We start from the raw sequence: 134,802 nt of genomic DNA on the forward strand, positions 1-134,802 counted from the left end.
GAATTTAATACACAGGTATGTATTCCAGCCAGACCATGAGTTAGTGCCTCGCTGAACAACAAGTTTATGGTATGCTACAGATGTAGGATCTTAATTTGAGCCCGTTTGCTACAGCAGGAAAATAATCCTGCAGCAACAGGAAATGTGAATTATTATGTGTATTATAATTAATGCAATTTTTTAGTAGGGGTTGATACATTTTTCGTTAGGGCAAATCAAGTTTGACATTTTAAAGTGTAAATTACAAACTTTAGAAGCCTTTTTAAACCTTCAATACACTGCTGTGCAGGAAAATTCTAAGCAACAAAAGAGTGATCAAATTAAGATCTGTACATCTGTAAAGTGCAAACATTTCGGTGGGGGGGGGGAGCCATGTGAGAGAGAGTTATCCAAGTTGTTAGGAGTTCTGCTTGGCAGATTTGTTCCCCCAATGCACCCCTGCCCTCCACCCCCCTTACTCTGAGTGTGAGGAGGGTCAGGGTTCGTTCTTCACCCTCTTAATTTTTCTTCAATGAGGAATCAGTCACCTCGAGCAGATTTGGAGAGCCGCCAAATTCAGCACAGATGCTGCCTGCCTCAGAGCAACACTTCTGTGAAAGCCTGGCCCTGGCACTCCACATATGACTGGGGGAGGTGGCATTTCATGTTCAGGAATGAAGCTACTCATTACATTTGTTTTCTCAGCATTGAACGAAACCATGTGGATCTTAATAAAAAGGTAGAGTTGTAGATGGTTCATATTCGTGTTATTAATCGAGCGAGTCGAGGCAGGGATTATGGACATAGGATCCTCTCTGTGCCTTACTGTTCTCATAAAGCCAGAGTCTCTCGCTCTCTGGAGGACTGTAGCCTCTGGAAGCTGCTGAAGATAGCTTTACAATCAGGGCTCCAAGATGACCTCACTCCATCCTACTTCTAGCTCTAGTTCCCCACTGTATAAACAGGAAATGGAGAGAGGAAAAAAAACTCAATGACATGGAGAAGTAACAAACCGATAAAATGAGACCAATCTTTTCGAAACCAACATCATGAACATGATCACTGAGGATTTCAAGACGTATCTCAGAATAATAAAGATAATGGTAATAATGTCAAGGATAAATGTTTAGTTGGAGTCCAGTTGTGACTTTTATGCAGTAAATTCCTGCCGTTATTTCATGCCGTGCTTTTGAAAATGAAAGACGTTCTTCTCACATCTGAGAACCATTAGTCCAAGGAACTGTTAGGAAGCGGAGGATTCTTTCCACTTTCTTGGAATCTTGCTACATTTCTTTCTATCCCTTTCTTTCTTTTCATTAATTTTTTTCACTTCTGTCTTTTCACAGTTACAAGGATCATGGAATTTCTGAGTCCTTTTCCAGGAAGTCTTATGGCATGGCCCACTGATTCCAAAGCTCTCCAAACATCACCTATATAACAGACCCTGCTCTCTCTCCCCTACTTTCTCTCTCTCCATTCCCCTTTCTCCATCTCCCCTCCACTGTATGTTTTTAAAAGTAAGTAAAGCATGGCCAAGGGGCTGCTTCTACACCCTATCAGTGAGGGAGCCTCACTCACGTGTACGCTTCCTCCTCGGGTTCTCACAGACCCTACTGAAGACATGTGAGGCCAGTCAGCCCCAACATAAGTGGATCAGTGTGTTTTGTGTGCTTTTTATGAGATGACACATTCTCATCCCCTGAACACTACTCCCCTTTGTCTCTCGTCGCCTTCTTTGAAGTGCTGCATTCTTCTGACACTGCATCACCGGGGCTGTGCAGCTGGCTGCTGGGGGCAGAGGAAAGGAGATCTAGATGAGGTGAGGCTAGGTTAGCCTCTTTCTGAAGGAGGATTGGTGGGAGGTGAGGAGGGAGTTGGAACAGCATCACACATGAGGAGCTGGTGAATACTTTTAATTTGAATCAGACAGAGTAAGGTAAGAGCTGTGATTAGGATGATGTAAGGTGGCAGGGGTACCAAAAATAACTCCAGCCTGAAGCTCACTTATATGCCCGCCACTCAGATGTTTTCAAGAACACGCTGAAACAAATCAACAATAAAAAGACGGCGTGTTGTTGGTCAAAGGGATTTATGGGAAAGTCTGGTTTAGCTGACTTCCGCCCCTCGCCACAAAATGGCCCCCTTTTCCTCACCACATGGATACCCAACAATCCTCAGTAATGATCTCCCTGAATGATTGGCTAAATCTCCTGGTCTGACCCCAATGGCGACAAGTCCCTTCTCTCTGACCTTAATTAAAGATAACCACTGTTTTTCCAGGGTTGTTTTCCCTCTTTTTTTTCTGTGTGGAGGGAAGACCCTGTTTTAATCTTCCCGGGCCCTAACCACCAGACCACAGAATTCCCAGCTGGGAGCGTCTCCACACTCAGCCACGCTCCACACAGACCCCATAGGCGCGACCACAAACCCCAGGATGATGACACTTCCAAACCTCCATTCAGCCCCACCTCACCACCTGCCTGACCTTAACGCCACCCTTCTCCAAAACATGAGTTTTAGATTATACACAGGCATAATGATGGAGTGTGGAGTGGAAACTTGTGGAACTGTGTCATTGAATGGAGGATGGGGAAACTGTGCTCTTTAGTTTAGTTTTTGTTTTGAGATGCACAAATCTTGTGGCTTTGAGGATCTTCAATGAGGCATATCTTGGTCTACTTTGTCCTACTTTGGGAGAAAATAATAAGTTGACCTCAAAGATTTCCATGTCACTTGCTCTCACACGCACAGTGTGTGAATTACGGGGGAGCCAGGATGAGACATGATCTCCCGTAAATGCAAAAAAAGTCAAACTTTGTTAATTTAACAATTCTCCTTTTTGTTTAAAATGCAATTTTGTACTGCAGTGGTATGAAAATAAAATCTTATCATAAATTAAATGAACACCCCCACCTCTCATGATTTAAACAATTTATTGGTGGGTGTGCACTGTGCGCTGTTTGGATGTTGGAATTATTTTGGAGTGGACGAACGTGCGCATGTAGCTTACTTTTTGAAGTGATTTGTTTGACAATCATATGAAAACATCATGACTGGTTGTGTTCATGCCACATTAAACGGTCATACATGTTTACCGTTAAATGGCACGTCTTTACTATTAGGCACATACATTTTTTTCACTCACACACATAGGAGGTCTCGTGAATAAAAATAGAGACCCCCCCCCCCCATTATGTCACGGCATAATTGCCACTCTGCACAATCACACAAACACACAAGGGGAGAAATATCCAGAGCTCTGCACGGGTTGTTCCAGCAATTAGGTGTCTTTTGAGTAGTGTAACTTTGTGGGGGGAACTTTTTATTTCACCTAATTTTTACATTCTGTCATAAAGAGCACATGTTCAACTTAATTTTAAAAAACATGTTTTCCCATTTCAAGAGGCTAAATTAAAAGAAACACTATAGTAAGTGTCTATTAAGTGTCAAATAAAGTAACAGGGTTGACTGTAACAGGGTTGACTGTAACGAATTCATCTTAAAAATCAAAAAATTCCCTTTGTGAGAGGGGGAATGGAAGCTTGTTGGGTGCAACAGGGAGGGGCAATTGAATGCAAGCTTCACAAAAAAATGTACATTGTTAAAACATTTCTAGCCTGTCTATCTACAGATATTGGATCTTAATTTGAGCCAGTTTGCTACAGTAGGAAAATAATCCTGCAGCAACAGGAAATGTGAATTATTATGTGGATTATAATTCATTTTGTAGGGGTTGATACATTTTTTGTAAGAGAAAATCAAGTCTGAAATGTCCTGCATTGCAGGGATGTTCTCCTGCAACAGAAGATCCTACATCTGTATGGTAAGAGGGTTGACATGTTATGCTCAGTTCACATAACAGGCTTAACCTTAAAATGAGGGACAGGTTGTTGTTTTTTACCTTAAAATGAATCACTAATCACATTAAAGAATAACAATATTCAGAATTGACTTTGTCAAAGCAACAAAATAACTAGGGCTTTGCAATGATGGTGAAAACATGGATACATGGTGGGATTAAGTGGATCCCTCTGTGCAAGAGGATGCACAGAGGGACATGTCAAATGCTGAATTGAGCAAGTATTTTTTCATATAAAAAATCGGATTTATAAAATGGTCCATGTGGTCTATATTAAAGGGCACTTCATTTAATATAACAGGCATTTAAAATGCACAATTTCTACTTAAAATATAAAAGGGACGCAAAAGGCACAGAATGTGTAGAATAATAAATGAGAGAGTAGTAGCCTTAGGGTCTGTTATACTGAAAGACCCACTGATGACTGAGCTCCCCCATTAAAGTTTATCTAACATGCATCCAACACTTGCTCTGTTGAAACATCAGGGCTTATGCAGCTATCACATTTCAAAGGAAAACTTCACCGAACCTTTCTGACGTTTATGTAGTGACCATTAGAACTTTGAGAGCATTATATCAAAGCCCTATGCTACGGCATATTTTCCATTGTTTCTGCGGTGACCAGCACCTTGACAAAGACACAACGCTGTGCACAGGGCTTTTACTGTTCCTCTTTTTTGCAAACAAAACTATGGATTTTTCCAGACATTTCCATCCAAAAGCGTATTTCCTCGTTCCAGGGCCTGTCCTCTAAGCTCCAGGCCTCTGGGGGTCTCACAAGGTTCAGGCAGCACCGGGAGGGAACAAACTGGGCATGGTACCAAGAATCTGCCCCGTCTCCATTCTTCCAACCCCTTTACCCGCTCTGACACACAACACAGGGAATTAAAAGTGCTTGGGTCTCCAGAACAATTCTCATGAGGGGCTGGATGGGAGTGATGAGAGTACCATTCTACTTCTTTCCAGGGGTCTGGCTCGGCCCATATATTATCCCTCATATACAGAGATCTCTGGGAAGGACCCCAGCCTCAACGCTCACTCTGCTACACCACCGGCTGGATTCCTGCTCCTGCTCTTTGCAAGACGATGCATGTGTAATCTTTTAGTCTGGACGATGTTACACGAATAGCTTTTTCAACATGGGGCAAGGCATCTCACGAGAGCCCTTTTAACAGTGATGTGCAGGGCTTCTAAAAGCATACCTTAACATGCAATAACAATCTTGAATGCTGACCATGCACACCCTGTAAAAATTTCCTCTCTGGATGGATCATAATGCATCTATCACAACTCAGTACACACACCATACAGTGAGGGAAAAAAGTATTTGATCCCCTGCTGATTTTGTACGTTTGCCCACTGACAAAGAAATGATCAGTCTATAATTTGAATGGTAGGTTTATTTGAACAGTGAGAGACAGAATAACAACAAAAAAATCCAGAAAAACGCATGTCAAAAATTTTATAAATTGATTAGCATTTTAATGAGGGAAATAAGTATTTGACCCCCTCTCAATCAGAAAGATTTCTGGCTCCCAGGTGTCTTTTATACAGGTAACGAGCTGAGATTAGGAGCACACTCTTAAAGGGAGTGCTCCTAATCTCAGCTTGTTACCTGTATAAAAGACACCTGTCCACAGAAGCAATCAATCAATCAGATTCCAAACTCTCCACCATGGCCAAGACCAAAGAGCTCTCCAAGGATGTCAGGGACAAGATTGTAGACCTATACATGGCTGGAATGAGCTACAAGACCATCGCCAAGCAGCTTGGTGAGAAGGTGACAACAGTTGGTGCGATTATTCGCAAATGGAAGAAACACAAAAGAACTGTCAATCTTCCTCGGCCTGGGGCTCCATGCAATATCTCACCTTGTGGAGTTGCAATGATCATGAGAACGGTGAAGAATCAGCCCAGAACTACACGGGAGGATCTTGTCAATGAGCTCAAGGCAGCTGGGACCATAGTCACCAAGAAAACAATTGGTAACACACTACGCCGTGAAGGACTGAAATCCTGCACCGCCCGCAAGGTACCCTGCTCAAGAAAGCACATATACAGGCCCGTCTGAAGTTTGCCAATGAACATCTGAATGATTCAGAGGAAAACTGGGTGAAAGTGTTGTGATCAGATGAGACCAAAATCGAGCTCTTTGGCCTCAACTCGCCGTGTTTGGAGGAGGAGGAATGCTGCCTATGACCCCAAGAACACCATCATCACCGTCAAACAAGGAGGTGGAAACATTATGCTTTGGGGGTGTTTTTCTGCTAAGGGGACAGGACAACTTCACCGCATCAAAGGGACGATGGACGGGGTCATGTACCGTCAAATCTTGGGTGAGAACCTCCTTCCCTCGGCCAGGGCATTGAAAATGGGTTGTGAATGGGTATTCCAGCATGACAATGACCCAAAACACACGGCCAAGGCAACAAAGGAGTGGCTCAAGAAGAAGCACATTAAGGTCCTGGAGTGGCCTAGCCAGTCTCCAGACCTTCATCCCATAGAACATCTGTGGAGGGAGCTGAAGGTTCAAGTTGCCAAATGTCAGGCTCGAAACCTTAATGACTTGGAGAAGATCTGCAAAGAGGAGTGGGACAAAATCCCTCCTGAGATGTGTGCAAACCTGGTGGCCAACTACAAGAAACGTCTGACCTCTGTGACTGCCAACAAGGGTTTTGCCACCAAGTACTAAGTCATGTTTTGCAGAGGGGTCAAATACTTATTTACCTCAATAAAATGCAAATCAATTTATAACATTTTTGACATGCGTTTTTCTGGATCTTTTTGTTGTTATACTGTCTCTCACCGGTCAAATAAACCTACCATTAAAATTATAGACTGATCATGTCTTTGTCAGTGGGCAAACGTACAAAATCAGCAGGGGATCAAATAAATTTTTCCCTCACTGTATGACCATACTGTATCTAAAGCACTACCATGTAGAACACCAAATCAACAAAATATCCACTGTTTCATTAGTTTAATAACCTGGTCTATCTGGATCATAGCAGTGACGTCATCACCATACTGTGCTGGGTAGTTTGTGGTAGGGCGGTTGGGCGGTAGCATGTTCTGTGAGCGTTATGTATTCTCCATGGGGACCGATTCAGACTTAGAAAATGTACGCCTTTCCAACGCACGCCTTTCTTACACACTTTAGAGGCGTGGTTCCCTTGCGTGCCATGAATGAATGTAATTCAACCGATGAAAACCGTCCCACTTACTGGCCAACAGATTTTTCATGGAGTTTTCATTCAATAGGGTTTTCAGTACATTTATTTAAAGCCATCCATTTAAATTTGGTGTATCTTTAATTAAAATTTTCTTGACAGACTCACTAGAAAATATGGAGAGAACGTTTCAGAATATTAGGGATCAATGAAAGAAAGCCAAAGCCGACCAATTGGTCGATAAAAAAATACTCTGATCTTGTATATTATTTAGGGTTAGGTAAGTATTTATGAATGTGGTCTCCCGAGTGGCGCAGTGGTCTAAGGCACTGCATCGCAGTGCTAGCTGTGCCACTAGAGATCCTGGTTCGAATCCAGGCTCTGTCGTAGCCGGCCGCGACCAGGAGACCCATGGGGCGGCGCACAATTGGCCCAGGGTATGGGAGGGAATGGCCGGCAGGGATGTAGCTCAGTTTGCAACGCCAGGGTTGTGGGTTTGATTCCCACGGGGGGCCAGTATGAAAAAATAAAAAAATTATAATGTATGCACTCACTAACTGTAAGTCGCTCTGGATAAGAGTGTCTGCTAAATGACTAAAATGTAAATGTAATGGGGGGAAAAAAACAGGTTTGGAGAGCCTTTAAGCACAATCAAAAATACAGCGGTTTGATTCATCCTGAAAGTTTCCTATCCATGACATATTGGAAGGTGAGAAAAGTGTTGAACAGTAGTCCTATAAATCTACCCTAATAATCCTCACTAATCATGGAACTGTGATGACAATGGCCATGTTCCAGGTTTAAACTGCTACATTTGGTATGTGTTCCATAATGATTCAAATAGGTTACATGTCCCAAATTATTGCACAACTTGTAATATGTTAGCTTAATATGATCCACTATGGCTAGCGATCCTCAGGAACAACCACACGAACGTGACAGAGGAAAGAAAGGTAAACTAATGATGCAAAATGTAAGGAGACTAACACTACAGTCAGTGACAGTTATAAATGTTTGTGGGTATAACTGACGGTGGCCACCGATAGTGGCTAATATTTAACACAATACAATTTTTTTTAAATACAGTGAAAAGTCTGAGCATATAATTAAAACATTCTATAAATCATAAATCAACTCGGTCGGTTTGGCGCTACACTGTCATTTGTGCATGGCTACAGAAGCCTATAGCTTGGGTCTCCAAATTTCATCCCAAGTTATAAGGCCAGCGTTTCATAAAATTCACTGTGGAAAAGGTGATATGTTGATATGCTTCAGTTTGCTGCCATATGACTGGTTTCACATTTGTCTCCAGCGATCATAAGGTAAAATAGATCTAAAACTATTGTAAAGTATATTTACAATCCCCTTATCCAAACAGCTTACTAATTTACCTAGCTCTTATCAATAGCTCTTATCTATTTGTAAATTACAGTGCATGGAGAATGTTATTTCTATCTGGGGTAGTTAAACTATTTCCCTGGGTTCCTGCTGTACAATCCATACAGACAGTGGTGCTTTCACCCTGCCCCAGATCACATGGGGAAATGTGGTTCTGTTTAGCAGATTGAGGTGGTGGAGGGGGCTGGAAGACAGTCAGTGGGGTTCCCATCCCACACTTGTAAGAGAGTCATTGGAAGACCCAAGAGGACTCCAAAACACATCACAAATCATCCCAGTCACTCCACTGCTACATGTTCAAGGCTAAGCCTGGTCTGGTGTGTTATTCCATGTGAGAATGGAGTGCCATGACAAGTGGTATAGGCGTGCGTCTGCAAAAGTGTGTGTGTGTGTGTGAGAGAGAGAGTGTGAGAGTGTGTGAGAGAGAGAGAGCGAGAGAGAGAGAGAGAGAGAGAGAGAGAGAGAGAGAGAGAGAGAGAGAGAGAGAGAGAGAGAGAGAGAGAGAGAGAGAGAGAGAGAGAGAGAGAGAGAGAGAGAGAGAGAGAGAGAGAGAGAGAGAGAGAGAGAGAGAGAGAGAGAGAGAGAGAGAGAGAGAGAGAGAGAGAGAGAGAGAGAGAGAGAGAGAGAGAGAGAGAGAAGGGGTGCTAAAACCTGATTTCATACAAATTTCCCCAATTAGTTGTATTATCTTTAGAGCGTGGCCATGCCAGCTGGCCTAAACACATTTCTCTATGAAGGCTTGGGAGTGTCCATTAATCTAGTGTAGGGAAACACCCACAATCTAAATGTAAACGATCCCAACAGAACAAAAGGAAATCTACATGATTTGTATATCAGGAGTACTGGCATTTGACCTTTTCACACGTTTTATTGCCAAGTCCTTTATTCTCAAAAGTCATAACTCCATTGAAGTTGTACTCCCTAATTACAGTATGATGTGAATTTCAGCATTTTCGTGCATTGTGTAAAGACAGTATTTACGACCACCTTAGGAAACATGAGTGGTGAGGACACTATTTTAGGGCAGTCCTGACAAACACTGCTTGCTGTGTTTTCCCAACCTGTTTCCTTAGACAAACAGGGGGTATCAGTCAACTCTGTAGGCCCCAATATTTGGGATGTGCTCAGCTGCTCCTCCAATATACCACCCAGATGGCAAGGCCCCCAGTTAATTTGGTCCACTTCCTATCAACAGTCACAGCAATGCATAAGGATATGTCAATCGCTGCCCTGTGGGCTACTGCAATAAATAGCAGAGCTATCTAAATAGCATGCATATACTTGTCACACAATATACATACAATATAGCAATAACATGTCATTTCAAATTGGTTTCGGTGTAAATGTACTAAACTGCCTGTGATAAATGACAGGGTGTGTCCACCGATTTTAAAGACAAAAGATCTTATTCCATTTGATTGGAAAGGTTCACAAATCACTTCCATTTGACAATATAATGAAAAACCATAGAACTATACCAACCTTTTGGGGATGGAATTCTATACATACCTAACCTATTGGCAAGTTTAGTTTATCTTTAACATTTTTCATTAGTAATTGCTTTCATCTAATTGATAATTTGCTTTATTAGATGTGACTTCATTATACAGGTATGAAGGAAAGTAGTTGGAAAAGAGGTAATGTCAGAGGTTTGTCTGAATACTTGCCCCACTTTATAACAGTGGAGTCTTACGGAATGTGGGTTTTTCCTGTGGTCCGTTAGTAACCCCCCTCTCTGTGTCTTAAAAAAGCACCTCCCCTCTTCCAATCAGGGCAATTCCCTAACTTTTCTATTTTTCTCACAAGGCTATAGTTCAATATTCCATTCTGGAGCACATATCCCATTTCAAATTTCGACTCGGGGCTCCTCGACTTCAAGGCACTGCAACAATTGTAAGGTATTGTGCTACTATTGATTTATGACACTGGTTATCAATGATTCACAATTACGTTGCATAGGCATAGGGGTGTTTTACCCGAGTTGAGAATGTTTTGCATGTGTTATAAAGCAAAAGTAATGTGCATTTACTTGCTTATTCAAAAGACGAATGGTTGAAAGGAATTGTCAAAACTGTTTCAGTGAGGATTGTTTTAGGCAAGGCTGCTACATCTGTTTTACCGGCATTTTTTTTGTTGCTGCTAAGTTTTCATTAGCCGACCATGAGCCGAGGTTTGTTGTACATTCTTTAGGAATATTAATGTTGTTTTATGATATTTCACACAAGATAGGTGTGGTTATAGCCTACTATCAAGCATTGTTACTTTGTTACTTTGCAACTTTGTTTCAAGAGATTATACCTTTTGTCGTCCACTTCGAGGTCATGTTGCAGTTTCTGTCCCATTCAAAAAGTTGCGGAGAAAATGCCTTCATTATAGTCCAAAGTGTTTAGCCTGTCGGATATTGTTAATTTCATTAATTTCACTGTTCTATGTAGTTTTTTCTGTCGTTTTCTTAAACGTTTTTTTCAGAGTTAAGACAAAGGTGAATAAAGTTTTATATGCGTTTTAGCTGAATTACGTTTTATATGTGTATTTTTTGCGACGGAAACAATTTACGGGTCATTTGACATTTGAGTCGAGAAAAGGCTGCACTGGATCGTCACTAGTTACTACAGGCAGAAAGTCCAAATTGGCCGTAAAATTTCATGAAAACTAAAGTTTGCTTTTTGGTCTTAATTTAAGGCTAGGGTTAATCATACGGTTCGCAGTGTGGTTAAGGTTATGTTCAAGGTTAGGGTTAGTTTTGAAACCAGATTTTAAGAAGATAAATTGTAGAAATAGGCGGGATGTATGACTTTATGGCTGTGTTGACCTATCCATTGGTAATTGATCAGGCATTTTTCTTTGTTCGGTCTGGTGGATTGATCCCGCCCACATTGATTCCCTCTCATAGCCTACTGTAAATGAAGCCACTAACTTTTTTTCTACTAAGGGTTTTGTTGTAGCCTATCAAATGTGTGAAAGATTTTTTTAAAAATCCGAATAATTACTATGTAGACTTTCTAGTAGATAACTTTCTGTAAATTGCAAATTGGATGACAAATTATGATAATAATTGCTCATTGAAATGGCTATTGAAATTTTCATAATGACTTCTTGCTTCAACATTTCAACATTATATTTTATGTAAAGCAAATTCAAGTTTGTTTGTGTGTGTGTGTGTGAGTCAGCGAGAGAGAGAGTGAAATAAAGAAAGGGGGTGGAGTGAGGGAAGGGAGAGTATTGTTACCAGTAATCTATCACTCATCTTCCATAAAATTTGATTGGAATCAGGGATGGAGGCAATTTTTCTTCCCCTTTTCTTCCAATAACCGTCTCCCATTATTGAAGGGAAAATCTCCTTCCTGCTCTGTAACCCCCTGATGTGGGTTAAACTGTGGTTATATATCATTGGGGGTCCACCATTCAGTCTTAAAGCTGACTTTTAATGAGAGGAAGAAAGAAAAAAAACAATGGCTGTCCAGTTAGACTTGAACGTTTTTCAACTTAATATGTTCTAATGCAGTCAGAACAGACTTGTAAAAGTAAACTTCCAGGTAAGTTATTAGAAATTAATTTGATATTGATGAGGAACAACTGAAGGCTTTCCAAATTAAGAGCGAGAGAAGGAGAGAGAAAGAGGGTTGGGGGAGTTTGGGGTGAGGGGGGCACTCTAAATAAAACTGTTGACTTTTCAGCAATGACATTAGCAATTAAAAATACATTTCACTGTCATTTGGCACAGCAACCTGTTACTTTTTCTGCACACTTGAAACGGCACACATTCCACTCTAAGTACCTTTCTTGTAGCCATACTCTTCTGTTGAGATGGTTGGCATGTCTGCTGGAGGCCAAAAGCCCTGATGTACATTCCTGTGTCTGCCCCCTCCAGCCCCCCACCCTGGAGTGCACACTAGGACTGGGACAGGTCCACACAAACGTGTGCGTGTAACTCGTCAACGAAGAGGAAGTGACATCATCCAGAAGTCTTCAGCAGCAGGGCTACGCAGAGCCACACAGAGCAGCTAATGGGAGCAGGAAAGCTGGCCCGGTTGCTGCTGGGATGGGCGGCCGTTTGCTGGGCCGCAGTCCACACGGCGTATGGCCAGGCAGGAGCGGGAGATGGAGGGTACCAAGCCAGCCGCTTCACGGGGAAGGTGGATGAGAGGGAGGTGCAAAGGGTTCGCCGGAGAGGACAGGAGACACTAAGAGGGTAAGGAGTTTGTTTTCTGGAGTTCTGTTTGCTGAGTTTTGTTTAGGCCAGAACTGCAAATGATTTATGTTGATTGATAAGGAAGAAACAAACAACATTTGTGTGGTTGTCTATCTTTGAGTTCAACCATACTGCTCCACTGAAACATGGTAATATGATTAGGTTTAGAATATGGACAGTTGGACAATTGGTTTATGGCTAGCTTTCCCCATTGAGCTGTCTTGGCAACTCTTTTTTCCACTGCTGTGCTTCCTGGGCTAAGGCCAACATATCCTTACTACAGCCAAATAATGCTGAATACATAATTGTTCTCCCAAAGACAGCACATGTTCGAAGCTAAAAGGTTGCTTGCAACATTGAGAGATCCTTGAGTATTTACAGCAAAATTGCATTTTCATCAGAGAGTCTATTAAAGTTTGTCGAGTGAACGCAATGACCCAAATCTAGGCAAGTAGGCATTCTGTTAGGCGTATTAGCTGGAGAACACATAGCTGAAGACTGCAGGGGAAAGTTTATTAGCAAGAATGTTTTGAGCTGAGGTAATCACTCAAAGTGGGGGTAAAAGGGCAGTCAATTGGAAATTCACAAACTGGGGTGGATTATAGAAAACACAGAACACCCCCCTCCTCCCCCTTCTCCATCATCATCGCCATCCCTACCGTTTCCCCTCAAACCCCCCCCAATCTCCCAAGGGACTGGGTGGGATGTGTGTCAATGGAGCATGGCAAGCTTTTACTGTATGTTTCCTCCTTTTGGAAAAACAAAGGATGTTTTGTTGGGACGATTCTCAAATGTTTGTATCAGTTATTCCAATCAGTCTCTCATCTGTCCCTGCTTATGGCTCCCCCGCGCCCCAACGCAGGGAAGGGGGTATTCCGATCGCTCTGGGGGCACGACAAGGGACATTTGTTTCACTGCCACAGGTGACAAAACAACAGAACTCATGGCAGAGAGAAAAGGAGGGAGAGAGAGAGTGAGAGAGAGAAAGAGAGAGAGAGAGAGAGAGAGAGAGAGAGAGCGAGAGAGAGAGCGAGAGAGAGCGAGAGAGCTAAGCCTGCATGGAATTAAATAGTATTAAATTACAGTGCAGGACCTGGGTAGGGTAAAGCACACATAGGACTGACTTGCTGTTTTCCTAAATGTTCAGTAATGATTCACGCTGCACAGAACAAACAGACGTGTCTGCGTTGTCAGTCAGTGTGATTAATTTGGCAGCCATTGGACCTCTCTGCCGGACATAAATGGATCCCCTGTATATCGGAGAGCCAAACAAGTCTCAATGGAACCATTTTGTCTGTGAGCCAGCCAGGCACAAGGCCACTTCAGGCCTGACCTGTGTCACAGTCACTCTGTGGTTGACTTAGACACACGTAGTGGGCTGCTCTTGCCTGGCCATCTTATCCTCTGATCTACTCAGTGATATAGAATAATAATTTAGCAAATGCAACAATTGTACAAACTCGTGCTGTTCCTATTAAACAATTGCCTTAGTTTTCATGGCGAGTAACATACCCGGTGGACTTTTTCCATAATGTTGTTAAACTCGACTATTTTTATAGAAAAGTATTTGCACCCAACATATAAAGATTATCCAAGTTGATAGCTCCCCTCACAACATAATGACATTGACATGACATTGGAAAGTCTTCCATTGCACATTCTGTACAGCATCAGATTTCCTCTGTGGAAGAGGGATTATGTTAATGGTGGTCATAACGCTTTGTTGTGTGAACAGTGTTTATCTGCTGCCTGAATGCTCCACATGCCAGGGTTTCAGACTCTACTGTTGCCGGTCTGTTGCTGGACTGGCTGATGTTGAGTCTGATTTATTGACTTCCTAGACAGAGTGCAATTTGGCTTCTACACATGGGTGGAATCTGATTAGACCATTGGCCTGTGTTCTGGGACCTCCTCAATTACCTTGATACTATAATGTACAACCTGGGAGGCTCTGTAAAAGTGGTGGGCTCTGGGTTGAGAGGGATGGGAGAGAGGGAGAGAGAGAGGGAGAGAGAGTTTGTGCCTCATAACCAGCCATGCCAGACAGAACGAAACAGCCTTTCAGGCAGGCTAATAAGGTCTCCTGCATGTGAAGAGGGAGGGAAGCAGTCCATACTGGGGCTTCTAGGCAGCCAACACTCAGCTCAGGGGAAATGCTTTAGAAGTGCATTCAGGTTCCTTCCAAGGTAATGTCAATTCCACTCCATTCGCCTGGATGGGGTCCTTGCTCTCCCCAGAGGCTGCCTGGCACATGCCTGACCCTTAAGAAAATAATTCCCATATTCTCGAATGTCCCGGTCGTTCTCTCCAATAAAGCTATAGATACATCAGCTGGTATTTGGAAGAGGGGAAGAGGAGGGAAGGTCAAGCTCGCAAAGTCTGAGAGGAACATTTGGGATGTATGAAGGACGACCTGTTTTCTTGTGTTTTATATGCATTAGAGTTCCTTTCATTTTTTTATGTGTCTGCATTTTATGCATACATTCAGGCTAGACCTAAAAGACAGAACCTCTCTTTCCGGGGGTTCATGTGGCATGTGGTTGAGCTAATGTGGTTTAGATTTTCTGTCACCCTCACAAAAAGAGGCACAACAAGAAATCTATCTGCTCCATCTGCCCTAGGAGACAATGTATGTATGGACACTTTGTTAATGGAGTTGATGGGATGGATTCATGTTTCACAAAAACTCTGCCTATCGTTATAGTTTATCACAAACATTGTAAGTTTGGCCATAATTCACATGGGCCTCATAATAAAACTAAGAAAAAACTTGGACAAGACACTTGATGGTTATTCTTAAGGAGAACAATTATGCCCATTTGGACTTTGTTTGGCCCATGTAGACCCCCCTCCCTCGTCCTGCTCCCTCTAAACCCACTAACCCAGAGAGTGAGAGGTATGTATCTCAGCCCCCATCTAGACCAGTACAGTATGAGCTCAGGGTTCAAATTAGTCTAGGGAGAGAATCAGGCCAACTTTAGCTAAGAAAAAAACTTTCTCAGGAGTTTTTAGAATGAACACTAAAGCAGGACAACAAAAAAACTTCCCAGAGTTATGAAGATAAAGATGAACTCAGCGTATCCTATTAGCTCCAGATCTGACAAAGCAGCAGGTCCCAATATCTTAGGGCAGAAAAGGGTAACAATCTACCGACTGGGGGTCAAATGCCAGTGAGCTGACCTCTGACCTTTAGAAGGGTTTGTAGCCCCCATCCCCCTTTTTCCAGTTGGATTACCTCCTCCAACTGACCTACAGTTGTCCTGGCTGGGAGCTGTTTGTCTGAAAGCCAGTCTGTGGTCTTTACAGCCTCCCATCCGCCCAGCTAATTTCCCACTAGTCCCAGCGTGGCCCCTTCTGTGCCTCTGAACTGTCTGGCTCTGACCTTCTGTCCCCCTGGAATCCTCCATATGAAGAGCCCCTGGCACTCTGTCTCATAACTGTTGAGTTTGCACTTTCCAGCCAGGAGCCTGTGGCCCCCAGAAGGCATCCAGAAGGCCTCTAGCCTATATGTTGGTCTGTAAGATCAAAGGACGGAGAAAAAGTAAGAAGATCTGGTCCGTTTGAGGTCCTGTCGTGTCTTTCACCATCTTACACTATTAAACAAGAGGGAAAATCCTAGAGAATATAGACGCAATTAAGTGTTTTTTCTGAAAGCCTTTGAGCTCTAAACCTTTGAAAAACACCAGGTTAAAAGTATTTTCCTTACAGTGGGACTCTGAAAGTATGTCACTAGGCTTATACAAAGTCCCATTTGACCTCATTGACAGCAACACTTCCAGTTCCATACCATAGCTGCTGTATCTAAAATCTAGAACAATCTCTCAAACTACACCAAGGGGGGTTTAGGTCCCAATAGAATGGCCTTTTTTGTTTTGGGGTTTTAATATTTCTCCTGGCTACTGTGCTGTGTGCATTCATCTTTGTTTTATTACTATTAATGAGTGACAATGAGAGTGCCATGGGCCAGAAGGCTACATCAAAGACTTCAGCCAGTGATAGAAGAGCTAATCTTCTTTAAATTGAGTGCTGAAAACAGCATGACATTTCAATATTGAGGCAAATCCCCGGGGCTGAACTTGTATGTGCTCCCCTCCTGTAAGGAGGCTGGGGTTAGCCTGAAGGAGAGAGCAGGAACAACAAACCCAGCCAAACCGATATGTGTGGGATTACTGGGTTGACCCTGGTTTGGCTGGGGTTTGTTGTCAATTGGCATATCCAGGTTTCAATGAGTGGAAGAACTGCTAACCTGTGTAGAGAGATGATTGGCTGTAGCATGCAAGCAGTTTTGCGTCATTAATTGTTGGAATGTTGTGCTCTCGCGCTGTTCGTGTATGTTAAAACAGCATTTTTCAAGCCCCCTCAAGATTTGTGTAGGCCTATGACCCAAAAATTGCAGCCACTCAGGGGTTCGCCTCTGGTTGCTTGTTTTGCCCCTTTCTCTGTTTCCATATCTGCTGCTCTGTTTTCCGCTCCCTCCCCTCCTCCTCCTCCTCCTCCTCCTCCTCCTCCTTCATCTCCTTAACATAAACCTGTTTTCATTTACCTCCTACTGATCCCTCGTCTCCTTCCCAAAATTCTGTATTTTCTCTCCTCGTAACCTTCATTTCATTACATCTCTCCTTTCCCTCTTCAATCCCTCTGTCTCTTTCTATCTCTCGCTATCTCTTTTGTCTCTGCCTCACACTCTCTTTCTTCCTTACCCTTTCCCTCTCTTTCTCTCTCTCTCTCCCTCCCTCTCTCTCTCTCTTTCTCCCACCCTCCCTCATTTTCTGTGTTTGTGCCATCTGGTAATGCTGTTGGAGGTGTGCTCTTCTCTGCTCTCCTTTCAGTTGCTCTAAAGATCCAAACTACAGCTGCTCTAGTCTGTTCCCAGGTGACTGACAGACACCAGTGAATGTCTTTAAAGGAAGAGGAGGCGGACAATAATCTTGTGTTGCATGAAGGAAAAGTAGATGTTCCCTTAGTTATGGATCCATCTAATCCATCTAGAACAGCCCTAATCCACTGTTTGCTGAGATTCCATTTAATATAGCTCTTCTGTGAATTCCACCCCCTGGTTATTATATTGTCCTACAGAGTTGATGAATTCCGAAGTAAAATGCATTACAAAGAGCTTGCTTCACCACCAATACAGTAGATCGTATATACTACAGTGTTGCCCTTTCATTAGACTCTCTGACTGAGTCTGAGTCACTACCTCTGTAAGGTAGTTAGAGTACTTGAGACCAGGTCTGTTATGTGTGGATGTGATTGGAATGTTCCCTCAGGGGGATGTTGTAGCTAATCTGGAAGACCAGTCAACCGTTCTCTGAGCTGTTTGATGACTCTTACATGTGTCAGTGATCAGGGCAGCCTCCTGTCCAATCTTTTTTATTTTTTTATTTTGCCTCCCGATCAATCAGCAGGCACAACCTGGACTCCAGGAGGCGTGTTACCGGGCAGGACGTTAGCCAGAAGAGCAGAGACCAGGGAGGCTTAGAGAAAGGGGTTGATAGATATCTCCTGTTTCTTGGGAACTGTACATAGAGTATGACTAAAAACAAACTGGTATTTCCGTGTAAGCCATACAAGAAATGCCTACCGTCAACATTGGAGCTGTTTAGAGTGAAAGCAAAGGTCGCCAGGGTCTGTGATTTGCTTAAATATATTGGGGCTCTGTTGAGTACTGAGTTTGTTTTCCCTGTCTTGCAGGCCCAATGTGTGTGGCTCTCGCTTCCACTCCTACTGTTGCCCTGGCTGGAAGACTCTGCCTGGAGGGAACCAGTGTATTGTCCGTAAGTACCGAGACACTACGGTCACAATACAAATAAACTGAAAGTCAGGTTGCCTCTGCATTGGTAGTCTATAAAACCCCTGTATGAATCACATTTGATTTATATAGAGCTTTCCACAAATGAACTTATCAGAAAGTGCTTAACAGAAATCTACGTACAAAGAGTAGGCCAAGAGGAGTTCTCAGGCCATCCTCTTTTGGCTGGCTGGGCCGAAGTTCATCTAGACATACTGTATATTTGACTTCTCTTCTATCTCTCTCCTCCCAGCGATCTGCCGTAACTCGTGCGGTGATGGCTTCTGCTCCAGACCCAACATGTGCACCTGCGGCAGCGGCCAGCTCTCCCCCAGCTGTGGGGCCGGAGCCGGAGCCGGGGCCGGAGGTGAGTCCTAATATCCAACACCCTACATCCCCCAACCCCACTCCCAGCAACCACCCAATACAACCCAACACCACCCAATACAACCTAACACACACAATAGACCACCACAGCTATAGATAGTGTAAAGTTCCGCAATCCATGTTGGCATCACTAAATGTTCCATGACAATATCCCACTGGGCACAGACGTCAATTCAACGTAATTTCATTGAAATTATGTGGAAACCACGTTGAGTCAACCAGCGTGTGCCCAGTGGGATCGTTCCAATTTGCCATTTGCTAAATTTCAAACTGAGTTTGCCTAGCTAGCTCTGTGTATCCATGGTTTTGACTGTCTGCCCAGCAGCACCCACATGGCCAGGCCTCCCTGCCCCCACAGAGGGCTATAACATGTCAGGGTAATGCTGCTTCAGAGACAGCCTGGCCTGGTTGACAGCCTCCAGCCGCTCCAGACTCAGCCTCCAGGTCAAAGGGTTTGGGAGGATTAACGCACACGGCTGGGGCTCCTAGCCTAGCCCACTGAGGAACAGTTTTACAGCACTTACTGAGTGTGTGTAGCATGCTCACCTGCTTGGCTGGGCGGGAGCAGTCTCATCAGTCACGCCTAGCCCCTTCAGGCCCCCGTACACACACAGTGAGCTCTGAGCCCCGAGTGTGGGCCGGCCCATCTGGCCCTGAGGTGTGAAACAGGATCTACTCCACAGTCCACACACATTGGTCGGACACCCCAGAGAGGCCAGACGCCAGCTTTATGTGCTGGGAAAACAGTTCCCGAAACCGGGGTATGAGCGGCTAACGTCCCCCCATAGGCTGAATGTTGGAGACAGGCCTCCAGCAGAGCCAAAGCCAAGTGATGGGAAACGGTTGAAAACAGTATGAAGTAATTTCCCTCAGCGAGAGAGAGAGGAGCTGGACGCAGGAGCTTCCCATAGAGCTGTAGCGAACTAATTGTCACACTCACCACTTCTGCTCTCATACAGGGGATTTTTACAGACCTGCCTTACAGTATTGGGATTTTCCAGGTCTGGAGTTTGTTTTGTCCTGTTTTTTCTCTTCCAAACGAATCATTTTATTGGTCCGTTTCATATTTTTGGCAAACGGGCCAGAAATGTTGTAGTTCAACACTGTGACTTGTGTGTATCATTAAAAAGCATTCTCTCTTTCTGGCCTTCTGGAAGATTTAATGGGATCAAGGGTTACACAGGTTAACGACTGCTGAGATTAAACATGGCATAAATACACTCACCTGCCAGCTCTGGGAAGTACCTTACTGTCATAGTTTTTTTTATTAAAATGGTCAAAAATAAACAAAAATGGTCTGAGTGGGGGGCCTAATGGGAGGGATTTGTAACCAGAAAACTAGCTGTTATTGACATAGAGGAGGGCAAACTCTTTGTTAGTGGTCTATGAACTTATACCGCCAGGCGGTCCAAAACCGCACCAATGCAAAACAAGCAGAAATTTCAGGCAAACTTTTCAAACAGCTCTTACACTGAAAGGGCATTATCATCATTTTCACAATTTCATAGTATTATTCCAACCTCATAGTGTGGAAATATATATAAAATACAGGAAAATCACATTTTTGAATGCATTGCCCCTTTAAGTGAGATGCAATACTGCTTTGGGTGACTCTACAGACTAATGCACTGCAGTTGACAAGCTTAAAGCTAAATGGAGACCTATTTTTAAATACTGTAAATTTCCCTTCCCTTAATTACACCCGGTCTCTGGCAATGTAGTCATTGGTCAGGTTATTGATAGCACTTTTATGTCTCAGAGGCCACATCGGGAATGTAGAGGTCGGAACAACTTGGAAGAAATCAGCAACATGTTTTCGGTCAAGCTATTTATATGTATCTTAATCGACGTACCATAGTTATAAGGCTGTGTGTACATTTCCAGGCATTTTTTAAAATCCTTTATTTATAAAGGTAATCCCATTACATTTACATTTACGTCATTTAGCAGACGCTCTTATCCAGAGCGACTTACAAATTGGTGCATTCACCTTATAGCCAGTGGGATAACCACTTTACAATTTTTTGTGGGGTGGGGTAAGGGGGGGGTAGAAGGATTACTTTATCCTATCCCAGGTATTCCTTAAAGAGGCGGGGTTTCAAGTGTCTCCGGAAGGTGGTGAGTGACTCCGCTGTCCTGGCGTCGTGAGGGAGCTTGTTCCACCATTGGGGTGCCAGAGCAGCGAACAGTTTTGACTGGGCTGAGCGGGAACTGTGCTTCCGCAGAGGTAGGGGGGCCAGCAGGCCAGAGGTGGATGAACGCAATGCCCTCGTTTGGGTGTAGGGACTGATCAGAGCCTGAAGGTACGGAGGTCAAGCACCATGGTCTTGTAGCAGATGCGAGCTTCAACTGGAAGCTGACCATTGAGATGACCCATCTCGTATTCAAGGGAGACCTGTCATAAGGGCGACCTGTTGCTTATCGTTAACTTTGTTACAACATGGTTCCTGACAAATAAATATAAAGGACTATTGACCAATAGATCCTGCACAGCTGTGCCCAGGATCAGTCCAGTCATCTCAGACCTCTTCCCATAACTATAATTACCCTCTAATGACCATGAACGCTACATCAGAGTCCCTCAGAAACAGCTGTCAACTAACGGGTGTGACGAGTACTGAGTATACGAAGAGGCAGGACGCAGACGCAAGAATTAACAAGGTCAAGGTTTACTTAACAATGATCAAGCGAAATCACAACGATAGCGTAACCGACACGACGCTTAACAATCACACACAACATCATCCAGAACAGTCCAGGGCTAAATAGGGGTGGTGATGAGATTATGAGGTGCAGGTGCGCTGGAGCTGATTAGGGTGCGTTGGGTTTCCATTCCGGTGTTGCCGAGGTGGTGCGCTCAGACCGGTGGCTCAGTAGACCGGCGAATCAGAGCGCCGGAGGGGAGCAACGGGTGGAGACGTGACAACGGGGTCCATACAGGCTCAGCACAACTCTGGGAAAGTGGTATCATATACCTGTAGATCTATGACACAGACAGAAGAGCCCCAGAAAAAAAGCTTTGACTTCCCTTCTTAAATCTTTGACTTCCATTCTTAGAAATCGTAATCACTGCCATAGTTAATTTATTCTGGATTCCTAGACACAGATTAAGTTCTGGCATAAATGTTATTTCAATGGAGATTCTCTATTGAGCATGCTTTTTATTCCAGGACTAGGCTTAATCTGTATCTGGAAAACCAGCCCTATTTGATTAACTTTACTAATCAGATGAAATTGTATTTACTGAAGTCCTAAACTGAAAGATGGAAATGCGATTCAGCCAAACTCACCAGACTACACTATTACATCAACCAGATTGATTTGCACGGCGCTGAAAAACGTGATGCTGTGAATCGTTTCAGACACGGTTCGTCAAAGTCTCTCCACGAGCCCGTGTATTTCACAACATGACATTTCCATAGTGAACTTGACGTTGACATGTCACTGGTCCCAGGAGCTGTGTATAAGCCAGTACAGAACAGAACACAGCCATAAAGTGCCTCAGTGTTCCAGCCCCACCACCACTAGTTTCCTATGCTCTCCCAACCTCCCGTAAAGAAAACACACAGATGTGGAGGATGCAGGCTGACCCACAGGGCAGCCACACAGAGGTGCATTGTGGTTCATGGTCTGTGGGACCCCAACCTCCTGCACGTGTGGCGCTCTAGGCACGGGTCACAGGAATGGACCATCTCTCCCCTCTGTAACGGGGGGGTGTCAGCGGGTCTAGCCAGTGAGATCATCCCCCCTTCCACCCCCTCCATTTCCACCAACCCCCCGTTACAGAGAAAACACATGCATGAACCCCTTCAACCCTAAATGTGCTGTAACATAAAGTTTTGGTAAACTGAGTCTACAGCCATGTCTGATGTTCTTCCAATCCCCGCCCCCCCGCCCCTCCCTTTGTGACATATTTAGAATATTTTTTCTGGAACGGATGAGAGACATTTGAAAAATTGACGAATTCGCCTGAGCTGCACTCTGTTTAGATAAAACATTTGCATGATTACGTCATGCTAAAAATGTGTCCTCGCTAGTTGTTTTCCCCCTAGCAATGCATCGTGGTTCAGAGCTGCAATCAGTCAATAGAGTCATTTTTCATGTTTCATTTCCCTGTTGGCCTGAGAGATTAGCCTGAATGCTGTGGGAGTTAAACGATATGGCCCACTGCCCTGGAGCTCTGAGTTGAGCTGAGGTTGAGTCTGGGGAGAATAGATCTTCCCCATGCCGTGCAGACCCGTACACAAACCCATAAACCTCTAGTCCAAAGGCATTCACGCTAATCCATCACCAAGTGTCTGCACGAGACGCTAGCCAGGCCTGGAGTCAGACTGGGCGTTAGCTAGGTTTGCTGTGTACAGTCAGTCAGAATGGTACTACTGGGTCATTTACAGTAACTGGAAGTTCTAGAATAACTGTAGAGGCGAAGAAGGGGTCCAGAAAATCCAGTCATGCAGTATACCCTTACCACCTCATGAATCACAGCCTGTAAAGAAAGAGAAAGAGAGATGAATTACAGTAATTAAAGATGGCAGCAAGCTAGAGAAAGAGCGAGGGAGTGAGAAGGGTGTTCCAACTTCCAATCAATGGCTTGCATGGGCATCATGTACCGTTCTACCCAGGCTGAGTAAAAACATAGGCATCTGCCAGAATCAATTACTGTAGAAGTAGTCTCATGAAATGTGCTGCGTTTTTAGGGAGACTGACTAAGCCCTCTCATTATACCACTCTGCTATGGGCTGGTCTCTGCTGTAGGCTGGCTGGTTTCTGACAGATCTGGTTGGATAGAGCAGAGCAGTGGGGGGCCTGTTTTACATCTCCTCACTTCCCCCCGAACATACTGAGTGTCTCTGTCTGTCTGTCTGTCTGTCTATCTGTCTCGGAAAGGCTCTGTCTGTCTGTCTCGGGCAGACTCTGTTCTGTCTGTCTGTCTGTCGAAAGCTTGCTGCTTTGAGTTCTAAGAATGCTGCTCCTCCAGGATTGAAGCTTTCAGATCTCAGCACATTCCTATCTATAGGACACAGCTGGCTCAACTTATAGCCTCCACAGTCAGTTTGATTAAACTGTAGCTGGAGTGGGGCCTGGGCCTTGTGTGGCAGTACAGTGCTCAACAATAGACTAATACAATTAGGTCTACACAAATACAGCCCATACTTTTCTGTTGCAGTCGAGCGCTCTACAAAAATGTAATAGTAAAAAGTGAGTGTTGATATTGTTGTGTTAAACTGAAATGCTGTCAGAGCCCAAATACCAGTATGTAAAAGACAGTCAGTACCCAAGTGTCACTTCCAGGCATTGGACTAACTGTTAGTCTTGGCACATGTCTGATACTAGACCTATCTGTACAACATTGTTACACAAATATGGAGTTGAACTGTAATGGTGTTCCAAGTTAAACCGAGCACCTGGGTATTGAAGTTCCATTTGGAGGTCATTGCTTGTGTGTGTGACCAGCTGGTTGAGTTGAGGTTCTTGGCTAGCACAGGCAAGTTGTTCCAGCTGCATCTGTTGACCCCTGTGTGTGTCCCACAGTGCAGAGCTGTAACGTCAGGTGTATGAACGGAGGCAGCTGCCAAGAGGACTCCTGCTCCTGTCAGAAGGGCTACACCGGCAACCACTGTGGACAGCGTGAGTACCTCACTCGGCACACTTAGCACTCCCCCGGCTATTGTGTGTGTATGTATGTGTGTTTCTGTCCACCTGTATCAGAACCCTAACACACCTCTTCCCCTCTCCTCTCTGTAGCTGTGTGTGAGAATGGTTGCCAAAACGGAGGGCGCTGTATTGGGCCCAACAGATGTGCCTGTGTCTACGGCTTCACTGGCCCGCAGTGCGAGAGAGGTAAGAGCCTTCCCAGTCTTCCCATTTCACTCCTACTGTAAACAGAGGAATGTTTCTTGATATTTATTGTTCAAAACCAAAGTGTTTGATGTGTATATAGGGAAGGGCAACTCCAGTGTAGATCAGTGTTTCCCAACTCCGGTCCTCCGGTACCTCCACCAGCACAGGTTTTTGTTGTAGCCCCGTCAAAAACACCTGATTCAACTTGAAAAGGGCTTATGATTAGTTGACAAATAGAATCAGGTGTGCTTGTCAGGGGCAACAACAAAAATATGTACTGTTGGGGATACTGGAGGACTGGAGTTGACAAACACTGCTGTAGGCCTATAGCTGAAGCACATCGTTTTTTTAACACTAAAGAAGCCGCCTTCTCTCAACCTCCATTGGTTTTTCAAGAGTTGATGAAAACCTCTTACATTATCACAACAGTGCCTGGGGCTCTGACAGAGACGCCACACAATCAAGTGGTATACAGTATGAACTTCATATCTGGCAATAAAAAAGCTCCTTTGGAATGACAGAAATAAGTTTATTTGTGGAGTGCCATGGACATTTCCTGACAAGGAGTGGAGCGAGGGAAGGAGGGAGGGATGGAGGCAGAGGCAGGGGGTAAAAGTAAAAATGGACTCCCCAGCTGTGTACACAGAGCCAGGCGCGGCCAAACAAAAACAGTCTTGAGAGAAGGGAGACCACCGGACCCCAACAGCCCTCCAGCAAACCCCCCACTGCCCCAAAGTGTGTGTGTGTGTGTGTGCACATGCACTTGTGTGTGTGGTGCTAACCCGCCCAGCCCTGCAATTGGCTCATCACTGTGTCCTGTAAAAATATGACCCTCGTCTGTCTCTCCGTCGGCCCCTGCCGAAGTCTGGGAGAGGCTGTAAAACTGTCCCTCTATCACCTCCTCAATCATCCACATCTACCTAAAGAGAGGAGATGTGCTTTAATTCTCACATAATCCCAGGGCTTCCTTAACTCAGTGAGAATTTACATGGTATTATTACCAGAGATTTTACTACCCTGTCCTGTGAAGACATCCGGCTAGATAAATCTTTGACTTTCCAAGGTTGCTGCTCCAAGGTTGCACTTAGTGGTTTTTGAAGTGGGGTGTCACGGTAAAACCAAGCCCAGAGGTGCTTTGACAGTACATTACAGTTACAGTAGGTGTGGGTGCTTTCCTCTGTCTACCTAGAGTCACAGGGAAAGCTTCTGGTCTAATAGGTTTCTCTGGCAGGGTGAGGAGCAAAGTTGGTGAAAAGATGTGTGTGTGTGTGTGTGTGTGTGTGTGTGTGTCGCAGACATGCTGGTTAAGCATGAGTTACAGTGGAGACTGACAGCCACTCGGTCCCTCTCTAATCAGCTGAGTTTCCCACCATCCCAAGCCTCCTCCAGCCTGCAGCCGTCCATTCTGCAGCCTGCAGCACCAAGCCCTCTCATTACGAAGCAGCTGTATGAATGCGGCAATGGGGAGTTGTTCTGCTCATGTGTCCAGTGTGTCTCGGCCCATTAACCAGGCTCAGGTCCAATAGTGAACAGTATTACTCTTATGGGCCCACACAGTCAGCCCAATCCAACCCAGCCCAGCCCAAACAAAACGAAAAAATGGCGGGTGAGCTGGCCCATGATGACGTCAGGGCGATGATGAGGGGATGGAAAGGGGGAAGTGTTGCTATTTCTGTCCTCCTCATGTAGTCTGACAAAGGCTCCTCCAGTGGAAGGGAAGGGTGGGTCCAAGGGAGAGAAGTGTGTAATTCTTTAGCTCCATCGAGACCTCATAGAGTGGGACATGCTGCCAGAAAGAGAGATCCGTGACTCTGTAATGAGTAGAGGACAGTAACTTTATCTCAGCGTCATGTGATGCCTTTTATGTCGTTTTAATGACATCGCCATGTTATGTTTTGTGTGTCATTGGAAATGTTAGAAAAACACGCTGGCTTTTTGCGTCTGCTTTTCATAGTGGCACTACATTTAGGTATTTCTCCCATAAACAAAATGTATTAAATAATTTGAGTGCCCTCAGAAAAGTAAATACATTTGTGAGTTGTCCTAAGAGGCACAGTGAAGGGTAGCCTTTGATCTTGCCTGATGGAAAATCAGTTGAGGTCCTAGAAGCAAGAGTCCCCTCAATGTACCAATGGAGTCCAGAGATTTCTTATTAATGTTATGCAATTTAGTACAGTAGTAGATAAGGAAGCTTCTTTAGTAGTAGGTCTACTTTTAGCCTGGGTGCCTGACTGTTTCTGCAATCAGTAATGCCACATGCAACAAACCAGACTGTGACAAGATGACTACAGCAGAAATACACTGGAATCCAGGCTAAGTCAATTTGTTCTGAATTAGAGTAGAGACTGTTGTTAGAATGGACTTGAGAGGGGAATAAAATGTATCTGTACAAAGAAAACGATTGAAATTAGTGAGAACAGACCGTAAAACACACTTTTAATGGGTGAGCAAGAACTGTGTTGTGTCTGCACTGTAGCCATGTGTGTTCACTTGAGTTTCCACAGTCGTGTGTGTGTTCTGCATAATTATCCACAGTGGTGGTTTCTGCCTCAAAGAATGCTATCTATTAACTTAGCAGTCAGGCAACAAAGCTTTCTGGTGCCAAGATTGTTATCCTGCATTTGAGCGTATCTCCCTCACTTTTCCCTGAGTCTTCCACAATCTCCCACAGTCTCAAAGCAGGGGTTACAGAGGGAAGCATTCTAGTGGATCATCACATTTGGGCAAGTGTCCTGAGGAAGGGTTCAACCTCTTAGAGCCATTAAGCTGAAGGGAAAGTAGATTTAAGGGCTGTTAATAATGCTGTTGATAACAGTAACAGAAACAGCACAGTTTGTGCCAAAATGAGAATAACACACACCTACTGTACACACATTTGAGGAGTGTAGATAGATAAACACATACACACACACAGATGCACACAAGCTTACGTGAACACACACGCACGCACACAGACACACATGCAGTCAGATGTATGCACAAACACACACACACACACACATGCACACACACACACATGCACATAAAGTTAAGATGTGCACACACACACACATGCTTGGGATAAGTGGAAAAGCTCCCGTCTTGGCTGTGAGATAAAGAGATGGCGAGGTGTAGACACGGTCCGTTCTGTTTAGGCGAGTTGTAAATCTCTCAGCTGTATGGGTCTAAGGGCCTCCAGGTCAGGAAACTGTGAAGCAGCCACAGGAAGACCCGTGAGTTGCTTATGTTTCCTCCTTCACTCGCTGAGGAGTCTGACCTCTCTCCAGACCAACATTAATGACTGCCTTCCCATGTAATCACATGTTTCATTGAGTATAATAATATCTTATCTCAACCCTCCTCCATTTGTCTCCATACATCATGTACGGATCGCTTTGGAATTGGCAGATTTTCTCTCGCTTTCCCTTGGTTTCCACCGACCGTTGACATAAGAAGGCTTGTCGGCATTCCCTCCCTCATCCCTGTGATCGTGCAGCTTGACGTCGGGAGCGTTTCCCAACCGACTTGGCCGGCATTCCTGACTGGATTAACATCCCTTTTCTCAGCTCCCAGATTATCCCATTCCCATCTCCTCTCATCAAATGCTTTCTCTCAGGCAGGAAAAGGGGAATAGGGAAAGATCACATTTAACCCAGTTACAGATGTTGGTCTGATTGGCTGGACAGATCTTATATAGGTGAGAGTCAATAATATAACCTCATTAACCCAACTCTGGGATGAGTTACACTTGGCCAGCACATCTTGGCAGATGTTTAATACTTTGGCCTTGCTTCTAATGTAACAGATATGCAATACATTCCTATGAGGAGGCTGTCTTAATTTATTAGGTGGCCTTTGATGAGTTTTCACAATTAAAAGGCCAAGAATTTGATTTATAGTGGTCTGTGCTTCGTCGGGAGCATGTGGAGGAAACTGAAAATACCTGGAAAGGAGACAGATGGTGGTGAAAGACAGGATACAGGAGATGAGGGAGGGGTCCGGCGAATAGTTTCGATCTATAGAGCAATTTTAACTGTAATTAAATCAAATTGCTTCCGAATGTTGTGAACTTCGGCCCAGCCAGTACCTCAGTTCCTTATACCCCATTCCCATTTCTAACTCTTCTGGCCCTGGAATGTGCATGTTTCCTGCTCATGGTCAACCCACTCACTGCTTGGCCTGTCTGTCTGGTTCTGAGTCAGTTGGGTCTTGTGGCGTTGAGACATAGACACCCTGGCAAGGCGATTGTTATTCAGTCCATTAAAAGAGCGAGCGCTCAGATCACTCCAGTCTTTTGTTTGGCCTAGCTTGGCGGCCGACCTACGGTGTGTTTTCCTTCAGGCGTATGCACACATAGACAGGGCTCTGCTGAACTTGGCTAGAGCCTCAAGCAGTCGTCTAGTGCTGCTTCTGAAGGTTTGGCCATGGGAGTGCCCAGACGCCTCCTCACTTTGAGGGTCTCACTGCTGATCAAAGGAATTGCAGCTCTCTCTCTCTCTTTTTCTTTCTCTTTCTTTCTTTAAATGGCTCCCTTCCATGTCATCTCATACCTTTTGCATGAACAACTTCCCTATAGCTCTCCATAAAGGTCATGTTTATGCTCCTCGCTCACTTCCACGACTTAGTTTTACTGAAATTGTTCCAATGTATGATTAAATCAAAACCAGATCAAAGCATGATGGACATAAAGGATTGGACCATATGAGTCCAACATTAGTGTGAGTATTATGATTTACATGAGTTTTGAATGCAGAGTTGACTGGTAGAAGAGCAGAAGAGATGGAGGGCTTAGTTTGTTAGATAGTGGGGGGTTGTAGATGTGGCCCAGAGTGGTTCAGAGTTCAGAGTTCCGGATGGACACATCTGGACCAGAGGTTGTTCCTTCCTGGTCCCAACCAGGCCAGATTAATCAAGCCCAGAGGTTGTTCCTCCCTGGTCGCGACCAGGCCAGATTAATCAAGCCCAGATGTGCGTGGCTGTTATCGCCACAGTGGGTCTGTGCCGCTCGGATGGGGACTCGCATTCCCGGCCTCAAATTGTCCAGGCGAGATTCTCAGGTCATGGGTGTGAGTGAGAGAGGACAGGAGAGGGGACAGTAAGAGGCTGCTGAGATCTGTCTCAATCCCTCTCTCTCTCTCTCTCTCTCTCTCTCTCTCTCTCTCTCTCTTTCTCTCTCTCTCTTACTCTCTCTGCTGGGTTTGACCTACTTTAACTCTGTCTCTCTCGCATTCACTCGTTCTCCGTCTGGGCTGGCTGTGATCTACCTTTCATTTAGCTGCACCAGGAAGTAATAAGAGCAGCGCTACTACAACAAAGCTGCCCTATCTCTCGGTACATCTCCTTTAGAACTGAAGAGGGTCAACTAAAACCACTTCTCCAGGGTTTATGTTACATTCCTCTTGACAGCTCAGACCATGTATTTTATTTTAATTCCGACCCATCTATAGTACCTCTAATGAATGCTGTATTAATTTTGGCACCACTACTGGAGTTAATAAGGCCTTTCCATTATTAGGCCTGTTTGAGTTTTATTATGTGCGATTGAATGGGCATCATATTGCTCAAATGGTTTCAGCATGAGGTCATTGTGTTTGACTCGTGAAGTGCGGTTAACAAGATTATGTCGCCTGGTTGTTCCTGGTGAGCAGCGCAGCAAGGTGGCCATTGAAGTCCGAGGACATTGTGTTCTTCTCATTACTTTGTTTCCACACAAAGTGACACACTGTATCTTTATTTATATATATATATTTTTTAGGGGGTAGATCAGCTTTAATATTGCAGATAGATTGTGGCTTCTATCAATGTAATTGTCTGCATCATTTCCAATCCCCCATATACAGTGAGGGAAAAAAGTATTTGATCCCCTGCTGATTTTGTAAGTTTGCCCACTGACAAAGAAATGATCAGTCTATAATTTTAATGGTAGGTTTATTTGAACAGTGAGAGACAGAATAACAACAAAAACATCCAGAAAAACACATGTCAAAAATGTTATAAATTGATTTGCATTTGAATGAGGGAAATAAGTATTTGACCCCCTCTCAATCAGAAAGATGTCTGGCTCCCAGGTGTCTTTTATACAGGTAACGAGCTGAGATTAGGAGCACACTCTTAAAGGAAGATCAAATACTTTTTTCCCTCACTGTATATATATATATATATATATATATATAGATTTATTTATTTTTTAAATATATATATATATATTTTAAATATATAAATATATATTAATTATTTTAAATATATATTTTTAAATATATTTTCCATCTTTATTATTTTCCCCTAGCCCTACCACCCCTCCCCTAATTGTAGTATAATAATGATAATATAATATGCCATTTAGCAGACGCTTTTATCCAAAGCGACTTACAGTCGTGCGTGCATACATTTTTGTGTATGGGTGGTCCCGGGGATCGAACCCACTACCTTGGCGTTACAAGCGCCGTGCTCTACCAGCTGAGCTACAGTAAACTGCAATACTTAAGCTTCCACTTCCAGCTTATACACACTGTGTCTTTGTTAGTACGCTCAAAGCGGTTTCAACCCTCTTCGGTACAGTGATGATAGCCTCACCATGGTCCAGCAGACTTTCAGACCAGCTTCAGACCTGGGTCTGGACCAATGACTGTATATATGAATGGACAAAGCCATTGATCACGTGACACCATTCATTCCTATGTGAAGACTCAATAGTGCATTGAAGCCAAATGGAGTCGATTAAGATGGCGTCTCATGGAGAGCGTTGTGCCAGTAACCGAAAGGTCGCTGGTTCTAATCCCCGAGCCGACTAGGTGAAAAAAATCTGTCGATGTGCCCTTGAGCAAGGCACTTAACCCTAATTGCTCCTGTAAGTCGCTCTGGATAAGAGCGTCTGCTAAATGACCAAAAAATAAATAAAAAATAATGGAGATGTAACATGCTCAGTTTGAGCTAATCCAGGAAGTGACGTTGCAGGCTAGCTCAGTGCTGCACCCTTCTCATTGAGTAACTCAAATTGAAGGCCGACCAGGGTACTGCAGGCTGCCATTAGCAACTAAATTATCCTTTTAACTTCTTCTGTGTGCGATTTAAAAATAAGTGGTGTATACAGGACATACATCTGGTGTATTAGAAGCAATTACTGGTACCATGATTGTCTTTGAAAATGTTTTTATTTACACAAAGATTGACCTTGAACATTTTTCCATTCACTATAATGATGGTATTGTGTTTTCTGCTAACAATGCCTGCAGTACCGCGGTCGGCCTTGAACTGCCATGGCTTCAATGAGAGGGGGCAGTTGTTCTCCCCTGGTCTGGACCAAGAATGTTTGTCATGGGAAGATTGTTATTGATGGGAACCAGTACTAAATGGGTTCCCCCATTATATAGTTATCCCATTACACCAGTGAATAGGGGAACCCACTGTTCAGCATATTTCTAGACCAAAGTCTCTAACCAGGAATGTGCAGCAGCATTTAGTCTGGGGAGGTAAATTCATTCACACACAGTGACGCAGACAGATTGCAACATTTAAAGCCTATTAAATGGTGTTCTTCTGGGGTATATTTATATTTATTTCAATAACACTTCAAATTCAATGAAGTGTAGCTAGCAGAAGTGTGAAATAGACTTGGCTTTAGATGTGTTTTCCCTCACTACCTTTCAGTTATACAGAACATTCAGAGGGGGATTTTAAAGAGGTCGGATGAGAAAATGGCTGCCAAAATGGCTGATTCTTGTTCTCTCTCCTTCTCTCGCTCCAGACTACCGGACCGGGCCCTGCTTCACGCAGGTCAACAACCAGATGTGCCAGGGCCAGTTGAGTGGCATCGTGTGCACCAAGACATTGTGCTGTGCCACCATCGGACGGGCATGGGGACACCCCTGTGAGATGTGCCCCGCCCAGCCTCACCCCTGTCGCCGAGGCTTCATCCCAAACATCCGCAGCGGCGCGTGCCAGGGTAAGACACACACATGCATGCATTTTTACACTCACATATAAACACACTCTACAAGTGAGTCACACACAAACACACACCATCCTCATCACGAACACTGTAACCATTACTTAATCTGTCACCATCAGCAACATCTTCAATAACATCATGTTTAGTGTAAACGTCAATGTAACAGTCACCTTCCTTATCCTATCCTATCTCTGATACTGTTACCAAACTCCTGCAGCCTGCAACCGCCACCCACACAGAGAAACCAAAACACACACACACAGAGCAGAGATACACATCAAAGCCAGAGAGAACGAGAGGGAGAGCAAGAGAGAAAGAGTTCTAATTTCATCGCCTCATGAACTGAGTTTCACCTTGCTTCATCAACATTCCAGCAGCAGCCCCAGACCAGTGTCTGTGTAAATACAGGCTGTCCTCTCTCTCTCTCTCTCTCTCTCTCTCTCTCTCTCTCTCTCTCTCTCTCTCTCTCTCTCTCTCTCTCTCTCTCTCTCTCTCTCTCTCTCTCTCTCTCTCTCTCTCTCAATTCAATTTCAATTCAATTTAAGGGCTTTATTGGCATGGGAAACGTATGTTAACATTGCCAAAGCAAGTGAAGTAGATAGTAAACAAAAGTGAAATAAACAATAAATAGTAACAGTAAACATTACACTCAGAAGTTCCAAAAGAATAAAGACATTTCAAATGTCATATTATGTATATATATAAGTACAAATGGGAAAATAAATAAACATAAATATGGGTTGTATTTACAATGGTGTTTGTTCTTCACTGGTTGCCCTTTTCTTGTGGCAACAGGTCATAAATCTTGCTGCTGTGATGGCACACTTTTTCACCCAGTAGATAAGGGAGTTTATCAAAATTGGGTTTGTTTTCGAATTCTTTGTGGATCTCTGTAATCTGAGGGAAATATGTGTCTCTAATATGGTCATACATTTGGCAGGAGGTTAGGAAGGGCAGCTCAGTTTCCACCTCATTTTGTGGGCAGTGTGCACATAGCCTGTCTTCTCTTGAGAGCCAGGCCTGCCTACGGCGGCCTTTCTCAATAGCAAGGCTATGCTCACTGAGTCTGTACATAGTCAAAGCTTTCCTTAAGTTTGGGTCAGTCACAGTGGTCAGGTATTCTGCCACTGTGTACTCTCTGTTTAGAGCCAAATAGCATTCTAGTTTGCTCTGTTTTTTTGTTAATTCTTTCCAATGTGTCAAGTAATTCTCTTTTTGTTTTCTCATGATTTGGTTGGGTCTAATTGTGTTGTTGTTGTTGTCCTGGGGCTCTGTGGGGTCTGTTTGTGTTTGTGAACTGAGCCCCAGGACCAGCTTACTTAGGGGACGCTTCTCCAAGTTAATCTCTTTGTAGGTGATGGCTTTGTTATGGAAGGTTTGGGAATTGCTTCCTTTTAAGTGGTTATAGAATTTAACGGCTCTTTTCTGGATATTGATCATTAGCGGGTATCGGCCTAATTCTGCTCTGCATGCATTATTTGGTGTTTTTCGTTGTACACAGAGGATATTTTTGCAGAATTCTGCCTGAATTCTGTCTCAATTTGGTGTTTGTCCCATTTTGTGAATTCTTGGTTGGTCTCTCTCTCGCTCTCCTCATTGTCTGGCCCCTCCCTGCCTCCACACGAGGCTCCCTATTGACCAACCAGACTAAGCAGTGAGGCTGTATCACTAGATGACACACGTAGAGGTTGTGTCCCCTCTTAGGTAAATTGCCCTCCATGGACTGGAGCCTCTTCCTCTCTGTGGAGATTTTAATGGGAGATGTCTAGCCAACACCCTTGTGTTGAGATAATGGATTGCCTTTATTTAATGTTTTTCACTTAGTCTCAAAGGGGGGCACTTGCCTCATTCACATCAATGTGCAGCTCTAGCAGCCACCTGGGTGAAACAGGACACTCCCCTTGTATTGGCAGAAAGCAGGTGGACATGGCCTCTAAAGTTCCTGTTGAGTGTTGACACATTCTCAGGAAGGTGTGGTGAAAGCCAAATTGAATAGAAATACTCTCAGTCTAATGAAAAATAGAACTAAACAACTGAAGAAATACGACTCTGAGACAGCAGTAAACCTTCACGCCTCACTCTGCACTCCTTTGGAATTACCAATGTGACTGACTGAGTGCCTTAAAGGGGCAATCTGTGACTTCTTTGTCTGCTGTGGCCACACGACAAAAAGCAAGCAAATTGATGCTCAAACAAAATCAACTACAGATTGTGACTTTGAGACTCACATTGAAAAACCAAAGTCCTTTATTATCTAAAGCTGCATCGATCTAATCCACCATCTTACATTCAACTCTAAGTCAACCCATTCGTCAAATCAAATCAAAATAAAATGGTATTTGTCACTTGCTTTGTAAACAACAGGTGTAGACACACAGTGAAATGCTTACTTACCGGTCCTTTTCCAACAATACAGAGTTAAAGATAAAAAATATAAATAGTGACACAAGGAATAAATACACGTTGAGTCGATGTGCAGGGGTACGAGGTAATTGAGGTAGCTATGTACATATAGGTAGGGTTAAAGGGGTTCAAGTGACTAGGCAACAGGATAGATAATAGACAGTAGCAGCAGCGTAAGTGGTGAGTGTAAATGTGTGAGTTTGTGGGTAGAGTATCAGTTCCTGATAGCTTTTCTGTTCAAGCGTTTTTATATGAAAAGTCAGGTTCTTTCACAGAACCTCTATCTGCCTCTAAATATACATACACACCAAAGAAGACACCTAATCGCCAAAAAGCCCCTGAGCAAAGTCCTGTTGGAGCCAGTTCAAAGCACACATGCACATGAATCCCAATGTAAGGATAGCGTTCCAAGCATCATGGATTTGGACGCTCCTCAACACGTGAGCACATTTTCAGGCTTTGTTAAAAGGGAACGGAGGTCAAATATATTCACATGATTAGAAACAGGCTGTGTGTGTGTGCGTGCGTGCATGTGTGTGTTTGAGAGAGAGAGAGGGCGGTATTAATCTTGGCTGCTTAGCTGGGTACTGGCATGCCAACTTCCCTCTCACAGAGTTGGATGACCAGGTGTGTGTGTCTGCACGTCTGTGTGTTTCTATGAGAAGATCTCAATTTCATACTCCTCCCATCCTCTCTCCTCGTCTCTTTCTCTAAACCCATTGGAGGAAAAGGTCAGAGGGGAGGGACCTCTGGCTTTCTCATCCAATGGGTTTTGAGAAGGAGATGAGGAGAGAGGATGCGAGGAATATACAATTGAGATTCTACACTTGTCTATGAATTCATACCATCCAGACAAATACCAGTCTCAGCACACATTCACACACCCTGACCAGACGAACCCCCTCTAGACACTAACGATCTAAGGGGTCTGAGTCAATGTGTTTACACTGAAGATGACGAAACACCAACACCTCTCACTGGCCAGCATGGCCAGACTGTGAGCTAATGAAGTGTAAATGTGTGAAGAGGGGAAGCGACAAAGATTATGGATATACTGACAAGATACTTGTCTCTGCGCCCTAACAATGGGAGTCTTTGTCCACAAAGCGGCACGGTGGGCTGTCTAGCTCCCGCCTATCTTTTCTTTGGTTGGTAAATACATCTAATTACACTGCTCAAAAAAATAAAGGGAACACTCAAACAACACATCCTAGATCTGAATGAATGAAATAATATTATTAAATACTTTTTTCTTTACATAGTTGAATGTGCTGACAACAAAATCACACAAACATTATCAATGGAAATCTAATTTATCAACCCACGGAGGTCTGGATTTGGAGTCACCCTCAAAATTAAAGTGAAAAACCACACTACAGGCTGATCCAACTTTGATGTAATGTCCTTAAAACAAGTCAAAATGAGGCTCAGTAGTGTGTGTGGCCTCCACGTGCCTGTATGACCTCCCTACAACGCCTGGGCATGCTCCTGATGAGGTGGCGGATGGTCTCCTGAGGGATCTCCTCCCAGACCTGGACTAAAGCATCCGCCAACTCCTGGACAGTCTGTGGTGCAACGTGGCGTTGGTGGATGGAGCGAGACATGATGTCCCAGATGTGCTCAATTGGATTCAGGTCTGGGGAACGGGCGGGCCAGTCCATAGCATCAATGCCTTTCTCTTGCAGGAACTGCTGACACACTCCAGCCACATGAGGTCTAGCATTGTCTTGCATTAGGAGGAACCCAGGGCCAACCGCACCAGCATATGGTCTCACAAGGGGTCTGAGGATCTCATCTCGGAACCTAATGGCAGTCAGGCTACCTCTGGCGAGCACATAGAGGGCTGTGCGGCCCCCCAAAGAAATGCCACCCCACACCATGACTGACCCACCGCCAAACCGGTCATGCTGGTGGATGTTGCAGGCAGCAGAACGTTCTCCACGGCGTCTCCAGACTCTGTCACGTCTATCACATGTGCTCAGTGTGAACCTGCTTTCATCTGTGAAGAGCACAGGGCGCCAGTGGCGAATTTGCCAATCTTGGTGTTCTCTGGCAAATGCCAAACGTCCTGCACGGTGTTGGGCTGTAAGCACAACCCCCACCTGTGGACGTCGGGCCCTCATACCACCCTCATGGAGTCTGTTTCTGACCGTTTGAGCAGACACATGCACATTTGTGGCCTGCTGGAGGTCATTTTGTAGGGCTCTGGCAGTGCTCCTCCTGCTCCTCCTTGCACAAAGGCGGAGGTAGCGGTCCTGCTGCTGGGTTGTTGCCCTCCTACGGCCTCCTCCACGTCTCCTGATGTACTGGCCTGTCTCCTGGTAGCGCCTCCATGCTCTGGACACTACGCTGACAGACACAGCAAACCTTCTTGCCACAGCTCGCATTGATGTGCCATCCTGGATGAGCTGCACTACCTGAGCCACTTGTGTGGGTTGTAGACTCCGTCTCATGCTACCACTAGAGTGAAAGCACCGCCAGCATTCAAAAGTGACCAAAACATCAGCCAGGAAGCATAGGAACTGAGAAGTGGTCTGTGGTCACCACATGCAGAACCACTTCTTTATTGGGAGTGTCTTGCTAATTGCCTATAATTTCCACCTGTTGTCTATTCCATTTGCACAACAGCATGTGAAATGTATTGTCAATCAGTGTTGCTTCCTAAGTGGACAGTTTGATTTCACAGAAGTGTGATTGACTTGGAGTTACATTGTGTTGTTTAAGTGTTCCCTTTATTTTTTTGAGCAGTGTATTTTAATACTTTCTTGAATATTCGATGGGGGTTGTTGACATCAACCGCCTGTATTCAATGGAGAGATGCTATGCTACTAGCCTCATGCAATGAATATGCATAGCCATCTCGAGACAACTCTGATATGAAGTGTTTTTTCTCAAAGTTGCGGGGATGTCATAAGTCCTACTTACCGTACCAGTCAAAAGTTTGGACACACCTCCTCATTCAAGTTCAAGGGTTTTTCTTTATTTTTACAATTTTCTACATTGTAGAATAATAGTGAAGACATCAAAACTATGAAATAACACATATGGAATCATGTAGTAACCAAAAAAGTGTTAAACATATAAAAAATATATTTTATATTTTGGATTCTTCAAAGTAGCCACCCTTTGCCTTGACAGTTTTGCACACACTTGGCATTCTCTCAACCATTTTCACCTGGAATGCTTTTCCAACAGTCTTGAAGGAGTTCCAACATATGCTGAGCACTTGTTGGCTGCTTTTCCTTCACTCTGCGGTCCAACTCATCCCAAACCATCTCAATTGGGTTGAGGTCGGGGGATTGTGGAGGCCAGGTCATCTGATGCAGCACTCCATCACTCTCCTTCTTGGTCAAATAGCCCTTACACAGCCTGGAGGTGTGTTGGGTCATTGTCCTGTTGAAAAACAAATGCTAGTCCCACTAAGCACAAACCACATGGGATGGCGTATCGCTGCAGAATGCTGTGGTAGCCATGCTGTTTAAGTGTGCCTTGAATTCTAAATAAATCACTGACAGTGTCACTAGCAAAGCACCCCCACACCATCACATCTCCTCCTCCATGCTTCACGGTGGGAACCACACATGCAGAGATCATCCGTTCACCTACTCTGCGTCTCACAAAGACACGGCAGTTGGAACCAAAAATCTCAAATTTGGACTCATCATACCAAAGGACAGATTTCCACCGGTCTAATGTCCATTGCTCGTGTTTCTTGGCCCAAGCAAGTCTCTTCTTCTTATTGGTGTCCTTTAGTAGTGGTTTCTTTGCAGCAATTCGACCATGAAGGCCTGATTCACGCAATCTCCTCTGAACAGTTGATGTTGAGATGTGTCTGTTACTTGAACTCTGTGAAGCATTTATTTGGGCTGCAATCTGAGGTGCAGTTAACTCTAATGAACTTATCATCTGCAGCAGAGGTAACTCTGGGTGTTCCTTTCCTGTGGCGGTCCTCATGTGAGCCAATTTCATCATAGCGCTTGATGGTTTTTGCAACTGTACTTGAAGAAACTTTCAAAGTTCTTGAAATTTTCCAGATTTACTGACCTTCATGTCTTAAAGTAATGATGGACTGTCGTTTCTCTTTGCTTATTTGAGCTGTTCTTGCCATAAAATGGACTTGGTCTTTTACCAAATAGGGCTATCTTCTGTATACCACCCCTACCTTGTCACAACACAACTGATTGGCTGAAACACATTAAGAAGGAAAGAAATTCCATAAATTAACTTTTAACAAGGCACACCTGTTAATTTAAATGCATTCCAGGTGACTACCTCATGAAGCTGGTTGAGAGAATGCCAAGAGTGTGCAAAGCTGTCATCAAGGCAAAGGGTGGCTACTTTGAAGAATCTCAAATATCAAATATATTTTGATTTGTTTAACACTTTCTTGGTTCCATATGTGTTATTTCATAGTTTTGATGTCTTCACTATTATTCTACAATGTAGAAAATAGTAAAAATAAAGAAAAACCCTTGAATGAGTAGGTGTGTCCAAACTTTTGACTGGTACTGTATATCAGTAAACTTGTAACAACCTAAGCATTACGAAACTTCTATTCAAACAAATAAATAAACCTCACATAGAAAATAAGCCATATATATTATTTTGTTGACCAAATTCAACACTCTCATTGACCTCCACACAACAACTCCTTGCTTGGTGGGCGAAAAAAACCAATGATCGCCACCTGCTGGAGGGAGACAGATTTTCCGCCGAGTTGGGCCGCTCTCTTTATCTCTTCTTCTCTGATAAACGACTCCTCCCTCTCGTTAAACAACTCCAAAGAAGACATGTCGTGCTTCCTGGTTACCGTGTTTACTGTCAGATCAGAGCCCCATGCCCACAGCTCCATCCTCGTTACTCACGGCATGATGGGGAAATATGCGCATACATGAACCCACTCCCTACTCAAACAAGGGCTGCAGTCTGGAGTCATCTTGGTTCCTAGGTGGAGGTGCCAAGATATCCCCTGTTCTTTCCTGCTGCGCCCCTTTCAACAGGTTTTAATACGGGACTGAAAGTTCAGAAAAAGAAATATTTTTGCCATATGTCTTCTCATGATTGATTATTGTACTATAATGTAATGTGTGCGCCCAGCCTACTTCACTTTAAAGGTGCTATAAATCACAGAGCGTAAAATCCAAATTCTTTCACACACATTTATAGACTAGTGGGCAGTAAAGCTTTGGAAGATTCTTAGCTCATTAAGAGTAGACTCAGAGTACTTTAAAGTGCATCTCTTAAAGCAACTCCTGTTAAGTGCTGCTTATTTGTGCTGATGGTCTCCATTCTCTCTCCCTCATTTCCCTCTCTCTCCTTTCCCCTCTTTCTCCCTTTCTCCATACCTCTCTTCCCCATTTCCCCCTCTCTCTCCCTTTTTCTCTCTCTTTACCCCATCCCCTTCCTCGCTCTCCTACTCTTGCCCCTCCCCCCTTTCTCTCTCTCTCTCTCTCTCTCCCTCCTTTCCCCTGTAGATGTGGATGAATGTCAGGCCATCCCGGGGCTGTGTGCAGGAGGTAATTGTATCAACACAGTGGGCTCCTATGAGTGTAAATGTCCAGCGGGCCACCGCCAGAGTGACACCAGCCACAAGTGCGAAGGTGAGTCCCACACACAGACCCTCTGTGGTGATATTATATTATACACCTTATATAACAAATAGGAATGTACAGTGGGGGAAAAAAGTATTTAGTCAGCCACCAATTGTGCAAGTTCTCCCACTTAAAAAGATGAGAGAGGCCTGTAATTTTCATCATAGGTACACGTCAACTATGACAGACAAAATGAGAAAAAAAAATCCAGAAAATCACATTGTAGGATTTTTTATGAATTTATTTGCAAATTATGGTGGAAAATAAGTATTTGGTCAATAACAAAAGTTTCTCAATACTTTGTTATATACCCTTTGTTGGCAATGACACAGGTCAAACGTTTTCTGTAAGTCTTCACAAGGTTTTCACACACTGTTGCTGGTATTTTGGCCCATTCCTCCATGCAGATCTCCTCTAGAGCATTGATGTTTTGGGGCTGTCGCTGGGCAACACGGACTTTCAACTCCCTCCAAAGATTTTATATGGGGTTGAGATCTGGAGACTGGCTAGGCCACTCCAGGACCTTGAAATGCTTCTTACGAAGCCACTCCTTCGTTGCCCGGGCGGTGTGTTTGGGATCATTGTCATGCTGAAAGACCCAGCCACGTTTCATCTTCAATGCCCTTGCTGATGGAAGGAGGTTTTCACTCAAAATCTCACGATACATGGCCCCATTCATTCTTTCCTTTACACGGATCAGTCGTCCTGGTCCCTTTGCAGAAAAACAGCCCCAAAGCATGATGTTTCCACCCCCATGCTTCACAGTAGGTATGGTGTTCTTTGGATGCAACTCAGCATTCTTTGTCCTCCAAACACGACGAGTTGAGTTCTATTTTGGTTTCATCTGACCATATGACATTCTCCCAATCCTCTTCTGGATCATCCAAATGCACTCTAGCAAACTTCAGACGGGCCTGGATATGTACTGTCTTAAGCAGGGGGACACGTCTTGCACTGCAGGATTTGAGTCCCTAGCGGCGTAGTGTGTTACTGATGGTAGGCTTTGTTACTTTGGTCCCAGCTCTCTGCAGGTCATTCACTAGGTCCCCCCGTGTGGTTCTGGGATTTTTGCTCACCGTTCTTGTGATCATTTTGACCCCACGGGGTGAGATCTTGCGTGGAGCCCCAGATCGAGGGAGATTATCAGTGGTCTTGTATGTCTTCCATTTCCTAATAATTGCTCCCACAGTTGATTTCTTCAAACCAAGCTGCTTACCTATTGCAGATTCAGTCTTCCCAGCCTGGTGCAGGTCTACAATTTTGTTTCTGGTGTCCTTTGACAGGTCTTTGGTCATGGCCATAGTGGAGTTTGGAGTGTGACTGTTTGAGGTTGTGGACAGGTGTTTTTTATACTGATAACAAGTTCAAACAGGTGCCATTAATACAGGTAACGAGTGGAGGACAGAGGAGCCTCTTAAAGAAGACGTTACAGGTCTGTGAGAGCCAGAAATCTTGCTTGTTTGTAGGTGACCAAATACTTATTTTCCACCATAATTTGCAAATAAATTCATTAAAAATCCTACAATGTGATTTTCTGGATTTTCTTTTCTCAATTTGTCTGTCATAGTTGACGTGTACCTATGATGAAAATTACAGGCCTCTCTCATCTTTTTAAGTGGGAGAACTTGCACAATTGGTGGCTGACTAAATACTTTTTTTCCCCACTGTATAACAATGAATTTGTGTAATGGAAAACATATTGGTCGTAAATTAAAGTAGGCTTAGCTAACTGAACTCAGTGCCTCAGTTAATAATTTGATTTTGAATTGCATTGTTTTGGTTTTTTGGCAGGGTTTTGTTAGCAGTTTTGAGTACTGTGGCTATTGGCTTCTGTGGTTATCAAGTCTCTGGTATGGAAATGTACACACACAAGGAAGAAAGGGTGCATTTGAACAGAGACTGGGTGTCCAGTGACAGCTATAGAGCGAGAGAGAGCTCAGTTGTTAGACATCAGTAGGCCCTGGGGGTTAATGAAGGGTTAGAAACCCTTATATACCTGGAGGAGCCTCTAATTAGCTGGTCATGTCATGAGGGAAAGATTCACACACACACTCTCTCTCTCTCTCTCTCTCTCTCTCTCTCTCTCTCTCTCTCTCTCTCTCTCTCTCTCTCTCTCACAGACATGCATGCTTTCATGTACTCACACAGACACTGCTGTCCTATCACAGTCCCACTGAAATTGGATTGTGCTGCAGCAGCCTTATGGTGCCGGAGGCCTGTTGGCTGGACTAGCAGGAGAGGTGCCCTGTGCCCTGTAGTCTTTGAAGCCTGGTGGGATGAGAGGCAGCGAATCGGGGTGGAGGTCCTTGGAGGTTAACTAATTATAGGACAATGGAAGACAGTAGTGGATCAGCCCCAGGCCTGAGGCTCTATCGCTGGGCTTCGTTTGGGCCAAGGTGGGGGCTGCTTTTAGGGAACATTGTTTTAGAGCTTAATTGGGGAAGTCAGTTTTTAGTCTCAAAACGTCAAGCATTTCATAGTCCACTAAAGGGTAGAGAATACAGAGTTTAAATGGAAGATATCTAGTCAGTTGTACAACTGAAATGTGTCTTTCACATTTAACCCTCTGTAGCTCAGCTGGTAGAGCACGGCGCTTGTAACGCCAAGGTAGTGGGTTCGAACCCCGGGACCACCCATACACAAAAAAATGTATGCACGCACGACTGTAAGTCGCTTTGGATAAAAGCGTCTGCTAAATGGCATATTATTATTATTATTATTATTATTAACCCAACACCTCTGAATCAGGGCATTTGGGGGGGGGGCTACCTTAATCAACATCCACGTCATCAGTGCCCGGGGAACAGTGGGTTAACTGCCTTGCTCAAGGGCAGAACTACAGATTTTTACCTTCGCAGCTCAGGGATTCGAACCAGCAACCTTTTGGTTATTGGCCCAACACTCCTACCCGCCAGGCTACCTGCCAACCTACCGTCCATAACTATAAATGCCCAGATACCTCAAATAGCACAGCTCTGAGATTGAGAGATTCAAGACCCATTTTGTTCAGTTATGACATCACAGACCACCATCAGTATTCCAAAGGAAAATGGGTTTCAAAATGCCCTCCAAGTTTATGCACAAACATGTCCTCATGTTCTAGTGGAGCCAGCCTTGGCGCTGTTAACATGTCTGGGAGGTAGTTCTTCTTGGCCAAAGCAACCCAGCTGATTTCATACCTCTTTTCCCTCCAGTAGTGTTTCACACTTGTTATTTTTTCTCTCCTTCTTTTTTGCCCCCCATTTTCCTTCCATAAATACAGTCTACTGGCACAGGGCCAGCTGTTAGCGCTAGCACAAAGAAACATTTACAGAGCAGAGATGACTTTATCGTCTGACACTTGTGGACCCACACACACTATACATACTATACATACTATACATACTATACATACAGACACACTCTTACACACACACAGACACCTTGTGGTCCTCTGTAGCTCAGCTGGTAGAGCACGGCGCTTGTAACGCCAAGGTAGTGGGTTCGATCCCCGGGACCACCCATACACAAAAATGTATGCACGCATGACTGTAAGTCGCTTTGGATAAAAGCGTCTGCTAAATGGCATATTATATTATTATTATTATTACCTGTACTATACAGAGATACACACTCACTGACACACTCAACCTATACAGACATACACACACACACACACACACACACACATACACACTCACTCATACATATACACAACGCATACATACTTTCTCTCACACACAAACACAGTCTCACAACACACACTTTGATGATTGAACAGTGGTCATTTATCCAGGTGGCAGACATTTCCCTCCACACACACAGCGCTGCATGTCTGAGCTGTGTAAAGTCTGGTCCTATTCAGGGGGAGGAATGCTGACACCACGTTTATTTTTCTGCTCTTTTATGACTTGAGGAGAACCTTTCACCACCGCAGTCTGACAATAGTCAGCAGGGGACCCAGTGTCTCTTAACTTCCCATTACATACACGCACACACTGCCCCATAGACAGCGTTGATGCTTACCCACTGCCAACACACACGCACACACTACTAATGCATACCCACCGACTGCACACTCACATTTACGGGCCCGCCTCTCACACGCCACACTATACAAATATGCATACTGTAATTTGACCAAAAAGGTAATTATATATGTGCATAAATAAGCGTAACACATTATATAAACCCAATGCCTTCTGGAGCCTCACTTCACTCTCACCATCATAGCAGTGAGAGGCCTTTTCATGTGTAGGGTTATATACTGTAATACACCACACGGCAGACTGGACCCTGCCAAGTACTGGCTCTTTCTCTCTCACACACACACACACACGCACTAGCTCTATACTGCTGACTCCCAGGTCTAGTGTACAGATGTAGGATCTTAATTTGATCACTCTTTTGTTGTTGAGTATTTTCCTGTACTGCATGAAATGAAAACTTGTAGTGTATTTGGGTTTTTAAAAGTATTTTAAAGTTTGTAATTTACACTTTGAAAATTCACACTTGATTTGCCCTAACAAAAAATTTATCAACCCCTACAAAAATGTCCATTAATTATAATGCACATAATAATTCCCATCTCCTGTTGCTGCAGGATTATTTTCCTGCTGTAGGAAACTGGCTCAAATGAAGATCCTACATCTGTAGTCAATCAAATTTTAATCACATTTATTTATAAAGCCCTTTTTAGAGAGAAAGGGAGAGAGAGGGTCGAAAGAGCAGGTCCGGGACAAGGTAGCAGGTCCGGTGAACAGGTCAGGGTTCCAGAACAGCAGAACCTGGATCAGCAGCACGACCAGGTGGACTGGGGATGGGGACAGCCAGGAGTCGTTAGGCCAGGTAGTCCTGAGGCATGGTCCTAGGGCTCAGGTCCTCCGGGAGGGGAGAGAGAGAGAGCCAGAAAGAGATGGTAGAATTAAAGGGAGCATACTTAAGACCACACAGGACACCAGATAAGACAGGAGAATTACACCAGATAGGACAAACTGACCCTGACCGTAGTCTCTCCGGGACAGCTGAAGTATTCCCATGGCGTGTGCGTGTGGGAAACTCTCACCATTTAGACCTCTTAAAATCCACCACAGTTATGAAGTCTTTGGCAGAACACAATCCCAGAGATTTTCCATATGACCGCCTCCTCCTTTTGTAGACTTCAGATCTCCACTCAGGTTGGCTTGACTGTGTCTAGTACACAAAAAAAGTGCTATCTAGAACCTAAAAGGGTTCTTCGGCTGTCCCTATAGGAGAACCCTTTGAAGAACCCTTTTTGGTTCCAGGTAGAACCCTTTTGTGTTCCATGTAAAACTTTTTCCACAGAGGGTTCTACATGGAACCCAGAAGGGTTCGACCTGGAACCAAAAAGGGTTCTCCTATTGGGACAGCCGAAGAACCCGTTTAGAACCCTTTTTTCGAACAGTGTAGCAGTTGTTCCTGCTCTTGTATTTAGAGTTATGAGCAGTTATTATTTGAGGCCCTCAAGTGTATTTGACAGATGAGATATAGTCCACTTCTTCAAATATTTGAGATGGATCCAAATACTTTGAGCAGCTGTTATCGAGGAAAATGAATTCTTCCAAATAATGCCTGTGACAGGGTTTTGAGTTACTGCGTGTGTATGATGAGTGTATGACTCTCATGAAGCTCAGTGTATGCTCTAACTCCAATGATCTAATTGTTTGTGTGTGTGTGTTTCAGATATTGACGAGTGCAGCACTAACCCAGGTGTTTGTGATGGAGGTGAATGCACCAACACAGCCGGCAGCTACGTCTGCACCTGTCCCCGTGGTTACATCACCAGCACTGACGGTGCCAGATGTGTAGGTGAGTTAGCGCTGCCCCCCCCCCCTTCCCCCCCGGACACACACCCCTCCCTCCCTCCTTCACCCTCTTGTTAGCCACTGACTGTTCACATCTGGACTTATCCCTCCCTCCTTCACCCTCTTGTTAGCCACTGACTGTTCACATCTGGACTTATCCCTCCCTCCTTCACCCTCTTGTTAGCCACTGACTGTTCACATCTGAACTTATCCCTCCCTCCTCTCTTTCCCCCTCCAATTCCTTTCCTGTGACTAGCATTCTGATGAGTCAAGCCGGTCTGCATTCATCATGTGCAGGCCCAGGGACGCACACTCGGCCTTGACTGCTGTAATGCCAGTTAGCATTAGCACCTCTCTGACTCACACCCTGAAACACTACCAGCTGTTAATGTAGAGCGCATGCAATCTTCAGCAGCTCACCTCAAAATGGCCGCCAGAGAGCTGGCCCTGTTGCTTTCGAACAGCGTTCGAATGGGAGTCCAACAAATCTCTTTCACTCAAGGTCCCTCTCCTAGCCAAGCAGAACCACTTGATTACTTTAATTGAAAAGTCGTACGCCCCAATGTCTCCTAGGCAGGAGAACGAGGTATTCAAATTCACTCACGGGTCAAAGTTTTGTTGGCCCCCCTCTCTCTTTGGCACGCAATCCATTTTCCATCATCTATTGAATATCTCTGCTGTACTTGTTTGTTGTCTTTTGGCTAATAAAGGGAAACCGGGTGAAAATGCCAAGCGAACAATGAACAGTGTCAACAATGATCTCACAAGGAGCCCTCTGTTCTCTTCTGTTCTGCCTGGCCTGGTCGTGTGGCAGATTGTTTAGCTTCAAGGTAGAAAGCATCTGGACTCACTTAGAGGCCTGCAGGAGAACAAAGCTGACACCACCACGACAACAAGCAAGACGAGCCAGAGAAGAGGGGAGAAAGAGAGGGGGTGGAGAGAGGAGAAAACTATCCAAACTATCCCCTTTCTCTGTTGTTCTGTGCCAGAACAAATGGGTAGAGCAGTGGGAGAGAGGGACGAGGGGAAAGGAGAGGGAAGCGTAGCCTGATTGGGAACATGCGTGTGGAAAATGACGGTCCACTGAGGTAGGAACAGGGGGGTGGTGGGGGGAGGAGAGAGAGACATATGGGATGGTCCAACAGGTTAAACTGGGTCTCATGCTCTGTCTTCACTTTGACCAAGAAGACTCTGTCGCTCTCTCTCTCTCTCTGTCCTCACTTCTATCTCTCTGTCTTCCCCCAATTCTCTCTTCTTTGACCCATTAGACTCCTTCGTTTTTGTCCCCTCTTTCTCTTTCTCTCTCTCACTCTGGTCAGGGGGAGATTGAGGAGAGAGAGAGTCACACTGGAGATATTTCTTTCCGCTAACATTCCTCCCACCCCCTCTCTTTCTTTCTCTGCCCCCGTTCTCTTGCTTTCTCCCTCTCTTCTCCATGCCCCTTTTTTGCTTACCCCCTGTTTTCTCTTTCCATCGTTTCTCACCCAGAGCGCCCATCCATCTGTCTAGTGTAACCCGGTGAACTGTAGAGTCCCCAGGAACAAATCAAAGAGAGCTGTGATATCAGGCCCTGTCTGACACATTGACACATCCCACCGTATTTCCTCAGCTCCAGCCAGACCCATGCTGTGGCTGGCTCCCCTGTGTGTGTCCGCCGACTCGGCCATGTTTGCTTGGGTGCGTTTTGCGAGTGGAGGTAGACTAAGAAACTACACGAGGTGAGCAGGGGGCTCTAGGTCCAGGAATGTCGGCTCTAGCCGAGCTGATTTCTTGCCTGCCTGCCCTTGGCCCTGGGCTGGCGTTATTCTGGGACAGCATAGCGTGGAGAAGCAGACCGGAGGGACCTGTTGAGCCCGACACTAATCAGCCCTAATGCCCCGTCCGTCGCACCGTGAAAACCCAGTCTGTAAAAAAGAAAGCATGCAGTTGTGCTGTTCGCTATAGGCTAGCTAGCTAGCTAGCTAAGGGTCTGGTTCCAATTTAAGTCATCATCATCCCCATCACCGCCCTCCCTTCTCCCTTCCATTCCGTTCCCTCACCCACTCTCCCTCCAATCCTGCCTCCAGCTGGGTTGGTCCCTTGGGAAGGAGGGAGGGAGGGGAAGTTGGCCTGTTTAAAGTGCATGGCTATATGCCCCAGACACAGAGCTTCTCATGTCCAATATAATTGTCCAGGATTGCTCCACATGGAACTAATTAATTCCGGACTGCTAGCTCATTAGCAAAGTTAATCGACTTGCACGCCTGCCTCCCCCTCCCCCCTCTGTCTTTCCCCCTACACTTTCATCTGCATTACACACACAAACACACGCATGCACCAAGGGACCCTCACTTCTTCTCCACTTACCCCGAACACACCCTTTCCCTCCCCCTTCCTCCCCCAGCCTATTTACCCTGACCTGTGGGACTGTAGCAAACAACAGGGCCATATTAGGAGGCCCTTGTGATGCCTGCAGTTATTAGGACCCCTGAGACCTTTACAGCTCCCAGACCATAAATTAGCTTCCTCCCATGCTACCATGTAGAGGGTAGGGAGGGGAAAGGCAGCCCTGGCATTTGGGGACAGCTGTTAGCTGTAACATCTCCTCAGGGCTGGAGGAACCACACCTCCATCCCCACTCCCTACTCCCAATTGCGTACCATCTTTGTGGTAGGGAGGTGATTGTCAAGCTTTTTTGTGCTGAAAGCTTTTGAATTTTCTTGTGATCCGGAAGGATGTAGAAACCCTTGTTTCCCGTCAGAATCGTACACTGTGACTCAGTAGAAACTGTGGTTATACCTTGTCACCAGAGTATTTCCAGTATGGTAAAGCATGTGCATTATAACATGGTCTGCCTAAAGGTGAAATAGTAACATTAGATGTTCTACATGACCTGGAAGTCAAACGTGTTTACAACATCATGAGCGATTTGAGTGACTTACCCTGAAGCATACTGACCTCTCTTCCCAACTCTCTTTCTCTCTCCCTTCTCCCTCCCTCCATCTTCTCCCTCCATCCTCTCCCTCCATCCTCTCCCTCCATCCTCTCCCTCCATCCACTCCTCCCTCAGACCAACGTGTGGGCACGTGTTTCTCGGCGTTGGCGAGTGGGCGCTGTGCAGGCGACCTGCAGGGCCAGTATACCAAGATGCAGTGCTGCTGTGACACAGGCCGCTGCTGGGCTTCTGGACAGATCCCTGAGATGTGCCCTGTCAGGGGGTCCGGTGAGCACACACATACACACTCTCTCCTCCTCGTCTGTCTCAGACACACACACAATTTAAGACTACTAACCCACAGTCCAAACTCCCTTTTGCACATCAATTGATGAGTTATTTTGTGCATGTGTTATGAATGAATAGCTTGAATAGCTTGGATTGCCTGTCATGTAACTGACAATGTAAGTGATCCATGATCCCACATCCCCTCACTACTGAAGAGCATGACCTCATGACTAATAGCAAAAGGACAAAGATGGAAAAGATCTGGGTGAAGACCATGACCGTGGTCTTGTCTATCTAGCTCACATATGTCTGTTCCCCTATGAGAGTGTGTGTGTGTTCATTTTTTCTTTCATGCATGTCGTGTGTGTATAAATGAGTGCTGAGCTGTACTCTCACACGCACACATGCACTCACGCATACACACACACACACAAATACAGCCAGCCTTCACTCCCAAGGTCAAATGCTATTTCTAAGGGGTTTAGGGTTAGGGTTAGAATTAGTGTTAGGGTTAGGAGCTAGGGTTAGTGTTACGGTTAGGGTTAGGAGCTATGGTTAGGTTTAGGGTTAGGGTTAAGGTTAGGGTACGGGTTAGGGGTTAAGGAAAATAGGATTTTGAATGGGACTGAATTGTATGTCCCCACAAGGTTAGCTGCGCAAGACTGTGTGTGTGTGTGTGTGTGTGTGTGTGTGTGTGTGTGTGTGTGTGTGTGTGTGTGTGTGTGTGTGTGTGTGTGCGTGCGCGTGTGTGTGTATGTGCATTGTCTGTAGTCTTGGCTAGGATACTGACATCAACTCCCTTTGGACCTACCATGAAAAAAACATACACTCACATTCAAGAGATTTCACACTGACATACATAAATAAATGTAAACATAGATTTAACCATAGACATAAACATAGATCCGATCAGGGTTTTACATATACATCCCCATTTTCCAGACATAATCATGCCCAGGCATTGTTCCAATGTGTGAGTTTATGCAACCACTTACCCATATACAGTATATAATATCAAAATAGGTCAAACTGACCCAAACCATAACAAAACAACATACTGAGATAAATGTGTGTATGGGAGTCATTTGAAGATAACCAACATTAACCCTTTCCATGCTCTCTCCTGTAGATGAGTACAGAAGGCTGTGCATCGAGGGGGTTCCCCATGGCACAGGTAATGGAGGTTTCCCCCACGGAGGCTTCCCCAATGGTGGTGGCAGCAACGGTAACGGTTACAGCTACGGCTACAAACTCAACCCCAACGGACCTAACGGCAATGGTCACCATGGCATTGGAGGAGGGGGACAGGGAGGAGGAGGAAATGGTTTCGGAGGAAACGGTGGGGGGCGTAATATCGGTGAGTTGGTTAGGCCGCAAAAAGTGTCCATAGAGTAGTGTTCTATTGTTAGCCTGTGGTTTTATGTTTTGTATCAGAGATATTAGATGGTGTTTAAACCATAGAAATTATAAAATTACTAGTATTCTAATTCCTAATTCTATGGTTTAAACTGAGTATAAAGTGCATTCGGAAAGTATTCAGACCCCTTGACTTTTTCTATATTTTGTTACGTTACAGCCTTATTCTAAAATTGATTAAATTGTTTTTTTCCCTCATCAATCTATACACAATACCCCATAATGACAAAGCAAAAACTGTTTTTTGGAAATGTTTGCACATATAAAATAAAATAAATAATGACATTTACATAAGTATTCAGACCCTTTACTTAGTACTTTGTTGAAGCACCTTTGGAAGTGATTACAGCCTTGAGTCTTCTTGGGTATGACGCTACAAGCTTGGCACACTTGTATTTGGGGAGTTTCTCCTATTCTTCTCTGCAGATCCTCTCAAGCTCTATCAGCTTGGATGGGGAGCGTCGTTGCACAGCTATTTTCAGGTCTTTCCAGAGATGTTCGATCGGGTTCAAGTCCGGGCTCTGGCTGGGCCACTCAAGGACATTCAGAGACTTGTCCCCAAGCCACTCCTGTGTTGTCTTGGCTGTGTACTTAGGGTCGTTGTCCTGTTGGAAGGTGAACCTTCAACCCAGTCTGAGGTCCTGAGCGCTCTGGAGCAGGTTTTCATCAAGGATCTCTCTGCACTTTGCTCGGTTCATCTTTCCCATGATCCTGACTAGTCTCCCAGTCCCTGCCGCTGAAAAACATCCCCACAGCATGATGCTGCCACCACAATGTATAACCTGTTGATCAGTTCATGGACTAGGTCTTTTGGAGAAGAGATTGTATCTCAATGAGACAAACCTGAATGTCAAAATAGTGATGGGAGCAACTTTTCATCTCTTTTCATGTTCTTCACTGTGTTTTAGAAAATAATAAACATTGTTTGGTAAGGTAATGTAATTGTGTGTTGTGTTGTGTATCCTCAGTGTCACTCAATGAGACCGTTGATGTGTGTAAACATTTCACCAACCTGTGTTTGAACGGCCGCTGTATCCCCACCCCGACCAGCTACCGCTGTGAATGTAACATGGGCTACAGACAGGATGTACGCGGGGAGTGTATTGGTAAGCCCACTAGAAAGTAATTACAGTTAGGAAAATTACATATACTCTACTGCCATCTTATGACCACGCATGGAACTTCTCTGGTAGATGTTTAACTCAGGGTATCTTTACACAGTAGCATTGATTCTTAAACCTTTTTTAACAAGTATGGGAGTGTTCAGATTTGTAATTGGAGCACCCTGGGTTTTACTGATAAACTGTAATTGGAGCACCCTGGGTTTAACTGATAAACTAATCTCTCTTCATCTCCCTCCTCTCTTCTCCTCCCTCCTTCAGATGTGGATGAGTGTGTCAGCAACCCCTGTGTCAATGGAGACTGTGTCAACACACCTGGATCGTACCACTGCAAGTGTCACGAAGGCTACCAGGGCACCCCCACCAAACAGGCCTGCATTGGTATGTTCCAATTACTCACCAGAACAACTACAGACCATGATAATTATTTATTACAACAGTTGAATGGTATGGATGGACTGTGTACTTTGGGCTACTGACGGTCTCTGCTTGTAACAGACTGGTACCTAACCTGGCTAACAGTCAAACTAAGCCTAAACTCCCCTCCCCTTCCCTCCCCTCCACAGATATTGACGAGTGCATCGTGAACGGAGTGATGTGTCGTAACGGACGTTGTGTCAACACTGGCGGAAGCTTCCAGTGCATCTGCAACGCTGGCTTTGAACTCACTCCTGATGGAAAGAACTGCATAGGTAACAATGGACATTCATGTATATATTCAATCAACGGATATGGTAGATTATTGCACGTCTATACCACTATAAATTAAAACTTGTCTCCTTGTTCTCTTCCAGATCATGATGAGTGTGCCACCACCAACATGTGTCTCAATGGAATGTGTATCAATGAGGATGGTAGCTTCAAGTGTATCTGCAAACCTGGCTTTGCCCTGGCACCTAACGGACGCTACTGCACAGGTACATCATCTACCATACCCAAGTTACAGTTATCTGAAGTCAACAGAGTTGCAGTTGATAGCTGATCCACTGGATCACTTGTTGATAGTCTGATCAACATCTATAGTGAGGGAAAAAAGTATTTGATCCCCTGCTGATTTTGTACTTTGCCCACTGACAAAGAAATGATCATTCAATAATTTGAATGGTATGTTTATTTGAACAGTGAGAGACAGAATAACAGCAAAAAAATACAGAAAAACGCATGTCAAAAATGTTATAAATTGATTTACATTTTAATGAGGGAAATAAGTATTTGACCCCTCTCAATCAGAAAGATTTCTGGCTCCCAGGTGTCTTTTATACAGGTAACAAACTGAGATTAGGAGCACACTCTTAAAGGGAGTGCTCCTAATCTCAGCTTGTTACCTGTATAAAAGACACCTGTCCACAGAAGCAATCGATCAATCAGATTCCAAACTCTCCACCGTGGCCAAGACCAAAGAGCTCTCCAAGGATGTCAGGGACAAGATTGTAGACCTACACAAGGCTGGAATGGGCTACAAGACCATCGCCAAGCAGCTTGGTGAGAAGGTGACAACCGTTGGTGCGATTATTCGCAAATGGAAGAAACACAAAATAACTGTCAATCTCCCTCTGCCTGGGGCTCCATGCAAGATCTCACCTCGTGGAGTTGCAATGATCATGAGAACGGTGAGGAATCAGCCCAGAACTACACGGGAGGATCTTGTCAATGACCTCAAGGCAGCTGGGACCATAGTCACCAAGAAAAGGACTGAAATCCTGCAGCGCCCGCAAGGTCCCCCTGCTCAAGAAAGCACATATACAGGCCTGTCTGAAGTTTGCCAATGAACATCTGAATGATTCAGAGGAGAACTGGGTGAAAGTGTTGTGGTCAGATGAGACCAAAATCGAGCTCTTTGGCATCAACTCAACTCGCCGTGTTTGGAAGAGGAGGAATGCTGCCTATGACCCCAAGAACACCATCCCCACTGTCAAACATGGAGGTGGAAACATTATGCTTTGGGGGTGTTTTTCTGCTAAGGGGACAGGACAACTTCACCGCATCAAAGGGATGATGGACGGGGCCATGTACCGTCAAATCTTGGGTGAGAACCTCCTTCCCTCAGCCAGGGCATTGAAAATGGGTCGTGGATGGGTATTCCAGCATGACAATGACACGGCCATGGCAACAAAGGAGTGGCTCAAGAAGAAGCACATTAAGGTCCTGGAGTGGCCTAGCCAGTCTCCAGACCTTAATCCCATTGAAAATCTGTGGAGGGAGCTGAAGGTTCGAGTTGCCAAACGTCAGGTTCGAAACCTTAATGACTTGGAGAAGATCTGCAAAGAGGAGTGGGACAAAATCCCTCCTGAGATGTGTGCAAACCTGGTGGCCAACTACAAGAAACGTCTGACCTCTGTGATTGCCAACAAGGGTTTTGCCACCAAGTACTAAGTCATGTTTTGCAGAGGGGTCAAATACTTATTTCCCTCATTTAAAATGCAAATCAATTTATAACATTTTTGACATGCGTTTTTCTGGATTTCTTTGTTGTTATTCTGTCTCTCACTCAAAATTGTAGACTGATCATGTCTTTGTCAGTGGGCAAACGTACAAAATCAGCAGGGGATCAAATACTTTTTTCCCTCACTGTATAGCAGTGGAGGCTGGTGGGAGGAGCTATAGGAGGACAGGCTCATTGGAATGGCTGGAATGGAATAAATGGAACGGAGTCAAACGTGGATTCCATATGTTTGATACTGTTCCATTGATTCCATTCCAGCAATTACAATGAGCTCGTCCTCCTATAGCTCCTCCCACCAGCCTCCTATGGTCTACAGATCATCTTCAGGGGAGTAGATTGCTCCTGGTGGGATTAATGAAGTGGTATTGAAGTGATTATCTAAATAAAATAAGGCTATACCATTATTTACTGTATCGCTTCCCTTCTTTCTTCCCTCCTTCAGACATTGATGAGTGCCAGACCCCAGGCATCTGTATGAACGGACGCTGTATCAACTCCGAGGGCTCCTTCCGCTGTGAGTGCCCACCGGGCCTGGCCATCGACGTGGACGGGAGAGTGTGTGTGGACACACACATGCGCACCACCTGCTACGGCGCCATCAAGATGGGCACGTGCTCGAGGCCCTTCCCTGGCGCCGTCACCAAGTCTGAGTGCTGCTGTGCCAGTCCTGAACACGGCTTCGGAGAGCCCTGCCAGCCCTGCCCTGCCCGCAACTCAGGTGACCAAACCTAACCCTAACCCCACCAGCAAGCATCAGTGGTTTACATGTGCTGTTATTAAGATCCTGTTAGCATGGAATCCAAACTGATATGCTCTGTTTCAGCATTGTTTCACTTCACAATACAATTCTGATTCCAGGCTAAGATCCTGTAGAACTCTACCAAATACTGCAGAAGTGATTGTTAGAATTAGAATGTAAATTGTGTTTTTTTGTTACACTGGATATATTAGCAGGTGACTTACAGGTGTTTTTATTGCCTTTCAGCTGAGTTCCAGGCTGTGTGCAGCAGTGGGATTGGCATCACCGCTGACGGCAGAGGTGAGTAATGTTACTTGTACGGTTTGATCTTAAGTCTGTGGTTTGGAGCCTGCCCTACTATCACTGCTAGTTATTCTGACATTTAACAGGCCTTCCCTCAAACATTCCATGCGCCCCTCCAAAATGTGTGAATTTCCCTCCGAATTTCAAATCAAAGAGAGAAAAAATAAAATAAATATGTATGTTGGAGAGAGCGTAAAGATGAGGCTGTGGTTTGTGGTGGGCTCATGTGGGTTTGTTCCTGTGTGTCTCCTCAGACATCAATGAGTGTGCCCTGGACCCAGACATCTGTCAGAACGGCATGTGTGAGAACCTGAGAGGGAGCTACCGCTGCATCTGTAACATCGGTTATGAGTCCGACTCCAGCGGAAAGAACTGCGTGGGTGAGTCCAGTCTTCCTGTATCCAATCCTTATGTCTGGTGGGAAAAGCAGCGACCTGAATAAAGTTTATCTGCTGTACTTTCGTGGTCTTAACTTTGACGTATGATCAAAGTTGGATGAACAATCGCCTATAATTTCAAACACTGGGGTTGATTCTTTTGGTTGGTTTGTGTTAGGGGAGAGTGTGGTAAGTTCAGCCAAATGAGTATGTTGAGCCACCCTTGTTTCTAGGAAACCATTAAAAAAAATAAAAAATCCTTTGATCAAATATTTAGGAAGAAGTCATCATTTCATGGCGTCAGTAAAGGAAGAAACCACATGGAAAACGTGGTAAGCAAGTTAGTTCCAAAAAAACTAAACATGTATCTAAACCAGGGGTCTCCAACAGGTAGATAGCGAGCTACCAGTATCTCCCAGCCCACCAATGAGTTACTCACCAATCAATTCTGAAAGTACATGCATTTTTTAATGTGTTCAATGCAAACTGTCTTAAACATAAATTGCCTGGGTTCTATCCAATCAAAGCCACATTGACATTATCCCACCCCTGGTTAGCCACTATTGGCTTAAAAAGACAAACGTAACCCAATATTTGCCCATTAATTTCCAGCAATATTGACTTTTTATGTCTGTTTGGTGTGCGCGTTTGTCTATCACTCCGTATGTAGCCAGTTAGCGATGCTAATGTTAACCGTCTTGTGGGTGGTAGACTTTCCCCCAAAACCTTCTCAATTAAATGTTAACTGCAAAGTAGGGTTACCTGACAGATCTATATCATGACTATTTGTGTCAATTGGGTGGCCATTGTTTTGCAAACTCTGCCATGACATGTTCTGCAGCAGTAGACCTAACAGCAGAAACATCGCTAGACAGACACATTCCTCTCTTGCTAGAATTACACCAAAAAAAATCTATATTTGTTAGTATTTTTTCCAGACCTAAAATGTTGTCTTCTGATGTGATTTAAGCATTGACATGGACTCAGAACATCCATTTTCATTGTTTCCATCTGAATAATTGTAATATTGAGAGTAAAAAAACGAGAGAAAAAATGAAAACCAGGAAAATAACAGAAAACAGAATTCGAAAAATACAAAATAATATTTAATGGGGCCCCCTTATAGTTGTTATGACATGTAAAAAAAATTTAAAGTAGCTCATGCTAGAAAAAGGTTGGAGACCCCTGATCTAAACCAAAGTAGATAGTTTTAAGATTGTTCTATACATCATTTGGGGTCTCTATAAGCTTCAATATGAGGTCCTAAACCTAGCATGAAAGTGTATCCTAGCTGTGTGGGCTATAGTCGAAATGTTTGCCTTGGGGTAAGTTGAGCCAATGGCAATGAGGTCAATTTAACCAATGGTTGAGCCAATGGCAAGTTGAGCAAATGGAAGTATTTTCTTCCCAAGCGTAATGAAAGGCATTATTGCTGGGATATGAGGTAAGAACAGGGCCTGGCCTATGTTAAAAGTGTAAAAAAAAAAGTGTTTGTTAGGTGTTAAGCAAGTGTTAAAATATGCTTAAAATGATTAGAAGACAAAAAGGTGATTGTGTTGAATTGTGTTTGGGATAGACATGATATACGTGGTTTTAAAAAGGTAGGTGTAATATTTCATTCAGTACAGACATTTGTAGGCGGCTTAACTTACCCTGTCCCGCCGCTCAACCTACCCCATACCCGGGGTAAGTTGTGCCAAGAGACCACTTTTTTTGGACAAGCTATGTTTTCAAAACTGTATTGTTTAAATGAATTCTGATTATTTCCTGGGATACACAACATCCTGAAATATAGGTAGATATCTTTGTTAGAGAGAATACTATTTCCCTTGACGGAATGATGCTGAATGTAAAAAATAGCTCAACTTACCCCACTCTCCCCTACACTTGATAAGTCAACCATGTTGTTCTCTTCTCCTCAACTCTTTCTTGTCTCCCAGACATCAACGAGTGTCTCGTGAACCGTCTGCTGTGTGACAACGGCCTGTGTAGAAACACCCCCGGCAGCTACACCTGCTCCTGTCCCAAAGGCTTTGTCTTCAAACCAGACTCTGAGACCTGCGAAGGTAAACACCTCATACACACGCCAAAAGAGCAATAGTTTGTTTGACCTTGTTGAGAAGAGTCAATGCATTAAAACACTCTTCAGTGCAATTATTTTTATTTTAGTCATTTTAGCAGACGCTCTTATCCAGAGCGACTTACATGAGCAATTAGGGTTAAGTGCCTTGCTCAAGGGCACATCGACAGATCTTTCACCTAGTCGGCTCGGGGATTAGAACCAGCGACCTTTCGGTTACTGGCACAACGCTCTTAACCACTAAGCTACCTGCCACCCCCTATTTCATACCTTGCAGCTGTCTAATCTTCTAGATGTGCATACACCTGCAACTGTTTAACACTTAAACACACATGGAGAGAAGGGAATCAAATAGATCATCAAAATATATGACCACATGTTTGCTTACATCCTCTGTCCTTGAACCAATTTCCATAAAGTTTTGTGTCTTTGTTGAAGTAAACACATGCCTGTCTAGATGTAAAGGATGACCCATTTAACTGGCTCTGCACTGCCTTACCTAACCCTGCTCTGGTCCATGTGTTTCAGATATCAACGAGTGTGACTCCAGCCCGTGTGTCAACGGAATCTGCCGCAACATCGCCGGGTCCTTCAACTGCGAGTGTTCCCACGGCAGCAAGCTGGACTCCACCAACACCATCTGCGTGGGTAAGAGGCCAAGGCGTCTGTCATAACTGCCCGACTTAAAATCGGACCCAAATTAAAAACGACGGGGTCGTGAGACAAACTTCTGTCAGAGAATCATCCATATAGACAGTCAGAGTAATGTTTCTAGCCTCATAGGCCTTTTAGAATCTTTATACCACTAAATAAACAAGTCGATGGCAGCTTTGGGAACATGTCCAGACGCATCTGAACATCCATCTACAGATGTAATCTGGGATGAGTCATTAGAATAAATACCAATATGAGCCGGCCTTGTCAGTCTGATAGATTCCTGTACTTTAAAATATAGAGCTGTTTTATGTTCAAAGCAGAGTCATATATTTGGTTCAAAGTCATCGCTCAACGGCGAGAATGTAAATTGTGGTCTAGTTTTTGGGTGGGCTCATGGTCTCGGGAGAGAAAATGCACATCCCATTTGTTATGACTAGGCTCTCAGTCCATTAGGAGTGCCATAGCAAATTATTAAAGTAATTGATGCATGTGTCTTGGTACAGGCTGAGGTAAGATGCCAGCTGTTGAAAGGGACACCTGTAGTTAGTTACTATCCACTGCCTGTTCCGTTGTGCTTGGAATGAATGGAGTATATAAATGAGAGATATGTGTGTTGATGCTTCACAGTACATTTGAATTGATGGGCCTTTTCTTGGCAGGGTTCTCTTTAGTGCCTTCACTTACTCACATTCTCTCTCTCTTTCTTCCCTCTCTCTCTCCTCCCTCTCTTCCTCTTCCTTTCTTCCTTCTTTCTCTCTCTGTCTCTTTCCTACCCCCTCTCTCTCTCTCTCTCTCTCTCTCTCTCTCTCTTCTCACCCCCTCCCTCTACAGACAGCATGAAGGGAACATGCTGGCTGAACGTCCAAGATGGCCGCTGTGAGGTCAACATCAACGGCGCCACGCTAAAGTCTGAGTGCTGCTCTACGCTGGGAGCAGCCTGGGGCAGTCCCTGTGAACGCTGCGAGATCGGTCCGTACAAACACAAACACACACACACACTTCTAGACATACACACTCCTAATGAAGATAATGAAGTGTGAGGTGTGTACTGTAACTGTTGTCTCTCTCCACAGACACTGCCTGTTCCAGAGGTTTCGCGCGTATGAAGGGAGTCAACTGTGAAGGTAAAACACATATTGACCCCGACACACATACTGCTGCTACTGTCTATTATCCATTCTGTTGGTAGCAGACATTCTTACAGCCATAGTGACCCTCTGCCTCCCTCCTGTGGTATTCCACTCCCTCCCTCCCTCCCACAGAAACTGATGAGTCATAGAGTACAGTCAATCAGTCCTTTAATAACCCCCGATTCCCCCCCCCCCCCAGACATCAATGAGTGTGAGGTGTTCCCGGGGGTGTGTACCAACGGGCGCTGTGTCAACACCCAGGGCTCCTTTCTCTGTGAGTGTGCTGAGGGTCTCACCCTGGACGGGAGCGGACGCACCTGCGTGGGTAAGACAAGACAGTAACCAACGTAAACCCTGATAAACAAACAAACACAAATACAGCAAATGCGTCCCAAAAATGTGGTCACCAAAAATATTAGCACCTTGAGCCTACTGTGTCGTCAGCAGGACTGTATGTCTGACCACTGTCTGTCTGTCCCTCAGACGTGCGTAGCGAGCAGTGCTACATGAAGTGGCACGAGGATGAGTGTGGTGAGCCGCTGCCCGGGCGCTACCGAGTGGATATGTGCTGCTGCTCGGTGGGCGCAGCCTGGGGCATCGACTGTGAGGAGTGTCCCAAGGCGGGCACCCCGGAGTACAAGGCCATCTGCCCCCGAGGACCAGGCTTCGCCAACCGAGGAGACATCCTGACTGGCAGACCCTTCTACAAAGGTAGGGACAATCACTCATTGTCCAGTTTTGCTTGTCTGAATGTCATTAGGCATTTTGCTGCCACTAATACATTTAGAGTATATCCCTACTACACTGAGGAGCTACAAAGAACAAGCCAAATTATCAAATGTATAGGTGCCAGCCATCCACAGCATTACATATCTAAACGACTAGAAATGTATTCAGATCATTTTGAGAAAAACATTACTGGATTGGATTTGGAAAAATGGCACAGGTAAACTTCATGTGAATTCCATACACAATTCACCCCTGAGCCTTGGCATTATTCTGTTCTTCTCCTGCAGATGTGAATGAGTGTAAGGTGTTCAACAGCCTGTGTTCTCACGGAACGTGTCGCAACACCATCGGCAGCTTCAAGTGCCGCTGCAGCAGTGGCTTCGCCCTCACCATGGAGGAGAGGAATTGCACCGGTACGAGAGAGAACGAGAAAGCATATTCATGTTTTTTTACAAAATAATCTTAAAATTGGAACAAATTTAAGGAGAAATATATATCTTCGTATAAGATTTCTGTAGTATTTTAGAAAGTTTCAGGGTCAAAAAAAAACTTGTGCTACAAACTCACTAGACAACACTGTTTGTTGACACAGCTGAATTTCCTCATGAGATCAGTAAAATAATGCTGAATATGATATTTCTGTCATGTGCATTCTTCCCTCTGTCTCTCCTCCCACTCCCACAGATATTGACGAATGTCATATCTCTCCGGACCTGTGTGGCCACGGCACCTGCGTGAACACCCCTGGCAGCTTCGAGTGTGAATGCTTCGAGGGCTACGAGAGCGGCTTCATGATGATGAAGAACTGCATGGGTGAGTGGGGGCACACACACACACACACACACACACACACACACACACACACTGCTCCCCAGCTGACTGGAGAGTGGGACAACTTCCTCCGAGATCCTCTGTGTGTTTCTCTCAAAGTCATTATTGACGGCTGACCTTGTTGCACCCTCTCCCTCTCTCCTATATCTTCCTTCCTCTCTCTCTCTCTCTCTCCCTCTCTCTCCTATATCTTTCTCCTTCTCTCTCTCCCTCTTTCTTCCTCTCTCTCCCTCCATCTCTCCCTCTCTCCCCTGCAGATATTGATGAGTGTGAGAGGAACCCACTGCTGTGTCGAGGAGGCGCCTGTCTGAACACAGAGGGGAGTTACGAGTGTGAATGTCCTCCCGGACACCAGCTGAGCCCCGACGGTTCCTCCTGCGAAGGTAGTCATACAGTATATCACTGCACAGTGCATAGTATGCACACACACACACACACACACACACACACACACACACACACACCCTATACATCACCTGGAATATGAGACACTTTAGATCACTGTTTTGGCGTTTTTACATCATCCTCAAGTCATCTATGCATAGTCACTTTAACTCTACCCACATGTACATATTACCTCAATTACCTCAACTAACCAGTGCCCCCGCACATTGACTCTGTACCAGCACCCCCTGTATATAGCCTCACTACTGTTATTTTATTTTACTGCTGCTCTTTAATTATGTTTGTATTTTAATTTTTTTACTTATCTATTTTTTACCTAACACTTATTTTTCTTAAAACTGGATTGTTGGTTAAGGGCTTGTAAGTAAGCATTTCACTGTAAGGTCTACACCGATTGTATTCGGCGCATGTGGCAAATAAAATGTGATTTGATCTGGAATACATTTTCCAGTTAACCAAACCGTAACCGCCATAAAAGTCACTAAAGGTATTCTCTCCTACATTATGTTGTCTTCTGTGGTAGCTAATTCCTTTGATTTAAGCTGACTCTAACTGACGTCTTCTCTGTGTTTCCAGATGTGAACGAGTGCCAGCTGAGTGACAACCTGTGTAAGAACGGCCACTGTGTCAACATGGTGGGGAACTACCAGTGCTCCTGTGACACGGGCTACCAGGTTACACCAGACAGACAGGGCTGTGTGGGTGAGTGATCATTGTCATCATTTGTCTTGTGGATGTTAGTACCATACTTCAGTGTACGGAAATACCTGCCATACGTGTGGAACGTCTACATACAACAGACTATGGTTGTTGACCATTTCTAAGCATTTTGTCACATCAGAAACTTTTCAGTGTCTATACTCACCTGTAACCCGTCTGATTGCAGATATTGATGAGTGTACCATCATGAACGGAGGCTGTGACACACACTGTACCAACTCCGAGGGCAGCTACGAGTGCAGCTGTAGTGAGGGCTACGCGCTCATGCCCGACCTCAGGACCTGCGCTGGTGCGTCACACAGTAACGCAGTACACACACGTACTGGACATGTACACATAGTATAGTGTATAGACACACATTGACACTTGTTCTCTCCCCTGTCCAGACATTGATGAGTGTGAGGACACCCCTGACATCTGTGACGGAGGCCAGTGCACCAACATCCCTGGAGAGTACCGCTGTCTCTGCTATGATGGATTCATGGCCTCCATGGATATGAGGACCTGTATTGGTGAGACATACACCCTGTTCCCTTCTCCTGCTCACTCTCTCTCTCTCTCTCTCTCTCTCTCTCTCTCTCTCTCTCTCTCTCTCTCTCTCTCTCTCTCTCTCTCTCTCTCTCTCTCTCTCTCTCTCTCTCTCTCTCTCTCGCTCGCTCGCTCGCTCGCTCCCCCAGCCCTCTAATTTTACCCTTACCTGTTAGACATACATTTTACTCCTCTGTCCCCTCTCCAAGACCAGTTAACTCATGTTCCTCTGTGTGTGTTCCTGTGTGTCCAGATGTGAATGAGTGTGAGCTGAACCCTAACATCTGTCTGCACGGGGACTGTGAGAACACCAAGGGATCCTTCATCTGTCACTGTCAGCTGGGGTACTTTGTCAAGAAGGGCTCCACCGGCTGCACAGGTACAGTGTACACACACACACACACACACACACACAGAGACACCATACAGACACACAGCACCATGGGCTACACACACACTGGTAGTAACAGTAAGGCCATTTACTGTAAAACGCTATCTTAGTTATGATGATGTCATAAAGCTTTGGTCATTTTTAACTTCCATGGATAATGCAAGGTCTAAACCAGAGTACAGACAGAATGAGAGAGGCACTCACATTTTATGTCTTGTCCTAAATTCATCTCTCTCCTGTTTTTTTTCTTTCTAGATATTGATGAGTGTGAGATTGGAGCCCATAACTGTGACATGCATGCTGCCTGCGTCAACGTCCCCGGAAGCTTCAAGTGTCGCTGTCGTGACGGCTGGGTGGGAGACGGCATCAAGTGTGTGGGTGAGTATACTAGTGCTGGGCTGGAAAAAAAGCCTGTTAAATTAAAAAGATGTACTTTAGCAGACGCTTTTATCCAAAGCAACTTACAGTCATGCGTGCATATATTTTTACGTATGGATGGTCCTGGGTATTGAACCCACAATCTTGGCGTTGCAAGCACCATGCTCTACCAACTGAGCCATACATTCTTTAGCTCTCTATGAACAGGAGTTGTGACAACTACAGTAGTTGATCTCTACAGTACTTCTCAGAATAGGTTATTGAATTGTTATTACATGGCTCCCTCATCTATGGACACTAAGTGAACTGATTATGTTTGACCCTCCTCTCTCCCTGTAGACCTGGATGAGTGTTCCACTGAGGAGCACAACTGCAACCTCAACGCAGACTGTGTCAACACCCCCGGCTCCTACCGCTGTGCCTGCAAGGAGGGCTTCAACGGGGACGGCTTCTCCTGTTCAGATATGGATGAGTGTGCTGACAACGTCAACTTGTGTGAGAACGGCCAGTGTCTGAACGCTCCGGGGGGCTACCGCTGCGAGTGTGAGATGGGCTTCACCCCTACTGAGGACAGCAAGGCCTGCCAGGGTAAGAATAACACATACACACACACACACACATACACCATCGTTCTGCCCATAGATACTGACCATATCCTTCTCTCCCTCTCTGTAGATATCGACGAATGTAACTTCCAGAACATCTGTGTGTTTGGAACGTGTCAGAACCTACCGGGGATGTTCCGGTGTGTGTGTGACGACGGCTACGAGCTGGACCGCAGCGGAGGAAACTGCACTGGTGAGCAACACACACCCTCTACCACACTTCACTACCAATCCAATCTGGCAACCCTCATATTTCGCCATCAATTTTGACTTTCTATTCCCTCGTTGTACCACTCAATCTGTCATGTGCAGCCGCAGCAAGTCTGTGACTTTAGCAAGGCTGTTTCTGCTTTCACCAGTCCTCTCACAGTCGAAGAGCATAGCTTTCATAGAGTGGATGTGTGTTGTTAAAGCATTTGTGTGTGGCTCTATGTGTGTTATTTAATGTTGGTCATAAAGTGTGTGTTTGTATGTGTTCCAGACATTAACGAGTGTGCGGACCCTGTGAACTGCATCAACGGCTTGTGTGTGAACACACCAGGAAGCTACCTGTGTAACTGCCCTCCGGACTTCGAGCTCAATCCTACTGGAGTGGGCTGTGTGGGTGAGTACTGGACACCTGGCATCAGCGCAATGCTAATGTCTGGTAGCCATGGAGATGAAGACACCTCAGCCAATGAATGAGTGGCAGCAAGTGTTGATGGGTGTGTAACAATAATGCCTTTCCCTCATCTCAGACACACGAGTGGGCAACTGTTTCCTGGACACGTTGGCGCGTGGCGACGGTGGCATCTCCTGCAGCGCTGAGATTGGCGTGGGCGTCACCCGCGCCTCCTGCTGCTGCTCCCTGGGAGGAGCCTGGGGAAACCCCTGTGAACTCTGCCCACCCATCAACTCCAGTATGTACAATAAAGCTTGGTCGAACCAAATCATGACAGACCTGTTCTTTTTGAAGAAGAACAAAACATTTAGATGAGCTAATCTTGCCCAATTTCACATATGTTTTTGAGGAAAATGTGGTACTAGTTTGATCTTTTGGGGTCTTTTTTTGTCTGTAGCGGAGTACAAGACACTGTGTCCCGGAGGAGAGGGCTTCAGACCTAACCCCATCACTGTCATCCTGGAAGGTAACACTATTCGTCCTTATCTTATTTTTCCGTTGTATGATTTAGTGTCCCAACAAACTAAACCGGACTCTCTCTCCCACTACCCCACCAGACATTGATGAGTGCCAGGAGCTGCCAGGCCTGTGCCAGGGTGGTAACTGTGTCAACACCTTCGGCAGCTTCCAGTGCGAGTGCCCCGCAGGCTACTACCTCAACGAGGAGACACGCATCTGCGAGGGTAAGAGGGAAAAGGTCACAGAGGGGTCAAATGAGGTCATTCTCCAGACTTTCCCAGTATCCATCTGATTCACTTGATCATTGATGACCGCCTAAAGCCCAAAATGTAATAAGATAATGAAAGGCAGTACTGTGTGTAACCATGTGTATTCTCTGTCCGTGTGTGTAGATATTGATGAGTGCACAGCCCACATTGGAATCTGTGGTCCTGGTACCTGCTACAACACCTTGGGGAACTACACCTGCGTGTGTCCTCCTGAGTACATGCAGGTCAACGGAGGAAACAACTGCATGGGTGAGTCAGACCACACCGGGTGGTACACACACATGCATACATACATACATATATATACAGTATCAGTCAAAAGGGTTTTTATAGAATAATAGTGAAGACATCAAAACTATGAAATAACACATATGGAATCATGTAGTAACCAAAAAAGTGTTAAACAAATCAAAATGCATTTTAGATTTGAGATTCTTCAAAGTAGTCACCCTTTGCCTTGATGACAGCTTTGCACACTCTTGGCATTCTCTCAACCAGCTTGTGTTTGTGTTTGTGAATAAATATACAAACAGTGTAGTAATGGTTTACAAATGATAATGGATTATAAAGAGTTGTGTATTTATGGTGAGTCATTCTCAACCCTGTCTCTGCTGACATTACAGACATGAGGAAGAGCGTGTGTTACCGCAACTTCAACGACACGTGTGAGAACGAGCTGTCTTTCAACATGACCAAGAAGATGTGCTGCTGTGCCTACAACGTGGGCAAGGCCTGGAACAAGCCCTGTGAAGCCTGCCCTACCCCTGCCACCTGTGAGTTGGAACATAAGACACTCACACACACTAGCATACACACACTCCATAGAGACACTCATAGACACACACTACCTCCGACACTTTCATGACAGCCTCTGAATACTGTATGTTCTTGGTGCATAAGTTCACTCAGTTGTTTTATCCTCTCCACAGCGGAGTACCAGTTACTGTGTGGGAACCAGGCTCCTGGGTTCATCATAGACATCCACACGGGCAAGCCCATCGGTAAGGTCCTCATTAGGTCAAAGGTCAAATAGGTCATTCTGGCCTTCTGCTTGTTCAGAACAGAGACTGCTGAACTGCCAAAACAGATAGATACTATAATCATTATATTATTATATGGTATATGGTGCTATTATAGAATAATAAATAAGAAAAATGGAGTAGCTTTGTGAGTGAATGACTTCTAACAGAGCATGATGTTGCTGTATTGTTCTGTAGATATTGATGAGTGTCGAGAGATCCCGGGTATATGTGCCAACGGAGTGTGTATCAACCAGATAGGAAGCTTCCGCTGTGAATGTCCCATGGGCTTCAGCTACAACAATATACTGCTCATCTGTGAAGGTAAGGCTCAGACACACACACATTCTCACACACACACACACACAATCATCACCATTTACCTTCTCATAAAGAAAATGATATACACATACGTACACACTCTGTGGCCCTCAAACCAAATGTACCCGCACACAAAACACACACACACACACACATCCACACACTCACCACTTAACAATCAGTAAAGTTAATGCTGCCCTCTCTCTCCCACATGAATTATCCTTGCTTGTAAAGACAGACAGCAGAGTATACTGGCCCTGTAGGAGCCTAGTGCCAAGTTCTGCCAGTCCAGGGGACTTAAATCACCCTAGCCAGCCTGGCACTGTTCTGTTTGGCCCTCCTCAGCCTCTGCATTACCTCACACTGGGCTTTTACTAGACAGTTATGACCACTGTGACTAATGATCGCTGCCCGCTCTTGTTTTTCTTCCCTCCAGATATTGACGAGTGTAACAGCGGAGACAACCTGTGCCAACGCAACGCCAACTGTATCAACATCCCAGGGAGCTACCGCTGCGAGTGCTCACCAGGCTTCAAGCTGTCCCCCAGCGGAGCCTGCGTGGGTGAGTCCCAACTCTATGCCCAGGGGCAGCAGGGATTTACCATCTCAGAACAATGGGGATGTACTACAGTGAGATTCCCTGTTGAGAGATAATTGTTTTGAGAGTTAAATGGTTTATTAGTCAATGGGAAAACACACTGAGATGATCAATATTAATGTATTTCATCTCCCCTATCTCCTAGTCTATTAGTTAATGCTGGAGCTGCCTTCTTGGCCAGATCTCTATTGGAAAATACACTGAGTATACCAAGCATTAGGAACACCTTCCTAATATTGAGTTGCACCCCTTTTGCCCTCAGAACAACTTCAATTCATCGGACTCTACAAGGTGTCAAAAGCATTCCATAGGGATGCTGGCCCATGTTGACTCCAATGCTTCCCACAGTTGTGTCAACTTGGCTGGATGTCCTTTGGGTGGTGAACAATTCTTGATACACACGGGAAACTGTTGAGTTCTTGACACAAACCGGTGCGACTGGCACCTACTACCATACACAGTTCAAAGGCACTTCAATCTTTTGTCTTGCCCATTCACCCCCTGTATGGCACACATACACAATCCATGTCTCAATTGTCTCAAGGCTTTAAAATTATTCTGTAACCCGTCTCCTCCCTTTCATCTATATACATTTTTTAAGTGGATTTAACAAGTGACATCAATAAGGGATCATAGCTTTCACCTGGTCAGTCTATGTCATGGAAGAGCAGGTGTCCTTAATGTTTTGTATACTCAGTGTATATTATTGATCTTGATGGAACTTCCTAGTTAGATAATTTGTTACAAATAAACTAAAAACTCTGCATCTTCTCTCCCTGTGTGTGTAGACCGCAACGAGTGCCAGGAGATCCCTAACGTGTGTAGCCACGGAGAGTGTATCGACACCCAGGGCAGCTACCGCTGCCTCTGCCACAACGGCTTCAAGGCCACAGCCGACCAGACCATGTGCATGGGTAAGTAAACAGTCCCGGTAAACTCTATAGACTTACCATAGCAGACACGGTAGACATTCTATAGTTTGGTTTCAATCATCTCACCTCAGTCTCACCCCCTGGTCTCGCTCCGTCTCAGATATTGATGAGTGTGACAGACAACCATGTGGGAACGGAACCTGTAAGAACACAGTGGGCTCCTACAACTGTCTCTGCTTCCCTGGCTTCGAGCTCACGCACAACAATGACTGCATGGGTACGTATGACATCCCAAAGTATATCAACATGGAAAAGAATACTATGAAGATATTTAAGGAGTAATTCTGTCTAAATGTTAAAAGGGATACTTTCGAGTAGCATATTTTGAATAATTAGATAATCTTATTAACTCTCTCCACTTCCCTGTCCCCCTCCAGACATTGATGAGTGCAGTGCATTGGTGGGTCAGGTGTGTAGGAACGGCCAGTGTATCAACAGCTTGGGATCCTTCCAGTGTCTCTGTCAGGATGGCTACGAACTCACCCCCGACGGAAAAAACTGTGTCGGTAAGTAACGTCAACACCCTAGCAACTCTAGACCTGGGTCAAATACATTTGTCAAATACTTTTAAATATTTTATTAATGCTTGATTTAGTTTGCCTGGTACAATGGAACCAATGGAATGGTCCCAAAAGTGCAAACTCCAAGCTAAACCAAGTATTTGAAAGTATTTGATGTATGTCTTGGGGTGTATAGTGTGTTTTCATTGAGGCGTACTGTATAATCACACACTGTTCTTCCTCAGATATCAATGAGTGTGTGAGTCTTCCTGGGACATGCTCTCCTGGAACCTGTCAGAACCTGGACGGATCCTTCCGCTGTATCTGCCCACCTGGATATGAGGTGCAGAACGACCAGTGTATAGGTAGGAGTCTAACACACCAGGCACACACACACTCCAATACTCGATTAACTATTGGAGGTGAAAGAGACCATTAACTTTGACGCAAGTTCGTACACACACACACTGGATAACTACCACAGAGAACATTACTTCATTACTTCTGTACATTCAGAATCCCACTTGCTCACACAGATAGAGCCAACACACGCCCACACCTACACATCAGAGTGTCAATGACCTGCAGTGACCCTTTTATCTGGCCCAATACACACACACACACACACACACTGTGTAACAGCCTTATAGCCTTGTACGCTGATGGGGTGACATCCATACCCCATCTGGCCTTGGAGTTTGCAATGATGTAATCCCCTCTCATCCCTCTTTCCTTCTCTCCCTCTCTCTCTTTCTCTTCCAGATATCAACGAGTGTGAGGTGGAGCCCAATATCTGCCAGTTTGGCACGTGTACCAACACCCCAGGAAGCTTCCAGTGTATCTGCCAGAATGGCTTCGTCCTGTCTGACAATGGGCGCCGCTGTTTGGGTGAGAGAGAGAGAACTGTACGTTACAGTAGTCACTAAATGGCCAAGTATCAGATGTGTTAGAAATCACAGCACTTCTGTCCTTTCTAGTATGGCCAAATAGTGAGAACCTTTTGAATACTGTCTCAGACCCACTAGTGGTAGTCTATTGTCTACTATCCACCTGACTGTGGTTTTTCCAACCCCCTCTGTATGACAGACACAAGAGAGAGCTTCTGTTTCACCCGCTTTGAGTCAGGCAAGTGTTCTGTGCCCAAAGCCTTCAACACCACCAAGGCCAAGTGCTGCTGCAGCAAGATGCCAGGCGAGGGCTGGGGAGACCCCTGCGAGCTGTGCCCACGCGAGAGCGAGGGTGAGTCACACGTATGACACGCACGTTCCACACACACACCTCACTGTCAGTACTTTTCCATTCATTGTAGTTATAATAATGTATTCCTTAACACAAGCCAGTTGATGAGAGCTAAGCCTAGTGGATCCTGTCCTGTCAGTGTGTGTAGATTTAACTTCTTAACATCTCCTTGTGTCTCCAGCGTCCTTTAAAAGCCTGTGTCCCTACGGCCATGGATCCACGCCTGGACTTGGGGACGCCCGTGAGGGTGAGTGATAAGTGACACGGCTGGGCCACCCCCAGACATACCGACCCCCTCAACTGAATCAGCTCTTTTATGACCCGATGTCAAAAATGTCAATAAACTGTCCTTATCTGTCTTTCTGTAGATATGAACGAGTGTCTGGACAACCCAGGCGTCTGTGTGAACGGTATCTGTATCAACACGGACGGATCGTTCCGCTGCGAGTGTCCCTTCGGCTACAACCTGGACTACACCGGGGTCAACTGTGTTGGTGAGCTGACCCCTGACCCCTATTGGTGTTGATAATGATGATGATGACATTTACTTTCCTTTAAGATTACATTCTTGTCAGAAGTCAACATACCTGAGGACAAATTCATTTACATGACCACCCTTCCCCCATCTCCCCATCTCCCCTCCTCCCTCCTCTCCCTCCCCAGACACTGATGAGTGCTCTATAGGAAACCCCTGTGGTAACGGGACCTGTACTAATGTGGTGGGAGGCTTTGAGTGCTCCTGTCATGAAGGCTTCGAACCTGGCTCCATGATGACCTGTGAAGGTATGTAACATCATACAAACACTCACCTTTGACCTTTCACCTACACCTGGAAAATTACAAATGCTTATGATGATATACCATCAGATTGTACAATTATTCTTGTATGATAGAATGCTCATGTACTCATCTCTCTCTCTCTCTCTCTCTCTCTCTCTCTCTCTCTCTCTCTCTCTCTCTCATTCTTGCTCACTCCCTCTGTCTCTCTCTCTCTTCAGATATCAACGAGTGTTCTCTAAACCCCCTGCTGTGTGCCTTCCGTTGTGTCAACACCTTTGGTTCCTACGAGTGTATGTGTCCCTCGGGTTACGTGCTGCGAGACGACCACCGCATGTGCAGAGGTGAAGGGACACACCATAATCTACCTCCACACAGGAGTCTGTCTCTCTCTCTGTCTCTCTCTCTGTCTCTCTCCCTCCACAGGAGCCTTTTCTCTCTATCTCTTTCTCTCCCCTCTTTCTCCATCTCTCTCTTTCTTGCTCAGGACTTTCTGTCTCTCCCTTTATCAGCAGTCATATGTAAACCCCTGTGGGGTAGCTATTATACAGCTGTGTTAAAGTCAAGTTACTCTATCATCGTAAATTCACCTGGCTGGTTTTATATGGTCATGCTTTAGAGATGGTAGTTTTACAGTGAACTTGTTTCATGAACATACTGTACGTTACGGTATAATATTTTTTTGTAATGTGTTTTTTCCCGCTTCTTATTGTTAAAATGGATCAGTAGCCTAGACATCATTGTCTATTTTTCTTTAAACATTTCCTCTCCTCTCCTCCCCACTCTCGCTCGCTCTCCATCTCTTTCTCTCTCCCTCCCTCCCTCTCGCACTCTCTCTCTCGCTCTCTCGCTCGCTCTCTCTCTCTCACCAGACCAGGATGAGTGTTCTGAGGGTTTGGATGACTGTGAGTCCAAAGGCATGTCCTGTAAGAACCTGATTGGCACCTTCATGTGTATCTGCCCCCTTGGCATGCAGCGCAGACCTGACGGAGATGGCTGCATGGGTGAGTCACACACACACACTCTCTCAATCACTAATACACACACACACACACAGACACACACACAAATATACACACACTACAGGAGAGAAATCACTTCTTGAAAGTGATTCCATTTTATGTCACACTGTTCTAAACTCTCATCTTCTCCTTCGCCCCCTACTCCTCTCCTCTTTCTTTCATCCTCCTCCCCCTGGCAGACCTGAATGAGTGTCGCGCGAAGCCTGGCATCTGTAAGAACGGGCGCTGTGAGAACACAGTGGGAAGCTACCGCTGTGTGTGCAACGAGGGCTTCCAGTCCAGCTCCACTGGAACAGAGTGTATCGGTGAGCATGTCACGACAAAGGATTCTGCAGAAGGGTGCACAATCCATCCATGCAATGTCAATGCAACCACATCAAAACAAAAGCATGAAAGACTCTATCACTCCTTTGACACACATACTTGATATGCAGCTCCTGTATATTGCTGACTCATCTCCCCCTGTCTTTCTCTCACTCCCTCCACCCCTACAGATAACCGACAGGGCTTCTGTTTCACCGAGGTGCTCCAAACTATGTGCCAGCAGGGCTCCACCAACAGGAACAGTGTCACCAAATCTGAGTGCTGCTGCAACCTCGGGCGCGGCTGGGGACCCCAGTGTGAGCTCTGCCCGCTGCCTGGCACCGTGCAGTACAAGAGGATGTGCCCACTGGGACCCGGGTACACCACCGACGGCAGAGGTTAGATAGAGGAGAGGGTGTGAGAAAGGGGTTGAGGGAGGGTGAGAGTAAATGGTAAAGGAATGTGGAAGGAGATGAGGATGAGAGAGGGTTGAGGGGTGTGTGTGTGTGTGTGTGTGTGTGTGTATCTAACATCCCTGCCTGCTGTTGTTGCAGACATCAATGAGTGCACGGTGATGCCAGACCTGTGTAAGAACGGCCAGTGCATCAACACCATCGGATCGTTCCGTTGCCACTGCAACGTGGGTTATACCACCGACTTCACCGGCACCTCCTGCGTTGGTATGACCCGTCTCTGTCTTTCTCTTACTGGGCCTTGGACCAAACCATCCTGGCCCGGGGTAGAAATTGCCCTCTTTCTGACCTTATTACTCACCACTGTCTGTTGTGTTTTAGATATGGATGAGTGTTCCGCGTCTCCCAAGCCCTGTAACTTCCTGTGTAAGAACACAGAGGGCAGCTACCTGTGCTCCTGCCCCAGAGGATACACCATGCAGCCTGACGGAAAGACCTGCAAAGGTGAGTGGACCCTGCTCCTGGTCAGATGCCTTCAATACCAGTCCAATAAATACTGAAACATATGAGTTCCCATTTTCTCATGATCATTCGATCTTAATTGTCTAATATGCTAACTGGTACTTTCACACAACTACATACAGTATACATGCTTTTTTCACAGTTTATTAACAAATCCATATTTCTACCCCTCTACTACAGATCTGGATGAGTGTTCTACTAAGCAGCATAACTGTCAGTTCCTGTGTGTCAACACCATCGGAGGGTTCACCTGCAAGTGTCCTGCAGGCTTCACCCAGCACCAGACCGCCTGTATCGGTGAGTGGCCATGAACGAGATACACTTTGTTTAGGACAATTCTACCACCTTGAAAAGTTAAAGAACTCTGGTAGAAAACTGGTAGTTGAATGGTTTTGAATGAAATCTAATGAATGTATATCTTCATCTCTCTTAGACAACAATGAGTGTAATGGGCAGAGCAGTGTATGTGGCTCCAGAGCCTCCTGTGTCAACACCCCCGGCAGCTTCAACTGTGACTGTGGGAAAGGCTTCTCTCTGGACACAACTGGCCTGGAGTGTGAAGGCAAGGACCCAACACACGCACGCATACAGACACACACCACTCCCCCGTCATAAGCGCACACACCTACACTTGCTAGTTTTTGCCCAAAAATGCATTTTGGAATGTCTAACCTCCCATGTCTGTGACTTCTCCGTCAGATGTGGATGAGTGTGGTAGTAACCATCGCTGTCAGCACGGCTGTCAGAACATGATGGGAGGGTTCCGCTGTGGCTGTCCTCAGGGCTATGTACAACACTACCAGTGGAACCAGTGTGTAGGTGAGTGGGACAGACACACACCAGTCACAAGACCAGTCACTTACTTAAACCTGTTTTCCTTCAAGTGGTTGCATACAGCCACAAGATACGTCACTGCCCAGTATTGAGACATAGGAGCTGTGCTCTATTTGTGTCATATCCTCAATGAAGATTCAGGACCTAACTTACCAAGTATCCGCATCAATGAGAATGAAATATGAAAGATGTAACAAAATCTGATACCATGTGCACAATGTGTTTTGGTTGGTCTTTTACTCATTTTTGACCCCTCTGTGTGTCCCTCTCTCCTCCCTGTAGATGAGAACGAGTGTTCGGGTGCGTCTGTGTGTGGCTCGGCCTCCTGCTACAACACCCTGGGTAGCTTTAAGTGTGTGTGTCCGTCCGGCTTTGACTTTGAGCAGGGAGGGAGCGGCTGCCAGGATGTTAATGAGTGTTCCATGGGCAGTAACCCCTGCAGCTTCGGCTGCTCCAACACAGACGGAGGATACCTGTGTGGCTGTCCTGGAGGATACTACAGGGCTGGACAGGGGTGAGTGGATGGGAGACTTAGCCTTACACTGACTGACTTAACCCAGGGTTTCCCAAATGGTGTCAGGGGTAAGCGTGTCTGCTAAATGACAAAAATTTTAAAATGTACCCACTGATGGGTTGTTGCTGATTTCTTATGGGTTAATGGCTCTTGGTTACAAGCATTGGTTTCACTTATTGGGTCAAGATGTGTATTTTTTTTTTTTTTCAGAAAGACTTCAAAAGCTTTAGGTTGGTCACAGCACAAAAATGTATTTGAAACCACTGGGAACCACACCCTCATACAACACAGCACTGTACCAACGGTCACACTTATTTTCTCCACAAGAAAGAGTATCTCGCTGTGTTATAGTTAAGCAATAAGGCCCGAGGGGGTGTGGTATATGGCCAATATACCACGGCTAAGGGCTGTTCTTAAGTACGACGCAACACAGAGTGTCTGGATACAGCCCTTAGCCGTGGTATATTGGCCATATACCACAAACCCCTGAGGTGCCTTATTGCTATTATAAACTGGTTACCAATGTAATTAGAACAGTGTAAAAATGACTTTTTTGTCATACCCGTGGCATTCAGGGCTCGAACCACCCGGTTTATAAATGTGAGTTGTACTGTGAGTTCTAAATGCGAGTACAATGTCCTGACATCTGTATCTCTCTGTTGACTCCCCAGTCATTGTATAACGGGTCAGGGCTTCCAGGACCAGTATAGCTCAGAGGGAGACGATGAGGACAGTCTGTCTCCAGAGGCCTGCTACGAATGTAAGATCAACGGAGACGTCGGCAAGAAGGGCCGACACAGACGTCACGCTGCTGGGGACAACGACCTTAAGGTACTGTTGCTACTCTCTCTCCTCTTTCTTTCTCTGCACTTTTGTGGTCTCTCACTCATTCTTAAATCTACAGGTTATAAACGTGTACTAGTTGTGTGTATTTGTATGTTTTTTTTTATGTTGCTATGTGCTGACCCTCTCCTCTCCATCTCTCTAGGAGGTGAGCATGGCCAGCGTGGACATCCAGGAGTCCATCCCCATGAACCTGAGCCTGGCCTCACTGCACAACAAGGAGCCCCTGCTGGAGCTGCTGCCTGCCCTGGAACCCCTGGAGCACCACGTGCGCTATGTCATCACCCACGGCAACCAGGGCGAGCACTTCCGCCTGCTGGAGCGCCGCGACGGGAAGAGCGTGCTGAGGTTGGGCAGGAAGCCGCCTCCCCCCGGCTCCTACCGCCTGGAGATCGCCAGCCTGCCCTTGTTCGGGCCGTGGCGCCTCCGACAGCTGGAGGATGAACACGACAGCGACTATCTGCTGGGAGAGATAGGAGACGCCCTACGCATCAAGCTGCACATCCACCTGCACTGAGCTGCAAGCACTCCAATCCTCCCTAGGCTCCCTCCATTCTTCCCTTTCAGCCCCTGGACTGACTTTATAATGACCCCTTGACCTTAACCCCAGGACCATCCCCAACCAATCGGGGTAGGGGGCTTTGAAAGACTGAGTCAACCAGCCCAACCACCACTTTTTAATTGTCAAGGTTCTTTATTTTATTTTTTCCCTGACCCACCCCTCCTATTCCACTTGGAGAACGAGTGGAGGAGATTACAGAAAGGTATGCAGTGTTTGGACCACAAACCCCTGCCATTTTAGATTTTACACACAAAATGGCTGACGAGAATTGATTCATGCCTTCGAATCCATGAAGCACTGGGAGAAGTGGAAATGGAAGGAGATGCACAAAAAGCTGAAATTGTTTGAAATGGTAAAGAAAGTGTTATAAAGTAGAAAGGAATAAGTATTTTACTGTTGAGTTGAGTTTGTGTAGGACAATCTTCTTATGGTGAAGTGGAAATGTAAGAACCACTGATTTGCTTGGAGAGAAATAGGGGTATGTGTTGGTGAATGGTGGTCCAAGCAGTCCCTCACCTGTCTGTAATCTCTGTGAAATCACAACATTGGGGTTAGAGGTCATGCTTCATCCTACTCAGTATTCTAATGTGTCTGTTAATGTATTGTAGTGTTCAAAAAATGTTCACAAGAAGGACTGCAACATTTACGCAACGTCAGGTTTAACACTAATGTAATGGAGAGTTGGTCATCATGCATAGTATCAACTCTAGGAGTAAAACACCAGCTTTATACTGTTTATAATCATGTTTTCATGTAAAGCAGTGGTAAGCAGGGACCCTCTGGTGTGATGCAGTGTGCTGCCGGCCCGTGTTCTGTTACCTCAATTCTTCTCACTCATCTCCTCCACTCACCATACATTAGCGCTGTTGTAATGCCTCCTCTGGCCAGGAGAGGGCCACACTGTCCCTCAGCATGAACCATGTCCAGTGTCTCAGACAGAGGAGGTAAAAGTCACCCCTAATCACTGTTCCAGGTTCAGATCTTGTTTTATTATCCTTAACAGTTAAGGTTAGGATTGGGGTAGGGTAATCTGATCCTAGCTCTGTGGTTAGGGGCAATGTCTACATCGAGCCTTAGGTCCTCTCTCCAATAGGCTGCCAGGACATTGTACTAGTGGTGCTGCAGTTTTATTATCATGCACTGAAACTGCTTATTGAATTTAATCAGGGAGATTTGCTTTGAAACGCAGCAAACAGGTCCTGAGGGATTCAGCTTTTCTGAGAGTTTACATTCTGACTGGCAGTGAGAACTCTTGGACGGCTGAACCATCTGCAGCCCATAGAGAAACATAGCTGGAGACGAAACATACTGTTACAACCTCAATGGTACATGACAACACTACTACAAACAGACAGTTAACGTTTGGGATTTTTACAGAACACATAAATGCACACACTCACATATACAATACACACATAGGTGAACACCGAACCTTACTGAAAACAAGCATCCATCAGATCATACTTCGTTTTTTTTTCTCAATGAGAAAAAGGTGCTAAATAATTACATCTCTTACTCTGTACAAAAAAAGATTGCGGTCTTGAATCTTGATTGCGAAAAGTGACATTTTTACTAGGTTTATTTTTGTTTTGTGTTTGTCTGTCTTTTGTAATGTCTAAATGCTGAGAACCAATATTATCGAACTTGCTTCTTGAAAATTAAATTGTATATTTTTAAGTGAAATGTAGATGTTTTTGATGTTGTTTTTTAAAAGCGTCAAGGCTGTCCTAACCAAATTCTTATTGTAAACCCAAGATTGAAGTCCTTAAAGTGCTGGTGACTTTGTTTTGCTCAGAAAAAAAGAAAAGATCGAATCCTAAAGTGGCATCCATTTTGTGATCATGCAGTAGATTAGAACATGGCCTTTATTAAGTACCACTGTTTACCTATCATTGTCCTACTCAGCTCATACTGTAGTCTCTGAGCTCATAATGCTGTCGGTTAGTGGGTGCGGATTTCCAGCAGCCTAGTCCTAGATGAGTTTGTGCAACGACCATAGGTGTTGGCAAGACGGCACAAACAGATCTGGGACCATGATAAATTGAGTGTCAGAGACCAAAACGCCATAGTAACATTCTCACTCTACAGTATGTCTCAGTATTGTGAAGTTGACACTGTAACAAGCTATAGGATCAATGCAAACTCAAGGTGGCCATTTATCTCACTCTATCACACTGGCAACCTATCTCTGGTGCTCAACTATGATTTTGCTCTCTGAACATGCAAGGTTACTGCATTGTTCCCACAGCCTGGGCTATATTTATGCATAAACATTTAACATGGGAACTTTGTATACTTTTAATATTTTTTAATCTGTTTGTTATTTTATTTGCCACTATGTTAAGGAAAGAATGTGCGTGTGCATACTGTATCTCAGCTTCAGTGGCAACCTTGAACTTCACTGTTATCAACGCCCGATCGGTCAATTCTGATTTGAATTTGAGGGAGTAAAGAACTCAAACGTTAGTTCTTCAGAGGTGTTCAGGGGGGTGTAGAAACCAGCTGATGGTTTCAATGAAAACCATTAAGCTATACCATACCTCTATCTGGGGCAAAACTGAACATCCCTCACAAACCTGTCTTTTACAATTTTCTAAACTCTTATATGCTGGGACAAATCCATCCATCCAAGATGTATCATCAATTGGGTACATCTATCAAATGAGGGATTCTCATCATTTTGTAAACTTTTGTCAGTGACATAAATGGCAATAAAAGTATTGTGGGTTATATTTTTAAAGGATTGTCTTGGAGTTTCATTTTCCAGCCCTGTGAATGTCCCATTAGTGCTTCGTTAAAGTGATTAAAGTGGAGTAATGTGGTGAAATGCTTTATTGATTTTACAGGAAGAGTAATCTACCCACTCCAAACATTTACTCCCACACTGGAAACACAAATAGAAGAAAACTCCATTTTATTTCACAAAATTAAACCCTGCGTCGCAAATACAAAGCAGTTATGAAAGATATCTACTTACAAATCTTAAACGCAAGCAAAGCTGCCTGCTCTGGGTTTAAGAAAGTTGAAGCTCATTTACTGCATTTCTATAGAATTTAAAAACTCTAAAATGCTATTTGGAGAACAGCAAAAATGACCCCAGACATTATCACATTGGTTGCTGTAGCTTCATTCACCTATACAATTAGCCGCTACACATTAACTCAGCACTGGGATTAAAAACTATAATTTATTATGTACAGATCCTGTTAGCAGAACAATTATTTTATTAACAATAGGTAAACATAAGATTGCTTTACAGATTTTTGTTCTTAGTTTTATAGCTAATTTCCTGCAATTCTACACATTTTGCCATGGGGTGGGGAGAAATGTTTGCAGTTTTAAAGCTAATTCCCTGCAATTCTACACATTTTGCCATGTTAATATGATATCTGAGTGAGAGTGACTCACACAATCAATGGGGCCCCCCTGGAGGTCAGGGTCCCTAGGCACGGTAATTCAGCCATGATAAGATAGCTAGCTAGACTAACTAGACTAATTTATCAATCTAAAAATGTTTTACTGACATGGGCTTATTGAGTGACTGTCAGTGAGTGACATATAACAAGAGTAAAATTACTGATGCACAACCAGGTTTAGAAATTGGACCTTGTGTTTTCTACTATTCTAACTCAACAGTAAGTTGAGACCACTACTGAGTTCCCCAAAAATATAATTTTTTTCTTGCATGTGTGTAGATCTTTGTGTTGGTCGCACTGTGTGACGCGCATAGACTAGTTCCGGCAAAGATGTTGGGAAATGCGAGATGTGCGGCAGATAAGATAGCGAGGAACCTCCTCATGCGGTGTAGAGGTTAGTTGAAAAATTGCGGTGCTTCATATATGGAAGCATTCACATTTCACGTTACAATGTGAAGCTAGGCTAGCTCAAGAATCAGTCAAAAGACAAGATTGAGAGCGCTACAAATCTGAGAGAACATTAGCAAAAGGAAACTTGAGTCAGAATTTCTGGTCTTTCTAAAAGTCGCAGTTGTAGAGTACATGTTTTCACCAAGCTTGGCAGGGTGGTTAAAGCTAACAGGGCAACCAAACAACATGTAGATATAAATGTAGATACTATAGATATGGCTTTGTTTCAGTTATACCAACACAAAACACACTAATAATGTTTATTTGTAGACAAATCACCAGTCTGGTTTCTTAAAGGGGCGGCTGCATCTGTAAACAGTTGTAATATATAGCTAAAATTGATCATTTGTCAGAGGACAATCAATATTAAATAAGGTCATGACTGTCAAATATACTTTAACAAATCATAAACTGGAGGTGCAGAAACAGGTGTGATGTAAATATTGCCAGCTACTATGATATAGACTATACGGTTCATCTAGAGCAGTGTTTCCCAAACTCGGTCCTGGGGACCCCAAGGGGTGCACGTTTAGTTATTTGCCTTAGAACTACATAATGGATTCAAATAATGAAAGCTTGATGATTAGTTGATTATTTGAATCAGCTGTGTAGTGCTAGGGCAAAAACCAAAACGTGCACCCCTTGGGGTCCCCAGGACTAAGTTTGGGAAACCCAGATCTAGAGAGATCTTTGTTTATAATCCCATTATGTTTGTAATGGCTTTGTCAGTGCTCCCCTGCATTTTAGCAAATCTACAGGGACTAGAACAGGAGGAGGAAGTCTTCTGAGGGCAATGCAGCATAGGGTTAAAGCTAGCATTGCAGTACAACCCCTTTCTACCTCTGGCTCAGAGTTGCAAGAAGTCTGGGTCTCAAATGGTCTTGTCTTGGTTACAGTCTGGGTCTCAAGTAGTCTGGTGGTCTGGTTTTGGTGTGGGTCTTGAGTCCCCTTTTCCTCCATCTCTGCACCAGCAGGTAATCAAAGGTCTTGGTCTGGGTGTTGAGGGAGCCGGTCTTCACAACTGTGGTCTCTGTTTCTACAGCAGGGCCAGTCAAACTGCCCCCTTTAGACCCTACCAGGGTCGTTTTCATTAGGGCACACCGTAGCGAAACGTTGTGCAACGGAAAACGAAAACAACATTTTCTTATTGGACAAGTTTGGGTAGTCCCTCCCTGTTTCAGTCCCCTTTCTTCCGTTTGGTGCCTAATGAACACGACCCAGGTCTAGACCAGGGCGTAGTCAAACTGCCCCCTCTCTACGCCCTCCTTGTGTTCGGTCCAGGAGGAGGATGGCATGCGGCTGTAGGGGTCCAGCAGGATGCGGAAGCAGCGCACCAGCAGGAAGACCAGGAAGAGCATGAGGAGCCCCACAAAGGCAAAGGCCGTCCTCTGCTCCGCGTCGCCCCCCACCAGAGGAGGGCTGCTGGGGGCCCCAGGGAGGGAGGGCCCGGGGGATAGCAGCAGCTCATAGTCCAGGGTGGTGACATCGTTCATTCTCCAAGCAGCCTGGCGGCAGAACTTACACACAGACTGGATGGTGGGGGGAGTGGGCAAGAGGTGGGCCACAGTGGATGGACAGACTGATGTATTCTATTCAGCCTTTGTTTATCCAGGTTAGTCTCTTTGAGATGAAGTGTCTACTTCAAAAGAGATTTGGTCTTGATCCTTTCTGACAGGGTGATAGACAAAAACAGTATGATCAGACCCAGGACCTCTTCCCCTCACAGTGACCGACCCGTAGGCAGTAGAAGACGACAACAGCAAGTGTTTATCATAGCCCTGTCGTATCCACTCACACGGACAGCCTCCTGGACAGATAGGACATGACACTAGCACCTGCCAGAGTGAATAAACATTGCAGTACAACACAGGGCAACAGGGTAGTGCAGTAGTACTCTCCAGTTCTCTCAGTGTGGGCTAATGGTGTGTAGATGGGACCCTCATACCCAGGTGTTGTCTTTAGTGGATGGTGATTGAACGAGCTGACAGCAGCATGTGCCTCATGGTCAACAGGACCAATAATCTTTGTGAAAACAATGTGTCATTCGGAGGGTTGCCTGTGTGTGTGTGTTAAAAAATAAGAGGCTAGAATGCTAATGAGATCACAGTGTGGTCAGTGGATCAATGGTGCTGAATGTGAAAGCAACGCGCAGCACGTCGTGCTAGCGTTAGATGCTAAATAAGCCTTTTTCTCCAGGGAAGGGACAATGAGTGGGCCTCTGTCTATAGCCGTGTGGGGGTCTAACAAGAAAACACTTTCACACTGCAGTCTTCCTATAGAGTGTGTAGTTATAGGTTTGAAAACTCCTTTCTTTCAAAAGCGAGGACATAAGTGCGAAAAGTTCTGTGTCTGTCTGTGTGTGAATGGATTTGACCAGTCACTGGTAGGGTATTACTGTGTTGAAGAAGAGGATCCTCTGAAAGAAGGCTTGGTTCGCTCTGGGGTACTGAGCCAAGCCTTACTCCGGGTCTGTAACCGAACAGTAACTGCTTGTCCTTCGCGTGACTTCACAACTTCCTCCCTTCACACAAGCTGAAAGCACAAGAAAACACAATAGTCAACATTACCATTATTACCACTGACCAACATTAACATAATGTTGTATCCATTATTTATGATTGTTATGGGGCTTAAAATGATATGGTTAATGCTTGACCAAGAACTTTAATAGACCATATCCACGACAGAGAACTTTAAAACCCTGCAAACTCCCTTTGTTAGACTAGGGTCAATAAGTAACAATTACATTCTGACATTTCCCAGCTGCTGTAGTGAGTGTTACACTGCTTGATTACACTCATTTAGTGGATGATTACAGTGGTATTAGAAGAGCATTAACCGTAATGAATACACTCTTGTAAACATTGATATTGCAAATGTCACATTCATATATCAGTGCACTGTTTCAGCAGTTTGTTTGCTCAATGAAAGAAAACGTCACGTGGAATCAAATGGCCTCTCATGAATGATATAAATCACATCTCCTGGACAGCTGGATCGGGTTTCAAATCAGAGGTACAGTACAACATGACACCAGGCCATTACCAGACCATTCCCACAAACCCCTGCACAATGGCCCTAATGACAGGCCCATTCAGTGGGAAGGGAGGTAATTTGGAGCACAGTCAGAGGACAGAGAAGTAGATAGTGAGAGATTGATGAACAGAGCAAAAACACCTGTAGTGGATAGGCATAGGTACGGAGAGAAGGGTAGAGGGTTGGACAGAGCCAGGTTGGAGTACAGTTTTTGGCATCCTCTACCTCTCCCCTAGCAAGCCGACCTTGACAAGGTGCTTCACACATAACGCTGACACACTACTGTATCTCCAAAAAAGTATGTGACATTGTACATCGTCACCTCTGCTAATACTATAGTCTACATCGTAGAGACTCTCTCTCTCACTTCCTCCCTCTCTCCCCTCGACCTCTGAGCCAGTGATGGTGTGCTATTCAATCACCAGCTCCCAAGTGGTCTCCACTCCTGACACACAGCTCCCTACTGACTCTGGGTGGCTGCCTACATGTATGGTTACACACTGAGCACGGTGGCTAAATTAGATCGTGTGTGTGTGTGTGTGTGTGTGTGTGTGTGTGTGTGTGTGTGTGTGTGTGTGTGTGTGTGTGTGTGTGTGTGTGTGTGTGTGTGTGTGTGTGTGTGTTCGATTGGGAGGTGGGGGGTCCCTAGTTCGGGGGCGCGCACATACATCTACAATATAATTTCCCCTTCCAGAAATGAGCTCAATATAACATATTGGTCCATATTATCAGGCAGGTGTGCTATTTAACAATAAGCATTATCACCGGATGTAGCCCACCTGATTCAGCATAGTAGCTATAAATAAATAGGCTGAGGGTTGCCCATCTGCATTTACCCCATTGGGCTCATCATTAGCGAGATCACTTAACTCTAAAGTCTAAACATTAGGCTATCTTGTTGCTCATTATACCAACATTGAGGACTTGAATGTCCCAAATAAAACGTTCCACTGGCACTCAGCCAACTAAGGATCATGTACTGTGAATATAATTAGAGAGGAAGAGGGTTTACTCCGCCCAAAATCTGTCCACGAAAAATAATACCACAAAGTGAGACATTTTTGTATGGAGGTCAATGAGAGTGTCGATTTTTGATCAACAAAAAAATTAATTGCTAATTTGCTTCGTGAGACTTATTTGTTCAAATAAAAGTTTCATAATGGTTTGGTTGTTAGAATGCACTGATAAAAGTTGACGTACGTGGCATTTTGGCCTGTTGTTCACGCGCATATCTGCCCTCTAATCATGCCCAATTTCCACATAACACGATAATTTGGAAAGCCACGGTAGCTTCGCCAGAGATCTGTATATAATGACAATATGCTCATGTCTCCGCCCTCACAATGGGAGTTGTTGTCCCAAAGTCGGGACGGCAGGTGAAAAAGTCGGGACGGCAGGTGACAAGCTTAGGTCGAAAATAAGCCCATAGAAACGCATTGGGCTTATTTTGGACAGATTTTGGCTAGAGTCAAACCTCTCACTTCGCTTCTTCCTCTCTGGGTTCGCCCTCATGTGGGTGCTAGCAAGCTAGAAAGCAGGCTAGGTAGTGCTAGGATTTAACAGCCAATCCAGTAGGGGCTGGAAGATATAATGAGCTTAGATTGGTCAATAGCGCCGCAATGTCCCGGAGTATTTGCAAAAAGTTAATCTTTCCCCATAGAGAATAATAGAGGCCTCTTGCGGCCAAAAAGCTGCTTTAGCATGGGCCTCCACCATTTTAATGTAGTCAACTGGGTGAGATTTCCAACTTCATTGGCTGATCCCTCCTGGTGACCCTGTTTGAGTCATGTCCAACCGGGTCATCAGGAGGGATCAGCCAATCCTGAAAAAGAAAATGGACTACTTCAAAATGGAGATTGCCTCAATGGCGCTGCCCGTGTGCTCACAGATGCCATAATGGGAACTATATACGGATGCTTTATCTATCATTATCTATGGCTTTCCCCAACTTTGGTCCCACATCCTCGCCCATGCTCGAATCGCCCAACGGTCCCCCCGCCCACTTCACTTCACTTCCCTCCATTGAAAATGAATGGGGCTCCGTTGTTTCATCGCCCCCAACGTGTTATGTGGAAATGCACCATCATTGGCTAGAATGGTCCCACTTGATCTCACCTCCTGACCCATTGTTAGAGCGGTCACTCAACTATCTTGTCAATATAATAGATCATCTTTGATATAATGTAGGCCTACCTGTTACATCTGACCCTTGTTACATTTAGCCCTGGTCTTCCCTATGCATTCAACGCCATTGGCGCCCTGGTCATGGCTCACATCAATACCATTATCCCAGAAACCCTAGACCCACTCCAATTTGCATACCGCCCCAAAAGCTCCACAGATGACACAATCTATTGCACTCCACACTGCCCTTTCCCATCTGGACAAAAGGAACACCTACGTGAGAATGCTATTCATTGACTACAGCTCAGCGTTCAACACCATAGTGCCCTCAAAGCACATCACTAAGCTAAGGACCCTGGGACTAAACACCTCCCTCTGCAAATGGATCCTGGACTTCCTGACGGGCTGCCCCCAGGTGGTAAGGGTAGGTAACAACACATCTGCCACGCTGATCCTCAACATGGGGAACCCTCAGCGGTGCATGCTCAGTCCCCTCCTGTACTCCCTGTTCACCCATGACTGCATGGCCAAGCACGACTCCAACACCATCATTAACTTTGCTGACGACACAACAGTGGTAGGCCTGATCACAGGCAACGATGAGACAGCCTATAGGGAGGAGTTCAGAGATCTGGCAGTGTGGTGCCAGGATAACAACCTCTCCCTCAACGTGATCAAGACAAAGGAGATGATCGTGGACTACAGGAAAAGGAGTGCCGAGCACGCCCCCATTCTCATCGACGGGCTGTAGTGGAGCAGGTTGAGAGCTTCAAGTTCCATGGTGTCCACATCACCAACAAACTGTCATGGTCCAAACACACCAAGACAGTCGTGAAGACGGCACGACAACGCCTATTCCCTTCAGGAGACTGAAAAGCTTTGGCATGGGTCCTCAGATCCTCAAAGATTCTACAGCTGCACCATCGAGAGCATCCTGACTGGTTGCATCACTGCCTGGTATGGCTCTGCCTCCGACCGCAAGGCACTACAAAGGGTAGTGTGTACGGCCCAGTCCATCACTGGGGCCAAGCTTCCTGCCATCCAGGACCTCTATACCAGGCGGTGTCAGAGGAAGGCCCTAAAAATTGCCAAAGACTCCAGCCACCCTAGTCATAGACTGTTCTCTCTGCTACCGGAGCGCCAAGTCTAGGTCCAAACGCTGCTGCTACTCTGTTTATTATCTATGCATAGTCACTTTACCTCTACCTACATGTACAGTGGCTTGCGAAAGTATTCACCCTCCTTGGCATTTTTCCTATTTTGTTGCCTTACAACCTGGAATTAAAATCGATTTTGGGGGGGTTTGTATCATTTAATTTACACAACATGCCTACCACTTTGAAGATGCAAAATATTTTTTGGGGTGAAACAAACAAATAATAAGACAAAAAAACAGAAAACTTGAGAGTGCATAACTATTCCCCCCCCCCCCCCCCTACCCCAAAGTCAATACTTTGTAGAGCCACCTTTTGCAGCAATTACAGCTGCAAGTCTCTTGCGGTATGTCTCTATAAGCTTGGCACATCTAGCCACTGGGATTTTTGCCCATTCTTCAAGGGAAAACTGCTCCAGCTCCTTCAAGTTGGATGGGTTCTGCAGGTGTACAGCAATCTTTAAGTCATACCACAGATTTTCAATTGGATTGAGGTCTGGGCTTTGACTAGGCCATTCCAAGACATTTAAATGTTTCCCCTTAAACCACTTGAGTGTTGCTTTAGCAGTATGCTTAGGGTCATTGTCCTGCTGGAAGGTGTACCTCCGTCCCAGTCTCAAATCTCTGGAAGACTGAAACAGGTTTCCCTCAAGAATTTCACTGTATTTAGCACCATCCATTATTCCTTCAATTCTGACCAGTTTCCCAGTCCCTGCCGATGAAAGACATGCCCACAGTATGATGCTGCCACCACCATGCTTCACTGTGGGGATGGTGTTCTTGGGGTGATGAGAGGTGTTGGGTTTTCGCCAGACATAGCGTTTTCCTTGATGGCCAAAAAGCTCAATTTTAGTCTCATCTGACCAGAGTACCTTCTTCCATATTTTTGGGGAGTCTCCCACATGCCTTTTGGCGAACACCAAATGTGTTTGCTTATTTTTTTCTTTAAGCAATGGCTTTTTTCTGGCCACTCTTCCGTAAAGCCCAGCTCTGTGGAGTGTACGGCTTAAAGTGGTCCTATGGACAGATACTCCAATCTCCGCTGTGGAGCTTTGCAGCTCCTTCAGGTTTATCTTTGGTCTCTTTGTTGCCTCTCTGATTAATGCCCTCCTTGCCTGGTCCGTGAGTTTTGGTGGGCGGCCCTCTCTTGGCAGGTTTGTTGTGGTGCCATATTCTTTAATTTTTTTAATTATGGATTTAATGGTGGGATGTTCAAAGTTTCTGTTTTTTTTATATAACCCAACCCTGATCTGTACTTCTCCACAACTTTGTCCCTGACCTGTTTGGAGAGCTCCTTGGTCTTCATGGTGCCGCTTGCTTGGTAGTGCCCTTTGCTTAGTGGTGTTGCAGACTCTGGGGCCTTTCAGAACAGGTGTGTATATACTGAGATCATGTGACAGATCATGTGACACTTAGATTGCACACAGGTGGACTTCATTTAACTAATTATGTGACTTCTGAAGGTAATTGGTTGCACCAGATCTTATTTCGGGGCTTCATAGCATAGGGGGTGAATACATATGCACGCACCACTTTCTGTTATTAATTTTTTAGAATTTTTTGAAACAAGTTATTTTTTTCATTTCACTTCACCAATTTGGACTATTTGTGTATGTCCATTACATGAAATCCAAATAAAAATCAATTTGCAGGTTGTAATGCAACAAAATAGGAAAAATGCCAAGGTGGAATAATACTTTTGCAAGGCACTGTACATATTACCTCAATTACCTCGACTAACCTGTGCCCCCGCACATTGACTCTGTACCCACTGTATATAGCCTCATTACAATTATTTTATTGTTGCTCTTTAATTATTTGTTATCTTTCTATTATTTATTTTTTTCATTTTCATTTGTATTTATTTATTGTTTACTTCAGTTTATTTAGTAAATACTTTAACACTTATTTTGTCTTAAAACTGCATTGTTGGTTAAGGGCTTGTAAGTAAGCATTTTACTGTAAGGTCTACACCTGTTGTATTCGGCGTATGTGACAAATACAATTTGATTTGATTTAAAGCGCAATTAAACCATGACCCACTGCTAAAAACTCTGGTTCAAAAATTTTGCATTTTACACATTTCTTGGATTCAGTGGCCATAAAAACTGCTTTCAAAAGGTATGTTTTACCGCGACTGCATTAAGAATGTTAGGCTACAATGACTGGGCACACATATTTCTCTCCCTGTGCAGCACTCGCAATTTGAATGCGCCTCGAGAGGAATATTATTTTCTCGCACAGATTGCAGCAGGCTGAACAATTTAATATGTAAACTATTCTACTATGGGGTTGTATGAATTTTGCTGTTGCTTACTCGTGTTGTTGGCCGTGGAAAATTAAATGTGGACACCAATTTTTTGTAGATAATTAAAATAACGAAAGGTACCGGGTCTCAGGTCCGCCAGGCTCTCATTTGGATAATAGGTGCCGGGTCTCGGACCCGGCGGGACCCGTGTATGTGTGTGTGTGTGAGCTGGAAACTTTGAAAGGTGACGTCTCCCTCTGACTGTGGGAGAGAGTGGAAAGGTTGCAGTGCTGCCCAGCAGTAGTGGTGCCCTCTCCACTGACCAGTGCCTGCCCAGCATGGCACAGAGACCAGAGACAGATGGCAGCGCACCACATGACACACACAACTATGATATCATAACACAGTACAGGCATGCAGATCAGCCTGACTAGCTGTGAGACTGTCTGTCTGCTGCTTCAGAGCCACACATGTCCCTCAGCACGCGCACGCACACACACAGTGTCTAGAGGCATCTCAATTATTTCCAGAAATAGAAAAAGGAAGTAGAGAAGTAGAAAGGGAATGAAGTAAAAGTCATAAAAGACTGCTGGCTGAAAATGTCCCCCCTTGGGGAATGACAACAGGACAGGAAGTACATCTCCCTGCAGTGCCTGCAGCTCCTTGCTTCGTGCCTGTGTTTCTGTGTGTGTGACAGAGACAGAGTACTTATGAAACTGGCTGCTGTTCAATAGGCTCGAAATCACCCTGAGACAAACATTTAACTAATCACCTGTCACATGTTCAGTGAGCAGACTCACCACCACACAAACAATGGCTATGGATTCAATCATCCAATCATAGGAAACTTTAACTGGAGTTGCAGTGTTCTCTAAGGTCATTCCCTAACCCTCTTTCCTTTTACACTACAATCTGAAGACAAACTATTGATTTTACTTGGAATTGAAAGTTTGCAAGGTTACATTTTAAATTCGGCAAGTACAGAGAGACCTAGCACTATCCAAATGTAGGTTTCTGATAACTATCTAGTAGCTTTGTAAAATCCCAAACTCGTTAGAACTGACCTTGATAGCGTGCTAGAAAGAGGATATCACAAAGCTAGGCTCTAACCACGCTCTCTGTCACTGAGGAGTCAAGGGAAATAATTGTTCTGTGGCTGTCAGTCAGAGAGTGTGTGTGTGTGTGTGTGTGTGTGTGTGTGTGTAGGTTTCTGTCACCCATGATGGAACGTCTCATCCTGCATCCAGGAAAACACTCCTTGGTATCAGACGGATGCAGCTACTGCAACACTGGACTGGCCTGAGGCTGCAGGGGAAACTCACTGCTCTGTACTGTGCTGACCTCTGTCTCCCATTCCATGTACCAGAATGCTGCAGTTGGAGATGTTAAGTCGAGGCTGCAAGTTTTACAAACAAAATATAATCTAGCCCCCCATTTTGTATTCTACATGAGTCAAATGTAAGGGAGTCCATTGCCTATGTTGTGAATGGCTGCTGTTCATACAAGGATTTGTGCATTGCTAGACATGACCGCCTTGTCGACCTGATAGCCAGCGAGACAGGTAGTCTCACCAACAGCACACATGCATAAACATTCTTGTGTAAGGGGAAGCTGGTTTGATGATGATGGTGATGTGTTTTCCTGTGTGCCAAATATGCCATATATTGTTGTTGAGGCCAGGGTGAGGTGCTCATTTTGGAAGTGGGCTGCTCATTTGACAGCTACATGGAGCAGGCCTTTGCAGAGAAGCTGCTTAAATACCAACTCCTCGTGGCACACTTGGACAGCCTCGGGAGTAGGTGCAAGCTGATATTTGGCAGTCTCGGCCACATACATAGGCTTGCAGTGTGTGGCCTCCAGATTGCGGGCCTGACAAAAACTAGGGCAAAGCAATTGGCTAGGTACTGCTCTGTTTCAGCTGTGGTGGGCAGCCTAGCTGTTTGGAGAAGGAGGTGCTTTCTGTACCCTTTAGTGCCATGCATACATGTTTGGATGTTTGGATCAGTGAAAAACAGATTGGATTTGAAAAGTCATCAACGTAAGTGAATTCAGTATTTTTTTCAACCAACTTGTTAAAAAATATTTTTTTTGTGTGTACAAAAATTGGTAGTTACAGTCTTGTCCCATCACTGCAACTCCCGTACAGACTTGGGAGAGGCGAAGGTCGAGAGCCATGCGTCCTCCGAAACACGACCCTGCCAAGTCGCACTGCTTCTTGACACTCTGCTCGCTTAGCCAGCCACACCAATGTGTCGGAGGAAACACTGTACAACTGGCGTACGAAGTCAGCTTGCAGGCGCCCGGCACGCCACAAGAAGTCGCTAGAGCGCGATGGGACAAGGAAATCCCGGCCGGCCAAACCCTCCCCTAACCCGGACGATGATGGGCCAATTGTGCGCCGCCTCTTGTGGCCCCCCGGTCACGGCCGGCTGTGACACAGCCTGGGATCGAACTCGGGGCTGTAGTGACGCAGTGCGATGCAGTGCCTTGGACCGCTGCGCCACTCGGGAGGCCCCTTTCAACCAACTTCTAACTTAAATCCAATGACATGGTGAATTTTTTTGTTGATTAAACGTTGAATTCCCGTTAGTTGACAACTCAACCACTTTGTAAATCAAAAATAGACGTTGAACTGACGTCTGTGTCCAGTGGGCTGAGTGTGTCCAGTCAGTCAGTCAGAGGGAGAGGCGAGGGGAGGGGATGGGCGGATGAAGATTGCTCTGCTTATTTTCCTCCTCGTTAGTCCTCCATTAGGCTCACTCGTCCACTCCATTACTCCATGAGGACACTTCCTCTCAGCCCTGCTGCTGGAATAAGTCCTTAGAGAGGTGCAGAGGGGACACAGGCCTCATCACTCTTCATAGAACACCCGCATCTTAAGACACACACACACACACACCTCGGGTCCGCCTGCACACGGCAATTGGTCACACCAATGGTGACAGAGCTCATCAGAGTAAATGAAGAAATAGATAAATGACATGAAGTTACCTTACCAGGCCCCGCTCTGCCCTTTCCATGCTCACCAAGTGTGCGCACACACACACACACACACAACACACACACACACACACACACACACAACCTGCAGCAACGTGGCAGAGCAATATCTTTTCATTAAGTCCAACACCATTACTGTATTATCAAACCCCGTCTAACTGCAACCTCTAACTACATTCTTCACTTGGCTCAGCAGGAAGAGGGAAACAAGGCTTTATTTGTTATTATTTATGGCTTGTCTGAATCCTTTCTGAAATAGTCATTAAAGTTGACAAGAGAGAGAGGGGGAGGGGGGGGGGGGGGGGGGGGTATAGAGAGCGAGAGATAGAGAGAGCAAAGTAAAGAGAAAGATCCAAATAGAAACCAAAAGGGAAAGAGAAAGAGACAGGGTACAGAGAAAGAGAGTGAGTGAGTGAGAGAGAGAGAAGCAGCCCCCTCCTGTAAAGATCCTAACGTCCTCCAGTCTCACAGGACTACAGGGAATTAAATGAACCCTTTCTAATTCGGTGGTTATAAAGCTAAAGTGGAAAGAGAAGCCAGTCAACAAAGCTCAGGGTGTTTGCATGAAAAACATGCTGATGGTATACAGAAGAGGCAAGACTGTATGGTCCATGGGAAATCCTATTGATGCCATCCATCATGGCCCTTATTGATGTGCTTCTTTGATTTTAACCATGTATAGATATACTAGTGCTTGTCCTTTTCCATTCATCACAGCATGAAGGGACTCCAACACCGTGGCAGTGTCTAAAAATCGTTATAGCACCAGGTCACCTTGGGCTCCCAACAACAAACCAACCAATTCCAACCGCATCCAAGCCTTTTAGCGTCAGTAACCACCAGTCTATATATAAACACTATACCCTCACCCACCTCTGTTCAGGGGGACTTTTAGAGACAACAAAAGACAAATGGGCAAAGTGGCATTTCCCTTTACACTTAGCATTCCTCTCAGTCTCAGGCCCTGGTCTCTTACTGTCCCTGTACTTAATGATGCGGGCCGCCATTCAAACACTACTGTAATTCAGATCAAGTTGAGCAATTAAACATACAGCTGTTCCATCTTGAAGTGCTTGCTTAGCCCTGCCATCGCCTTCTAGACGGCCTGCCACTTTAATGAGAAGAGTAGCGCACTCTTTTTTTGCAGTGTGTATGTTAAGGAGGTGGTGGTGCCGGAGCGAGGGGGCAAAAACGTGGAGACAGTTGACCTTTAAAAAAACATTGTAGCGACTAAAAACAAAAACGAGATGAATTGTATATTCATACATTCTCCAGGCATGTCAGCTTACATATATAAATGTACTTTTCTCCCATTCACCACTCGTAAGTTTGAAGTATAGGCCATTCAGGCCTGAGGAAACAGTGTCTTTTGGAGATTACAAATTGTCCATGGGTTCCCTGAAACACATTCATCACTGTGATGGATGACAGGCAGAGGGAGGACAAATCGGTTCTAGACAGGAGCACAATGGCTCAGCGTTTTCCTTTTACAAAGCCCACTCTGTTATCCCACAGGCACATCATGCAGAGTATTTGAAGCATTGACGTGATCAGTCAATTCAAATTCCTATTAGTGTTTGAATCAGTAATGAGACAAATGTTTTACAACATGAACATATCCCCTGCTGGGCTGGTGTTGTGCTAGACACAGGGTCAAATGGTGAGAGAGGGCAACAGCACACTATAACCCAGCTGGGGAGAGGATCCTCATCTAGTTTAGAACAGCTGCTTCCACTCCAGGATGTTTGTGTAATGTTCCTGATTGTCTGAGCCGTCAGTGTGTGTCGCACCGCAGGGAGCATGTGGCATTCTATATAGAGCCCATGCTGCTGATGTCTTGAGGGTGGGATGTAGGCATTACCCATTTAGAAATCTCTCATTGGCACAAACACATAGCCTACATTACATAAACACACACACATAGACAAACATTTAAACACACACACACAAACATACTTTAGGGGGTCCTTTCCCTCACTTCACCCATTCTCAGTTTATATTGATCTACATTTCCCTGTGAAAAAGCAGAACAGGACTGTCTCGAAGAACGACAGCACCAAGAAAAGACCCATCACTCCAACCCTGCGTCCCTACGAGACTGCCAAGGTGAAGTGCAGCCTTAGAACGGCCACTCCCCCTACCAGTCACAGAGAATAACACTCAGTCCGGTGAAACTCACCTGAAACACATCTTTAATTTACATCCCAAATCACACCATGAAATATTCAGCGAGACGAGGGCCGTCCGAAGTGGCAGTGAGTGAGGTAGCGTCCGACAGGGCTCGCTCTGTCGGGGCCCCCAGCCACTCATCACAGACCCCCTACCGTCAGCGGAACTGCCAGACGCGTGTAAGGAACTGAGACGCCACTGAGGAAGAGGCGGACGGAGGCAGGGAGAGAGAGGAAGAGCGGAATGCTAATCCCTGTGATTCATGTCTGTATTCATGGAGAAACGCAGACGATAGTCAGCCAGGCAGACAGACATCAATCAGAGGGATCTGGGAGGGAGCGGGTGGCAGGGTGGGCAGGAATATGGAGATGTCAGCACTCCCAAAGTCAGAGGACAGCACTTTCCTCCATTCTGAGTATTCTGACTGTTCCGCTGTGGGGACAGATCGGGGCCTTTGCCAGATCACGGAACGGCAACGCATTATATTACACGCTCCGCAGAGCACCAAAGCAAAGAGTCAGCAAAGTCAAAACTTTACTAAAAATGTCCAAAGGAAAGGTCGGAAAGGTTAGAGCAACTTTGAGAAAGGATATAATACAATACATTTCAGTCTGTTATAAGAAGACATGCTGACAGATTGGGACAGGATAGTCCACACCGTCTTTTCTTATCTCTGGCCACAATGTTAAGTCTGGCTTTTAAATTAAATGAAAGTTATGTTGAGGACTAAAAACACGGATTCTCCGGTCAAGCTGATAGCTGGGCTCCACATATACAGGACATGCTGACTGTCCAGATCCCATTCACAATAGAAGGCATAAATTGAGCCCTTTAGAATGGATTAAGCAAGAAAAAGAAGTCACCACAAAGACATGGATGCAGGACGTTGGTAAAGTCGGAATCAGTAAAACTGATCTCTGGGCTAGGGTAAATCCTCAAGCCTCAGAATAATATATTTCAAAGAAAAGCAGCCCAAACAAATTTAGAGAAGAAAGGGAGAGCTTAACAGAAGAACCCTTCACAGTCAGCAGATTCTAGTCCAAGAAGGCAGTTGGCCACTACACAAAGACAGGTTTAATACTGTAGGTCTGGCTCGGTGTGGGAGGCTAAAGGGCTATCTTTAATAGGGCTCCTCACGCTCAGATGAAGAGAGGGGATAATAAAACCTGGCCCAGAGTCAATTATCAAATGGCTCCAGAATATAGGGACGATAAATATTTGAAGAAATCTTCGGCAGGAAATCAAAACCCTGTGTTTCTCAATCGACGTTCGAGTGCCATGGAGGCTCTGGTCTCCTCCATTCAAACAACTGTAGATGTATTTTCTATATATGGCTGATGGAAACAGTAGCTGCACCTGCTGGCAACTACGGCCTTTCGGAAGATGCCAGCTTCTGTTCGCGGCAATAAAAGATGGTAGACATTCGAAAACGCAGTGTGTGGCCACATCTGAACCGCTGCTCAAAATTGAATCCCACCACAGCGTGACATTTTCATCATGTTAGGAGCTACAGTACAGTAAGACAAAAAAACAGTTCCTATATACATATAAGCAGTGAGAACATATTGAGAGATGATAAGTGCTATGAAATGGATACTAGAGTTTAGTCACCCTGTAGATCTTGATTAGGGCTTGAGTGTTTAGTGTTAATCCTTGTCTCTCCTCTGATTACGGGTGTAGGGACACCTGCATCAGATCAGCATTACCCTACCAACAACAGATTGAAGAAAATAACCCTCCAATTACTAATAACAGTCAACAGGTTTCATGAATAACCCAGGAGGATGGTAACACAATGCAACACAATTCAGATAAGGCCTTTAGGTCTCTCACACTCAGCACAGACTTCCTAAACTCAAATTGCTCTCTCAGACTCCAGTGTTGAGGAGGGAATAGACTGAGGCAATAGATGGCCGTTCTGTATGCACAGCGGGGATAGCCCATAGCACTTCCCTGTGTCTGTGTGTGGCAGCTAGCCCTGCTGTTTCCAATAACACACATATACAGCGCATTCGGAAAGTATTCAGATATCTTGACTTTTTCAATATTTTGTTACGTTACAGCCTTATTCTAAAATGGATTTAATTACTTTTTATCCTCATCAATCTACACACAATTAAAAAGCAAAAACAGGTTTTTAGAAATATTTGCAGATGTATTAAAAGTAAAAAACAAATACCTTATTTACATAAGTATTAAGACCATTTGCTATGAAACTCGAAATTGAGTTCAGGTGCATCCTGTTTCCATTGATCATCCTTGAGATGTTTCTACAACTTCATTGAAGTCCACCTGTGGTAAATTCAATTGATTGGATATGATTTGGAAAGGCACACACCTGTCTATATAAAGGTCCCACAGTTGACAGTGCATGTCAGAGCAAAAACCAAGCCATGGAGGTTGAAGGAATTGTCTGCAGAGCTCTGAGATGTCTGCAGCATTGAAGGTCCCCAAGAACAAAGTGGCCTCCATCATTCTTAAATGGAAGAAGTTTGGAACCACCAACACTCTTCCTAGAGCTGAGCAATCGGGGGAGAAGGGCCTTGGTCAGGGAGGTGACCAAGAACCCAATGGTCACTCTGACAGAGCTCCAGAGTTCCTCTGTGGAGATGGGAGAACCTTCCAGAAGGACAACCATCTCTGCAGCACTCCACCAATCAGGCCTTTATGGTAGAGTGGCCAGACAGAAGCCCGCTTGGAGTTTGCCAAAAGGCACCTAAAGACTCTCAGACCATGAGAAACAAGATTCTCTGGTCTGATGAAACCAAGATTGAACTCTTTGGCCTGAATGCCAAGCGTCACGTCTGGAGGAAACCAGGCACCAGCCCTACGGTGAAGCATGGTGGTGGCAGCATCATGCTGTGGGGGTGTTTTTCAGCGGCAGGGACTTGGAGACTAGTCAGGATCGAGGCAAAGATGAAAAGAGCAAAGTACAGAGAGATCCTTGATGAAAATCTGCTCCAGAGCGCTCAGGACCTATGACTGGGGTGAAGGTTCACCTTCCAACAGGACAATGACCATAAGCACACAGCCAAGACAACGCAGGAGTGGCTTCGGGACAAGTCTCTGAACTTCCTTGAGTGGCCCAGCCAGAGGCCGGACTTGAACCCGATCGAACATCTCTGGAGAGACCTGAAAATAGCTGTGCAGTGACGCTCCCCGTCCAACCTGACAGAGCTTAAGAGGATCTGCAGAGAAGAATGGGAGAAACTCCCCAAATACAGGTGTGCCAAGCTTGTAGCATCATACCCAAGAAGACTTGATGCTGTAATCACTGCCAACGGTGCTTCAACAAAGTACTGAGTAAACGGACTGAATACTTAAAGTACCAGTCAAAAGTTTGGACACACGTACTCATTCAAGGGTTTTTCTTAATTTTTACAATTTTTACATTGTAGAATAATAGTGAAGACATCAACACTATGAAATAACACATATGGAATCATGTAGTAACCAAAAAAGTGTTAAACAAATCAAAAAATATTTTATATTTCAGATTCTTCAAATAGCCACCCTTTGCCTTGATGACAGCTTTGCACACTTGTAGCATTCTCTCAACCAGCTTCACCTGGAATGCTTTTCCAACAGTCTTGAAGGAGTTCCCACATATGCTGAGCACTTGTTGGCTGCTTTTCCTTCACTCTGCCGTCCGACTCATCCCAAACCATCTCAATTGGATTGAGGTCGGGGGATTGTGGAGGCCAGGTCATCTGATGCAGCACTCCTTCACTCTCCTTCTTGGTCAAATAGACCTTACACAGCCTGGAGGTGTGTTGGGTCAGTCCTGTTGAAAAACAAATGATAGTCCCACTAAGTCTAAACCAGATGGAATGGCGTATCGCTGCAGAATGCTGTGGTAGCCATGCTGGTTAAGTGTGTCTTGAATTCTAAATAAATCACAGACAGTGTCACAAGCAAAGCACCCCCACACCAGAACACCTCCTCCTCCATGCTTTACGGTGGGAACTACACATGCGGAGATCCGTTCACCCACACCGCGTCTCACAAAGACACGGCGGTTTGAACCAAAAATCTCAAATTTGGACTCTAGACCAAAGGACACATTTCCACCGGTCTAATGTCCATTGCTCGTGTTTCTTGGCCCAAGTAGGTCTCTTCTTATTATTGGTGTCCTTTAGTAGTGGTTTCTTTGCAGCAATTTGACCATGAAGGCCTGATTCACACAGTCCCCTCTGCACAGTTGATGTTGAGATGTGTCTGTTACTTGAACTCTGTGAAGCATTTATTTGGGCTGTAATTTCTGAGGCTGGTAACTCTAATGAACTTATCCTCTGCAGCAGAGGTAACTCTGGGTCTTCCATTCCTGTGGCGGTCCTCATGAGAGCCAGTTTCATCATAGCGCTTGAGGGTTTTTGCGACTGCACTTGAAGAAACTTTAAAAGTTCTTGAAATGTCCCGGATTGTCTTAAAGTAATGATGGACTGTCGTTTCTCTTTGCTTATTTGAGCTGTTTTTGCCATGATATGGACTTGGACTTTTACCAAATAGGGCTATCTTCTGTATACCCCCCCCCCCCCCTTACTTTGTCACAACACAACTGAAAGCTGTCATCAAGGCAAAGGGTGGCTATTTGAAGAATCTCAAATATAAAATATGTTTTGATTAGTTTTTACACTTTTTTGGTTACTACATGATTCCATATGTGTTATTTCATAGTTTTGATGTCATCACTATTATTCTACAATGTAAAAAATAGTAAATATAAAGAAAAAAACTTGAATGAGTAGGAGTGTCCAAACATTTGACTGGTAGTGTTTGTACATTTAATTTCTGTTTTTAATTTTTTATAAATTAGCAAACATTTCTAAAAACCTGTTTTTGCTTCGTCATTATGGGGTATTGTGTTATGGGGGGGAAACAATTTAATCAATTTTAGAATGAGGCTGTAATGTAACAAAATGTGGAAAAAGTCAAGGGGTCTGAATACTTTCTGAAGGCACTGTATATGTTTTTATTTTTAAATTGGATAAATATATTTTTATAAATATCGCTAGCAACAACCGAAAATACTTACCTAAAGTAGAAAAAGAGTGCAATATTTTATTTCTAATGATTACAAAAATTACTCTCATTGGAGCCAATTATAATTATTTCATTACTGTATTGGACAAAGCTGTATTGTTGTGAATTAATGGTCATTGCGGTTGTAATACTCTGTTGTGCATTGATCTTTGAACATAAAACAAGGGGAAAAAAACAAATGATTTCAACAATGGATAAACTTCAAATTCAAACGTATATCCCTGAGTCCGTAAACTCATCCACAGCTAGCTTGAAATGTCACCAATGGAGCCATCCAAGAGTCACCTTTTGTATGTCTCGATCGGTTTACACGTTGTCAAGTACGGCAGTCACGTGTGTTGCGAAGCGGAGGCTTTCTGGTTCGAGCCCAGTATGGGGCAGTTGGAGAGTGGAGGAAGCTAAGCTGTTAGAAGCACACTGACCCTAATTACACTTGCAGTATTCTTCCTTCAGTAGATATTAAATGTTTTTCCTTGCTTATTCGATGACATTGCTTAGAGACCAGTCTCCTTTCGAACCTAAATAGACTGTATGCACATCGAACATAGTACCTCAAAAGTAGTTCCTACAGTGTGTTACACTAACACACACTGTCATACAATTTCATGGCACGTTGGTATTTGGTCCACCTCATATGGGAAGCTGCAGGTTATTCCATGGTTTCAAATAAATCAAGGCGAACAGTGTTGGCAAACTTTTGTTTCTGTTAGTGCACTCACTGCTCCCTATCAGTCAAGTTTCGTTATATTCTTGTTACATGGCCTCTCTGAGAGCAGCTGGACGTTGTAATTCAGATGAAGTGTGTTCACTGTAGCTGTTGATAGGATATAATCCCATGTTTAAAATTCAAAATAGATCCCTCTAACTACAATTATCTCATCAAGCTCTTAAACTATCCATGCTCATGACTCATGACATGAGTGATATTAAATCATGTTTGATCACCTTGACACAAAACAATGATATATAGTTTTGTTATGGTCCAAGAAAGCATATATTTTTCACATAATTAAATAACTAAATCATCCAAAAAGCAATTGCACATTAGTATCATAATAAATCATAACTGACAGTAACATTTAGTTTTTGCTGAATAATATTGTGCCAACACAGTATTCCCAATATTCTGCTTCAGTCAGAGCATTCACAGAAACATTTTATTGTTGCACTTTGGCAAAGGTACTATGATTAGCTAATTCCCAGCTAGCACATATTGTTCTGAGAACCATATGTTTCTTAGAGATTGGTGAGAATGTGGTTGTCCTATGGTTATTTTGCATACAACCTTCCCACAGCTTTCTGGGAATGGTGCAGGATAAATTGCTTGGCGTTGGAACATTCTCAGCTACATTTAAGGAGCTTAACAAAAAAAAAACATGTTCTTGGTATTTCATTACTTTAACAGAACGTTTCCTAAAAGTTCAAACATGGTTACATATAATTTCAATTTTGGTAATGTTCTAGGTACGTTCTCAAATAGTTCGGAGAACGTTAAGACAAGTTTTTCTGTGGGAATTTCAGTAATTCAGCACAAGGTTTCATACAGGTTTCCTCATGGTTCATTCTGCCATTTCCTGGTTGCTACAGTTCTAATAGTTCGCCTAATTTCAGTTTATATGACAAAACAAGCAAGTTTAATGTAGAGAATCATTGTACCATCTAAACTGCTGTGACATACACTACCGTTCAAAAGTTTGGGGTCACTTAGAAATGTCCTTGTTTTCGAAAGAAAAGCCTTTTTTTTGTCCATTCAAATAACATCAAATTGATCAGAAATACAGTGTAGACATTGTTAATGTTGTAAATGGCTATTGCAGCTGGAAACGGCTGATTTTTTATGGAATATCTACATAGGCGTACAGAGGCCCATTATCAGCAACCATCAGTCCTGTGGTCCAATGGCACATTGTGTTTAGTAATCCAAGTTTATCATTTTAAAAGGTTAATTGATCATTAGAAAACCCTTTTGCAATTATGTTAGCACTGCTGAAAACTGTTGTGCTGATTAAAGCAGCAATAAAACTGGCCTTCTTGAGACTAGTTGAGTATCTGGAGCATCAGAAATTGTGGGTTCGATTACAGGCTCAAAATGGCCAGAAACAAATAACCTTCTTCTGAAACTCGTCAGTCTATTCTTGTTCTGAGAAATTAAGGCTATTCCATGCAAGAAATTGCCAAGAAACTGAAGATCTCGTACAACGCTGTGTACTACTCCCTTAACAGAACAGCGCAAACTGGCTCTAACCAGAATAGAAACAGGAGTGAGAGGCCCTGGTGCACAACTGAGCAAGAGGACAAACACAGAGTGTCTAGTTTGAGAAGCTGCCAGTTGAGGACCTGTAGACACTAATGTATTTGTACATTGCTTTTCTTTCTAAAACAAGGACATTTCTAAGAGACCACAAACTTTTGAACGGTAGTGTATCTTTTCCATAACCAAAAATATTGTATTTTCAGCTATTTGAAGCTGGTGTACAAAACCTAAAGTAAAAGAGGCAAAAACGAATCTTAAGAACGGGACCCATAGAACAGATCTACAGCTTCTTAGACTTGCTTTCAATGAGAATGACAGAGCTATAACTCACATTTCTATGTGAATTTAGTCGTGTCGCCCAAAAAGTTACATATTGCAGCTTTAAAAAGTAATGTTCTCAAATTGGTCCAGAAACGTTAAGAAAAGTTAGTAGTGTTCAGTATCAGTTTACTTTTGTTCATCTTTTGTTAATTTTTTTTCTGTTAGTTGTCTAAATCAATTATCAAGTATACATTACAAATGCATTGTAGTATTACGTTTTTTCACATTCCATATTAGGTATCAAAATAAAGGTCTCAAGTTCAAAAAGCTATCTCCATACATCTACACATTCACATTTTACCTTTCACTAATAGTCAAATGAATAGTGCATATAACCTGAGGCTATTCAATCAGTATAGTATTTAGCATATACCAACAAAAGCTATTTGGCATGTAAAACCATCAAATTGTACCAGAAAAGGCTACATTACATTTTACATTAACATTTTTAGTCATTTAGCAGACGCTCTTATCCAGAGCGACTTACAGTTAGTGAGTGCATACATAATTTTTTATACTGGCCCACAACCCTGGCGTTGCAAACGCCATGCTCTACCAACTGAGCTACATCCCTGCTGGCCATTCCCTCCCCTACCCTGGGCCAATTGTGCGCCGCCCCATGGGTCTCCCGGTCGCGGCCGGCTACGACAGAGCCTGCATTACATTATATAGAACTCACTGTACTAGCAGTGTCAATTCCCATAAAGCTACAAATGACTGGAGGCATGTGCTAAACAATGCTAGAAACATTACATTCTAAACCATCAACATTCAAGCTAACAATAACTGAAACCCAATAGCGTAGAGCTAGCTAGTGCTTAGTAGAGCTACATTTGGTTAGCATAAAGTTAGCGAACTGTTAAATGCTATTTTGAATGCTAATACAAACACTTTCAACACATTCTATTGTCACATTGCATATGTACATATATTACCTGAAGTAAACTGAGCCTTTGTTCATAGAAAATAAATCAAATAGGAGCTAAAAACATTGTTGAAAAAGGTACAAAAAGTTTGGACACCATCTTGTTCCCTTTGCTTGCATGTAAACAATTAGCAACCTAGCGAACCTCTATTGCTTAATGGGGAAAATATAAATCAGTTTTTCACTCTTAAAACTCCCTTCAATTACCTTCAAACATCACCAAACTCATGGACTATGTAGTTAACCATGTTATCTCAATATTTCGGGAGTCATATTGTAGTTTTGCACATTACATACCTGAATTAACAGGGTGGAATGATAAGACGGAGAAAAGTTAGTAGTGTTCAGTATCAAGCATTCTCCAAGACATCACGATCCCACTAATGCTCCCCATTGACATTACAGCTCCCCCTAGCGGCTGTAACCATATACATTACTTTCAATGCAAATACCTGGGGGGCCTAGAAAATGATACAAGGAATGGCTCCATAAAATAAATAAAACATATGATGTGTGCGAAACACACTCTGACAAAAAGAAAATGTCTCCTGACATTTAACCCTTATTTACATCTCATCGATATGTATAAGTGCTTAATTATTTCTTACTTTCCTATTACACATAAGTGGGAATGTGGTAAGACAAGTGTGGGGTAGGGTAGTGTTTACATTTACGTCATTTAGCAGGCGCTCTTATCCAGAGCGACATACAAATTGGTGCATTCAACTTATGATAGCCAGTGGGACAACCACTGGATTACTTTTATACTATTCCAGGTATTCCTTAAAGAGGTAGGGTTTCAAGTGTCTCCGGAAGGTGGTCAGTGACTCCGCTGTCCTGGCGTCGTGGGGGAGCTTGTTCCACCACTGGGGTGCCAGAGCAGCGAATAGCTTTGACTGGGCAGAGCGGGAACTGTGCTTCCGTAGAGGTAGGGGGGCTAGCAGGCCAGAGGTGGATGAACGTAGTGCCCTCCTTTGGGTGTAGGGTCTGATCAGAGCCTGAAGGTAAGGAGGTGCCGTTCCCCTCACAGCTCCGTAGGCAAGCACCATGGTCTTGTAGTAGATGCGAGCCTCAAATGGAAGCCAGTGGAGTGTGCAGAGGAGCGGGGTGACATGAGTGAACTTGGGAAGGTTGAATACCAGACGGGTTGCAGCGTCCTTTCATAGGTGGTAACCCATAAACCTCTACAGTGTTGATTGCGGTGTGTTGCTGGAAGGATGGCTGACCTAGCGTCTGCTAAGTAAGCATCTGTGCAGGCCTTCTATCACGTGTGTACCTCCTAGCCTGTTCAACCTGTGTCAACTAGTGGGGGGTTCACAATGCGTCTTTCCTCTTGTACAGGTATTCTTCGTCCATTTCCATCTCTGCGTCTGACCGTGCTGGTTTAGCGGGTAAGTATTCCTCTTCTTATACTCCTCCTTCTGACTCTTCTGGTCTTTGGATTTCTCTTTCAGGTGCAACAACTCGGGTAGGTAGAGCATCTCGTGTGGGTCCTACACGTGCTGGATTTCTCTGTGGATCACAGATAAGTCTCACATTGTCTGTTCTTTACTCTTTTCTTACAGGTATTCTCAGCCAGTAATGTATTCCTGTGCTTTCGTCGTCTGAGTCTGTTGTATCACTGTTTTGTGTCAGCTCTCTTTTGTTCAGCTCTTTTGTTTTCGCTTTTTCTCCCTTTTCTCTTTAGGTGGGTTTGTCTATGCAGGCTGCAGCGGTAATTCTGCAGGTAAGTCGTTGACTAGGTGCAGGAGATTGCGGTGGAAGGTACAGGTCTTATTCCCACCCGTCTTTGGACAGACTTTGTACACTGGATTGTCACTCACTTGCTCTTTCACTACGTATATTGTATTTTCCCAGTATGACCTTAACTTTCTAGGACCACCTCTCTCGCTCAGGTTTCGTACAAGGACTCTGTCGCCGGCTTGCGTTCTCAGCATCTGAAGTAGGATCCTATTGAATATTTAGGCCGGGTTGACCTGAGGATGATAGGGAGATGTCCTTGAGTGACCCACTCCAGTCATTTGCTGCAGTGTTTTGAAGAGTTTGTTTTCAAACTCTCGACCTTGATCGTGGTGAATCTTGGAGTGGTATCCGAACCTTGGGATGAAGTCATTGAATATATTTTCAGCTACTGTTCTTCCGGATTTGTTCTTGGTCGGATACGCTTGTGCGAATCTTGTGAAATGGTCGATGACTACCAGGATGTACTCAAAGCCACCTCTGCTGGCCTCCAGATGTATGTAGTCGATAGAGACTAGCTATAGGGGTGAACTTGTGGACATGCTGCCCATTGGTGCTCTTACATGTGTGACTGGCTTCTTTTGCCTGATACAGCGGCAGCGTCTGGTTACATATTCCTCAATGTCTCTCTTCCTAAATGGCCAGTAGAACTTTTCTCATGCCAGACTGAGGACTCCCTCTATTCCAACATGAACCATGTCATCATTAACATGTTTCAAGACCATTTGCTTGTACTGGACTGGTAAGACTAGCTGGTGTCTTTGACTGGTTTTCCGGTACAGGAGTCCATTTTCAATGCGTAGTTTCCCCCAGTTTCTTGGTAGCGGCACTTACTCGGTTCCAAGCCCCTTTTCAGAGGCATCAGTGTGGAGCGTGAAGGGCAAGTCAAAGTCGAGGTAGGCTAAGACAGGCGGACTGGCTAACTTGTCGAGCAGTCTCCCAAGGGTGCTTTAGTCCATTCCACTGGAGACCTGGATGACAACTGAGCACCTATTCCTTTCTCTTTCCGTGGTTTTCCTGATGGCATTTAGGCTGCACTGTTTTTCACTTGGTGTAGTTAGTAGATTGGCTTTGCGATTCTTGAGAAGTCCTGCATGTAAATGCGGTAGTAACTTAAGAACATCCCCAACAGTACCAGGCTTTTTATCTCTCAAGACAAAAGACTGCTTCAAGGTCCTTAGGGTCGATCGAACTCCATCTGCAGAGATCAGCTTTACTCTGTGGCGTTGAAGGACTTTCAGGACTCTGAGTCCTTCCACGTTTTCTTCGAACGACTTGGCAGAGGACATCATCCAGGTAAGGAATGCAACATTTGTCTCGCAAGGGTATCTAGCATCTCCTCCATGCTCCTCTGGAACGCTGCAGGGGCATTGGATAATGTAAACGGGATTGTCAGCCATTCATACAAACCAAGGGGTGATGAACGCGGTCAAGTGTAGTGATCCTTCAGCCATTAACCCTTGGTGGTAAGCTTTCCCTTGGTCCAGGATTGAGAACCAGCTATATCCGCCTAGCGTCCCTTAGGTCCTGAATCCGAGGCAGTGGGTGCCTATCTGGTACAGTTTTCTGGTTCAGCAACCTGTAATCGATGCATAGTATGAGTGTCCCATCTTTCTTGCGGATGCATATGAAAAGGTGCAGAGTAAGGTGACTTGGACTTTAGCCAGCAGGTCTTGGACGTATTCTTTCACCTCCTTGTAGAGCGGTCTGGAACAGATGTGTATGTTCTCTGGACAGGGATGTCATCCTTAAGGTTGATGGTCATCTGTAGACTCGGGATACATCCAATGTCATCATCATGGGCGAATACAGCGCATTCCTCATAGAGCATCTGTCTTACGATCTTCTGTTATTGTTCCTCGAGGTAGCTGACATCAACTGGGGGGCACCTACATCACTTCTTGGGTTTTCTGAAGAGTCCACACTGTTGACTCCCATGCCTGGTTTCTTCAGGTGGTCTGGTTGGTCTGTTTTGACTATTTTTGCTATGGGATGGATGCTGCCGATCACTGTTTTCAAGGCAGGGTAACATTATGCTTTGTGTGGTTTCCGATAGAAACTTTAAAGTAAGGGTTCTCGGATTTGTAGATCTCAAATCAGTCCTTCACCAACATCCAGCTGCTTCAGCTGTGCGCTCACTTCATTTGGTTCAAACAGCACCACTTGGTTGGATAGATCAAAGCTGACTGGCACCTTACATTTGACAAGAGTGACTTGGCCTGGGCGAATGACAACATCCTGGAACCCTCAGTGTTCTGGGTCTGTATGAATCTTACTATTGCATTAGCTTGCTCTTCTTGGATCTTCAGGGGTGCACCGAACAGGTTGGCTATTGTAAGAAGCACCTGTGCTCCACTCTTTTTATTCCTTTTATAAGCTCTTGGATAATATTGAACCCTAGAAGTGGTCTCTTGTGCAGGGGTTCCAAAACTGTTTTGGCGAACGACCCCATTTTGATATCTGAAAATTCTCGCGACCCCAACTATGTAAAAAAGTATGTAATTGACAGCCAATGTTAACTTTTTTATTTGGGGCTATGGCAGTCAATTGAAAAACGTTCTAACAGTATTTCTGATTGTCTTCTCACCTCACCATCACATACTTTTAATGTGGGGCTATGACAGTCAATTGAAAATTAGTCTGGCATGATGTCTCTTATCTCACCACCACTAATGAGATGGGTGTGCTTGATGCATGTCACATCGGAGCTTCTCAACGTCAGGGGGCATGGTCGACAGTACGCACCTCATCTCTTCTGTCACAACCAATCTGGATCGATATTTGGTTTTAAAGCAGACGAGAGCACTGAATCCAGCTTAACATAGATGAGCTGGCAAAGGGTACCATGAGATTTAATGCTCAGAGGGAGACTGCAGGGTATTCCCTTTGAATCAGGAACCAAAATTCCTCCCTAGTGATCCGTGAATGCGTTGTCTGCAGCATTCGGTCACATTACAGCTCGATCAGCTGTTAGATTTCACTTACCGGCATGTCAACTGAGCCAGGATCACAGTCAAATGGATTGGGAAGTACGTCCCAAAGTGTTCTTCCAAGCATTGGAGGTGAGCAGTCATCACTTGTGTGGGACACTTACTGATGCGGCTTTCTGTTAGAAACATGCACAGCCGAGGGAAGGGGAATTATTTCCTCTGAATCCACTGATTCAGTCACTCATCTGTAGGATGTTTTTGTATTACCCCTGCATGGTGGCATTCGTTCAGTTTCCCAAACATGTCTGTTACATTGGCAAGGAGATACATTTTCTTTCCAACACTCCCCCTCGATAACCATCAAGCCTCAGTGTGCAGCCTGGTCAGCGTGAAATAGAACATTGTCGTGCTATGATCCCATATCTCCACATAGTTTTGTGAACAGGCATGCGCGCAGTGGATGTGGTTTGATGTAATTTACAATCTAAGTTACCTGCTGCAATATATCTCTTAAGTTCTGTGCTCAGCTCCTTTGCAGCCAGTTGCTCTCGGTGTATCATACAATGCGTCCATATGGCAGAGGGAGACACATTCATAACTAGAGTGCAGCGGCCTGCCCGCTGTCCCGCCATAGATGGAGCCCCATCTGTGCAAAATCCCACCATTCAATACCATATGGAATCTGTTTTATGTCAATATAGCCACGCGGCACACTGAACATCCCCTGTGACATTTCATGTTCGGGAATCGTGAGACAGAACAATATGTCCTCGTGAATAGCATTCCCCGACATGTATAGCAAACAAAAGTCAATGCATGGGCATCTCGGCCCTCACAGCTAACGTTCATCTGGAGAGCATAAGCTGGGGAGTTTGAGTAGTTCAGTCAGAGTTCAGTCAGAGTTTCCTCTTCATTGCTAGCAATAGCATAAATTCTTAATTTTTACAGTCTTATCTGACAAAGGTATTGATGTGAGTTTCTGTGCCTCTGCCTCCCCACACATTGTTTTCACCATATCAATTGCGGCCGGTAATATCAAAGTCTCTGCAATAGTGTGTGATTTCATAGCGTAGCGGGTCTAGCCATTCACCGTGGGAAGCAGTGCAACGGTCAAGTGTGGCCTTTTCCCATGATTTAAGGGCGCAGAATAATTTGAATTGAGATGTTTAAGGTTAACCAGGTTAACCAGATTATAATGAATTTTGAGATACAAAGAACATTTTTTAAGGATTTGGGAAGTTCTGCCGCAACCCCATTTTCATATCAGGCGACCTCAAATGGGGACATGACCCCTAGTTTGGGAACAGCTGCTCTAGTGTCATGTGACTAACTAGGAACGGCACTTGTATTGACAGATCTGGATCACCGTTGCCCAGGCGGTCCATCCTTAACTCGACTCAACCATCGAAAGGGATAGCATCTCCGATGACCGCCATGACGTCAAGGGGCTTTGTTCCCATGAGTTCAGTCAGAGGTCTGACTTTTTGATCAGGTAAGTATTTGTGGTCCAGAATACTCACTTGCACACCCGTGTCTAGTAGAATGTTAACAGAATAGCCATTCATGTTACACTTGAGTATGCATTTTTTCCCCAACTAGCTGGGCTACTTTGTCTTGTGTTGGCTGACTGGTATGTGATGAAACTGCGCAGTTGACTTGATCTTGATTGAGGGCGTGAACTGCATCAGGCTGGGACTATTGGTTTAGGCTGGTCACTGGTTGTCCCCCTGCAATGACCAGTACCCGTTTCCCCAACGCTTCAGTTTTTTCAGACAACCCACGGCTCAGTGTCCCTCTTCTCCACACGCAAAGCAATGGTGGCAGTCAGTAGCGCCTCTCTCTACACATTTTGGACAGCTGTATTGTCTCTCTCTTCTTTGGAACACTGGCTTACAGGAAGTGCATTGACATGAGTGTTCTGGCATTTTGGCCTGCTTCAGGGATTTGATAACATTTGTTAGGGCCTTGACCTGCACACTCAGTTGCTGGATAGTTTTGTTTTTGCTCTTTAGCTCAGTGTTTTGCTCAACTTTGCCCACAGCTGGGCACTGTGGGCGTGTCGTCTTGTGACAGGAGGTTTGGCCCAACCTACGCTGTCTCACTTTCATACCTTGTTATTTTGATGACATGCCTCAGCAGTGCTTTATCTGATACAGTGTTATCAGAGAGGAGGGGTCTTAACTCTCGCCTGATGTCGCTATGTTTTGTGCCTAAGCCCTTATACACTGTGTGTAGGTACACATTTTGGACCGTATGATTGTCATACTTGACATCTGAGTTAGCCTGCTTAGACGTAAACAGAACCTTTTGCTTCAGTCCTACCATTCTGTACAGGAACTGCTGAGGTGTCTTGTGTTCGTGCTGCTCTTTTCTCCTAAGTGAGACTGGAATAAACTTTTCAGCTCTGCGACAATCCTTTCATTCTTATTTATTAGCATGTCTTTAAAGTTTTCTGGTTTGATGACGCGGAAGACGCCTCTGATGATTTCAGCTTCACTGTGTTTTTATTTCAACCCCTCTTCTATTTGTTTACATATGCTGTTGTAACTAATGTCTGATGTGTTGTCACCTATTTGACCCCCCCATATCTTGCGCTGCAGATATGGTAGGTCTCTGATGGCGACCATGCCATCAGCTGTGAGGTGTGCTACATGGTCAGTGCTCAGGTTTTTAGACAAGCTGCTAAGTTCCTTTACAGTCGGTGGTTTGTCTGGTGTGGGTGTGGCAGGTGTTACTTTACACTGAAAGAGTTTTCTGCCTAGTTCCTTATAACTGGTCAAAATCCACTGATATTCAGACTCTTGTATTTCAGTTTCAACAGTAGCTACATTAGCAGGTAAATCTGGTCACTGGACTACCTTCATATCCTTGGATAACCTTGTCAATAGCATCCTTTATAAACAGTAACTGAGCCATACCCCTATCCTCTAGCTCAAGCAGGGTCTTGCAACACATGAATTCACACCGTCAAAACAACCTTCCTCATTAGACTTGTTTAACTTAGCTGGGTCTAGCTCTGGTACCACATCAAGTCTTTCGAACTGGAAAACTTCATCAGATGTCAGTGTAGGCAACCTCTTCTTATTGGCCCAGATGGTCCCTTTCTTTCGTCGTCGGACATGATGCACACCTCCAAACACTTCAGGTACATAGTGCTGCACTCCTCTCAGCCAGGATCCCCTGTCATGCTGGTCACCCGCCTCTGCTTAGTCGCCCACTTGTAGCCATCTCGCTCTGGTCAAGCATCACGCTGTCCCTGGTTCATTGATCTTAAGATCAGCTACCTCCAGCAGGTGGCGCGAATCCCGGACGAGCCTCAAAAAATCTGTTACATGCCTCTGATTGAGACGTGGTCAGTAGATAGACTTCAATCAACAGGGTGGAAAGATGAGAAAGGTTAGTAGTTTTCAGCATCAGGCATTCTCCAATCTTTATTAAAATGTAGTTTTTTCTTTTTCATCTTTCTTTTCGGTTTGTTGTCTAAATGAATTGTCAAGTACACATTACAACTGCATTGTAGTATTAAGTCTTTTCACATTCCATATTGGGTATCAAAATAAAGGTCTCAAATTCAAAAAGCTATCTCCATACATCTACACATTCACATTTGACCTTTCACTAATAGTCAAATGAATAGTGCATACAGTATAACCTGAGGCTAATAAATCAGTATAGTATTTAGCTATTCCATGGAAAACAATCAAATTGTACCATAAAATGCTACATTACATTATATAGCAGCGTCAATTCCCATAAAGCTACAAATGACTGGAGGCCTGTGCTAAACAATGCTACAAACATTACATTCTAAACCATCAACACGTGAGATAACAATAGCTGAAACCCAATAGCCTAGAGCTAGTGTAACAGTGTTGCTTCTGTACCTCTCCTCGCCCCTACCTGGGCTTGAACCAGGGACCCTCTGCACACGTCGACAACAGTCACCCTCGAAGTACCGTTACCCATCGTTCCACAAAAGCCATGGCCCTTGCAGAGCAAGGGAAAAAACTACTTCAAGGTCTAAGAGCGAGTGACGTCACCGATTGAAACGCTACTAGCGCGCACCGCTAACTAGCTAGCCATTTCACACCGGTTACACTAGCTAGTGCTTAGCAAAGCTACATTCGGTTAGCAAACTGTTAAATGCTATTTTCTTATAAATATAAACACTTTCAACACATTCTATCGTCACATTGCATATGTACATATATTACCTGAAGTAAACTAAGCCTTTGTTCATAGAAAATAAATCTAATAGAAAGATTGTTGATAAAGTACAAAAAGTTTGGATGCCATCTTGTTCCCTTTGCTTACATGTAAACCATTAGCAACCTAGCGTACCTCCATTACTTAAAACTCCTTTCAATTACCTTCAAACATCACCAAACTCATGGACTATGTAGTTAACCATGCCTTCTTAATATTTTGTGAGTCATATTGTACTTTGCACATTACATACTTGAATGAACAGGGTGGAATGAGGAGACTGAGAAGAGTTAGCAGTGTTCAGTATCAGGCATTCTCCAAGTTAGAAGAAGAAACATCCAAGACCTCACGATCCCACTAACGCTCCCCATTGACATCACAGCTCCCCCTAGCGGCGGCATATACATTACTTTCAACGCAATTACCTGGGAGGCCTAGAAAATGAAACAAGGGATGGCTCCATAAAATAACGAACTAAATAAAACATAAAAAATATGACCATACATACAGTTGAAGTCGGAAGTTTACATACACTTAGGTTGGAGTAATTAAAAAACTTGTTTTTCAACCACTTCACAAATTTCTTGTTAACAAACTATAGTTTTGGCAAGTCGGTTAGGACATCTACTTTGTGCATGACACAAGTCATTTTTCCAACAATTGTTTACAGATAGATTATTTCACTTATAATTCACTGTATCACAATTCCAGTGGGTCAGAAGTTTACATACACTAAGTTGACTGTGCCTTTAAACAGCTTGGAAAATTCCAGGAAATGATGTCATGGCTTTAGAAGCTTCTGATAGGCTAATTGACATAATTTGAGTCAATTGGAGGTGTACCTGTGGATGTATTTCAAGGCCTACCTTCAAACTCAGTGCCTCTTTGCTTGACATCATGGGAAAATCAAAAGAAATCAGCCAAGACCTCAGAAAAAAAGTCTGGTTCATCCTTGGGAGCAATTTCCAAACGCCTTAAGGTACCATGTTCATCTGTACAAACAATAGTACGCAAGTATAAACACCATGGGACCACGCAGCCGTCATACTGCTCAGGGAGGAGACACGTTCTGTCTCCTAGAGATTAGCGTACTTTGGAGCAAAAAGTGCAAATCTATCCCAGAACAACAGCAAAGGACCTTGTGAAGATGCTGGAGGAAACAGGTACAAAAGCATCTATATCCACAGTAAAACGAGTCCTATATTGATATAACCTGAAAGGCTGCGCAGCAAGAAAGAAGCCACTGCTCCAAAACCGCCATAAAAAAGCCAGACTACGGTTTGCAACTGCACATGGGGACAAAGATCTTACTTTTTGGAGAAATGTCCTCTGGTCTGATGAAACAAAAATAGAACTGTTTGGCCATAATGACCATAGTTATGTTTGGAGGAAAAAGGGGGTGGCTTGCAAGCCGAAGAACATCATCCCAACCGTGAAGCACGGGGGTGGCAGCATCATGCTGTGGGGGTGCTTTGCTGCAGGAGGGACTGGTGCACTTCACAAAATAGATGGCATCATGAGGAAGGAAAATTATGTGGATATATTGAAGCAACATCTCAAGACATCAGTCAGGAAGTTAAAGCTTGGTCGCAAATGGGTCTTCCAAATGGACAATGACCCCAAGCATACTTCCAAAGTTGTGGCAAAATGGCTTAAGGACAACAAAGTCAAGGTATTGGAGTGGCCATCACAAAGCCCTGACCTCAATCCTATAGAAAATGTGTGGGCAAAACTGAAAAAGCGTGTGCGAGCAAGGAGGCCTACAAACCTGACTCAGTTATACCAGCTCTGTCAGGAGGAATGGGCCAAAATTCACTCAACTTATTGTAGGAAGCTTGTGGAAGGCTACCCGAAACGTTTGACCTAAGTTAAACAATTTAAAGGCAATGCTACCAAATACTAATTGAGTGTATGTAAACTTCTGACCCACTGGGAATGTGATGAAAGAAATAAAAGCTGAAATAAAGCATTCTCTCTACTATTATTCTGACATTTCACATTCTTAAAATAAAGTGGTGATCCTAACTGACCTAAAACAGGGAATTTTTACTAGGATTAAATGTCAGGAATTGTGAAAAACTGAGTTTAAATGTATTTGGCTAAGGTGTATGTAAACTTCCGACTTCAACTGTATTTGTGTGCATCACACTAGCTCCATCCTGGTAGCACAGTGGACAGAGAACAGAATATTATAGGTTCGAATCTCACTGATGCCATGTGTTTGCATGATTAATGCCTAAAGAAATGTCTGTGCTTGGAGTTCCAAAAAAGGTTCACCCAAAATAAGCTAGCAGTGTTATTAAAAGTCTTATTGAAACATTCAGTAAATTCCCTTTTCAGAGCGTTAATAAAACCTCACAGGAAAACTTTCAAGGAACCAGAGTAAAACGTTCTCAGTACCTCCCTGCAACCTAAAAATAAATGTTCCCAGAAAAGGCAACATTTTAAAATCTGTTCTCAGAAGTTTTTACCAATCAGGAAACGTATGGCATCGTTCCCACAACCAATGTGAAACCAAAAACATACATTCCCTCAACTTCCAAGGAACCAAATGTGCTAGCTGTGTTGTGTCTTGGCATTTGTTGAATTTATATTCTGTAGTCGACTATATACTATTGAGAAAGGCATTGAGGCAACGCAGCAGAACATACTTTTTTATGTTTGCATTAGTTTGGTAGAGCTAAACAGCTGACTATATGGCTGCGAAGTCTACACTATTGTACAAAAGTTTCAAACCCTTTTTAAAAGTCATAAAAAATACTGATCAAATATTTTATCTGTAAAATGTTTATTATTTTACAAAACAGGGACACTTATTGACAGGGGCGTCAATTGGGTATGGCAAGGTATAGCAGTCGCCATAGCCTAGCTCAACACCAACAATTTAAAATAGGCTACTAAAATCATTCCAATCCCGATTAAAAGGCAAATGCAGTTTATCCGTATTAACGGCTGACTTTAGGACCATGCGGACTCCTGGGAGCGGGAGGTTAGGCTCTTTGTAACGATGCAGCTGCAGGGAACAGCACAACTTTTTCTCAAAACAGTGCAGAGGTAAAGATGGCTGTAGTACAGATGTAGGATCTTAATTTGAGACAGTTTGCTACAGCAGGAAAATAATCCTGCAGAAACAGGAAATGTGAATTATGTGGATTATAATTAATTAACATTTTTCGTTAGGGCAAATCAAGTCTGAAATTTAAAAAGGGAAATTACTTTACACGCCTTTTAAAAACTGAAATACACTACAAGGTTGCATTTCCTGCTTTGCAGGAATATTATTCGCAACAAAGGCGATCAAATTAAGTTCCACCGTCTGTAGACGGCTTTGGCTAGGTAACTGCTGTTTGATTTAACAATGACATAAAACTAAACTAGAGTTTTAATCCTGGTGCTGTGCTAGTGTATGACATGTTTGTAGAATGGTAAATCCCCTATTTGGCTGAGGTGAACGAAGCGACAGCAACAAGGTGATAATGGCTGGAGTCAATTTTGCTTGTTTTTGCTGTTCTCCAAATTGCATTTTAATTTTTAAATTGTGTAGAAATGCAGTAAATTAGTTTCAATTTGACACAAAACCCTTGGAGGGGGGAAATCCCCCTCGACCCGTCTCTTTGCCATACCGTTGGTTTAGCTGAAATGACGCCCCTGCTTATTGACATGCAATGTATTTAAAAACCTGTGATTTACATACATTTTCCACATTACTACAGTCACTTCGAAAACGCAGATTGACATAACTACTTTTACATCGCCTCAAAACCTATGACAGATAGCCTATTAGAAACAATGTCACGATTAACGTTTCTCAAAACTGTAGGCTAATAGTGTTCACAAACCTGAGTTCTTGAGAGATGACAAGTCTGTATCCGTTACAAGAGTCGGGTTTGGTCAAACTTCGTGCTCTGTGATGTGCGCTCGTCCCAGAAGCGTGCGCTTTCCTGCCTGGGGGCGACTATTTGATATTAGGGATGTTGTTGCGCGAGCCTCTTAAAGCACCCCACCCACTTCCCTTTCTGGAGACAGTCATCCAATCAGGAAAAAATACAACATCACATAACACAGTAACACAAATGCCTATGATAGTAGCCTACTGTAATGTCGACAGTATTTGTGTCATACCTTTTGTACTGACATGTAGCCTACTGTATGTGCATGTACTGTTACAATTTTGATACAATAGGCCTATACTGTAAATAGGCTAATTATAATGTTGCGCTTTCATTAGATCATTTAAATCTGATTATTAATTTATACAAGTGTGAGGACAAATGCATGTTTTTCAATCCATGAGACACACAAATGGCAGCATCTGTGTTCCTTTGACACCTCATAAGGCTTCAAAATACTGTGGTGAAATTCAGGCACTTAACCCTAACCACCTTTAGCATAAAAAAATATGAATGTTAATCCAGCCCTCTATTTTTAGAGCTCCCCCATCAGTCATTGTGTAATTTCAACACTGCGTGCATCATTCCACTGCCTCTTAAAACTGATTGGACTCCATACCTGCCATACATTTTCCTTATACATCTCTAAATCTGATAATATTGAATGAGTAGCCTGCTAGTGTGCTGAGTTGAGTTTCTACTATGTTTGTTGGGCTCTGACTGGACCATAAAATGAGCGAGAGTATCAGTTACAGTGAAGCCAATACTCATCTACAGTCTCTGCTGTGTCTCTGCCAGATCTCACCTCACCACCATCACTGTCCCTCTTTCACCTCCAAACATGCCTCCTCCAGCCTGACCATCCATCCTTTCACCTCTCTGCCCCTCCATCCATCCTCCCTCCAGCCCCAGTCCCAGGACCTCTCTCCCAGGCTTCGGTCCATGTGAAGGTGGCAGCTGGCTCAACTGTGCCACCTGCTGCCATCCTCTGGTCACTGCCAGGCTTTAGCGGTGCAAGTCAAGGCGCTTAGCCAATGCCCCCTCTGATGGGTCAGACGAGCGGGGGTGAGGGAAGAGCCACAGAGTCGTTACAGATGGGTCCTGCATTCCGCACGCCCATAATTACATTTACTACAGCACTGCTCCTGCTCGCAACCTTCCACCATTTGGCTGGCAAAGGGACCCAATCTGAATGTGTTTTATGTTGTCTTGTTTTTTGTTTCCATGATCAACTTTGTTCCCTGAATTCTAAACACAGTCAGTTTAACTTAAATGGATGACAATAATTTGAGAACAATGTCAATTATTCCCTATTGGTTCATTTCTGAGGAGAGCTATGTTAGCCAACACGCTATTCTGTTCAAACCTTTGACAACCCAGCTGGATACACACAAATGACCAGGTTGTTAATTCTGATTAAACCAATTGGCTTCCCTACTGTGCTAAAAATGTCCCTGACCATTAGAGCGATAGAGCGAGAGAGCGAGAGAGAGAGAGAGAGAGAGAGACTAACAGTGAGTGAGTGAGTGAGTGTCACTGTCACTCATGTGTCTGATGGGAGGTCTATGGAGGAGGAGGAGGAGGAGGAGGAGAGGTTGAAGTTGAGGAGGCTGGAGTGGCAGTCCCAGAGCACCCCAGCTGGCTGGCTTGCAGTTGTAGCCTGTTAACCAGGGTGAGTGAAGTAGCTGAGGCCAGAGAGGCAGGCGAAGACAGGGGAGAGACAGGTGGCCCAAGCCAATCAATAACCTGGATAATGAGAACTGAAGGGTGTCATTATGGTCATCCCTCAGGCGGAGAACGCCTCCTCGTCCGTAAGGAGCTCTGTCTTCTCCTCAGAGCGCAAACACACCTCATTAAACTTTAGAGCCGGCCAAAGACTTTACAACATTTGCTGAAGATGCAGTGCTTTGTTGTTTTTCCTCACAAGCAACATGGCTTTTTTCCTTGTTTTAATGTAGAATGAAACATTGAATAACCACAAACAAGATCAAATAAAGCCCAGTGCTTATTAATATTAGTGGGTGTTCACATATGCTGTGGTTTAGGGCAAGTTTTCACTTATAAGCCACACATAAGCTATATAATGGGGACATACAGAGTCCAGGTATTTCAACTAACAGACAGGAGTAGAAATTACTTTTCTAAGTATCCTGTAAAAGCAAGGTGGTTTGCCCTGACAGCTCAAAACTGGAGCTCATACAATTGACCCCTGTTCATACAGTGGGGAGAACAAGTATTTGATACACTGCCAATTTTGCAGGTTTTCCTACTTACAAAGCATGTAGAGGTCTGTCATTTTTATCATAGGTACACTTCAACTGTGAGAGACGGAATCTAAAACAAAAATCCAGAAAATCACATTGTATGATTTTTAAGTAATTAATTTGCATTTTATTGCATGACATAAGTATTTGATACATCAGAAAAGCAGAACTTAATATTTGGTACAGAAACCTTTTACAGAGATCATACGTTTCCTGTAGGTCTTGACCAGGTTTGCACACACTGCAGCAGGGATTTTGGCCCACTCCTCCATACAGACCTTCTCCAGATCCTTCAGGTTTCGGGGCTGTCGCTGGGCAATACAGACCTTCAGCTCCCTCCAAAGATGTTCTATTGGGTTCAGGTCTGGAGACTGGCTAGGCCACTCCAGGACCTTGAGATGCCACTCCTTAGTTGTCCTGGCTGTGTGTTTCGGGTCGTCATGCTGGAAGACCCAGCCACGACCCATCTTCAATGCTCTTACTGAGGGAAGGAGGTTGTTGGCCAATATCTCGCGATACATGGCCCCATCCATCCTCCCCTCAATACGGTGCAGTCGTCCTGTCCCCTATGCAGAAAAGCATCCCCAAAGACTGATGTTTCCACCTCCATGCTTCACGGTTGGGATGGTGTTGCTTACAAGCAAAAGCAAAAACTAAAGCAAGAAGTACCAGTGAATCGCTCAATACAGAAGTGGTCAGATGATGCAGATGCTAAGCTATAGGACTGTTTTGCTAGCACAGACTGTAATATGTTCCGGGATTCTTCTGATGGCATTGAGGAGTACACCACATCAGTCACTGGCTTCATCAATAAGTGCATCGATGACGTCGTCCCCACAGTGACCGTACGTACATACCCCAACCAGAAGCCATGGATTACAGGCAACATCCACACTGAGCTGATGCTTTCAAGGAGCGGGACTCTAACCCGGATGATTATAAGAAATCCTGCTATACCCTCCGACGAACCATCAAACAGGCAAAGCATCAATACAGGACTAAGATTGAATTGTACTACACCGGCTCCGACCCTCATTGGATTTGGCAGGGCTTGCAAACTATTACAGACTACAAAGGGAAGCACAGCCGCAAGCTGCCCAGTGACACATACCTACCAGACGAGCTAAATTACTTCTATGCTCGCTTCGAGGCAAGCAACACTGAAGCATGCATGAGAGCATCAGCTGTTCCGGACGACTGTGTGATCACGCTGATGTGAATAAGACCTTTAAACAGGTCAACATTCAAAAGGCCGCAGGGCCAGACGGATTACCACGGCTTGTACTCCGAGCATGCGCTAACCAATTGGCAAGTGTCTTCACTGACATTTTCAACCTGTCCCTGACTGAGTCTGTAATGCCAACATGTTTTAAGCAGACCACCATAGTCCCTGTGCCCAAGAACACTAAGGTAACCTGCCTAAATGACTACCGACCCATAGCACTCACGTCTGTAGCCATGAAGTGCTTTGAAAGGCTGGTCATGGCTCACATCAACACCATTATACCATAAACCCTAGACCCACTCCAATTTCCATACCGCCCCAACAGATCCACAGATTATGCAATCTCTATTGCACACCACACTGCCCTTTCCACCTGGACAAAAGGAACACATACGTGAGAATGCTATTCATTGACTACAGCTCAGCGTTCAACACCATTGTGCCCTCAAAGCTCATCACTAAGCTAAGGACCCTGGGACGAAACACCTCCCTCTGCAACTGGATCCTGGACTTCCTGACGGGCCGCCCCCAGGTGGTAAGGGTAGGTAACAACACATCTGCCACGCTGATCCTCAACACGTGGGCCCCTCAGGGGTGCATGCTCAGTCCCCTCCTGTACTCCTTGTTCACCCATAACTGCATGGCCAAGCACAACTCCAACACCATCATTAAGTTTGCCGACGACACAACAGTGGTGGGCCTGATCACCGACAACGATGAGACAGCCTATAGGGAGGAGGTCAGAGACCTGGCCGTGTGGTGCCAGGACAACAACCTCTCCCTCAACGTGATCAAGACAAAGGAGATGATTGTGGACTACAGGAAAAGGAGGACCGAGCACGCCCCCATTCTGATCGACGGGGCTGTAGTGGAGCAGGTTGAGAGCTTGTCCACATCACCAACAAACTATCATGGTCCAAACACACCAAGACAGTCGTGAAGAGGGCACGACAAAGCCTATTCCCCCTCAGGAGACTGAAAAGATTCGGCATGGGTCCTCAGATACTCAAAAAATTCTACAGCTGCACCATCGAGAGCATCCTGACTGGTTGCATCACCGCCTGGTATGGCAACTGCTTGGCCTCCGATCGCAAGGCACTACAGAGGGTAGTGCGTACGGCCCAGTACATCACTGGGGCCAAGCTTCCTCCCATTCAAGACCTCTATACCAGGCGGTGTCAGAGGAAGGCCCTAAAAATTGCCAAAGACTCCAGCCACCCTAGTCATAGACTGCACGGCAAGCGGTACTGGAGCGCCAAGTCTAGGTCCAAAAGGCTTCTTAACAGCTTCTAGCCCCAAGCCATAAAACTCCTGAACAGCTAATCAAATGGCTACCCGGACTATTTGCATTGTCGTCACCCCCCCACCCCCCCCCCCCACCCCTCTTTTTACACTGCTGCTACTCTCTGTTTATTATCTATGCATAGTCACTTTACCTCTACCCACATGTACATATTACCTCAATTACCTTGACTAACCTGTGCCCCCGCACATTGTTATTTTTCTTCTTTTTTTATTTGTACTCATCTATATTTTACTTAACACTTATTTTTCTTAAAACTGCACTGTTGGTTAAGGGCTTGTAAGTAAGCATTTCACTGTAAGGTTTACACCTGTTGTATTCGGCGCATGTGACAAATAAAATTTGATTTGATTTGATAAAGCTTTAATTGTTCCTCTGCTGATCTACATGTTGTAGGGAAGCAGGAAGCATACATCACAGCACTACAGCCACTGACCAGTCCAAGCCCCTGTCCCAGACACTCTCCTGGCTGACCCACACATCATGGACCATTAACTATTCTATTTTTATGTAATTATCCCAAACTGTCTGGCCAGCGCTCAGGCTTCATCCTTATGGGTATACTCTGCCTCTCTGGACATTACCAAGCACCGGCGCAACCTTGAAGTAGTACATATACAAAGCCAGGGCAGTTTGTACCGCACAGCATGTAGGAGAATGATGACTCCCATTCACTATCCACTTCTAAAGAGCCAACAGGTACAGATCAATACAGTGAAGACATGAATCAGTCCTGATATTCCAATGGGACTGCTCTTATGATGCCAGAATGAGAGTGTGGTCTGTAATAGGTACATTACAGTCCCCCAATGACCTTGGGAATTGGATTTCGACAATTTATGTTGTACCCAAGGCGTGTTTACCGATATAATTAAGGCAGAAATGGATTGTAGGCCACAGTGAGAATACTTTAATATTCATAAGATGTTAATTATGCATGACTATGTAATGGTAGTAAACAGTCTATATCTGTGTTTACAGAGGTTGTGTTGGTTGGCTGGTCGGAGACGTCTGAGGATGTCGGATTGATGCAGGCCTATTCCTTGGACAGTTGTGTAGTGAGACTTGATCGTGAGGAAATCGTGACTTCAGTAACCCTGACACACTGTAAAACTCTCTCAGCTGCTTCTACCATCAATGTTCTGTTTCTCTCAATAACCTCCCTCAATAGCCTATAGCAGAGCAAACAAGTCCAGCCTGAGGGTAAAGTCCCAAGCGGCATGGATACAAGCCAGCACAGTCTTCCTCTTTTCTCACTTGAAATTGCAGAATAAAATGAGCTATCACTCATTTAGCAAATTAGCTACAAAATGTAAAGTCTTTCCGTATTTCAATGATGGACAATGATAGGGTAGGTCCATAACATGATAGGGTAGGTCCATAACATAATAGGGTAGGTCCATAACATGATAGGATAGGTCCATAACATGATAGGGTAGGGCCATAACATGATAGGGTAGGTCCATAACATGATAGGGTAGGTCCATAACATGATAGGGTAGGTCCATAACATGATAGGATAGGTCCATAACATGATAGGGTAGGGCCATAACATGCAGCATGGTGAAGTAATTTGTATTACATAACATAATGTATCTTTCTGTGCAATGTGTGCATACTGCTTTGGCTATCCCTTAGTCATGGAGGAGGGCTGGAGAGATACAGATGCTGTATCTTAACTGGATCATCCTGTTGTTACAGGAATTTTCCTGCACAGCAGGAAATGCAAACTTATAGTGTATTCGAGGTTTAACAAGGCTTTTAACATATGTAATTTCCACTTAAAAAAGGTCAGATTTGATTTGCCCTAACAAAAAACGTATCAACCCCTACCAAAAATGTCCATTAATTATAATCCACATAATAATTCACACTTCCTGTTGCTGCAGGACTATTTTCCCGCTGTAGCAAACTGGCTCAAATTAAGACGGCAAACTTTAAAATCCTCCCCGATGTGGTGAATGATGGACGGAGTCAGGCGCAGGAGTAAAATAACCGGATGCAGATTTATTCCTTCCAGACATACAATGCGCCTACAACGGCAATTGAGACAGGTACAGGGGAAACAATCCTCCCTGACCAAACACAGTCTCAGAAAATACAATAATTGTAATGACACAGGGGAAAATCAACCCTGGCAAAATAAATGAGAGAGTAACTCAACCGAGCTACTCTCCTCCCACATAGAACAATCACTCACAAAGACAAGGGGGCAGAGGGAACACTTATACACAGACTAATTAGGGGATGAGCACCAGGTGTGTGTGATTGACAAGACAAGATAAGTGGAGTGATGAGAAGGGGAGCGGCAGTAGCTAGTAAACCGGTGACGACGAACGCCAAAACCTGCCCGAACAAGGATTAGCATCACCAGAGAATTAATGCTGGCTACATTTAAAATGATTGATAATTTTCATAAATTAATTAAAATAAATAGCTTAATAAGGAATGAGGGCTGAGTCGTGCCAGAGAAGCAGCCAGCCACGCAGATGCCATGTATCACTTTCACATTTGTTTTTTTCCTCTCTTGCCAGTGGAGAGAAACTCACCCAGTCCCTCGTGCACGTGCACATGTAAGCACACACACACACACAGGGCCTGGCTAGGTCGTCCTCGAAAAATATGTTTTTAACCTCAAGGATCTTTCCAGGTTAAAAAAAGGGTTAAGAGAAAGCACCTCTAACCAGGGTATGTCTCCAGTGGTGTAACTGGATGTCCTCTGGATTTAACCCTTAAAGATTTGTCGGGGCATAGACTCCACAAGGTGTCGAAAGCGTTCCACAGGGATGCTGGCCCATGTTGACTCCAATGCTTCCCACAGTTGTGTCAAGTTGGCTGGATGTCATTTGGGTGATGGACCATTCTTGATACACACAGAAAACTGTTGAGCGTGAAAAACCCAGCAGCATTGCAGTTCTTGACACACTCAAACTTGTGCGCCCGGCACCTACTACCATACCCTGTTCAAAGGCACTTAAATCTTTTGTCTTGCCAATTCACCCTCTGAATGGCACACATACACAATCCATGTCTCAATTGCCTCAAGGTTTAAAAATCATTCTTTAACCTGTCTCTTCCCCTTAATCTACAGTGATTTAAGTGGATTTAACAAATGACATCAATACGGGATCATAGCTTTCACCTGGTCAGTCTATGTCTTGGAAATATGTTTTCTACACTCAGTGTTGTTGTCTATGTAATGTGATTAAACGCAGACTGGGTTCAATTTTGTTCAATCACAGGCTTGTCTGGAGTCATCAGAAAGCATTGACAGGGATTCTCCCTCAGATGAAGATATCAGCGGAGTGATTGAGGTCTTCAGTCCAATCACAGTCTTGATCTCCAGTGGCCCAGGGAGGAGGAAGGAGGTCAGGCTTCCCCAGCCGAGGAGTGACCAACCAGGCAGGAAATTACATGTTCAGGCCCCTGAACCAACTGCCACCAGCTCCATCCAACCACTGATTAAACAAATTCTCATCCAAAATTAAAGCCAATCAAAAAGCAGTTATTTGACAGAGCTTAAGATGACAGTTGACTAATTAAGTGACAATTTTGGTGTATTTACTGCCACTTTAAAATTAAGCATTACCTGCCATGAGGTCATCAATAATGGAAAGTGTTACTTATGAGTGAAGGAGTTCTAGAGGTAATTATGTTGGGGCCAAATGGATTTCTGCAGCAAAGTAAAGTGTGCTTTTTATTGATAGGGACTCTCCTGATTGCATGGGGGAAATCACTGAGTCGAGCAGAGTCCATAGACCTCTAGTGATTTGTTTCTTGAAATTCACAGTTTTTAGGATAAAGTCTGAGGAAAGCCCATAATAGTTCTCCAAACAGAACAAGGGGAAAGTTCCGACTTTGAATGACCATTTGATCACAGTTGACCTGACTGAACACGATGAATTAAGTTTAGTCGCGCTGAGGTTGGCAGGTTAAGAGGAAAATCGCTTGTTACCTCTGGGAACCGACCTAACCTATGTGGTGTTAACTGAAGCAACTGCACAAGAAGCTTCAATGGAGCCATGAAGGCATTCACTAGACTAGAGTGGGGTGGAGAGAGAGAGAGAGAGAGAGAGAGAGAGAGAGAGAGAGAGAGAGAGAGAGAGAGCGAGAGACACACACACTGGGTTGATTTTGATATTTTTGTCTGGGATTTAATTTCCTCCCTTTTCATATTTTATCAAAAGCTACCCCTGCTTCCTAAATCTCCTCCCTGCCTCCTCCCCTGCTATCCATCATGCAATCTGACTTTAATATGCTTTAGCAAGGAATATAAGCCATTCATCACGCTGGCGAGGCCCAGGCACTGCCATGCGGCACATTTCATAGGCCAGTAAGAGGCGGCGGAGGCCAGCTGTAGCGCCACTAATACTGCTATTTATTCCGATGGGCAGAGCCGGATACATCCGTCACTCCCAGCTGTCTCACAAGACACCCCCGGCCACGCCTTTTATGGAACCATGATTTTGTCTCTTGATTGGCCTTTTGAAATGGGAGAAAGGGAAGGGAAGAGGAGAGGTGGAGAGAGAGAGAGAGAGAGAGAGAGAGAGAGAGAGAGAGAGAGAGAGAGAGAGAGAGAGAGAGAGAGAGAGAGGGAGAAAGGGAAGAGGAGAGGTGTAGAGGTAGAGAGAGAGAGAGAGAGAGAGAGAGAGAGAGAGAGAGAGAGAGAGAAAGGGAAGAGGAGAGGTGTAGAGGGAGAGAGAGAGAGAGAGAGAGAGAGAGAGAGAGAGAGAGAGAGAGAGAGAGAGAGAGAGAGAGAGAGAGAGAGAGAGAGAGAGAAAGGGAAGAGGAGAGGTGTAGAGGTAGAGAGAGAGAGAGAGAGAGAGAGAGAGAGAGAGAGACAGACAGACAGACTGCATGTCTGTAAGTCAAGGTGCACTTTGTGAATAGATACAGAGATATAGTAGTTATATACAAAGTACAGGAAGTACTGCAGATTTGGAATGAAAACCCTCAAGGTTTTACCATCTTTACTCCTTGAGGGAAATCAGGGCTGGACTCACCTATAGGGTCTCTAGCAGTATGACACTATGGGTCCTCAATATTCCAGGAATAATTAGTCACTAATACCTAAATCGATTTTAACATCTGGAATTAGCATGCATAGTTATGTAAGTCAAAGTGCTAATTAGCCATCTTTAATAAATGAAAGACACTATTATGACTATTAATTACTGTACCATATAATTTCAGTACAATTAATACAATAAATACAACTATGGGTTCAGTTCTTTAAACTCAAACCATATACAGTGGCTTGCAAAAGTTTTTTTTTTTTTTTCACCTTTATTTAACCAGGTAAGCCTGTTGAGAACAAGTTCTCATTTACAACTGCGACCTGGCCAAGATAAAGCAAAGCAGTGCGATAAAAACAACAATAACAGAGTTACATATGGGGTAAAACAAAACATAAAGTCAAAAATACAACAGAAAATATATATACAGTCTGTGCAAATGTAGCAAGTTATGGAGGTAAGGCAATAAATAGGCTATAGTGCAAAATAATTACAATTAGTATTAACACTGGAATGATAGATGTGCAAGAGATGATGTGCAAATAGAGATACTGTGGTGCAAATGAGCAAAATAAATAACAATATGGGGATGAGGTAGTTGGGTGGGCTAATTATAGATGGGCTGTGTACAGGTGCAGTGATCGGTAAGGTGCTCTGACAAGTGATGCTTAAAGTTAGTGACGGAGATAAGAGTCTCCAGCTTCAGAGATGTTTGTAATTTGTTCCAGTCATTGGCAGCAGAGAACTGGAAGGAATGGCGGCCAAAGGAGGTGTTGGCTTTGGGGATGACCAGTGAGATATACCTGCTGGAGCGCATTCTACGGGTGGGTGTTGCTATGGTGACCAATGAGCTAAGATAAGGCGGGGATTTGCCTAGCAGTGATTTATAGATGGCCTGGAGCCAGTGGGTTTGGCGACGAATATGTAGTGAGGACCAGCCAACAAGAGCGTACAGGTCACAGTGGTTGGTAGTATATGGGGCTTTGGTGACAAAACGGATGGCACTGTGATAGACTACATCCAATTTGCTGAGTAGAGTGTTGGAGGCTATTTTGTAAATGACATCGCCGAAGTCAAGTATCGGTAGGATAGTCAGTTTTACGAGGGCATGTTTGGCAGCATGAGTGAAGGAGGCTTTGTTGCGAAATAGGAAGCCGATTCTAGATTTAACTTTGGATTGGAGTCTGGAAGGAGAGTTTACAGTCTAACCAGACACCTAGGTATTTGTAGTTGTCCACATACTCTAGGTCAGACCCGTCGAGAGTAGTGATTCTAGTCAGGTGGGCGGGTGCCAGCAGCGTTCGATTGAAGAGCATGCATTTAGTTTTACTAGTGTTTAAGAGCAGTTGGAGGCTACTGAAGGAGTGTTGTATGGCATTGAAGCTCGTTTGGAGGTTTGTTAACATAGTGTCCAATGAAGGGCCAGATGTATACAAAATGTATACAAAATGGTGTCGTCTGCGTAGAGGAGCATGGGCAAGTTGCAGCCGAGGGTGCAGAGCTGGTGGCCGGGGTAGTGGTAGCCAGGTGGAAAGCATGGCCAGCCGTAGCAAAATGCTTGTTGAAATTCTCGATTATTGTAGATTTATCGGTGGTGATAGTGTTTCCTAGCCTCAGTGCAGTGGGCAGCTGGGAGGAGGTGCTCTTATTCTCCATGGACTTTACAGTGTCCTAAAACTTTTTGGAGTTAGTGCTACAGGATGCAAATTTCTGTTTGAAAAAGCTAGCCTTTGCTTTCCTAACTGCTTGTGTATATTGGTTCCTAACTTCCCTGTAAAGTTGCATATCGCGGGGGCTATTTGATGCTAATGCAGTACATTTACATTTACATTTATGTCATTTAGCAGACGCTCTTATCCAGAGCGACTTACAAATTGGTGCATTCACCTTATAGCCAGTGGGATAACCACTTTACAAATGTTTTTTGTTATTTTTTTTTGTTGTTTTTTTTTTTTTTTTGGGGGGGGGGGGGGGGGGGGGGGGTAAGGGGGTAAGGGGGGGTTAGAAGGATTACTTTATCCTATCCCAGGTATTCCTTAAAGAGGTGGGGTTTCAAATGTCTCCGGAAGGTGGTGAGTGACTCCGCTGTCCTGGCGTCGTGAGGGAGCTTGTTCCACCATTGGGGTGCCAGAGCAGCGAACAGTTTTGACTGGGCTGAGCGGGAACTGTGCTTCAGCAGAGGTAGGGGAGCCAGCAGGCCAGAGGTGGATGAACGCAATGCCCTCGTTTGGGTGTAGGGACTGATCAGAGCCTGAAGGTACGGAGGTGCCTTCTATCATAGGATGTTTTTGTGCTGGTCAAGGGCAGTCAAGTCTGAGGAGAACCAGGGGCTATATCTGTTCTTAGTTCTGTATTTTTTGAATGGGGCATGTTTATTTAAGATTGAGAGGAAATTACTTTTAAAGAACAACCAGGCATCCTCTACAGACGGAATGAGATCGATATCCATCCAGGATACCTGGGCCAGGTCAATTAGGAAGACCTGCTCGCTAAAGTGTTTTAGGGAGCGTTTGACAGTGATGAGGGGTGGTCGTTTGACCGCAGACCCGTTACGGACACAGGCAATAAGGCAGTGATCGCTGAGATCCTGGTTGAAGACAGCAGAGGTGTATTTAGAGGGTAAGTTAGTCAGGATGATATCTATGAGGGTACCCATGTTTACGGATTTAGGGTTGTACCTGGTAGGTTCGTTGATAATTTGTGTGAGATTGAGGGCATCTAGTTTGGATTGTAGGATGGCCGGGGTGTTAAGCATATCCCAATTTAGGTCACTAAGCAGTACGAACTCTGAGGATAAATGGGGGGTAATCAATTCACATATGGTGTCCAGGGCACAGCTGGGGGCTGAGGGGGGTCTGTAGCAAGCGGCAACAGTGAGAGACTTATTTCTGGAAAAAAATTCTAAAAAAGGTGGATTTTTTGAAGTAGAAGCTCAAACTGTTTGGGCACAGACCTGGATAGTATGATAGAGCTCTGCAGGCTATCTCTACAGTACATTGCAACTCCACCCCCTTTGGCAGTTCTATCTAGACGGAAAATGTTGTAGTTGGGGGTGGACATTTCAGAATTTTTGGTGGCCTTCCTAAGCCAGGATTCAGACACTACTAGAACATCAGGGTTGGCTAACGTGTGCTAACACAGTGAATAACTTAAACTTAGGAAGGAGGCTTCTGATGTTAACGTGCAGAAAACCAAGGCTTTTACGGTATTTATCCCCCCCCCCCCCCTATTTTGTTGCATTACAACCTGTAATTTAAATTGATATTTATTTGGACATACAAAAAAATAGTCAAAATTGGTGAAGTGAAATGAAAAAAATAACTTGTTTTAAAAAATTCGAAAAAATGAATTACGGAAAAGTGGTGCATGCATATGTATTCACCCCCTTTGCTATGAAGCCCCTAAATAAGATCTGGTGCAACCAATTACCTTCAGAAGTCACCTTCAGAAGTCACATATTTAGTTAAATAAAGTCCACCTGTGTAAAATCTAAGTGTCACATGATCTGTCACATGATCTCAGTATATATACACCTGTTCTGAAAGGCCCCAGAGTCTGCAACACCACTAAGCAAGGGGCACCACCAAGCAAGCGGCACCATGAAGACCAAGGACCTCTCCAAACAGGTCAGGGACAACGTTGTGGAGAAGTACAGATCAGGGTTGGGTTATAAAAAAATATCAGAAACTTGGAACATCCCATGGAGCACCATTAAATCCATTATTAAAAAATGGAAAGAATATGGCACCACAACAAACCTGCCAAGAGAGGGCCACCCACCAAAACTCACGGACCAGGCAAGGAGGGCATTAATCAGAGAGGCAACAAAGAGACCGAAGATAACCCTGAAGGAGCTGCAAAGCTCCATAGCGGAGATTGGAGTATCTGTCCATAGGACTACTTTAAGCTGTACACTCCACAGAGCTGGGCTTTACGGAAGAGTGGACAGAAAAAAGCCATTGCTTAAAGACAAAAATAATATGTGTTTGACAAAAGCCATGTGGGAGACTCCCCAAACATATGGAAGAAGGTACTCTGGTCAGATGAGACTAAAATTGAGCTTTTTGGGCATCAAGAAAAACGCTATGTCTGGCGCAAACCCAACACCTCTCATCACCCCGAGAACACCATCCCCACAGTGAAGCATGGTGGTGGCAGCATCATGCTGTGGGGATGTTTTTCCATCGGCAAGGTCTGGGAAACTGGTCAGAATTGAAGGAATGATGGATGGCGCTAAATACTGGGAAATTCTTGAGGGAAACCTGTTTTAGTCTTCCAGAGATTTGAGACTGGGACGGAGGTTCACCTTCCAGCAGGACAATGACCCTAAGCATACTGCTAAAGCAACACTCGAGTGGTTTAAGGGGAAACATTTAAATGTCTTGGAATGGCCTAGTCAAAGCCCAGACCTCAATCCAATTGAGAATCTGTGGTATGACTTAAAGATTGCTATACACCAGTGGAACCCATCCAACTTGAAGGAGCTGGAGCAGTTTTGCTTTGAAGAATGGGCACAAATGCCAGTGGCTAGATGTGCCAAGCTTATAGAGACATACAGCAAGAGACTTGCAGCTGTAATTGCTGCAAAAGGTGGCTCTACATAGTATTGACTTTGGGGGGGTGAATAGTTGTGCACGCTCAAGTTCTGTTTTTTGTCTTATTTCTTGTTTGTTTCACAAAAAAAATTATTTTGCATCTTCAAAGTGGTAGGCATGTTGAGTAAATCAAATGATACAAAATTCCCAAAACATCCATTTGAATTCCAGGTTGTAAGGCAACAAAATAGGAAAAATGCCAATGGGGGTGAATACTTTCACAAGCGACTGTACTTCCCCATAATTCATTGTGTGTAGTTCGCTATAACCCCAACACTCTCTCAACTAATCCTTAGTGAAATACAGTAAGTCGTGGTGAGCAAAGGCAACTGTAGCTAATTGTGGTGACATGGTTGCCTTGCTAGTTCTTGTAAAGTCACTCAACTGGTCTTTAAGTCTGACTAAAGACCTGACCGTCAGCAGTTTTTTTTTTTTTCAACCCTTTCCCTTTCCCCCTCCTCATACTCATTCTCACGTACATCCTTCAGCTGTCAAAATAATCTCACTCGCTGCTCACTATAAAACCCTGACCTCCATTACTATTGATAATGGGGCCGCCATGTTTTATCCCTCCTGTCATTTCACCTGTCATTTCACAGTCATGCTAATAGTAAAGTACAGCAAACCAACCAGACTAAGGGGAAATCGCCTGAACCACTGTATTTTTTAATGTATAGCTGTACTTAACCTAGTCCATTTCTCCTGTCAGAACACCTGGCTAGCATACAGCCTCTTAACATGGGCTCCTCTACCTTCTCAGGCAAGCTCATTTGAACTCCTGGTCTATCTTTCATCCTATCATTCCTCCTATCCTCCCATCTCTGAGTTGAAAAATGGATCGCAAAGTTTCTAGTTACTTGTGTCTTTACGACAGTGGTCACCAACCCTTGCCCTGGAGAGCTGCAGGTTTTGTTCCAGCCCAGCTCAATAGGACCTGATTGAACTTGTTCAACGCTATCCAAGACCATGATTAAATCTATATGTCCAGGGTTGGTGGCCACTGCTTTAAGTAATTGCTCTTTGGGCTGTCTCTCCATCTGGATCTCCCCATGGTTTCTCTATGGAGGGGATCCTCCTGACCTGAGCTACCTCTCAGCTGCTTCTACACGTTAATTAATGTCTGTTGTGATTTAGTGGGTCTCTGTAATAACTGAAATAGTGTCTGGGGCTGAGCAGAGTGGAAACTTAATCCAATAGGGCCTCCATCACTATTAGGGTTATTTATAGGGCATTGAGAGCAGGGACGGGGCTACCCTGTGGCCCACCCCTCTGCTCCACACACTGATTTACTCTTCTGGATTAACTGTCGTTAAACTAGAGCAAACAATAGCTTGTGGGAAGGGAAAGAGAGCCCCCACCCCGAGCCTGAGGTGAGGTTATCTTTCAGAGCAGTAGCCTAGGTGTTGGTAGGTGTTTGTGTATACACACACACATATACAATACACACATATACAATAGACACATATACAATACACACATATTACTCACTAAGATACAAATGGCTGGTGTATGGCAACCCCCAACACAGACACTCTTCTTTCACTCAACCTCAAAGCCATCTATTCCATTATTTTGTGTAGGATGTATTGATTATGTTGATAATCATGATGGAATGATGCCTGGTCACTGGCTTTTCAATGGAATGCAATTTTTATACTGAAAGAGAAATACAGTCTGACATGTTGGCACTACATCCTCTCACCTGGGTAAGTGATTTCAATCACGAACCCATCACTTTGATATTCATGCACCAACTTGTACAGGCTGTATGCGGTGTGCAATACTGACTGCATCCCAGGTACACTGTCTGGGGCCTCTGCCAAAAGATAATGGCCGTGGCTGACTCTCCCAGACAACTTCTGAAGCCATTTGTGTCTGGTTAAGACAGGAAGTTGTATTTACAGCCTGGTTCCTTTTGTACTCTTACAGAAATCATCCCTGTCTCCCTCCTGACAAAGGAAGATATGACTGGCCACTAAATCTTCTGACAAATGTCCGCCCTATACAGCACCAACAGAGGCTTGAGAGGAAGGAGACACTCAGATGGATGAAAACATTATTATTTTCTCCTTTTTCACAGCAGAATCATGGATTCTCGTAATGAACCCACCCTCACAATTAGAGGACTGTGTGTGTGTGTGCGAGAGAGAGAGATCGCACCCAAGCTTGGCTGTTCTCCTCTGCGCCTGATGCTAATGGGCTGTGAGTTTTGGCACGTCCGCCCTCCCACCCGGTCCCCCCTCGTCTCTCCGCCGAGATGGCAGGGACAGATAGGAGACTGGTCAGTGCACAGTCCTAACACATTAGTGCTGAGCAGGCGTGCCGATGACACACACCATCCCAGCCCCTCATCTCCAATGCTAAACAAAGAATCTGAATCTAAAATGGCCTCTCTATTCGATTAGTGATAGATATATTCATGACACGTGGTTTTCCCACCCATCTGATATAGCCAGCTTATTTTACGGGAGAGGAGAGGTATGAAAATGACAGGGGATTTAATAACGACAAAATGTAGCTAAGCTAAAAAGTCCCAGAGTGCATCACTCACAAGAGAAGCTTTATGAAAAGATGAGAATGAGGAGATTTAGATAACTTTAGAAACAGTCATTGTAATAAGAAGCAATATCCCCAAACAAAACTGAGAAAGTTGCAGAGGAACATCCATTATCAAAATGTTTAGACCAAGATAATGCCACTACAGTCCTGCATGTTAAAGTATTAAAATATGAATGTGATTTAACCTTGAAGGTTAAACAGAACACCAGTAAGTCCCATGTGCTTAATGAGACTGTATCTGGAGACTTGGGATAATGAGAAACCCAGTGAGAGGGATGAAGAATGACTGTGTTAGTGTCACAAGCCCAGACAGACAAATCAACTACCAGTCCCACTGTGGCTACTCTCTGGTGTACAGCACATTGCCTTGTTACTGTACTCCTACGGCACACAGTCACAGCTACCACCGCACACGGCAGCTCCCACACACACACGTAAACAGAAAAGCTCTCTCTCTCTTTCTCTCTCTCTTTGGCACTTCAGTTAGCCCCTGGGCCATTCAGAGAAGTGTGGTCCATGCGAGACAAATCAACATTCCTCTCTCTAATCCTCTCTCCCCTTGACACCTCCTGACATTTAACATGACTGTCATACTCACAATGGCACAGTGCCCCACTGCAACACACACACACACACAGACGTGACCTTCAGTTGTGTGGTCTCCAAAAGCTTAATGAGCATCTGCCCGATTCAGAGGCTCTTTTCCAGAGCGAACATTTAACAACATGATGACAACTGAGAAACATACTCCTGGTTTTTCCATGATTTTTTTTCTATATATTTTTTTATTTCACCTTTATTTAACCAGGTAAGCCAGTTGAGAACAAGTTCTCATTTACAACTGCGACCTGGCCAAGATAAAGCAAAGCAGTGCGATAAAAACAACAAACACAGAGTTACATATGGGGTAAACAAAACGTAAAGTCAAAAATACAACAGAAAATATATATTCAGTGTGTTCAAATGTAGTAAGTTATGGAGGTAAGGCAAAAATAGGCCATAGTGCAAAATAGTTACAATTTCATATAATACTGGAATGATAGATGTGCAAAAGATGATGTGCAAATAGAGATACTGGGGTGCAAATTAGCAAAATAAATAACAATATGGGGATGAGGTAGTTGGGTGGGCTAATTTCAGAAAGGCTGTGTACAGGTGCAGTGATCGGTAAGCTGCTCTGACAACTGACGCTTAAAGTTAGTTAGGGAGATAAGAGTCTCCAGCTTCAGAGATTTTTGCAGTTCGTTCCAGTCATTGGCAGCAGAGAACTGGAAGGAATGGCGGCCAAAGGAGGTGTTGGCTTTGGGGATGACCAGTGAGATGTACCTGCTGGAGCGCAGACTACGGGTGACCAGTGAGCTAAATTAAGACGGGGATTTGCCTAGCAGTGATTTATAGATGACCTGGAGCCAGTGGGTTTGGCGACGAATATGTAGTGAGGGCCAGCCAACAAGAGCGTACAGGTCACAATGGTGGGTAGTATATGGGGCTTTGGTGACAAAACGGATGGCACTGTGATAGACTACATCCAATTTGCTGAGTAGGGTGTTGGAGGCTATTTTGTAAATGACATCGCCGAAGTCAAGGATCGGTAGGATAGTCAGTTTTACGAGAGCATGTTTGGCAGCATGAGTGAAGGAGGCTTTGTTGCGAAATAGGAAGCCGATTCTAGATCTAACTTTTGATTGGAGATGCTTAATGTGAGTCTGGAAGGAGAGTTTACATGAGGGGTTGAGGTTTCTCCTCACTGGCTTGCTGACCTCTGGCACTTCCTCTATTAGAACAGAGGAATAGAGGAGGGGGTGTTGCTGGATAGGGAGATGGGGGCTGGGGGAACTCAACTACAGCCAACTTAATGGAGCATCAGAAAAAGAGGAAGAGAGGGTGACTAAATGAATAGAAGGATGACAGGCATGAAAAACTTAAACTTCACAGGTGGTCAAGTGTCAGAGATGGCCATTTGCCGGACTATAACCATGAATACCGGTGCCCCCGCACATTGACTCAGTACCGGTACCCCCTGTATATAGCCTCGCTATTGTTATTTTTACTGCTGCTCTTTAATTATTTGTTCCTTTTATTTTGCTTTTTTGTGTGATTTTTTTTGGTATTCTTTCTTAAAACTGCATTGTTGGTTAAGGGCTTGTAAGAAAGCATTTCACTGTAAGGTCTACACCTGTTGTATTCGGCGCATGTGACAAATACAATTTTATTTTATTTGGAATACTGAATATATCACGTGAAATAATATAGCTTCGCTGACAAGGGGCAGTGAATTTAATACTATAGTCAATTGACTTGAGGAATTACTTTCCAGTCATCTTCCATTAAATGCATTCCAATTGGTTTGGTGTCACTCAACTAGGGAAGATAACTGATGAAAAGCAGATATCGAAAGTACACAGAGTGTACAAAACATTAGGAACACCTGCTCTTTCCATGACATAGACTGACCAGGAGAATCCAGGTGAAAGCTATGATCTCTTATTGATATCACTTGTTAAATCCACTTCAAATCAGTGAAAATGAAGGCAAGGAGTCAGGTTAAATCATCATTTTTAAGCGTTGAGACAATTGAGACGTGGATTGTGTGTGTGCCATTCAGAAGAAGACAAAATATTTAAGTGCCTTTGAACTGGGTATGGTAGTAGGTGCCAGGCGCACCGGTTTGTGTCAAGAACTGCAACGCTGCTGGGTTTCACACTCAACAGTTTCCCGTGTGTATCAACAATGGTCCACCACCCATAGGACATC

The 134,802-nt window shown here is 44.5% G+C and overlaps 2 protein-coding genes across 3 annotated transcripts; one reads left to right on the plus strand and one right to left on the minus strand.

The window, feature by feature from the left end:
- Positions 1-12,413: 12,413 nt before the first annotated feature.
- Positions 12,414-79,000, plus strand: fbn2b (fibrillin 2b; the record flags this gene model as incomplete). Of its 2 annotated transcripts, none has more annotated exons than XM_084163039.1 (63): positions 12,414-12,598; positions 18,290-18,372; positions 18,640-18,753; positions 24,306-24,401; positions 24,519-24,614; positions 32,338-32,535; positions 40,419-40,544; positions 46,218-46,343; positions 49,389-49,541; positions 50,671-50,898; positions 51,926-52,063; positions 52,340-52,459; positions 52,645-52,770; positions 52,873-52,995; positions 54,964-55,239; positions 55,507-55,560; positions 55,818-55,943; positions 57,881-58,006; positions 58,549-58,668; positions 59,509-59,646; positions 59,751-59,801; positions 60,007-60,132; positions 60,291-60,518; positions 60,824-60,949; positions 61,221-61,349; positions 61,625-61,750; positions 62,349-62,474; positions 62,659-62,781; positions 62,879-63,004; positions 63,274-63,399; positions 63,667-63,789; positions 64,129-64,377; positions 64,465-64,587; positions 64,876-64,998; positions 65,132-65,293; positions 65,453-65,521; positions 65,613-65,738; positions 65,907-66,032; positions 66,407-66,556; positions 66,713-66,784; positions 67,001-67,126; positions 67,560-67,685; positions 68,510-68,635; positions 68,754-68,870; positions 69,031-69,159; positions 69,399-69,518; positions 69,916-70,041; positions 70,240-70,392; positions 70,574-70,639; positions 70,761-70,886; positions 71,056-71,175; positions 71,391-71,513; positions 72,042-72,173; positions 72,371-72,496; positions 72,686-72,892; positions 73,049-73,174; positions 73,289-73,411; positions 73,610-73,726; positions 73,863-73,991; positions 74,129-74,248; positions 74,546-74,777; positions 75,449-75,608; positions 75,766-79,000. In XM_084163039.1, 63 exons carry the CDS (start codon positions 12,414-12,416, stop codon positions 76,135-76,137), a joined length of 8,664 nt encoding a protein of 2,887 aa, XP_084019165.1. In that variant the 3' UTR covers positions 76,138-79,000. The 2 variants fall into 2 exon arrangements, with proteins under 2 accessions (XP_084019165.1, XP_084019166.1); XM_084163040.1 differs by having other exon boundaries at positions 50,671-50,889.
- Positions 79,001-80,740: 1,740 nt separating this feature from the next.
- On the minus strand, positions 80,741-81,609 carry LOC311130770 (cortexin-1-like). The gene has a single exon (XM_084163564.1). The coding sequence runs from the start codon at positions 81,539-81,541 to the stop codon at positions 81,272-81,274; it is 270 nt and encodes an 89-aa protein (XP_084019690.1). The 5' UTR covers positions 81,542-81,609; the 3' UTR covers positions 80,741-81,271.
- Positions 81,610-134,802: the final 53,193 nt, after the last annotated feature.

The sequence above is a fragment of the Coregonus lavaretus genome (assembly GCF_964263955.1).
Source record: "Coregonus lavaretus genome assembly, chromosome: 6".
In the NCBI taxonomy this organism is placed as follows: domain Eukaryota; kingdom Metazoa; phylum Chordata; class Actinopteri; order Salmoniformes; family Salmonidae; genus Coregonus; species Coregonus lavaretus.

Coding starts and splice junctions, on each gene's coding strand:
- LOC311130770 (XM_084163564.1), bottom strand. CDS start 81,541: ATGAACGATGTCACCACCCTGGACTATGAGCTGCTGCTATCCCCCGGG.